The 132920-nt window shown below is 39.2% G+C and overlaps 2 protein-coding genes across 2 annotated transcripts; both read left to right on the forward strand.

The window, feature by feature from the left end:
* The first annotated feature begins 1082 nt into the window (after nt 1-1082).
* On the forward strand, nt 1083-50066 carry C1QL1 (complement C1q like 1). Its single transcript, XM_039331470.1, has 2 exons — nt 1083-2360; nt 49850-50066. The coding sequence occupies exons 1-2, from the start codon at nt 1746-1748 to the stop codon at nt 50027-50029; spliced, it is 795 nt and encodes a 264-aa protein (XP_039187404.1). The 5' UTR covers nt 1083-1745; the 3' UTR covers nt 50030-50066.
* A 217-nt stretch (nt 50067-50283) lies between these two features.
* KIF18B (kinesin family member 18B) lies at nt 50284-100934 on the forward strand. Its single transcript, XM_039331469.1, is given in 14 exon segments — nt 50284-50331; nt 76623-76795; nt 76797-76948; nt 79772-79929; nt 81401-81505; nt 82253-82363; nt 83305-83499; nt 89484-89660; nt 92268-92342; nt 94170-94276; nt 95327-95438; nt 97197-97306; nt 100149-100357; nt 100453-100934. Coding segments are annotated over 14 exon segments (2127 nt in total). The 3' UTR covers nt 100848-100934.
* Nucleotides 100935-132920: the final 31986 nt, after the last annotated feature.

Here is a 132920-nt window from a genome sequence, read left to right on the forward strand (position 1 = left end):
TAAAAGCTTCTTTGTCACACAAGCCCCTTGCTCGCTCTTTTACTCACTTTTCACTTGTGAAGGCCCCTCGCTCGCTCTCCTGACCGCTTCGCTAACAAAAGCCTCTTCCCTTCTCTTCTCTCTTTTCCGTGTGTTTTTTTCTCTCCCGCCAAAACCTGCTCCTTTTATAACTTCTCCTCTCTACGCCTCCTCTTCCTCCTTTTCTCTTCCAGGTGTGCCAGAAGCTCCAATCAGCATGCAGCCATGCCCGCAGATCCTGGAGCTTCTGCTGAGCCCTGCAGCTCCAGCTGGTCTACTCCAGGTCTGTATGGTGCCGCTTTAGCTGGTTCCCACCCTGCTACACTTGGCTAGGGGTTGCATACCACCTGCCAGGTGCTAAAGTACCACCGGTGGTACAGATACCACCGTTTGAAAAGCCCTGCTATAGACAGTCTGAGACACATTAGCTGCCAGCAGCTACCTCTTTTACTTTAGGGAAAGCAGGAGTGAGATTGTTAGAGAAGGATCCAAGCCAAGTAGCAAATAAGCCATCCCCTTTTCTTGCCCACATGAAGTAGTGCAATTCTGCCCTCCTACCTTTTGTTGGAAGCCTGAAGAAAATCTAGCATAAAAAAACATAAATGTGAGAGATTTGAAAGGAATTCAGGTAACTTACTGCTAACAGGGAGGATAAAGGGGAGGGAAAGAAATGACTGGGGTGGAGGCTGTGTGGTGACCAGAGTGGAAGGGCAACCCGTGGCTTCCAAGACAGACTTTTGGTTCCACCTGCTACTGGCCTCCTAAGTTTACCTCCAAAATAAAAGCTGGTAAAATATAGATTTTACTGTATACACGTCTTGTAGGGCAATATCGGGAAAAGAAATAGGGAAAACATTGACTTGTTGGTATACTTAAGTTAAGTTAAAGGGTCTCCCTCATGGGCTCAGGGCAACTTCATGAGTAGAGGAGGAAACTGGTATTATTAGGACAAGTGCAAATGGGAACAAGGACAAAATGAATTCCCTGAAGTTGTTAACAAGATCCTTTCAAGACCAAACTTAGTAATAACATTTAAAACAATATTTTAGTCCTTTTGGGTGAGGGCTGGTTAGCTATCTGGATAAAGGGGGGAGCGGACTTCCGTGGCTCCATTCAAATTCTTCTTGTTTGCCCCAAGCACCAGGTTACTTCTGCCTTGCAATCCTAGATTGTTCTCCTCCCTCTTCCGTAGGGGGTGGAAGAAAATGGAGTGAGGAGGGGAAAAGGAAAGGGGAAAACAAATCAATGAAAGCATCTTACTAAGATGTATCTAGTACGCGCTGGCTCTCTCTCCTCTCACTTCTCTGCCTTGCTCTTGGTTCACTCGGTTTGTCTTTCCTCTTTTCTTTAATCTTTCTTTTATTCTCACCCTCACCCAACCCACATTTCCATATCAAACCTGGGATCATACTTGCAGCTGCTATAAAAAGGCCGTCAAAGAGCAGCATTCTTAAAGGCGATACTCCAGCCAACGAGGGGACGGCGTCGTGTTTTTTTTTTTAACGGACACGCGGCACAAGAACACCCCTCCACCTCCTCTTCCCCAACCGGGAGATCTTTCCTGAAGTTTACCCTTTTCTGCCCTCCCCACCCGCCGCTTTTCTTCTCCTGCCAGCTTGCCCGGGCCATCCGTCACCATTTCCACCACGGGGAGGCAACGCGCCCAGCCCCTTCAGCGGCTGAGCATTGGCCGGAAAACTTTGGTCGCCGGGGCCATCGGCGTGGTGATGATCTTAATCCTGGTGATCCTCATTCCGGTGCTGGTGAGTTCCGTGGGCATCGACGGACACTACGAGATGCTGGGCACCTGCCGCATGGTCTGCGACCCCTACCTGGGCAAGACCACCACCACAACCAGTGCCAGCAGCATCCGGAGCGAGGGCGCCGAAAACCTCAGTAGCGATCACAGCGGACTGCCCCCGCCATCCACCCTCGTCCAGGGGCCCCAGGGCAAGCCGGGACGGCCGGGCAAGCCTGGCCCGCCGGGTCCCCCGGGCGAGCCGGGTCCCCCGGGGCCCCGGGGTCCCCCGGGCGAGAGAGGAGATCCTGGGAAAACCGGTCCGCCTGGTCTGCCCGGTTCGGGGCTGAGCACAGGGGCCATCAGCGCAGCCACCTACACCATGGTGCCCCGCGTGGCCTTTTACGCCGGCCTCAAGAACCCGCACGAGGGCTACGAGATACTCAAGTTCGACGACGTCGTAACCAACTTGGGAAACAACTATGATGCTGCCACGGGCAAGTTCACCTGCAACATCCCGGGCACCTATTTCTTCACCTACCACGTCCTGATGCGCGGCGGCGACGGGACCAGCATGTGGGCAGACCTATGCAAGAACGGGCAGGTAGGCGGGCGCCTCCGCTTGGCTCTCCTGGCCGGCCGTTGGGGGAGCCTTGGCTTCTTAGGCGCAGTTGTCGGTCCCCCGAGACTGGGAAAGGAGGGAGAGGGGACCTTCCGCCCAGAGGTGTTTTTAGAAGACCTGGCAAGCATTCCTATGTACTGGAGGTAAGGAGGTCTTCCCGAAACCATTTGGGGATACTGGGATGCTGCCTCCCCAAAGTGCACAGTAACTTTAGTCTGCGTGTGTGCAATTGGCGAAGATAATGCCTTGCCCCGCGAAAGTGGGACTGCGATACTCTCTCGGTCGGTACTAAACCCCGCCGAACGGAGAGAGGCTATTTCTGTGCAAGTATATACCGTATTGAATTTTGCGGGAGATAATTTGTAAAAAAGCTGGAGACGCACCTGGCTGGGTAATTGCAAATCTGCGGGAGAATCCCTCTTTCTGTCATAGCTTAGTTGTCCAAGAGGTTGTGATGGGGAGTATCAGTGGCTGATATGCCATGCATTTTCCCCCTCCCTCTGGAAATGATAGGAAGCTCAATTCAATAACCAAACCACAAAATACTTCGCTTATGCCAAAGGATGGAAGCTTGTAACTTTCTTAATAGAAATTTAGGTGCAAAACTCCTCAACCACTTTTTATACCTCAGCACCCCACACAGAGACACAAATTTAGCATTTCCATCTTAATGCATCAAAAGAACATTAAAATCCAATAAAGTAATGTCTCCTATCATTTATATTCCTGCTCTTTATTCTGCACATTAGGGTGAGGAAAAAATGATCAGTGGTAACCAACACTCTCCCCCCATTCTAATGCCCCCCTCCCTAGCTCTTACCCACACCTCTCAATAAGCAACCTTACATTATTCTTACTGCATCAGTTGATTCATGCATATTTTGTAGCAAGCCTTATTGAATTCAATGGAGCTTACTCCCTAACACCCTTGGAATAAAGGAACATAGGGCTTCAGTGCTAGTTAAATGCATTGAGATTGAAATCTCTTTAATTTGCTCATTTAAATTTCTCCTTTTCTGATTCTCAAAATGTGTTGCATTTCAGTTTTAACGCATATGCAAACACACATATACATATCTATGTTGCTTTTCTTTAAAATAAGTCCAGAATGGTGGGAAATAGCTTTTCAAAGAAGTAAATTAACTGCTTCTTCAATCACCCTGTCCAGCATCTCAAAAATCTCTTTGTTCTCACCAAATCATCCCTTTGTAATAATACAAGTTAATATTGCCAGTGCCAGAGGGAGACTAACAATGAGTTCTTCATGCTTTCTAATTGAATTTCATAATTAAGTCCATCCTCTGCAGAACAGCTTTTCATGTTGCATCCAACTAACATCTTTCTCTTTCTTTTTTAACGTTCCTCCTCTCCTTGGCAATCCTTCAGCACTGCTTGACATGTGTTTACATGGATACTAGGATACTACCGCTTGCAAAGATCTCACCTGTGTAGTCTTCATTAATTAATTGAACAGAAATCTCCACAGCTATAGTGCTAACCTCACAATCACAAACTTGAGTTTCAATTTCCAGAGAAAGGTTTGTTTCAATCCAAAGGTGTAAAAATCTTATGGCACGAGAGACAAATAAATCCTGCATCTAACATGAAGAAAAGCAAGCAACACAATGTATTTGTTAGTCTTTAAGGTACCAGAAGACTGTTGACATGACTTCAATCTCCTGCTCCCCCATAAATATTTGTTGAAAAGCAGTTTTAACTGCTCTGATACCATGTCTTAAAAAGAAATCCAATCTTTAATCAATAACTAAGCAGTTAGCATAAACTTGAATATGGAACAAAACACACATATACACTCTCTTGTATGGCTATCTTTAAAAACTTCGCTGCAAACTCATTAATTCTCATATATCTATGGGAAGAAATCTAAGACTGAAAACTATAAATGTTATTATTCCCAGATATGTTCATATTTTGAAAGATAATTTTCTGAAGGTAGAGCCCGAAGGTGTAATATTTAGTGCGGGGGAGGATCTTCCCTTTAAAATCACTGCACATGTCTCCTGCCAGTAGGCAATGCTTGCTGCTCAAGCTTTTTAAATTTTTAGTTATTATTTTGTTCTTGTTTTAACTGCCTGCTAGTGGGTTATTATATTTATATGGTTTTTATGTTTTTAATTGTACACTATCCAGAGTCACGCAGTGAGTGAGATGGGCAGCTTCTAATTTTGATTAATAAAATTTTGAAAGGCAGTTGGGGGGAGAGTCTTCAGTTGTTTGGGTTTCCCCTTAGGCCCATGGCTTGACATTCTCATCCTTTTTTTCTAATGGTGTGTGCTTTTGCTTTTTCATTTGTTGATTTATTCAAATTAGTTATAAATATAGCCACCCAACTCCAATGAATTTGTATACTTTCAAGTAAATCTCCTTCATCTCAGTTTTGATGGTTTATGAGTTCTCTGACCAGATCATTCTTTGGTTAAAAAGAGCTCTGGTTAAAGTGCTTTACAATATCTTCTAATCTGAAGAAAATGCCACAAAGCTTTCTCAGTGTTTTATTTTACATGAGTCAGCATCCCTACCTTTATAATATTAACTATGGTAGCCTGTTTCTTCTTGTTGTTGTTCTGGGGTTACTGTCTTAAATGCAACAATGGCTCCAAATATTTGACTTGAGGTGAAAGGCAAGGATGTTTTCCCATATCATGTATAAAGATTGACTCCTGTGACAGTTGAATTTAGCTGCATAATTGAAGATAGGAAAACATGCTCCCCATTAATTTGGATGGTGCAGAATAAATCATCTAATATATTTGATTTAGTCCTTAAACATTTCAATATCCTTTTCCTGAAGCAACTGGCTCACTCTGTCTAATGTTAGAGCAGGTCTTTTAGAGATTCCAGACCAGCGTAGACTCTTATAGAAGTAATAAATGGCTTCTCTGGGCATATTAGTGTATGTAGCACTATATTGTTGGGCAAGTGTTTACTCTCCTGGCAGGTTTCCTGATTTCTTAGATTGCTTAGAATTGTCACTAGTTCAGTGAAGAATGTCTCTGCCCTGAACAGTTGCATGAGAAGCAGAAATCTGACAGGTGCCACCTTATCTGATATGAAAGTCTAGTAATGGAACAAAAAGGTATCTGTTGAATTTCTGTTTCTTATGCACATCAGGACTCAGTTCCTCCAATAGACATAGAAGTGAAAGGATTTGGGTGACTGCTTTACTTCTGTGTACACAATATAAATTGTAATTGTCTTCTTGATTTATCTTATGCCATGTAAATCCCATTTTGGCCAATCTTACAATAGCCTACTGTACAAATTCTAGTGATTGGAAGTGTCCATCAACCACAAGATTCAATTCAGATCTCAATTTGGGAAACAATTTACCCTGAACTGATTAGAAGACTATCAAAGTTGATTTAGGACCTAAATCCAAACTTCAGTGAAGAAATCAAAATATCTGTGTTTGATAGATTTGAAATCAACAAATGGATAACTTCTTCAAATTTGATAAGGTTAGTGGGAATGCTAGCCCTTTATGACCGGATGAAGCCTGTAAATTTTCAGACTAATAGATAAAAGGTATTTTTGTGTTTGGTATGTTTATGGATTGATTTTTTAAAAAACCAAAAAGGTAGCTGCTGATAATGTTTTCTCTATAGAATTGAATCAAATTTTCAGTAAGTGGCTTCTTCTGATGGAATAAGGTATATCATATTTAAAATGATATATTTCTTTTGCAGAAGAGAAGTCTTGAGGTCTTATTATTTAGAAATTTCAAGAAAAGATTGCCCTAGTTTTTAAAAGAGATGGCCTCAGTATTAAGATATTAGCAAAATATTGCAAGTATTATTTAATTTTATGTGCAAGTAAAACCTTCTGTTTTGTGTACTTGATGAGATGGGAAAGCTTCAGGAACTGCTCAGCTGGCATAAAAAAAATCACAGTAGGAAGAGATGGATGTTGGCTATGGAAGATACCCACAGCTGAATGAAAAAGGTTTCAGCAACCAACATTTTCAAAATCTCTCTGCTTCATCCTTCTACATCCTGCAATTATAACCAATTATTTTCCTATCTGTTGCTGAAAAAAAAAGAACACTACCAGAGAGCATGGAACTCTTTATATGGAAGTTTGTCTGCCAATTAGTGTTCTTCTCTTTGAAGTACTCTGACATGTTTCTAAAGGAATCCTGAGGATTCTGCAGAAAAATAATTAATAACTAATAAAATAGATAAACAACTTTATCAAATTTCTCTTTGTTTGTGGGGTGGCTTTTCCCAGTTTGGCTTATTTACAGAAATGTAATAATTATATAGTTTAGTTGTGGAGAAACAATGCCCTGGTCTTTATCATTTTCTAGGTTTCAGCTCCCAAACATCATAGCTTGTATGACAAATACTCAGAAGTCCACATAGTTTAAGATTGCCACGTTTGAGAAACAATGATCTAGGAATTGAAGTAGATGTTCTGGAAGGAAATTTCAAATATAATGAATATACCAAGTGGCTCTAGGAGGACTTTTGTTTTGAGTTTATATAAAAAAATACACCTGCATATGCCTGGCCCCCTCCATGTTCAAATAGAGTTTTTATTTATTGCTTTTAGCAGGTGATTTATGTCCATAAACTGAGTTTAGAACATCCTGAGTCTCTAGCACTAGATGAGTGAAGGCCAGCAAAATTATGAAAAATAAGAATAGAAAGATAAAAAAGAAGTTTTCTGGAAGTAGATTCTTTGGTCACTATTCCCAGATTTTAATCATATTTTGCCTCTGAGAAATATTGCAATAATACTCTGAGTATTTGTATTACATTGCAATAAACATTGTTCAAAGACTAGTTACATCTGATTCCTAAGATCCACCCCGCACCCTTCAGAAAAGAAATAGCATGTGATTTTTAAAGCTTTGATTGTCAGTTTTTAATGGGGATACACCTTGAATGTCACACCTGAATTTTCTTCAGTGTCATAGATAAGATGGAGAGAGGAGAGAAAAAGCAGTTAATAAGAAAATAAGTTTATCCGATTCATTTTGTAGGTCTGAAAAGTCTAAAAGGCTGTGACTTTAAATATTTAATAACTTTCCAATCAGAAAATATATTTTTCCTCTTCCTTTTTCTCCTAGTTTCCCCTTGTCTGTTTGCATTTTTTTGCAAAGCTTAACTCAGGAATGTACCCCAGAAGACAAAAAGTGAAGCATTGTTGTGTACAGAATGGGACCTTTTGCCATTTAAATGATGACTTTCTCTCAATCCTCTACCAAGAATAGCTAATAGCCCTTTGTTAACTGCTCTGAGTGTGATATATCAGATACAAACCAAAATGGCCATGGGCAAATCATGCCTCTTTCTCATCAATCCAAAATGTGAGGATAACAATATTAGCTGACTTCACAGAAGGTGTCAAGGTTTGATGGTGGGAAGGAGAGGAGAGACACTGATTACTATGTTAAGTACTTTATAGCCTCAAGACCCAGTTCTGTCATGTCTAGGTATAAATGCTCACAGAGTTATCAAGCAGGGTTCTCAGCTTTTGAACGCAGCTCTCCAGAGTTTCCTTTAAAAGCAGCTTGCTGTGTTGGTATTAGCAGGTAACAATGCCTATCTCCATATTTGAGAAATGACACATTCACCACAGCTTAATACTCCTTGAAAGCTCATTGGTTAAAAAAGCAAAGTCTTTCCTGCTTCTTAAAATTTTGGATGGGATTTCCTTTAAAATGATAACATCTTGGGCAGCAATCTGAAATCTTTTATTGTAAAAAGCTTGTATAATCTCATTCCGCAGGGACTTCTTTGTAAAATAAATCACCACATCTCTAGGCAAATTCTTCTGCTTAGCAATCCAAGAGTTGAGCCTATAAATTTTTTCCACTTCTCTCTGTAATTCTCCTTTATCCATATCCAAGGCCAGCGCCAGATCAGTAAGGACCACCTCCACCAGATCTTGATTCACATCTTCCTTGAGGCCTCTGATCCTCAGGGCATACTCCATTTGTCTGTACTGAAACATCAAAATATCTTCTTGTGAGGAGTCCACCTTCCTTTCCACATCTTGAATTTTGTCATCCAAAGAGTCAACTTTGTCTTCCACTTCCTCAAGCCTTGCATCGAGCTTAACCACCACAGTAGCCAAACCTGAAACAGCTGCCAATATATCTTGTCGTAATTCATTATTGTTTTCTTGCAATTTAGTCTTTATCCCCGTTATCTCTTCTTTGAGATCGATGCCATTTAGATGGGAAATTCCGATGGGTATTGTTTTGAGCCATGCTGGGACACGCTACAGATTGAACACAGTTGACAAAGCTAGAGACTTTTATACTTCGGTCCTGGGTGCAGGCTCAACCTCATCTGGTCGGAAATCTCTGAGTGGCAAGGAAGTTGAGCAGCAATCTGAGGCATTAGATTTGGTTTCCGCTGGGATGATAGAAGCTGTAAAGCAACGCCAGACGGAGGTTAAAGAGCAGAGGATGACCCGTGCAGCCTATAAGCGTAAAGAGAAGGAGCAACGTAAAAAAGAGCCTAAAGAGAGTTCTCCTGGAAGTGCATCACCGCCGGTGGGAGGAGCAAGACCCAAGAGTTATGCAACACACGCAGCTCTTTCAGAGTTTGATGGTGTCTTCTCCAGGCTGCGTGCCAAGGGAGATGGCAAAGTTTTTGACCTGGAATGTTAATGGATTGAATTCTCCTCAGAAACGCAAAAAAATCTTTTATTATTTGAAGCAACATACTAATGATGTTATTTGCTTACAGGAAACTCATATTTTACTTAAAGATCAGAAATATTTAGTTAATGCTCGTTTGGGATCTCATTTTATATCTTCTGCTCCTGGGAAGAAAGGGGGAGTTGTTATATATGTTAAACAAAACCTACCAGCCTGTCTGGTAGAATCAGATCCCCAGGGGAGATATGTGATGATTGAACTTGGTATTTATGGTAAGAAAATACTTATAGTTGGACTTTACGCTCCAAATCAACAACAGGAACAATTTTATAAGCAGTTACATCAAAAAATAACATTGTTTGATTATAGATCAGTGGTATTAATGGGTGATTGGAATGGTGTCTTAGATACACAAAGGGACAAGAAAGGTTCCTCTCCTTTTCTCAAACAAGCAAGGCTACCTAAAGCCTTTTTTTATATGAAAGAAGACTGGGAATTAAGGGATTATTGGCGGGAACATAACCAAGAGGAGAGAGACTTTACTTTTTTTTCTGATAGACACCAATCTTTTTCAAGAATTGACTTTTTCTTGATTACCACGGACTTGTATAATAAAATAAAGAATGTAAAGATTTTTCCTAGATCACTGACGGATCATAGTCCAGTTTGGATGGAGCTGATTCAAGAGAAAGAGGAAAGAAGATCCTGGAGAGTTAATGAAAATTTGTTTAGACAAGAGAAGAATGTTCAAAAATTAAAGGAGTGTTTAAAGGACTATTTTGCTTTGAATATGTATAAGGGGACTTCAATGTCAATGGTATGGGATGCAGGTAAAGCATTTATGCGCGGTGTTTTGATAAAAATGAATAATTTTTATAAGCGAAATCAGATTCAGAAACGTAGAGAACTTGAGGATGAAATTAAATTAAAAGAAAGGGCTTTGATTCTAAATCCTTCTGATGAAAGTACTAAAGAATCTGTAAAGTTATTAAGGTCACAATTTAATATGTTGATAGCAGATCAAGCTGCAACCAACTTATTATTTATGAAACAAAATACATTTTGTAATGCTAATAAGCCGGGGAGATGGTTGGCTTATCAATTAAGAAAGAAACAGAGACAGAGAATAATAGAGAAAATAAATTACAAGGGTAAACTAGTTTCTCAGAAGGAATTAATTAAAAAATCTTTTTTGGATTATTATCAAAACTTATATAAATCTACTAATGTACAATTGTTAGATATAAATAAATATTTAGCTGAGGCAAGTTTTCCTAAACTGACTGAGGATCAGAAATATGAAATTAATGGCTTAATTACTAAGGAGGAAATTGCCTCAGCAATTCAACAATTGAAATTAGGGAAAGCACCGGGTACGGATGGGTTAACAGCTGTTTATTATAAAGCTTTAATGGAGGAGATGATCCAACCATTAAATGATCTTTTTAATGGTATCTTACAGGGTTTAGAGATTCCTCCTTCATGGCGTAGTGCCTTTATATCATTGATTCCAAAGGAGGATCAAGATCTTACTTTACCAAAAAATTATAGGCCTATATCTCTTTTAAACGTGGATTATAAGATATTTGTAAAAATTTTGGTAAATAGGCTTATGAGGGTGGTGCATCATCTTGTGCATAAAGATCAATCAGGGTTTATAACAGGAAGGTATATGAAAAACAATGTTAGACAAATTATTAATCTATTAGAATACTTAGATAAGAACAACCAAGTTCTGCAGGGCTCATATTTTTAGATGCTGAAAAAGCATTTGACCAATTGAATTGGCATTTTATGCTAAGAGTAATGGAAGAAATGAATTTTGGTGAAAACATATTACAAGCCCTTAAGGTAATATATCAAAAACAAACAGCACAACTTATTGTTAATGGAGGTCTTTCGGAGGTTTTCACAATAGAGAAAGGTACTAGACAGGGGTGTCCTTTATCGCCATTGTTGTTTGTTTTAACATTGGAAATATTATTGATCAAAATTCGAGAGTCTCAGGAAATTAAAGGAATATATGTTAATAAAAAAGAATATAAGTTAAGAGCTTTTGCGGACGACTTGGTTGTTACTTTGTCGCAACCTGATTATTCTGTAGTAAACTTATTACAGTTGATTCATCATTATGGCTTGGTCTCGGGTTTCAAGATTAATGTAAATAAGACCAAAATTTTACCTAAAAATATGTCTAGTCAGGAGAAGCAGATTTTGACTAACCTGACGGGTTTTGAGATTGTTAATAAGGTAAAATATTTGGGGGTGATGTTGTCTGTTTCTAATGTAAAATTATTTAAAAATAATTATGAAAGGTTGTGGGTCAGGGTACAGAAGGACTTGAAGAACTGGGAAAAGTTGCAATTATCCCTCATGGGAAGAATTGCAGTGATAAAAATGAATATTTTACCCAAGTTTCTTTTTCTGTTTCAAATGTTACCAATTTTGAAAAATGAGATTAATTTAAATGAGTGGCAGAAGGGTCTTAATAAATTTATCTGGGCAGGGAAAAAGCCAAGGGTTAAGTTTAAAATTATGCAAGACTTCCGTGAGAGGGGTGGACTTAAGGTACCAAATTTGAAATTATATTATGATGCGGTGGTTTTAACACTAATCAGTGATTGGGTAAATTTGACAAACTCTGAGATACTTTATCTAGAGGGATGGGACTTACTTTATGGGTGGCATGCCTATTTAATATTCAATAAAAAAATGGATTGGGCTTTTAAATCTCATATCTTAAGAATCTCTTTACTTAGGATTTGGAGAAAATATTATAAAAGTGATTTCAAAGTACCATTATGGGCTATACCTTGGCATGCGATAGAAGCAATAAAAAGAGGGGTTAAAATGGATATGGTGTCTTACAGACAGTTACTTAAATGGGATGGACAAAACTGGCAATTAAAATCACGGGAAGAGTTAGCACAAGAAAACTTTATTTATTCTTGGTTCCAATATAGGCAATTACTAGACAGATGGAAGATGGATTGTAAGGTGGGTTTTCTTAGAGAAGATGAAAATCTTATTAAGCAAGTGAAGGATTCAAGACAAACCCACATTAAGAGAATTTATGCGGTTTTAGTTGAATTGGATTCAGAAACGGAACTAATTAAAGATTGTATGATAAGATGGGCGCAGAATTTTGGTGAGCCAGTCTCATTGGACACCTGGGAAAAAATTTGGGTGAGAAATGTCAAATTTACACAAGCACAGAACTTAAGGGAGAATTTTTATAAAATGTTTTATAGATGGCACCTTGATCCACAAAAAATGTCTTATATGTACCCTGACGTGCAACCCAAATGTGGGAGATGTGGTTATAAGGAGGCTTCCTATTATCATATTTGGTGGTCATGCAGAGAGATAAAAGCATTTTGGATCAAAGTATGGTGGAATATCCAGAGAATTTTTAGAAGGAGGGTAAAATTTACTCCGCAATTATTTTTGTTAGGTATTGTTACAGATTGGGATACAAAGGAGGTTGTATTGATGTTAAATTTGATTACAGCCGCTAGGCTGTTAGTAGGACAATACTGGAAGAAGGAATCTTTGCCTACATTGCAGGAATGGTTTCTTAAAGTAGCTTATCTGGCGGAAATGGCAAAGATCTCGGCTTTCTTAAAGCAACAAACGCAAGAGAAGTTTTTTGCTGTTTGGGATAAATGGATAAAATTTATACAATTTAGATTGGGTATACAAAAATATTATATAGTTTTTTTATAAGTTTTATTTTTATATATATTATAGATAATCTTTTTATATATATAAATATAAAGTTCTTAATTTAATTTTTATCTTTACTTTTTAAGCCTATATTCTGCTCTGGGAAGCTCAGGGGGGGGGAAGGGGGGGGGTTTGGGAGGGGTGGGTTTTTTTTTTTTTTTTTTATATGTATTGTTTAGTTTTACTTTTTTGTATATGTTGTCTCTTGTTTTGTATTCTTTTTTCTTTTTTGTAAAATTTATAAAACTTTTAATAAAAAAAAAAAATACTCCTTGAAAACATCAGTTTGGGAAGAACACTTTGGAGCTTATGCTGCCTCCATGTTTTATTACTTTCTGAACTGTCCGTTATAGGAGATTATATCTATCTCTTATGGTGCAAAATGTAAGGTAGAACATCATATTTTTGGTCAGTTAATGGTCTTATTCCAAACTTTATTATTCTATATGAGGATATAATCTGTCTTTAACCTACAATATGCATTAGCCCATCATATTTCTGATTTGCCTTGATTTAGCATGTTGCATGGATCCAGCTTTCTGGTTTTTGAAGCATGGTTTATGAAGGATTCTTATATATAAGCCACACCACTGTGATATTCAGCAAATCACAATAAAATCAATGATGGTATAATTCAATGCATCAGGTAAAATCAGATTTGCTTTATAAAATAATCCATAATAATGAGGTGCATGGGTCATGCTAAACCAAAACAAACAAACCACATTAAGATTTAGCATGGTGCATGAATCTTATACTCGTTAACTGAGGCACAATTAAATCACAATGTAGCGTTCTTGCTTGTTAATGTGCTGAGGGAAGCTAGACAATATGATTACTAAGTCATGGATTACAGTTTAAAAAGTTACTGCATGTGAATTCGGATAATTGTAATTTATCCATTAGGGCAGGATTAAAAAAACAATGGGATCATATGTTAGATTTTTGTTACAGCTATAGCTGTATTGAACATAAATACCCAGGTTTATTGCATTGTGGCAACAAGTACAGCCTTAAGATTGAAATACTTCATTCTTTTGCTTTATGAATGTTCACCTAATCCTGCCACTTTCCTTCATTTAAAACATTATCAGCATGTCAGGGACAATAGGAGAGTAAAAACCTTCTTTCTCCATCTATAAATATTACCTGTGAATTAGGGACAGTTGCTGAGATTAGTGAAGTAGGTGAAAATACCATTCAAAGAGAGGTCAGGAGACGCAAATAACAAAAGTAAATGGCTAAAACTGGGGCAGGAGTGGAACAGAGAGATAAGCTCTTATCGAAAAATTAGAATTTCTACTGTGCAATTTTTTTTATCATATTGGAGTCAAAAACTGCACAGAGCTTAATATAACTGTTTCATCTCAAATTCCCACCCCTTCAAAACATGTTTTGCATATGAAAGGTCCCAGGGTTAATCCCTACCTCTCATAGATCTTAGAATTAAGTGAAAATTACAGAACAAATCACTGACTTAAATTCTCTGCTTCTTCCTTCCTCTACTCCCCACCCCAGCCACCCACCCTGCCAAATTGTGCAAACCAAAAATCAAACAACAACATCCTGGATAATTGGGGTGCAGGAGGAAGCTGGCATAAGCAAGGCAGGTTTACTTAGTAATTTTGGACCTATGATTTTGTGGTCAATTAGAGTGAAAACCTGAAGTCTCATGTTATCGAATATAGCCAATTAAAGAATGATTCTCAGCCATAAGCCAGAGGTGCTAAAATCCCCACTTCTGCACAACCATTAACAGGATAGGCAGGGCTGAATTTAATATAGGCCCACAGCAAATGGGGAGGAGGAGAGTGCTATGTTTATCCTATTTGAATGGAAAGAGCTCTTTGGTACTTTCTCCATTCCAGTTTTTTCAGTAAGACTTTCAAGAATGTTGCATTGCAGTATCCAAAATTAAGGTACAACTTGTTATTGGTTAAAGAAAAAGATTTCCTTCCTGAAGCCTGTTTTCTAATAATGTGACACTACTCTCATTTGCTGTGTGTGTGTGTGACACACACACACATGCGCGTGCACACAGACACGCATAGACACACACAGCTCCTTCAACATTATTTTTTTCCCATTTTCTCCAGAAGAGACTTGATCACTTTTAATTCTTGGACTAAGTGCTTTTGAGTATGTGCAGAATGTCTCTATCCGAAGAACTCAAGATGATATCAAGTTTTAGAAGAACCATACTGCATAATACCTATTACATTTCACAGGGAGGGTTTTCCTAGCAAAGTCAAGGAGTTCTATGTCTTGAAAATTAGTTATTTCAAAATAATACTATACAGTGCAGGAGACAGAAAGTGAAGCCTAGCATGTTCAGCTCAATGTTTAAAAAGCACGTTCTGTGTCAGTTAGTGCAATTGACTTATGACCACAACTGATCCCAAAATTTCTGTTGCTAAGTGAGGCAGTAACTTTTACCTCTTTTTAAGTGAATCACTACAGTTGTTAAGTTAATTACATGGTCATTAAGTGAATTTGGTTCACTTTCTTTTTAAGTGAATCACTACAGTTGTTAAGTTAATTACATGGTTATTAAGTGAATTTGGTTCCCCCCTCCATTGAGTTTGCGTGTCAAAAGGTCGTAAAAAATGATCACATGACCTTGGGACACTACAAACGTCACAAATATGAATCAGTAGCCAAGTGTCTCAGTTTTGATCACATGATCATAGGGATGTTGCAGTGGTCATAAGAGTGAAAAACGGTCATAAGTCACTTATTTCAGTGCCATTGTAACCGAACAGTCACTAAATGAACTGTTCTAAGTTGAGGATCACCTGTACTACAGGATTCTGGCCTCTCAAGGAGCTGTGCCTCAAAAAGAGAATCTTTAGACAGGCTGCCCTTGGTGAAAATCCTGAGAAATTACCCATCCATTTGATACTCCTCTTGAAACTGACCAGCAGGCTAGATCTGAAGAACTGAAGGGCCCTTGTAAGACAGCCATGTCTTTATTTGTTTAATTAATTGCACTGGGTTGTTTTTTTTTTTTGCAATAGATAACAATCTAGTGGGCAGGTATTGGCTAATGAGAGTTCTCACATTGCATATAGGGTTGTTTTTTTTATATAAAAAAAGATCTTTTGGTTTCCGCTCACACTAGTTCCTTCTTTCCATGCAACATCTACAGTATTTATTGAGCAGTATACCCTTCATTTTGTTTTATGTAGCATTTTTATTGTTAGTGAAGATAACTCCAACTGATTCTCGAGCTGACCCTACTGGTAAAAGTCTGAGAGCAATGCAACTCAGTTAACTTCTCTTCAACTGACAACCCTCGCCTATTGATCCCTGTCAGTTCCTCCTGTCCAAAAGGAACATGCACAAGAAACATGATCTACCAGCCAAGATCAAGACAAGGAGCATCTATAGCAGAGAAAAGTAGCCAAAATAATCAGCAGAAGTTTCAGAAATAATAAAGGCTAAAGAGTATAATTAGGAAAGCAAATATAGAACGAAGTCACGCTATTAGGAAAGCTTGATCAAAGGCTGGGCATGCAGGAAGCAAAGAAGTCACTGAGATTGTCTCTAGCCTTTTGTCCAAATTTTTTATGCAAAAACAGCAAATAATTATCTCAAACTCACTCGGTGTTCAATAGCTCTTCAGGAGCAAGGGCTCCTCAGAGAAATTCCTGATATTCCTCCTCCTATTTTATCCTCAAGTCACTCAGTCTTCTCCTTTTTATATGGCGACCCCGGTCATAAGGACACGCTGCGCATGCGCGATGCGGCATGCGCGGCGGTGCCCCCGTGCGCAGCGCGCATGCGCGGCGGCAGCACCCCCTGAGGGAAAAAATGGCAGATCGCGTTGTTTGGCGACCCCCGTAAAATGGTCGTTCGACCCCAAATGGGGTCGCGACCCAAAGGTTGAGAACCGCTGGTCTAAGTAGTTAAGGCACCAGGCTAGAAAGTGGGAGACCATGAGTTCAAGTCCTATCTTAGTCATGAAAGCCAGTTGGATGACCTTGGACCAATCACTCTGTCTCTCAACTCACAGGATTGTTGTTGTGGAGACAATAGGAGGAGGAAAGTGTGTTGGATAGGCTCACCATCTTGAGTTATTTGTAAAAATAATAAAGGCAGGATACAAATAAATTTGTTGTCCCAAGTCTGATTCTGAGGCCTGAGAATAATCTTTCTTAAGCTCAATGGATTCTTTCTCTATCGCTTCCATCTCTTCTTCTGAGAATGATTGGTCTGAGTTAGTCATGATAGTCAGACTCTGAATGGCTTGTTCAACTCTTTCTTGGTATTGTTCCACATATTTCCCATCCCACCCTGTAACCAGTGATACAGGGGAGCATATCAACTACTATAGCCCTCCTTAACAATGGAACTGTGATTAACATCTTACATTTCTGCCCAAGACTATAATTAAAGGACGGTCCTAATGGGGCAGAGAATGGCAACAACTACAACCCTACTACATCAGAAATCAGATTCTTGCCTGAATAATAGAAGCATGAGCTTGTTCTCTGAACCTCAAATCAAATAGCTCTACTTACTTTTTTAAAATACGAACCTAAATCTTTCATTCTTGAAAAGGAATGAGCTAGTTAATGAATATTTCTCAATTTTAGGAATTTATTTATACTTCTTGAAAGATGCCTTCTTCCCCCTGTTCTCTGTAACACACTCAGCGAAGTCTCCACCTCACATTCCAAGCTAAATCAAAGTTGCCAAAAAATTCTCTTGTTATTTAAAGGTACCAAAAACAAAGGCAAAACCATTTCCCAATTTGACAAAGCCAGGCTGTGTCTTCCAAATCCAGAAATATTTGAAGGGCAAGGCTTCCAAACACAGGGGTGAAACCACTACACATTCTCTCCATTCAGATGCTGATTTGTGGGCAGTTATTCCTTCCTGTCCTTCCTTTACTGTTGCTGGTTTGGGCTTGTAAAAAAAAAAAAAGCAGGATAGCATCTGATTACTTGCTTGCAGAAGATTAGAAACGCCTCCTCTGCAAAAGTGGAATGGTGGAAGAGTCACTGCTAAGTGACTGCTTTTATAGAAAGCATGCTGGAGCTGTAGTTTAGAGAAATTCAGGGAGCAGTCTATCCTTTGCACCCTAAGCAAGCAATACTGTAATAAAATAATGCCAGATCCTCGTGGATTACCTTGCTTGCCTAAATTAGCCTTTTCAGCCTAGCTTTCCAGATCTGTGTGGATGACAAATATCAAAGAGATTGAGAAAGTCCAAGACTGTCAGGGGAGGATCTTCTGATTAGAGTGGGTCATCAATCAAATTCAAAATGCAAACCATTCTTCATAAATGTATCCAGTTTTTCTCTTTTTTTTAACATAATGCATACATTTTTTTAACTGTCATAATCCTTTGGGTATAGATAGAAAAATAAAATTTGCAATAACAAATTGCAGGTTTTGCCAAGAGTGCCATAGGAAACAAGAAAAAAAAAGCATTGGAAAGATAGCACTATAATCAATTAAAAATATGTCTGAAAAGACAGTTACAGTATAGTTGTGCTCAATTACCAATGTATTTGATGCTTGACCTCTTTCCTTTAGATAGAAAATCTTCATATATGGGTTTTTACTTTTCACAACTGTTGCAACAATTATCTAGATCAACCTTCCAGAATTATGCTAGCTGGAGATGAAGAGTGTTATAGTCAACGTGCCTGGAAAGCATCAGGTTGAAAATGGCTTGTCTGGACAATACTCTGAGAACTTGGAGGAAAACACTTCACCTTTCTAGGTTTCCTTATGAATTACTGGAAAGAAAAATAGGTAAATTAGGATGAGAATGAATCCCCAAGGGAGGGCGAGGGATTCAGTGGGTTGTAGCATCCCCTCAAACTGTCATTCACAGGGGGTCTCAGAAGACCACCCTCTCATTTTTCATAATCAGTGGTCCACTGCCCTTGCTCACCATAGATAAAAGATGCTAGATCGTTAGGATCATAAATCAGCGGTGGCAGTTCAGGAGCTCCAGCGTCCCATGTAATTGCAATCTCTACCGGTGATCAGAGCTATTCTGGTCTCTGGAGAAAAATAACTCACCTCTCAGCCACTGTTATCCTTCTCATCCATTACACCAAAGGGTGAGAGCTACAAGCACCAGGAAGCCTCCTTCAGGGAATAAGTTACACAGTGCACAGAGAAAAGCAGACAGCGTGTGTGTAATTGTGAGACCTGAATCTGAATTATTCTTATACCATCTGAATGATGTATGGATGTGCACTGTGTAACAGCATTCAAAGGGCAGGTTTGCAAAGAGAGTGGCATGAAGATCTCTCCTTCCACCCTAGGAATTCAGGATTCAGTAGCCAGTGGAGTTTCCCAAGCATATACAGGGATCTTTCCTTCCTTCTCTTCATATCATCTAACATTTCAACATGTTGTCCTAGTCATAACTGCTCAGAAAGATACCCAGGTATAAGACTGCTGGCATGCCAACATCAGAAATTGCAGAGGTTTGGAAACAATGGCGGCTTGGTGCCATAGCAACTGGGAAGCTTTTGAGGATATTCAAGGTATTGGTTTGCACATAGCTTTACAATCACAAATGTCTCTGGGAAGGATTTCTTTAAAAAAAAAAAAAACCTCAACAGATTTACACAAATCTTTGCAGAGAAAATAAATGAAACTGTGTGTGTGTGTGTGTGTGTGTGTGTAGAGAGAATTTATTTTTTATTTTTGGTAAAGGCAGGAAGCAGAGTTTGGTCATGGAATAGACTTGGTAAAACCTGAATAGCAAAATGAGACATCCAGTTACTGATTATTTTGAAAGGAAAATGAATAAATGTTGATTTGTTGATTGGCCAGCTTCAAGGGAAAAGGAGTGAGCATTGATTGGCTAAAGGTTTTCTACATGCAAGTCTACAGACATGACTATGACCATAGTGTTTTAATAAATCTGCAAATTCTGTAGATTCCCTATCAATCTTGCTACAATAATTATTAATTTGGACTGAGAAAGAATGGGAGATGAAAATGTTGGGGCTTGGAAGGATAATATTAAATCAATAAAAATGTGTGATGTGGATTACCAGTGTAAAGTTGTATCATTTGAAAAAAAAAAATCAGCAGAGGATGTTGTGCAGTTGTACCAATTTATACCTAATTGAAAGAAATCCTTGATGGAAAGTTTTTGGCTGGAGGCCTTATAGCAGATAATGCTTTCCTTAAAAGGCATTTAGCTTGATTTGTTTGGTTAAGTTTTCTGAAGCAATTTGCCTCTCAGGCATATTTCTGAATTACTCATAGTGGATTGTGCATTACTCACAGATATTTTGAGGAGCTATGCTTGGAGAGGACTTGTTAGATGGAGCTTATTCAGTTTTATGAGAAGAATCAGAAAGTAACATAGTCTCCTGCCAGATTAATAAAAGATGTGTGAAAGACTACCACTTTAACTATTGTAAAGTAATTCTCTTTGAAGAAAAGCTATGGTAACAAATTAAACCTATAAATTGAACCAACCCCCCACCATCCAGAAAATCCAAATTAACAGTATTCATGTTTAGTACATTGTACAAAAGGAATCATTAGGTCTGTTGTTGACCTCACTAAGCATTTGGGTGAACACAGCCAGCAAGTATTATAATCTCCAGTGTAACCATATATTAAGGGACAATGCAATTTGATATGCTAGAATGTGTTGGGATATTTTTTTTTTAGAAATAGGAGGAGTCTTTTCAAACAAATACCAAATCATTGCTCATTTATTGCATACATAGGAGCTGTCATTTGCAAAGACTGTGAAATAGCCACTTTTTTTTTTTTTTTTTTTTTTACAAAAACTTGCTTTGAAAGAAGAACTACCCTATGTGGGCTATATGAACCTGGATGATTATAAGCACAAAGAATTTTTTCTATGTCTTCACAGACATGTATTAGTTGTGCACATTTTTGTAGCCTCCCAATAGATAAAACACATATGCATGTGAAAAACAGTGTATTATATTGTAAGCTTGACACTTATTTCATCTCATAGCTTCTCTCTAATATACTATATTATAAATATAGTATATTTATAATATACATAAATATAATCTCGAAAGACTGTACAGAGGGTGCGATTGAGGGGATGATATATCATCAATATTTAATATTTGGGCTTCTCTCAAAATATATGTTAAACTTCCCAGAGTCGATATACATTATTTTCACTATACCAATTATTGCAGTAAATGGGGGGGACAGTTATTTGCCCCCAAATTTCAGTAGCTCCATTGTGAGAAATCTGTTCCTCTGCTAGCTGCTAAGATGAAATGTGAGGATTTTAAAGAAGACAAATATCTGTTTTAAGATGCCATGAAATGAAAAGATTTGCAGATTCAAGTCGAGTTTAAAAAAAAATCAGAACTCTGGGAAGCAATAGCAAGGGGTATGAAATTAACAATTTAATATTTGATATTAGAGGGAATGAATACTTGGTTAACTTGTACCATTTTCTAGCCTTTCAAAGATGCTCTTTTAATTATCATAATAATTTCTATATGTACAATAATGCATCTTCTTTTTAGTCTCTGTGTGATGCATATCATTATTCTGAGGATTAATAGGCATCCTGCCTAATGATAGGTAATTTATAGTTGAGATGCTCGCTAACTTGAGATTTAAGGAAACAGGGACTCAGTATACTCAAAACTATTGGGGGATTAATGTAAATGTGCCTGAGGAGCTCTTTGCAAAAATTCTGACTGAAATAATAGAAGATACGACAATGAGCAAGATTTGGGGAATGATTTATGACTTTATGCTAGGCAGCAATGGGCAAACCAGATTTTTGTTATTTAGCAGGTCATTGAGAAATATATCCACATAAGAAAGTTTACAATGTGTATGTTGCTTTAGGAAAAACATATGAGATATAATGAATAGGCTTGAATTATTATGAAATTTTTGAAAAAACATGAAGTTAAAAGATTGCTTGCTGAATGTAGTATGAATGGGGTATACTAGAGTAAAGCATACATGAAAATAAGCTGAATGCTTGGTGAATGGATCAGCAATAAGCAGGAAATAAGACAAGTATGTATGACAACCCATTGGTGATTTACTGAATTTGTTATCACTTTACTGGTAATGTTAAAGATAGGATGTGAATGTGGGTATACATTTGTTGATGACTGTAGCCTATGATTTATAGAAAATATTAGAATATATAATATAGATGACTGTGTAATTTGCTAGAATGTTTACTAAAATGAGAAAATGGATAGAAATTTTAAAATGCACAAATCTTAGCAGAAATGTGTAATATGCAGACTGTTGCAAAAATAGCAATGTATAAGAGCATTTGCCCTTGTTCTTATAGCAAAATGAGAGTTAGTATGTCAAAAGAAACACAGAAGTTGAAGGCAGCAAGAATGGTTATGTAAGAAGTATTTGTGATTGAAGAAGACATAAATTCAAGCTAGGTGCTGAATGAATGCAGATTGAATGGAAAAATGAGTGATTAGTACAGTGCAACAGAAGCACATTGTAGAGATTTTGTTATTTTAGAGAATGAGTGAGGACTCAGTTGTAAGACAAATAAATGAAAGAAAAATGAATGGATCGAAAGGAAAGAGAAGATGCTTCCTTTTAGTCCACAATATTTTTTATCAAAATTCTATTTTGCCCATTTCTGCATAATCAGTAAGGTTTTTTTTAATCCTTTCAAAAATGTACTTCAAAAGGTAAATGTATTTAGATTTGCAGGAACAGTAGCCAGGGAATTATGAAATTTGACACATTTCAAGATTCATATTTGAAAAACATGATTTGGTATGAGCATTTGTAGAAATTGAATGTCAGGAATCCTTATAACAACTTGCAGAAAAAAAGAACTTCTCAATTCTGTGGAATCTAAATACAGCCTGATTTTAATCTGCACTGAAATTTCAATTCTATTCTGGAAAATCTCTGATAGGATTTGGAGGCTTTAGCTGTCTTTTTATGACATGCTTATCCATGATTAAATGAACCATGGTTTATTTATCCAATTTCTAAGCTGCCCAATTCCAAAAAAAACAAAAACAAACCCATCTCTAGGTAGCTTCAGGAAGTTAAAAAGCAGACTATACTACATTCTCTGTTTGCACAATATACTGAAAACCCATCATAGGGGCTGGTTTCACACAAATGCTAGGTCAGTGATGGCGAACCTTTTAGAGACCGAGTGCCCAAACTGCAACCCAAAACTCACTTATGCATCGTCAGGTGTCAGGTGGGTGTGACCCATTGGGTGGGTGTGGCCCATTGGATGGGCGTGGCTGCGGTGGTAACAGCAGACTGGGTGGGACTAAAAAGTTCAATCAATCAATTCCAACTTTGCAAGATCTTTTTTTTCCTACGAGAAGTTGAAATTGATTGATTGAACGTTTTTTTTGCATACGGCAGTGGAGGCCTAAAGCGAAAAGGTTTTATAAAACCCAGATGAAGGCCTAGGACTGGGGCAACAGCGAGCGTGCCCACAGAGAGCGCTCTGAGTGTCACCTCTGGCACCCGTGCCATAGGTTTGCCACCACTGTGCTAGGTTAAAATGTAGCTGGCTAGCTTGTGGCATAGAATGAATGGACCATCTGTTCCTCGGTCAGCAGGCAGATTTGGCTCCAGAATCTACTTTGCCTTGGGTTCCACGTTCCTATTGGCAGCCCCTTTTCCCAGACATATAGACCTTGCTTGAAAGAAAAACCAGCCTCAGAAGGCTGTTCCTGGAACATCAATTTATCTTCACTAGTTAACAGATAATGTCATAACAGGCTCGTGTACTGTGACAAGGCAGCTACTTAACGAGTGGAGATAAATGGCCCTAGTGACAATGCCAAAATGGCTTTTGCTGCCATTGGTGTTTAACAAGCAAGTGCATTGTAGAAAGACAAGCAGTGCAGGAGAGCTGCATGACTAGGGTGGAAAATAAAGAAATTGCAATGGCTGTCTGGAACCCCTTTGCTTAAGTTCTCTGTCAGTATTCAAGGACAATCTTATGCAACAGAAACCTTGTTTAGTTTTAATTAGGATAGCTCTAACTTTTAAATCAGTATGCAACTTCATTTCACTATACAACAGTTGCCCCACACTTCAGACTTCTAGTTGTGGTTTTTCTCCCTTCGTGGCTCCTAATTCACTGCATTCTTTCAGGTCCATTTGTTTATGCTGTGAGAGCCTTTCCCTCATTTCTACCTCTGATGCCACCATCAGCATACAAGAAAGAGCTAAGGCTTGGGTTAGAACATAAAATCAAAATAAAGGTGAAAAGTACAACCCAGGTTGTTAAGTCCTTCGTTCGATGGCGAATGAAGATCACACATGGTGGAATCAAGAACTCTTTATTTCTCCTTTAGCTCACTCCAACAACAACAGTGAGGCTCACAGGCCTCCTTTTCAGTGACCGGATCCCCGGGCAAAACAGCAACATTAATGGTGCACTTTCGCGCCTTGCGCAAGGCTGGCACCTCTCAGTCTGGTCCCGGGCAGCTTGCAGAAACCCCGGGACCATAGCAATGTCCCAACACCCCTTCTCCCTAGATGAAGTTTCTTTTCTGCACACATGTGCGACCTCCATAGGGGACGTGGTATATGGTTCCATTAAACAAATGCATGGACTGTGGACATGGATGTTACCTTAAATCACACCTGACCGTCCTATCATTTTGGGAATAAATGTCTCTGAACTCCAAAATATCATACACACTGCCTAGTCATTCATGGCAGTTATGCAGTGCCTCCCTGGAGCTTGACAGCAATGTCACAAACTCCCTAAGATGTTTGGGCGGGTATTTAACCCGTTGCAACCTCCTCGGACCCGGGGAACTTCCTTGGCTCCCTTTCTCACCTGTCAGGCTAGTTGTGCCCACTCGTTGCTCCCCCATATGTCCAGGTGACCCTGGTTCTGATGCCTGGCCTACTTGCTCGCCCACCAGGCTTGGCAGGCCAGGACTTTGCTCACTCCCATACCCGGTTGACCTGCTCATCTGTTGGCTGGCTGGACCCTCTAAGTCCAAACCAGTGTCCTTTGGAGGGGTGGTATTTTCCAGGTCCACAATGGACCTTCATTGGAAGCACAGCCCCTCAACCCCAAACCTGGCAGATGGATGGTCCGGGGTAGTTGCCATGCCCCAGTGCCTTATGGCCCCCCAGATTGTGCCGGAAGTGCCAGAATCAGGAGTTGCCTCTCTGCGTACCCCCCTTCCAGAGGGCTTCCTTCTGGGAGCAGTTGCAGAATTGGGCCAGTTCCCTTGTGGTGATGCCAGTTCTCTTGTATGTCTTGATTTGTTTGGATACCCCGGTCAGTCTCCCTGTCTGGAGTGCTGTTTGATGTATGTGAGTAGTGTGGATACCCCCTGTGTGACTCCCTAGCTGGAGTAAGTGCTTGGTGTGGGGAATGTCTCCCTTCCCAATGAATTCCTGTTGGGACCACTTGCGGAAACTTGAGATGGGCCTTCCCCGGCCTCCTCAGCAGCCAGTGATGGCTGATAGTGATCCCCAAAATGCACAATATAACCCTCCCCCCCCAGAACAGAGCCAGGAGCAGAAGAGGAAGAGTCCAGTCTCGAACGCAGCTGATCTATGTGCCGCCGGAGAACGCGGCTGTCGTCCAAGGACACCTCGTAGGACAAAGGTCTAGACACCTTGCAGACCACAGCTGGAATCCAAAAATGACCGGGCCCGTAGTTCCGAGTCCAGACTGGAGTACCCACTTGCAAGCTCCTTGGTGCCCGTGGTTGCCTGAAACGCCACCCTATCAGGGTGCAATCTGTCTAGCTTAGTTATGAGCCGGCGGCCCCAACACAGTTCAGCAGGGCTCTTCCCAGTGGATGTACAAAGTGTGGTGTGAAGAAAGTCTGCTAACCTGTGATGCCAGTTACCGTAAGTCAGTTTCTTGAGGGCATCCTTGGTGATGCGGACCATCCGTTCAGCCATCCCGTTGGTGGAGGGGTGGAAAGGAGCCAAAGTCACATGGCGGATCAGGTTAGCCTGAAGAAAAGCCTGGAACTCAGAAGAAGTGAATTGAGGACCGTTATCTGAAACCAGAATATCTGGAAGGCTGTGTGCAGTAAAAATGCCTCTCAACACTTGGATTGTCCTGGCAGGAGTAGTGGAGGAAAAAGGAACAACCTCTAGCCACTTGGAATGGCTATCAAAAACAACCAAGAAGAATTGCCCCTGAAAGGGCCCAGCATAATCAATATGCACCCTGGACCATGGTGTTTGGGTTTCTTCCCACCTATGAACTGGGGCCTGAGGCATTTCTGGCCGTGACTGTTGGCACAACTGACACCCGTGCACCTGAGCCTCAATAGCTTTATCAAGCCCAGGCCACCAAAGATGGCTGTGCGCAAGTGTTTTCATCCTGACAATTCCAGGATGTCCCTCATGCAGAGAGACCAAGATTCTAGGCCTCAATGAGGCAGGGATAACTACCCTGCTACCCCATAGCAGGCAACCCTTAAAAGTGGACAACTCATGCTTCTTGAGCCAGAAGCTTTGGAGTTCAGTACCTGGATTCTTGTCAGGCCAACCAGACACTACCCATGAGAGCACACGTGTAAGCGTGAGATCAGTGGCAGTTTCAGCAGCCACGTCCCTAGCATTGAGGGGTGATTCTGGCAACTCCTGGATGGAGAGAATGTTGGTGGCAGGAGCAAGGTCTGCTTTTACCAATTTTAGAGGTAGTCTGCTAAGGCCATCTGCGTGGCCCATTTCTTTTCCCGGTTTGTGAACTAATGTGTAGTCATAAGCAGACAAGAAAATGGAAGACCTCAGCATTCTAGGGGATATTATCTGAGGGATTTGTTTGTTTGTTGTAAACAAACCCAGCAAAGGCTTATGGTCTGTGTAGACTGTGAAATGGCGGCCATATAAAAAACCATGAAATTTCTTAATGCCAGCTACTATGGCTAGTGCTTCTCTGTCTATTTGAGCATAATTACGCTCAGCAGAAGACAGAGTCCTAGAGTAATATGCCACTTGAACCTGTGTTCCATCAGCTCTCAAATGGCTAAGTACAGCCCCCACCCCATAAGGAGATGCATCATATAGCAATTGCTCATTGAAATGTGCTAACACAGCATTAGATGTGAGCAATGCCTTAACCTCATTGAAGCTTTGTTCGTGGACCTTTGTCCACTGCCAAGAGGCCTGCTTGTCTAAAAGCCTATGTAACGGCTCTGCTACAGCAGCTTTATGTGGAAGGAATGCATTGTAAAAGTTTAAGAGGCCCAGAAAGGCCTGCAGCTCACTTTTAAACTTAGGGCTAGGGGCCTGCTGAATAACTTGCAGCTTGGATTCAGCAGGGTGAATTCCGTGAGCATCTATCCTGAATCCTAAGAAATCAGTAGAAGTAACCCCTATCTTACACTTATCCTTCTTTAATTTCAGTTCTGCTCTTCAAAAACGGAGCAAAACAGCCCTCAGCCTCACTGCTAAGTTTTGAGATGACTCCCCAGCAATAAGGACATTATCAAAATAGGGGCAGACTCCAGGGATACCCCTAAGTGTACTCTCCATAACACTTTGGAAGATGGCAGGGGCAACATTTACCCCAAATTGCAGTCTCTTGACTTTGAATGCACCCCTATGAGTTACAATGGTCTGTGCCTCAGCAGCAGCTTCATCAACAGGTAATTGTTGATATGCCTGTGCCAGGTCAAGCTTTGCAAAAACTCGCCCCACTTTGAGGGAGACTAAGATGTGACTGACAACTGGTACTGGATAAGTGTGCTGTTGCAATGCCTTGTTTAGTGTGCATATGTAATTTGCACATATACATATGTTCCCATTAGCCTTTAGAGGCGTTACTATGGGGGTTTCTCATGGACTTGAATCTACAGGTTCTAAGATGCCTTGCTCGAGCAATTTATCCAGCTCAGCATCAATCTTGCCCTTGAGGGCGAAAGGTACCCTCCTAGCCTTGATTCTAATGTGTGTGATGGTTGGCTCTAATCTTAATGAAACTGGAGGCCCCTTATAGGACCCAAGCTGAGGACTAAACACATCTGCAAACTCCTCGCAGACTTCTGCCAGGCCCAACGCTTGCAAATGGTGCAGCCCCATAACCTGGATTCCCAAGGCCTCAAATCAATCGACTCCTATAAGACTCGTACATTCACCCCCAACAACCAACACATCTAATGGACCTTCAAACTCCTTATGTTGCACCGTAAGGGTCTGTTAATATTATGTCGGATGGCCTCAGTTTGGCTTGAAAGCCACTGCTGCTGCAAATCTTTCTAAATGTATGAAGAGAAATAATGGAAAGGGCAGACCCAGTGTCTAACTCCATAGATAAAGGAACCCCTTGCAACCTAACCTTAAGTGACAATTTTTTCTTTAGTGGTTTGTGTGTGCCTGTTCTGCAAATACTCCTGCGCGAAGTGCAGAAACCCACCCTATTTTGGCTGGGGACCTGGTACCTTTCAGATGCAATTCTTCTTGTACTTTCTAGCGACCCAAACATATGGATGCTATGTGGCCTTGCCTGCCACACGCTCTGCAGATGGCGGAATGAAACCTGCAGTCAGCTCTCTTATGGCGTCCTCTACACCCGAAGTATTTAGGCGCTGCTGAGGCCTTTTCTTTACCCTCCTTCTGCCTTCTCTCTGCTGCCTGGTAAAGCCGATCCACCTCTTCTTCAGGATCTTCTTCCAATCCTTCTTGGACACCCTCATGATGAACGGTGGCTGCCTCCAGATTGCTTTTGATGGGCCTCAAATTCCTGACTGCCCCGCCTGCTGCTTCCTCCACGTCTCTAAGAGCATCTTGGAATGAGATATCTTCCTTTGCAAAGATCCTCTGTTGTAAGTCCCTGTTCCTTAAACCGCATACAAAACGGTCTCTCAGTCTTTCTTCCAGATCTTTGAACTCGCACGGTCTGGCTGCTTGCCTCAAAGCCGCAATAAACTCCTTAGCCAATTCGCCTGCCCTCTGGTCCCTTTGTTCAAAAGTATGTCTCCACACGATAACAGACAACTTGGGTTGGAAATGTTCTTTCAATAGCTTCTTCAAGTCTGTATACATTACAGACTCCAGAGGAGCAGGGGCTGCCAGATTTTCCACAATTTCAAACGCGTCCTGACCACAGACACACAACAGGGTTGCAGCCTTCAACCCATCTTCTCTGACCTGGTTTACCCTGAAGTAGGTCTCTACCCTTGCAACATAGGACTCCCATCTCTCTGGGTGTGAAACATCAAACTCAGATAAGCGACCTATCTTCACCATCCTTGCTTCTTTTGGGAATGGGTCTATCAGCCGAGCTTACCTCCAGCGATGCTGTACTGGCAGGCTAGAACGCTGAGTTTAACACCGTCTTCCCTTCTTCAGGACTCCTCGGGTAAGTCTTACAGCTGTTCTTTTTTAAAGCTTGTAAGCATCCCACCTTCATCGCCAGTGTTAAGTCCTTTGTTCGATGGCGAATGAAGATCACACATGGTGGAATCAAGAACTCTTTATTTCTCCTTTAGCTCACTCCAACAACAACAGTGAGGCTCACAGGCCTCCTTTTCAGTGACCGGATTCCCGGGCAAAACAGCAACATTAATGGCGCGCTTTTGCGCCTCGCGCATGCGCGCAAGGCTGGCGCCTCTCAATCTGGTCCCGGGCAGCTTGCAGAAACCCCATGACCATAGCAATGTCCCGAGCCTGGTTTTGCAGGCTCAGGACACAACACAGGTCAACTGTGTGTTCCTGTTCTATTTGGGGTACTGAAAATTGGTGCAGATAGAGACAAAGTGCTGGATCTGTTTTGGTATATTGGGAAATTTGGTCATGCTCAGAATTTTATGGATGAATATCTTTGCATATGTATTTTTCAGAGCCTGAATGTGATTTGTTTGATTTATTTTCCCTAATCCTCTCCACATTTATTTATTGATATGCAGTATACAGTATGTCACTTCACTCGGTGATTTGAATGATCCAGAACATTGTACTCTGCTATCACTGCACTAGACTAGTGTTTCTGAACTTTGGCAACTTCAAGAGTGAACTTAACTCCCAGAATTCTCCAGACAGCTTGTTAGAGATTCCCATCCCCATAATACCTAAGGCATTCTGGGAGTTGAAGTCCAGACATTTTGAAGTTTTGCCAAGACTGTGAAATACTGTATTAGACCAATTTTCACCAGATAATATTGTAGTTTGGAAAGGTTGTAAAATGTGTATTGATAGTCAGGGTAGAAAGATCCCTCTGGATGATAATATGAAATTGGTGGTCATCAAAATGGAAACTGGATATATTCAGCCAAAGGCTACTGCTGTAAAAGTGGGAAGTACTTGTGCAAGTTTCTCTAAACTTATCAGGGAGCTGTAGTGATTTTGTGGCATGAATCTATGTGTGCTGGCTGAAGTCTGAAATAGAAAGTGCACATAGCAGATGATGGTGGAGAGAAAGCAGAAGTATTTGTGTTATCATCTATAAATGCTTGCCTTAATTACCCCTGGAGGTTAAGCAGAGTTAACTCTGATTAATATTTTAATCAAAGACCAAGTGAGAATATCAGAAGTAATGGCTAAGGTAAGAAATTGAAAAACCAGTGAAAAATCCCTTCTATAATACTGTCAAGAAAATCACATTAGTGGAGTCAGCAAATGCTTGATTACAGGATGTCTATACTTTATATATGTTAACTTATGACACTGGCAATTACACCTGATCTGACTGCATCACATTGGGCTAAGATTCAGATGTTAAGAGTGAAAGTCCCAAACTCCCAGAGGGCATAGAATTTGGGCACATTGATTGTAGGTGATGGGAGGAATTATTCAGTGCTGAGGGACAAATGATAGACATGAATTTTATAATTATTAGTTAACATAGATACTTTGAATATTAACTTTATATCTTAACATAGTTATTTAGTATTTCAATTTGACTTATTTTCTCTGTCTTAAAAGAATGTTCAAGGAATTTAAGAATAGCTTTTAACATTCCTAAACTGAAAAGATAAATCTTCAGATTGATTATTTTCTCTGTTCAGGTACAATACAGACAGGAATTTAGGAATAGCTTTTAACATTCCTAAATTGAAGAGATAAATAGGCTGAAGATTATCTGAAGATAAGAAAAAGTTTGTTAGTACAAATTGGGGTCTGGTTGATCTCTTTAGTGAACTCTAAACAACCCCTTTCCTTACAATTTACGCCTGTTCTGATGTCAAATCTCATTTTACTAAACATGTGTGATATTATGGGATGCAAATATGTAACATGCTTGACCATATGTAACTGATTTTCTATGAAAAGGGGAGGTTAGTTTTTATCCTGTCCAATCAACTTTCCTTTTTGATTTTTCTTTGTTAGGCTAATTAGATGTAAGCTAAAGTTTGGGGTTTCCTCTTTGAACGAGAGGAATCCCTTTTGTCTGAATATTCTGATAAACTGTAATAAAATGATCTTCCTGTCTTGGTTTGTTTCATTGGAAAATATGCATGCCAAGGCACGAGCCTAAAAACTGCCATATTTTGGCCATCAATGCCTTAGAACAGTGATGGCGAACCTATGGCACACGTGCCAGAGGCGGCACTCAGAGCCCTGTCTGTGGGCACACGCATCATGCCCCAGAGATGGCAACTGTCCCTCTTCAACCAGCCGTCAGCTAACTTGCTGAGGTCCTACGTGGTCGGATGCATCCCAGCATGGCTGGTTTCCCTCCCCCCCGTCCCACCCCTCCTGCCCTCGCATGCTCTCCTTTTCCTGGGCATGACCCACTGCATCACCTCCTCAGCTGTCGGCCGGCTGTCCAGCTCAGAGGCGGCTTCTCTGAAATGCTGGAGGCAGCCTGCGGAGCCCCAGAGTGCATCGCTTGAGGGCCCCTCATGTGCTCACTGGCCTCTGTATGCCGGGGCCGATGATGTCAGGCAGCAACTGCCCAGGCCCCTGCCTCGCCTTGCCCTGCGACAATGGCGCCCCCACCCTATCTCACCTTGCCTCACCTCACCCCACAGGACAAGCCTCCTGACCACCGCCCCACCTGCCAGAGACCCCCTGGATCTCCCCCAACCCTGCCCGGCCCCCATAGGCATACTCCCCACGAGCAACATCGATGTGACCACGCCCATCTTGACCACACCCAACTACTCTGCCATGACCACAGCCATGCCCATCCAGTGGGCCACACCCACCTGGCACCCACCGATAAATAAGTGGGTTTTGGGTTGCAGTTTGGGTACTCGGTCTCTAAAAGGTTCGCCATCACTGCTTTAGAAGAACATCAAATTGAGGAAACCTACTTCAAATGGAGATTAGGATTTTCCATATGCACGATATCTGTGTTCAACTCGACTACTGCAGCTCCCTCATGAACGGAGAATAGTATGAGGGACCATACATGGTAACAGCAAATCAGGCCAGTATCCTTCTATCCCACATACAGTGAGAGTAAGTTTGAGGGCAAGAGGAGGAATGACTGTACCAACTGAGGGCATGTGTTGCCAATTGGAACAGATAATAATTTCCCTTGCATTAGGGCTGCTTATTTCTATTGAATAAGTCAGCCTCAACCAGAAACACAAAGCTCTAATTAAGTGAGCTCTTGAGATACAAATTGATCACAAGAGGCTCAGCTCCTGAGTGATGAAGACACTTTTTTGCTGTCTAACACCCACCAGGAGGCTAAAGCTGAAGTGAAGTCTGCAAGAGAAGCACACTATCTTTGACTCAGAAGCAGCTGTGCTTTAGAGTTACACCCGGAAGGCTTGGAGGAGGGCAGTAACAGAGAATGTGTCATATGCAGATTTAGAAGAAATAGCAGGATCAAATCCAGCTGTGTCTTTTCTCACACTTGCTAAGAAAAGACAAAAACGACTCCTTTCCCCTGAAATTGTCATCCAGTGGAATGCAAATATATGAGAGAAGACAGATTAACACACACACATACACACACAAACACACACACACTGCTGCCCCCAAATATTTTTGTGGGACAGGACAGCAAAGGGAATCCCCATCCTTTCACAGCAAGTTGCATAATATCTAAAAATGTTTCTCAAACTTGGCAACTTTAATATGTTTGAACTTCAACTGGCTAGGAAATCCTGGTAGTTCAAACATTTTAAAGTTGCCAAGGTTGAAAACCACTGGTCTAAAGCTTTCTGAAGATGTTTCACATGGAAGCAGAAAATCCAACAAGAATTCTTTTTCACATATCTGTCAATAAAAATTTACTAAATAATATAGGGCTGGATCAGTGGTGGGATTCAGCCGGTTCGCACCACTTCGGCAGAACCAGTAGCTAATTTTTTGTTGCCCAGGCCCACAATGGACTTCTGGAAGCGGCACCCACATAGAGAACCGGTTGTTTCATATTTGAATCCCACCACTGGGCTGAATCCTGCTGCTTGCATTCATAAAATTCCTTACTTTCTGCAAAAGACAAATCTGGTGGGTTTTTTTTTTGCAAGTGGTAAAGGTTTAGCAAAAAATCTGCCTTGCTGGGAAGGGGAGGTCCCTGATGTTGGAGATGCCTAAATAGGACTGTTCAACTTAATGCAAACTCCATCTTCTATTTTTTCCAGATCATTACCCAATTACCCAATCAGTTAATTATTTTGAAAAATGCTAGTGGTGAAAAAGCTCCAAAGCTTCTGCAGGTGTATGGTGACCTTTTTAAAAAAAAATTAAAGGGGATTTTGAAGTTTTGTTGTTGTTAGTTGCGAAGTCGTGTCTACCCATCGCGACCCCATGGACAGTGTTCCTCTAGGCCTTCCTGTCCTCTACCATCTTCTGGAGTCCATTTAAGCTTACGCCTACTGCTTCAGTGACTCTATCCAACCACCTCATTCTCTGTCGTCCCTTTCTTCTATTGCCCTCAATCTTTCCAAGGCTCTTCTCCAGTGATTCCTTCCTTCTCATTAGGTGGCCAAAGTACTTGAGTTTCAACTTCAGGGTCTGGCCTTCTAAAGAGCAGTCAGGGTTGATCTCTTCTAGGACTGACCGGTTTGATCGCCTTGCAGTCCAAGGGACTCGCAGGAGTCTTCTCCAGCACCATAGTTCAAAGGCCTCAATTCTTTTGTGCTCAGCTTTTCTTATAGTCCAACTTTCACAGCCATACATTGCAACTGGGAAAGACTATTCAAACATAAAGCAAGTACTCTAAAAGAGTATTCTCTCCCCCCTCCTGTCCCTTTGACAAAAGTTTTTGACTTCTGGCAAATGTCTGGACAAATTGCTGCAGTTTTCTTGTCAATGTTTTTTATAAGTAGTTTGCTGTTGCCACCATCCTAAAGAAACCCATTTGGTTTCTGCTCTGATGTCTTAACCTAGCAGTTTTCAACCTGTGGGTCGCGACCCCTTTGGAGGTCAAATGACCCTTTCACAGGGGTCGCCTAAGACCATCGGAAAACACATATTTCCGATGGTCTTTGGAACCTGTCTCGCTTTCAACTCCCCCTAAAATTCTTCATCCAGGCAGGCTTCCAGAGTTTGGCCGGCAGGATGCAAGTAACCCCTTCCCCCTGTCCTGCTGCCTCCCACGGCACTGTGTCGCTCCATATCCCGTGCCTCAATCCTCCATGGCACAGAACTGCTGGCATGGTCCCCAATGGCCGCTGACGCGCTCCCCGCCGCCGGCACCCATGCAAGCCCTGGCAATTGCTCCAGCCAAAGAAGTGGGTGGCTGGGAGGCCGCCGCAGCACCGATCTGTGACCGTCAGCTGGCGACCCCCTGAATGTGCGCCTGTCAGCTGGGAGGTCTGGCGATGGAGCCGGCCGGCATGGAGGGCAATGGGGAGGTGGCCGCTCAGCAGGAGGGTTGCTGCCTACCCGCAAATGTTGGGCCCTTGGGGCTCGACACAGAGTCAATGGTCCAACATAACTTCCCTCCTAGATGAGAAAGAAGGAATCTCTCCCGTCCATGTCCCTTCCTTCCTCTCAAGCGACAACAGGAGGTTGAAGACAACTAAGTCAGCCAGTGCAGGAAGCCCTGGAATGGCCAGTCCAGAGCGCCTGGTTGCAGTGCTGGATGTCTTTTGCTCCTCCTAGAAGCCGGTTGCAAGAGAAAGAAGTCATTCAAACTTCAAGCTAGCTACTGGATGCCTATTTGCACTTTTTTTCCTTTTTTTTTTTTGAGTACTTGTCTGCCAACCCACCCCATCTGTAAAAGAAAAGGTCTTCCACCCAAGCATAACTTTTAAGGATTTTAAGGATCTTTGAGAGGAAGAGAGGGAGAGAGAAATAGAGAGAGGGAGAGAGAGAAAGAGAGAGGGAGAGAAAGAAAGGGAGAGAAAGAAAGGGAGAGAGGGAGGGAGAGAGAGAAATAGAGGGAGAGAAAGAGGGAGAAAGAGAGAGGGAGAGAAAAGGGAGAAAGAGAAGGAGAGAGAAATAGAGGGAGAAAGAAAGAGGGAGAGCGGGAGAGAGAAATAGGGGGAGAGAGGGAGAGAGAAAGAAAGAGGGAGAGAGAGAGATTAAATTAGTAACATGGTTGTTAAGTGAATCTGGTTTCCCCCATTAACGTTGCTTGTCAGAAGGTTGCAAAAGGCGATCACATAACCCTGGAACAATGTGACCATCATAAATATGAATCAGTTGCCAAGCATCGAAATGTAAATCACATGACCCTGGGGATGCTGCAACGGTCATAAGTGTGAAAAATGGTCATAAGTCACTTTTGTGCCATTGTAACTTTGAACAGTCACTAAGCAAACTGTTGTAAGTCAAGGACTACCTGTACTTTATCACTTTTTTCCATTTTTTGGTCAAGTTTTTGACACCTCGCTAAGTGACTGGTGGTACTCGAATGTTGCCACATTCTAAAAGTGGTACAATCAGTGAAAAGGTTGAAAAGCCCTGCACTAATGGACCAATTCTTTCCTTCACTTTTTTCTTGTTTTTTACATTTGAAAGAAGCTTTTTTTGTTATTTTTGACTTTGGTCGCAAGCCTTAGTTCATTTTGAGCCTTAGCTTTCCTCACTTCATCTTTGCAGGCTCGGGCTATTAGCTGATATTCTGACTTAGTATATGGATTTGTATACTTCTCATTCATGCCATTTTCGTTGTATTCTTGCAAAGACTGCCCCGAGAATTTCTGATCTGGTGAGAAAGAAGCTTCGCACTGACGTTGACTTTTTATGCATACTGTCGCAAAATGTAGCAATGTAGTTTACTGTTGTTATATTAAGACTGTTAACCATGCTACACCTTGCTTCAAGACAAAATTTCATTTATTTGTAATTAGAAATAAATATTCCACAACATATAATTACATATATTGCTTTAATTATGTTCAATTTGTAACAATGAAAATACATCCTACATATCAGATATTTACATTATGATTCATAACAGTAGCAAAATTACAGTTATGAAATAGCAACAAAAATAATTTTATGGTTGGGGGTCACCACAACATGAGGAACTGTATTAAAGGATCGCGGCATTAGGAAGGTTGAGAACCACTGCCTTAACCTTTACATCAAATTGACTTACAGGTAGTAAGTCCTCAACTTATGACACAATTGGATCTGGAATTTTGGTCATAGGTTTTTGTGATTATAAGTTGAATCACCGTGTGAGTAGATTAAATTTTACAACCATTTTTACAATGGTCTTTAAACTAGTCACTGAATCACATCATCCATTAAGCAAATCAGGGTCATAAGTCTAAATCCAGCTTATCCAGTGGCGGTTTCTTGCTAGAAAATGATAAAAACTCACAAAACATGATCATGTGATTGCAAGATGCTACTACTGGCTGTAAATGCAAATCGGTTGGCAAATGCCCAAAATGCAAACATGTGACTGCAAATGCAATACAGCAGTCATAACTTTGAGGATGGGTCATATGTAACTTTTCTTTGAGCCCTTCATAACTATGAATGCTCATTAAATAACCAGTCATAAATACAGGATTACCTGTATTCTTTGTTCTCTTTTAATTCTTTCCCTCTTCATCAATGGGCAAATTAATCAGGAACAAACCAATTTGGCAGTGCTATAATAAGAACAATTCTGTAGCTAAAACTTACCATTTTCAGTGTTTGGTGGCACCTTCCATTTTGTCTCATCATAGGACTTACCCAGTACTGTACTATCCTGCGACAGGGCTACTACTTCTGGGCTGCAAAATCTGGATGAACACTAGATAGCAGCAGAGAGGCAAAGGAAACTAATTCTGGCTCTTCACAAAGGTGTTTTCCTTGAGGCAGCAAAGCTGTATACAAGTGTGCTTTATGCTCCCCTCATTGTAGCAAAGTAGGAAGATGGTGCTGTCCTTTTGGTTTTAACACAGCAAAGAAAGCAACCTGTGGTTCCTCTGATTTCCCTGTTAGCAAAGGTCAGCAGCTGAGGGGGGCAAAATCTAGCAATTATATATAAAACTTTCTTAAGAAGAAAGCAACTAGGTTACAAACACCTCATGCAATTGACATATTTCCCATAATATACCAATATATCTTCAACATCCATTAGGATAAATTTTTTCTCATCTTTTTATCCTTCTTGCTGTGTGAATCAGCAAATTGTTGGATTTTTTTCACTGATAATGTAAGAGTTTTCAGATGACTTTTTTGCAGTATGTTCTTGAGTTCTTATCAGCCTGGGAACTGTCCATGACATCAGAATGGTTTGTTCTAACAGTAAATCTTGTATCAGGAGATGAGGGAAAGCACTGCTTTAAAACAAGAATGTTTACATTTACCCCCATTGTGGATTGGAGATGAGATGAAGGCAATGTCCAGAGGCAATGTCCTTTAAATCCATTTAATGAGGCACCTTTGTGCTAACATATATCCTATGCTGCAAGTTACACCTATTCTGTGTTAATATATGAGTAAAGACTAAGACAGAATTTCCAGTCATTCCTTATAAAGCATATTTGCAGGGAAATAGTAGCTACTGAGAAGTGCTTAAGCTTCTATCATCCATTCTTTCCCCATAGCCATTTCTCCTCATCTACATCTAAACACATACACACACACACACACACACACACACACACAGGGAGAGAGATACAGCATCCAGGGGAGAATTTTTTTAAAAAAAAGTCAAGATGGCAATCACAACTGTGCAACTGATGCTCAGCAGCTGAAGAGGAAGCTGCACAATCTAAGAAAAGGTAAAGCTGTTTAATAAGGTGATTTGCGGTTGTTTTAATCTGTTGTTGTCTTTAATTCCATCTAGTTTAAAGCCCTTATTTGGCCTAATCTTGTTTAGTTGCTATCATGTATATATAGCCAAATGAGAGGGGTGGATGAAAGCACAATCTATCTTCATTTTGAAATAAAATCTAATTTTAAAAAGTAGTTCCAAAACCAAAAACATTTAGTCAATAGCAATTTAAACGATGAAGCTCCATTGTTACTTACATTTGTAGAAAAAACTTTCTCTTTCAATTTCATTTGTAGAAATATGATCATCTGACTTGTTTGCATATGAAGGTACTATTAGAAGCCTAGAAAATAGAATAATTTAAAAGTTGGCAATGCTAGATACCATGGATACCACATACAAACAAACACCCACAAACAATTTCTGGGAAGGAGAAAGATACAGGACAGATGTCTATCAAAATGATCTTCAGCAGAAACAGTAAAGTAGCATGTAGGAGAAAGCTGAAGCTGACACAGTAAATATTAGTAATTAGTATTACGACTAGCAAAGGCAGTCACACATATTTGTCCCATGTTGCCAAATAAAAACAATTTAAGGAAGAAACATCCACTTTTATTCCTTCTTTTGCAGATTGTTTTTTTTATACTAAAGCTATTGCTCTTTGGCTTTCTATTTAGTCCTCTCCCTTGCTCAGCCAAAAGCCAGACAACTGGCTTTCTCCAAATTACTTTGCTCACTTAGGCCAATGACTTCTGTTTCAGACTGCATTGGATAATTGCCAAGTACTGTTATAATTATGATCCACTCACTGAATCTGGTTACTAACAATACTCCACTTTGAGCTGGCAAAGGAATTAAATCTAACAAATTTACTAGTCACTTAGCACAGCAATGTATAGAAACATGCAGTGCTTCAAATTTGATAGCAAAATAGTATGGATGCTTTAAAATATTGATAAATGATTCTTTTTATAAATCTATAGGAGTATGAGATATATGCTTCATATAAAGGGACTTCCTAGAGCACAGGTGTCAAACTGCCGGCCCGCAGGCCAGACGCGTCACAAGGAAACTGCTCCTACTCCATTGCTGGTAATGGGGGAAAAGTTGCGATATATTGTGCAACATAACATGACGTCACGAGTTTGACATGCCTGTCCTAGAGAAAGCTCTTTATTGATTTAGGTTGGTTTTGTAAGTGCTTACTCTTTGCATGAGTAATGTTCACTGCATTAATGAGACTTATTTCTGAGTAAATATGCAGAAGAAGAGAGAGGTAATGGATTAGGAAGTAAATGCCAGGTTGACTAGTTTGCTGTGGAAATATAGGAATAGCTTATAGAGACTCATATATTTGAGAGAGATGCAGCAATCTTTGAAACACTATCTAAGACTTTTGTTCTCTGCACAAAAAAAAAACAGAAGTAATTTGAAAATTACAATTGAAGTAAAGGAAAGGAGAAGGTAAGTTTTTATCACAAAAAACATTCCCCTCTCCCCCCCCCCAGCAATATTCTTATGGAGTGGCTAGTGAAGGAGTGAGTAAGGAGTAAAACAAAAAGGAGCATTCCAAGTCCCAATCATTCTCTACCACATACACTAATCTAGGCAATGATTGGTAGTTTTTTTCTACCACCAGCAAGTAACACTGGGTAGGAAAGGAATGGAAGCTGGGGATCTATTAATCCCTGCTCAGAAACTGTCCTGCGTTATATCTGTAAAGAGAGCATCACTGTTGAAGCCCAGTAAAACTCAATTCCAGAACTGCAATTTAAGTTGACAGGGGGTTCTGTTGTCTGAAGGATGGGAGGAATATATGTTAATGTTACACATATAATGACCATACTGTCTTGGAAAAAATAAAGAACACTACTGAAAAAGGGACAATTTTTGAAAGGTTAATTAGAGTAAAAAATGTTTATATTTATAACTCTGCTTTCAAGAGCAAAACCAAGAAATGAATAATTAAATTAATCTAGACAAGTTTTCTGAATACAGTAAAGGACTGTCTTTATAATAAAGCATATACGGTCACTACAGTTATATGTGAACTGAGTGCATTTTGACAAAAATGTGAGTTAAAAATTAAAAAATTGGAAGATAATATAATTAAACTGATAAAAAAGCAGCAAGACCTAGAAGCTAAACTGATTTTGTAAAGATTAATTTCAATGAAAAATATAATAAATTGAGGACTAAGCATGATAAATATATCACAGATATGCATGAATTATTCTCAAAACACAGAATTTAAAAGTTTAAGATAAACAAGGACCTGCCTCAGCTTCTCCTGAGGCCCAACCTCCTCTGCTCCCAACTAACTCAGTTCCCAAGACTGGGGATCTGTTCCTGTCCTCACTATCATCCCTCCTGGGACGTTCCCAGAAGCTCTTCAGCTTTAGTTCTCAGTGCCATCAAAAGATGGTATCTATAACCACTTCCTCACTCTCTGAACAAAACACTTGTATCCAGTCAGCTGCTAATATCACCTTCATTTAGCCACAGTCACACACAAATATTGGAGATTTGGAAAGTCCTTGATGCAAAACCCGCAAAAAGCACAGAGAGCCTGCAAGAAACATCATGCTGAGATGCCAACAATTTCCAGAGCAAAAAGCATAACAAAACATTACATTGAAGTATCAACAGCTCTGGCATCAAAGATCCTTGGAGCCCTCAAAATGTGATAATCACCAAGCGGAGTGTCCCATCACTAGCTCAAACCGCATTGTCCTTACCATTACCATGGTCCTCCTCTCAGCCATTCCTCACAAAAAATCTCTGTCAAGAGGGAGGCATACCTGTGAGGATGCTTCTGCAACACCAGCACACACACACACACACACACACACACACACACACACACACACAACCCACATAAATGGCTACATCTCTCTGGATCCAGGTCTCAGTTCAGGTTGATAGATCAGCAAGCAGTTGGCTAAAAAAAAAGAATACATTCATGCACAGCACATAGAAGAAATTTACCATAATATGTATTCATCGTATTTTCATACTTTAAGACAAAGGGCACAATACAGACAGTTCTCAACTTACAACCAAGTTTTTAGTGACAGTGGCACTGAAAAAAGTGACTTAGGAATGTGTTTCACATTTATGACCATTGTAGCATTCCTCGTGGTCACATGATCAAAATTCAGATTCACTTAACAACCGTGTTACTAACTTGACAACTTCAATGTTTTACTTAACAATTGTGGCAAAGTAGTAAAATGGGGCAAAACTCATTTAGCAACTATCTTGCTTAGCAATAGAAATTTTGGACTCAATTGTGATCTTAAATTGAGGACTATCTGTATAACATAACTTTCTTTTTCATCTGACTGGAAACATGAATATCCTTTAGAAAAAGAATATACTTATTCTTCTGTTCACAGAACTTTCTCAGAAATCTTCATTTGTTCAATGGCTAGTTCATTGTCAGTTCAATATATAGTCATAAAGGTTGTGTCTCTTATTTAAACAGATCAAAACATGATGGCTGTAAGATTACATTTGGCTTGAAATTTATCATTATAAATTTCATTATAGCTAAGATATTGTAGTTTATTATTAGTACAAGAAGATATTGTATAGATGTGAAAAACCTTTTTAATTCATATTCAGAACCTCTTCCAAATTCATGAATGATGTATCTTTACCCAGAGACTAGTCAAATGTTTATAAGAAGGTTAGTTTTTCTGGCATCAGACAAAACATAAAACAAAACAAAACAAAAAGATACATTGATGAATTGAAACAAATAGAATAAGGACCCAGGCAGAACCTGAAATTGGATTTAGAACAAAATATTAAAGTGTTTCACAATCAACTGGAAAATGCATAAGGAGATAAAGGTTGCCAAATAGAAATATTTTGAAAAAAGTAATGAAACAGATAAATTTTGGCATATTAGCTGCAGAGAAAAAATTGTTATTTCAATTTGGATTGGAAGAAGGTATGTCTCATCTCCAGAGATGATCAACTAATTTGTTACTTATTCTCTATTATACAAAAAGATACCATATCTGGAGAAAATTGCAGAGTATTTAAATATAACACAGTCATGTAACTTATAGATCAACAAAAAGAAGATAACATAAGCAATATCAAATCTAATGATGATGATGATGATGATAATGATGTTGGAAGGGACTTTGGAGGTCATCTAGTCCAACCCCCTGCTCAGGCAGGAAACCCTATATCGTTTCAGACAAATGGCTGTCCAGTCTCTTCTTAAAAACTTCCAGTGTTGGAGCATTCACAGCTTCTGCAGGCAGGTTGTTCCACTGATTAGTTGTTCTAACTGTCAGGAAATTTCTCCTTAGTTCTAGGTTGATTCTCTCTTTGGTTAGTTTCCATCCGTTGCTTCTTGTCCTGCCTTCAGGTGCTTTGGAGAATAGCTTGACTCACTCTTCTTTGTGGCAACCCCTGAGATATTGGAACATTGCTATCATGTCACCCCTTGTTCTTCTTTTCGTTAAGATAGACATACTCAATTCCAGCAACCCTTCCTTATATGTTTTAGCCTTCAATCTCCTAATCATCTTTGTTGCTCTTCTCTGTACTCTTTCTAGAATCTCATCATCTTTTTTACATCATGGTGACCAAAACTGATGCAGTATTCCAAGTGTGGCCTTACGAAGGCATTGTAAAGTGGTATTAACACTTCACGTGATCTTGATTCTATCCCTCTGTTAATGCAGCCTAGCACTGTGTTGGCTTTTTTGGCAGCTGCAGAACACTGCTGGCTCATATTTAAGTGAGCCAGGACTTGTTCACTAGGACTCCGAGATCCCTCTCACAATTACTACTATTGAAGTCCAAGTAAATTATATCCACAGCATTCTTCTGTTCCACTAATTTTGTCACCTGGTCAAAGAATGCAATAAGATTTTTCTGGCATGATCTGTTTTTGACAAACCATGTTGGCTTTTGGTAAATATTTTGTTTGCCTCTAGATGTTCGCTGATTTGTTGCTTGATTATTTTTTCCAAGATCTTCCCAAGGATTGAGGTCAGGCTGATAGGTCTGTAGTTTCCTGGATCCATTTTTTTCTTTTTTTGAAGATGGGAACTACACCAGCTCTTTCCCAGTCCTCTGGTAGTTGATTTGTATTTGAAGTTGAATAAATCTCTAGGGCAGGATGGCTTTTGTGCAATATATTATCAGACTTTTAAAGAAATCTTGATGAAACTCTTAACCCTGGTAATGAATGGAATATAGCTTCAAGTACTTCCTTCTTGTGACAACAGGCTTTTACCTCTTTGATTTACAAAGAGGGAAATTATCCAACTTATCCAGAGTCATACAGACTAGCTTTTTATTGAATATAGATTATAATCTTTTTATAGCTATGCTTGCAAAAGGTTGAATGGCTTTTTAACTGATTTAATATATCCTGATCAGACAAGATTTGTTCCAATGAGTTATATGAGAGACAATATCAGATATATTTTGAAAGCTACCGATAAATCAGAAAAATAAGAAAATGGCTATTATTCTCCTTGATACGGAGAAAATGTCTGTTAGATTGGAATGGGCTTTCATATTCATAACACTGAAGAGAACCTGAGGCTCAAATATTCTTATATAGATACAAAACATTTATAATGAAGAAGCCAAGTTAATTGAAAATGAATTTTTACTACAGATCTGTGTAGAACAATAAAAGGGACAACACAAGGTTACTCTTGTCCTTGTCTTATTTTGTTTTTTGTATTAGAACCATTGATAATGAAGATACTGCAAAATAAAATTTCAAGAATTAAATTGGCAAACCAAGAACATACATTAAAATTATATGCCTATCTTTTTCTTATGCTTGCCTATTCAAAGAATGTGTACTTGGATCAATAATGGAGCATGAATTGTAAGCTGCCCAAAATGACATTGAGATGGGTGGCTATAGAAATTGGATGGACGGATGGATGGGTGGATGGATGGATGGAAAGCAATATGGTTTAGTATCAGTATATCTGATTAATTAGACAGATGTGATTACATAATATTTATCTGAAGAAAAAAAAGCAATATATGAAGCAAACAGGCTTTAGTATCATTCTGAAAGTAATTAAGGACTTGGGAATTTTCTTAAGCTAAAATAAAGATTTATTTAAGAATAATTATACACAAATTTAGAAAATAAAATGGTGGATATTTTAAGATGGAGAAAACTAAATTGTCTCATGAAGAAGTGTATCAGCAGTAAAACTCGATATTTTATCAAGAATTTCTATTTCAAATAGTTCCAATAAGAAAATAAGAAAACAAATGGCAGAGACAAATAAGTAGTTTTTTGGGTCAAATAAAAGACTAAGGATTAAATTTAGGGTCTTGCAAGGTATAAAAGAATGAGGTTGACAAGCAGTAACAAATCTTAATATAAGTCACTAAACTAGTGTTTTAACTTGGATTTCAGATTGGATCCTATTACAGTGATGTTATTTCAATACAGCAGAAGGTTTACATCTATATTTTTCATTCTATATAAATACCAACATATAGCCTGTAAGAGATTGTTTGATTATAGACACTGCATTAAAAAGTTTGGAATAAATATTTTACCTAAGCAGCAAAATTGCTGATTGTCTCCGAACTTCATTTTTAAGTAATAATTTCTTCTTCCTGCCAGAAGGGGGCTTAATTATGGGTTCACTTTTTTACTCACTTTTTTTACAGGTAATGATGAAATTATTGTAGCTTTTCAAAATCACAAGGAAAAATAGTGAAGAGAAAATAGAAAATAAAGTGATCTTTGCAGGCAACAGGAATTGAACAACGAAGATGAAATTAAGAGACTATTAATTAATGCTCTGGTTTGAAGCAATATCAGCAGAGATGAAAGCTGCAGATCTTATTAAAGACTCAGCAACCTTAACCTTCTTAGTAGCTCTTTTGCTAGTCCATTTTAGTTAATTTTGTAATTGCATTTTAAATCTGTAATTTCATTTTAAATGTAAATTTCAACAGCTAGACTTTAGGGCGGGGTAGGGGAGAACAATAATTAAAAACAGCATAGAGGGAAATTACTTGAATACAGTTATTATTATATTATTTAATAGGTATAGTAACTATAAACAATAGTACTGTAAATAGAGAACTCAGTTGGAATGCATCCCTCAGACCTAAGCAATTCTTATAGGGAATGCATAATCTGGTAGAAGCACAATATATATTCACACAACCCAGTTCTCCCTCTCTGCCCCCAATAACTTTGTTCACAGCTTTACAGGTAGCCCTCACTTAACAACCGATTGCTTAGCAACCATTCAAAGTTACAATGGGCATCCCCTAAAAATGTATTTGCAACCTGGTTTTGGAGATCTGATGGCAGCAACCATACCCAAGATCATGACATTTCAAGTACTTGACAACTGGCTTGCCTTTATGGTCAATTGCAGCGCTGTGTGGTCACATGACACAATTTATTATTATTTGCCAGAAACCAGCCTTTTGAAAATGCCCATAGGAATGCATTGACTTGCTTAATGACTGTGGTGTTTACTTAACAACTGTCAAAAAAAGGGTCAGAAAATTGGGCTGGTTACATGGGTGCCTTGACTTACAACCATCACAATCTACGATGGAAATTTGGGGCTTAATTATAATCATAAGTCAAGGACCACTTGTAGTTGCTTTGCACGACATCTCACAGAGCAGTTTCTCCCTCCCCTTCTCCTGGCCTTGTGTGTGTTTGATTCCTCTTGCACTTCCTCTTTGCCAGCTTTCTCAGATCCAGTCAGCTCACCTTGCTCTGCAGCTCAGCTGGACACAGTCCATTCCCAGTTGACCCTGGTGCTTCTCATCCCTTTGGTCTTGATTTTCCCTAACTAATCAGAGTTACCTCCTGCTTCTCTGTCTTACTTGCTTTCTTACTTTTCTCTAGTCATAAACTGAGTCTGTGTGTGGTGGAGAACCTGTCACTTCGCACTCATAACTTTTATTCATTTTTCACAAGCGCAAAGTTTTGTTTCTTCCTTTCTACCCCATAGAATAGCCTCTCCTTCCTTTTAGAAGTATTCTAATTCCATGATTTCCTTTCAGGCTTTACTTTGTTTGGTAAGAAGCCCCCATCTTCCTTCTTTGTACCAAAGCATCCTTATTTCTATCCCTATCAGGCCCTGGAATCAAATTCATATCACATAAGTAGTTTCCTTGCTTTTCATAGCAAAGTCTAAACAGTTCATACCCATTTTATTCATTTCAACTCTACTGTACGATACATGATGAATAATGATGTGGTCATCCATAGCATCCGTGCATAGTAAATGGGCTTAAATGAACTGTTTTGGTAATGTTAGGTTAACAATAGTAATACACTTAGACTTATATGCCATTTCATAGTGCTTTACAGCCCTCTCTAAGTGGTTTACAGAGTCAGCATATTGCCCCCAACAATCTGGGTCCCCATTTTACCAATCTCAGAAAAATGGAAGACTTGAGCCAGTCACGATCGAATTCCTGGCAGTGAGCAGTGAGTTAGCCTGCAATACTGCATTCTAATCATTTGTGGCACCATGGCTCATTCCATTATTTATTTATTTGCTAGATATGGGTCTTCTTTCCTGTTGTAAGTATAAGGCAGAGTGCATAAGTGTTCCTTCCTTCCATTTTTCTCCACACATCAACTTGGAAAGTTAAGTTAGGCTGAGATAGGGTGACTGTTCCAATATCAACTAGTGAGAATCAGCAGCTAAAGGTAGATTTATCTGAGCCTGGATCTTTCTACATCTTGATAACTACCCCATTGTGGCATGTTATCAAGATGATACAAATTATCTCAACAAATATTTATAAACATGCTGCTGTTGGCACTGTTGCATGTTGAATGTATTCAGTGGTGGACCTTCAGAGAATCTTGCTATCTATTATAACATCTTTACTTTTCTGCTCCACTGAAACCCTGCAGGCTCTGCAAGAGAAATCACAGGGTTAACTATTGTATTTTCCCCACATAATAATAATGTTTATTATATGTATCCATCACAACAGCATTGTAAACACTATCATTATAGATATTTGAATACTCTGGATTTGCATTATTCTGGAATTCCCCTCAGCTAAGATTCATACTTTTGGACGAGAAAAAAAATCAATTTAAAAAATGGATTAATTTAATTTAATTTCATTTACCAAAGTGAAGGATAACTTTTTGGTCCTAATATAGATATCTGGTAAAGTTTTTGTGTGACTCTGACTTTTCTACAATCACATCTTCATGATGAAAAATGTTCAGAAGATACGGAGACTATAACAAAAATAATTGGCTCATATGGCCATACTGAAAATTTGAAACCCATCTATGAAAGTTTGTTTTCTGTTTTTAAAAACAAACAATTTTAAAGTTTGTTCCTCTATTCACAGGAAATACAATTTTGTTAATTAGAGAAAAGCTAAAATGTTAAGCTTTGAAAATTTGGAGAGACTATAATTCTGAGCATGTTCCACAGCCTGCAGTACAATCACTGACTTAATTATCTCCTCTCTTGGAGTCAGAAGAAAGAAATAATATTTTAATGGTTTCACAGAAACTACAAATGTCAGCAATGGCTGTTCTGTTGTTACAGTATTTTTAACCTCTGTGATCTTATCCCCTTTGTTCCTGTGGCTAATAAGTCTCCTGGCACAATGGATATTAAAGGGATCCTACATATATTTCCAGATATATCCAACTTTGTAATTTTATAAGGAATGCATAGTAAATTGTCTAGTTCCTTCCAGTTTCTGGTTGTAATTAAAAGGGTATTGTATTAAATTGCATTAAATTTGGAAAATATTCCCACTTCCGCCATAAAACAGATCTATATTCAATTGTAATTAAAGTAAAACCTGTGAAAAATGAATGCCTTTCTACAACTGCTTCTTTGTATTTGGTCGTAGGTGTGTAAGTGTGTGTGTGTGTGTGTGTGTGTGTGTGTGTGTGTGTTGAATCCTGTCTTTCTTGGTTACAGGCTAGGGGTGAGAACCAATGAGGTCAGCCCAGAGAGCTTGATCTGTGCCTGACTAACAAGATGATTAGGGTAATAAGAGTTGCTTGTTGTGAAAATAAAATGATTGCTTTTGGGTCTTTTTTGAGGAGGTGGGCTCATTCTAAATATCTCAAAGAGCCTCTAGGAAATATTTAGAAGCAAGATATAACAACTCAGAGATATATTTGTTTCATCTGTTATTCCTGCTCTCTCTTACTTTGGGGGAACATGAGGCAGAAAAATATGAACCAAAAAAGAAACCCCATGCAAATAATATACAGGCTATGGTCTCACAAAACAAAGCATTTACATAATTTCACCTATTTTTTTTTTGATCCCATGCAACAGTTTGAACCAACATATATTTGTTATATATTTATTTCATAACCCTCTCTCCCCCGGTAGACTAATAAAGGAGGTGTAGAGGGAGGAGGGCTATATATTTTAAGGATGGCTGATACTCATATATTATGATACATATATTTGCATATTTGTGTATTTGCATATACATACATGTGCTTGCCTACAAATATTTATTCAGGTTGCCTCTAGATGAAGATCAGACTATCCAGTTTTGAGGTAGAACCAGATTGCTAAATAAACTGGTGCATTAAATTTTCTGCCACTCAAGTCTAAATTGATCATTGTCGGAATAAAAGTCTAATTTTGCTGTTACTTTTACCTGTTTCTTTTATGGAATTAGATGGCTTTTAAAATATATAAATGCAAAAGGATGCCTTCAAGACCTTAATCTCACTTCTAATTACCCCAGTTTCCTGATTGGAATAGTGGTTCCAAACATATACAGTTATCTATTTTTCCCATAAAGCTTAATGGAAGCCCTTGCAAAGAATAGAATAGAATAGAATAGAATAGAATAGAATAGAATAGAATAGAATAGAGCTGGAAGGGACGTTGGAGGTCTTCTAGTCCAGCCCCCTGCTCAAGCTGAGCCAGTTCTTCCCTGTATACAGCCAATAAAGAGATGTTGCCAAGGTTTGGAGTTCTTCAGGATCAAGAAATTTAATGTCTAAAATTAATGTAATCTCCTTCTTTCTGCAGATCCCCACTTTTTCATCTAGGGCAGTGGTTCTCAACCTGTGGGTCGGGACCCCATTTGGGGTCGAACGACTATTTCACGGGGGTCACCAAACAATGCAGTCCGCCATTTTTCCCCCCTTTTCCTTAGCTGTGCTACTCCCTTTTATTCTATTGGCTTTTGAAAGCCAATAGAATAGACTCTCTTGAATAGAGTCTAATTCTATTGGCTTTTCAAAAGCCAATAGGAATTGTCCAGGCTGTCTCTGCCCTGCTGAGCCCGCCAAAAGTCCCATTCTGCAAACGGTGCTGCACCAGTTGAGTAGTCCTCGACTTACGACTGGTTGAGTAGTCGCGGCATTAAAAAGGTTGAGAACCACTGATCTAGGGCAAGTTGTGGTAATAATAGCAACAGCACCACTCCACCCCTGCCATTCTGGTACCCCTCCCCCCAGCCTACAGTTCTGGAAGACAAGCAACTGCATATTGCTGTTTGTACTGTACTCCCAAACTGAAGGATGACCAGAGCAAAGCAGAGCAAAGAGGTTCTCTAGAGCCTAGTTGGGAAAGGAGACTTTCACAGATACCAGCCCTAGTACAGGTCTCATCCATATTCTTCATTTGCTTAGAAGCCTCCAAATACTACTTTGGGGGCATGCTAATTGGCAACCAAAATTGCTATTTATTTATACTTAATGATTGTTACATAAGTTTCTACCTTGATGAAATTTATGAAATTTTATATCCCCAAATCAGACATCAAGCTGGCCATTTGCAGTGGTTACCCTATTTCTACTTTCCCCTTATTAAAGGGAATTAAAGTGAGCTGTTTTGGAAGCCAAAAATTAAATAGGAAAGATGCAACAGAGGTGCACTCCTTCAGTATTTCTACATCCTGGCCCTTTCTTGCATATTGGCTTTGAGAACTTTCATTGCTGCTATCATTTCACCTTTTGCTTCCTCTCTCTCTCTCTCTCTCTCTCTCTCTCTCTCTCTCTCTCTCTCTCTCCCCTCCCTCTCTCTCTCTCTCCCCTCCCTCTCTTCCTCTGCCTTCCCTCCAACCTCCCTATGGACTTTCCTCTCCTAGGTGCGGGCCAGTGCCATTGCACAGGATGCTGATCAAAACTACGACTATGCTAGCAACAGTGTTATCCTGCACCTGGATGCCGGGGATGAAGTTTTCATCAAGCTTGATGGAGGCAAAGCCCACGGAGGAAACAACAACAAATACAGTACCTTTTCAGGTTTCATAATCTACTCAGACTGAGGCTGGAAAGAAGCTTACTGACTCCCAGCCCCCTGGATTTCTCCATGTGGCAAATTTGGCTGCTGAATCCATTGATACTAATGTCTTTGCATACAGCCAGTCTCCCTCCCTGGGTCATATCAAAGCAGAGTTGGGTCACTTTGTTTTTTCCTCTAGTGGGCACTGGGATGACCCAACTGATGATTCAATCACCATCCCCATTTCTTTTACTTTCCATTGTATCATGAACCACTAAGCCTTTCAACAGTATTAATATGGAGGATGAAGAGAAAGATAGCCAAGGAGCCAGGGCAAATCTTGAGGTATAGTCTGGAGAATTGATCATCCCATTGCCCTTGAGGTTATTTTCATTTCCATCTTATAGGACTTGTTGAGACATGCTGCATGCTATTTATTGGGAGTAGATTCTATATGTAAGTAAGAGGCTATGGAGGCTTAACCTAATCAGTGTGTATTGCCATCTGACCCTCCCAAGATATACTTATATGTATCTTTTTAACCATGTCCAGGGCATCCTTAAGGCTAAACATCTTATCAGAACCTAAAGCAACTACCATTTCTGGATAGCATAAACCAGAATGTGAAACCAACTAGAAATGGTGATTGTTCTGAACTTGGATAAGTCACTAAATTAATCTACTCAACACAGTTAAAGAATCTTGTGGCACTGGGATAAAATAGTGGCATACATGGTCCTGGAAACCTTTTAAAGTTGTTTAGCATATTGTATGAATGCTCTCATATCTTTACTAGAAGAGGGGATTACTGAAATTTAAAAATATTGTGCATTAAAGGTAAAGTATTACTTTGCCAAGTTTCAAATGCATATACAAATATTAACCTCCATGAGGGTAGTCCCATGTGATTCTACTTGTTATTGTTCATGTAGTTATTGATCATGTATAATTGAGTCAGTGGACAGTCATAATCTTGTCTTTCCCAATCCAATCCCTGATGCTGGTGGGGAACTTATGCAAGTTGTCTAAGACAAATGGAGAACCCAGGACTGGAGGAAGTTAATTCTTCCCCCCCACCACCACTCCACACACACACACACACAAAAATCCCAGTTTCAATCAGTTAAGTCAATAATCCTATTAAGTATCCAGGATCTCATGCACATGCACTTCTATATGTGTGCAGGTGCATGTTTGCACATACGTATATGTGCATATTATCCAAACAGGTCTACTATCGGAATAGTATATAACTGTATTGTCCCTCTCCTCAGTTTGTGAGTGTTCTTAGACTGAGGTATAATCTCAATACTTTCTTTGCCAATTGTAATTTGGTATTTTAATACAATCTTATTTTCTTGAGTTTTAGAAGGTAAGATGGAAAAGTTGATTTTTCTTACCAAAGGAGGAAAAAAAGAAAAAACTCTATCGGTTTAATTCAAGCTGAGCCCTTCCTTTGGAGTCTCTGTCTCTTCTTCACTGGGTTACTTCCCAGTTGACTGTGGTTTCTTTCTTTTCAGACTGGAAGGGTCTAGGGAGAACAGGACGCTTTTGGGTTTCTCATCAAGTCTCTGCCCATTAAGATTGGAAAGATCAAAAGAATGACACAGAGTTGTATGTGTAATTTTCAGACTCATGTCAGACATATTTCTCCTTTATATATAATTTGTCATGTTGCCCCTTGCTAATCTTTCTGACCACAACTTATTTCTTATTTAAAATATGAAAAAAGATTAACAAAGTAAAGCTTATCAGACCTTCCCCCCTCCCAATGTAGCTTGTATATTGAGAATGGATGGTTAGTGTAGGCCTGAAGTACACTTTTACTTTCTCTCACACACACTAGAAACTCATTATGCCCACCATATTGGCTGCATAGGATAATGATCTATAAAGGACGGTTATTATATTAAAAAAATTCTTGGTAATGTGATCCTGCATTGTTTACCGCATGGGCAAAGGAACTTGAGCAGAAAGTGTGGACATTCAGTTTCACAGGTTTTGTAGTAAAAAATTTAACAAGCTGGGTTCATTGACTTAACTCCAGTTGGTTCCTATGTTCAGTGGTTTCTAGTAAATGTTTAACACTGACTCTGCCAGCTCCATTGTTGCCACTGTGTGATGCTGCTAGCCATTAGACAACTGAGTGGTGCACTAGGTGTGATGGCTCAGGTCTTCTCTCATCTGGCTTGCAAATTTAACAATTGGCTGTTGCACGTACAAGTCAGGTACAGCACTGTACTGCTTATGCTGATCTTAAGTCATAAAACAGATAGAAATATTTTTGAGTACATATGAAGCATATTTCTTAGTACCAAAGAGTATATAAAAAGGATTACTATACATCAGGAAATAAGACGCAAGAATTCTAGTTCAAAGAGCATTGTTTTCAGATGTTTGAGTCTAGACCAGTGGTTCTCAACCTGTGGATTGGGACCCCATTTGGGGTCAAACGACCATTTCACGGGGGTCGCCAAACAACGCAGTCCGCCATTTTTTCCCCTTTTCCTTAGCTGTGCTATTCCCTTTTATTCTATTGGCTTTTGAAAGCCAATAGAATAGACTCTCTTGAATAGAGTCTAATTCTATTGGCTTTCAAATGCCAATAGGAATTGTCCAGGCTGTCTCTGCCCTGCTGAGCCCGCCAAAAGTCCCATTCTGTAAACGGTGCTGCAAGTTATCTGCAGCGAAGGCGAGCTGTCTGGAAGTTTCCACCCCTCCCTGCTGAGCAACTACTAAAAGTGTAAGTAAAAGAGGCCCAGGGGTGGGAGGTGGGAGGCTGGCGGGCGCAGGGAGGGTTGCTGGCACGCGTGGGGCCCGGCGGGTGTCTTACCTCCCTTGGGCTGGTGGCCCAGCCAGTGGTCGGCCTGCGCCGTCTCTGCCACTTGCCAGCTACGCCTCGGCCAGCGCAGGGGGCGGCACCACGCATGCGCGGCGCTCCCGGGCAAGGAAAGTCCTGAACTTACAACCGGTTGGGTAGTCCTCGACTTATGACCGGTTGGGTAGTCCTTGACTTACGACCGGTTGGGGGTCGCAGCATTAAAAAGGTTGAGAACCACTGGTCTAGACTATCTTAATATAAAGGTTTATTATATTACAAATGAAATTAAGCAGAAAAAAAATACCAAATTACATAACATGTTTTGTTGCAATTCCCCCCCCCCACACACACACAGAAATGCTTGTATCTCATTAGTTAGTTTTTTGGAACCTAATGTTTAGAGATGTTTTGGATTATAAGTTCCACTATTTTCTATCTAACATGACTAGAACAGTCCAACATGGAGAGGAACAAGATGAAGAAGACAGAAATATTTCAACTGTGCACAAGCTACTTTATTCCAAGAAATTGTTATCCAGAAAAATAAACAAAAAGTTAATGAACTGAGACATTAAGCAAAAATAAAAAGTGCAGTCTTATACAATGTAGTATGTTTTCACCAATTAATTTATTGGAATTTACTGCTAGGTAAAAAGTGTACTATATATAGAAATAGATAGGGTAAATATAACACAATACTTAATGATCAAATTAATAAGAATGAAATAGTGAAATACATAAATATATTGAAAATGAAAATGTTGAAATATCCACAAATACATACTGCATCTCTCTACATAATAATTAAACAGTAACAGAAAGCCAGCAGTTTTCAGTTTGAATTGTTCTCATTCATTGAAAATACTGTATGCATCAAAATTCAAAAATTGCATTTCCATAAGACCGTTTTTAACCTGAAAATCTAAGAGGCTTCACTAGTTCAATGGCAGTGTGTGCAGAGAGATTACTAGTGTGTCTTGTGATGTGAGACATCATTCTGTTTCCTAAAAATGAAGTCAACATAGACAGAGCAAACTTAGAATAAAAGATATTGGACTATTCAGGGTTTTTAAAATTCCTAATTATTGGCCCTGTCAAATTTAGTAAATTAAAAGACATTTCAAATTGTTTTTTTTTCACCAGATGTGGAGAAACTGTGATAAGAAAATCTTCATAGTAGATTTTCCTCCATCCATTTTTGGCCAGAAAGTCAGTCCTATTTATCAGTATATCAATTTTTCATTCACTTTTTAAAGTACTTTTTATGGGCCCCTGACAATCCTCAGATCATGCTGCTGCAATTGGGCAGTAAATTGAGCAACACTGGACATATAATTTCCTGCCAGTTTTCTACTGGAAAAAAAAAGAAATATGATGCATAAAAAATTGCCTGGTCTTCAGTCATTTAAATTGATAATTTGAAAAAGAATTCTTGCACCTGTTCTCACAATATACAAAACATTTCCCCAAAATTTTAGACTGGGCCACTGTGGCCCTTGGTTGCTGAAAAAAAATTACAAAAAATGTTGCTTCATCCCTGATTTTTTTAATGTAAAGATTATATATTCTTAATACTTCATATGTTTTAGTAATGATAAAGAAAGGGAAGTTCATGAAAAGAATTTGTGAGCCTGTTCTTCATCCTCTCCTCTGCTATTTCTACTCACACATAGGATCGAAACCAGTCCACTGCTTTGGGGAAAAAATATTTTTTTTCTACTTTTAAGCTCTGTTTTCTTGTGATTCTTGGATTTTTCTTGTAAGATGCCTTAGAACTATCTATATTCTAAACAATAGGAGAAAATGTATTTTAAATAAACCAAAACATTGCTGAGAGCCAAGATACACTTCCTGATTTTGCTGCTGAGGTGGCAAAAATGGGAGTTGCTTACCATCTATTTGGCCGTATAATATGATTGACATACCTCATCTGGCTTTGTAGACCACAAATTATGCAGGTCAGCCATCTATGTATCTAAGGGCAATTTCATGTTATCACTGTTTTTATCCTCAGCCTGATGCTCAAAGCTGTTTAAAGCCAATACTTTCATCATCATTTCTGCTATTCTCACAATATTATTTGTAGAGGTTTTCAGGAGACGATCGGTGCTCTTTCAATTGACCAGTGAGACAATCAGCAATTGTCAGGTGAAATGACAATTATTATCTCCTTCCATCAGTGGCATCCACCACCCCTCCTGCTCTTTAGCTGAGCTACTACCAGTCCCAGAGAAACCAATAACTACTCCATGCAACAGGAACATAAAATAAACAGTTGGTCCTCCTTCCTCATACTTTCAGTTCATGTTGTGTGTGTGTTTGTCTTACCATTTGGAAATAGAAAAAAAAAAGATCATTTGCTACAGAAAGACCTTCGGTTTGCAAAATTGGCTTTCCTCATTTCCAAAGTCACCCATCTGGCTTTCATGCCTAAGCCAGAACGAGAATTCACAATCTCCTACCAGTGTTTCTCCAAAAACAAGACCCAGTCTTATATTAATTTTTGCTAAAGACACATTAAGGCTTATTTTCTGGTTAGGTGTTATTTTCAGGGAAATACTGTACTAAATGCATCCATCTGGCTGATGATCTTCTGGAGCTTATTTTTGGAGTGGGACTTATATTACGAGCATCCTGAAAAATCAGTCTAGGGCTTATTTTCCAGTTGGGTCTTATTTTCGGGAAAATGTGGGTAGTTTCTAGCCTGGTGAATTAACCACTAGACCAAATGCCAGGAAATAATTGTGGGAGAGTTGATCATAATTCAAAACAAGCCCAGTTGTGCATAGAGTTAAATTAACCCCATCCTTGTCAATGGCTGAAAAAAATAAGCTCCAGTACAGAATTCACTTTATATCACAATGGGGCAATATCAAATATATTTTCAAAATCCTGATTATCTACAATATCCAAGCCATACTTACTCCTGCCTGTTTCTCTGATAGATAAGGGGCTAAAGATATTCTGAAGACTTGTGGGTACTGACAAGGAAAAAGAGCTAATGGGGTGCCAGGTCCCTTCTGGAGAAATGGAAATGGAGACCTGTATTCTTCAAATTTATTCTTTGATCACACAAAGCCACAATCATAATAAGGATATTTGATTTGGGTCACCAACTTAGATGATGCATTAGTTGTCTTGTGAAAAATAGGATAAATCTATTAAGATCAGTCTTTTAAAATTATTTGACTGAACTACTGACTTCTTTGAACAGAGCACCTGAAAGAAGAGATGTGTGTTATATATCCAACACACCACTGTCACTTCCTGATTGTCTGTCTTATCAAATCCATCAAAATGTTTGACCTAATATTGCTGGATCTTTCTTGATTGTTGGACTAGTGAAACAGGCACTGGTCAAATCATACAAATTCACTAGTATAAATTCTAGGGCAGTATAATGCATGTGAGTAGCAAATCTGGAAATTTATAGCATGAAAAAGAGAAAACCCAAGAATAAAATATTTTCTCTTGTCCAGATTCTGTGCCATAAAAAATAAGTTGCACAAAACTTATAAAGTTTATGTTTGAATTATAATTTTTATAATTAATCTAATAAACCAGATTCCATGGTCTTATATAACAATTTTGATAACCATATAGTGTTTGCAGAGTAAAGCTGATCCAGCCATCCAATCTCCTGACTAGTCACAAATTTCTATATGCTGACAAGCTAGAATATCTGGACCAATTGTCCCTTGGCTGTTTTCTAATACTCTAAGCCAGCTGGGAGATTTTCAGAGAGAAAGGGAGAGGGAGAAGGAGTTATTATAATGGATTAGGATTGGTAGCACCATGAATGGGGGGCATGCCTGTCCCTTTTTATTTCTGCTTCCCCTACCATGGGAAGATGAAAAGCAAAATGGATATATCGTCAGAATGTCTAGAGATGTCCCATATTTGTAATTCTATAGGGAGGGCAGCTAATCCTTCATAGGTTATTTGCATTGTGCCCAGAAGAATTATTTTAGCCTCGATCCAAACAAACCTGAGGCCTTTTAGGGCTTAATCAACCCCTCTCTGTCCCATCACATTAATTAACTGGGTTCATTTTTCTATTGGCACCATATTCATCTGCCTCCCCCCCCCCCCGATCTAATTATGTCACATGAACAGGACCTGTGTGAAATATGCACCATGAAAAACTGCTATATTATCAAATAGCCTATGAATAGCAGTTTCTGCTACATTAAGGGCATTTGGCATTGCTGAAATATTGATTTTTAATAATTAGTTAAATGTGGCTTCAAAAGACACTTATTAATGTGCTGTATGATTGGCCAATCTTACATGAAGATACCTCAAAATTGTTTACTCTGTAGCAAATTCTAATCAGTAAAGTTTCCTTGTAGCCTATATTAGAACCTACTTGCTTCTTCTTGAACATAATCCATCACTGATGAATCACTCTTCCTTGCTCTATAATTGGGCGGTTTCTATGTTGCAGCAAGTGAATTTAAATTACTGCATTCTTCTCATAATGTTTTTAAATGTTATTTCTCTCTTATTGTGAGAAGTTCTATTTTGCTATATGAAAAAAATGAGGGGAAATAAGTAATGGGAGCCCATTCAATTTTGGATGGAGAACACAAAGCTTGTAGCATCACCAAGAGATATTTCATTAATAATGGTGTTTTTGCTAAATAAACCACATGGACAGGTCCTTTATCGTTATTTAATTTAACTGTACAATAAGCAGAGAAATTAAGTCAGAGAAAACAGAGAAGAACATCTCTAATTAAAACAAAACACACCTTAAAATTCTCTGCTATACTTTTCCTTTTGCACATGTTCTCTAGCTGTGTTTTAAGTGAGATTACCTCAGTGGGTTTGGAAAGAACTTGGAGGACAACCCATTTAGCTTTAAAGTACAACAGCTTGACCAGAAAGTCATTTTTTAAATTAAAAATAAATATATTTGCAAATCCTACTGAAGTACTCAATCTCATGCTTAGTAGCTCATTTATAGTTCAATATATCATAGGATCTCTGAAAACTGGGTTGAATAAAAAAACCACGATTCAGTTAACATGTGTTAATATTGTCATGCATATGCAGCTACCGGTAATGAGAAGAGTATGTGTAAAATGTGCTATTCCCGTTACTGATCCTATTCTGCCTCTATGGCTTTCTTCACAGTCAGTGACCTGACTAATGAGGGGCAAAGTCCACCAGAATTTAATCACCTTAATGTTGACCTTGGATGATGTTAAGAGTACAAGGAGAAAATACCAGCTACCACTAAATTTGATTTAAAACTGTTACACTCTTGGATTGGAGATTCAACACAATGCAGATATAGTAGGAAGGAAAAAAAGTGCTGCCAGCGCATATTTATATTGTAATTAAATGCAAGTAGGGAAAAGCCTAGAGAAAGGCAGCTCCAGGCTAAATGCTGAGAAGGAAGAATCAGTGTTAATCTTTCTAAAAATAATAATATATCAATCAAAAAGGGAAGAAAAGAGACATTCCCACATCTTTGAGATAAAATAACAAATAATGAGGACAGAATGACTTAGGAAAAAAATAAGTGCATTCTATTCTCTTTGAGGAAAAGAAACTCATCACCAGTCAATGACACTAATAGATAAAAAATAAGGATCAAAACCATTTCTTCTTCCATGGCATATAATTAGGTTTATTGCTACAGGGAGTTCTGAATGACTTTTAAAGGATTTGATGAAAACTGAGAGAAGAGTTTCAGTCAATAAGCTTGATGCACCAATGGGAAATCCATCCTCTGTGCTTGAGAATAAAAGTATAAAACCCTTGTTGGAATAGGAAAGGGTGAAAATGCTATTTCAGGGTGCACTTACTACTCAATAATTGAAATCCATATTGTCCTATTAAGAGTTCAAACTCCAGCTTAACTAGGATAAAAAATTCTTTCATCTATGCACCACTAAACTAAAACTCTTACGTCTGTTTGCCTGTTTCTAATCATAAATTGGGCAAAACAGTACATAGTAGGACAACAATTTTTGAACCAATGTACCTCAAATGGGATAACTTACAAAATCAATCCAAAATTTGGGACCCATCTTGTCTTGTGAGATTGAAATTTGGCAAAGTTGTGACTGTTTCAGCATTGCCACACTCTTGCACTGCCATGGTCATGAGATTGTCATTTACAATGCTCTCTATCAACTTCCCATAAGGAAATCAGAAATCCCAGGGTGGCAGGCAAGTCAGTGGCTGCTGCCAAATGGAGGAAAGAGTAAGGGTGTGCTGGAGGTGTCACACGGTCAGGGAGGGTGCATGAGAGGTGCACACAGTAGGTTGGGAAGGATGCAAAAAAGGGTAAGGGTTTGTGTGAAAGCTGACACGTGGGTCAGGGATGTGGAGGGGAGGTTGGGGATGTATGAGATTCAGTGGAAAAGTGCACAGGCATGTGCAAGAGGTATGCATGGAGGTTTGAAAGATAATGAGTGAGGTGCACGGGGGTGCATGAGTTTTAAGTAAGGGAATATCTGTGAAACAATGAACCAACAGGTCATGGGTTGTCTAGTTTACATAATGAAAATTGTGAAAACAGCAAAATTTGAATCTTCAGTTCCTTGAGTGTCTGAAAATCAAAACTGTAAATCAGAACCATAACAGCAGGTGAATCTCCTCTTCTTGTACATGTGTAGAACAATCTGTACTTCCCCAACATGCTACTTTTGAGATTTGTTGAAAAACAGCATAACAGCCTAACCAACTTGATATCAGCTCTTTGAGATTATCCAGATCAGGAAACAGACTCCATGGAAGACTAGAATTAAGCTTTATTGAGATGGAGAACATTAACAGAATCTTGCAAGTCTGATTCAGTCTCTCCCCCTTCTTATATCCTCAGGAAGAAATATCTTTCCAAAGATTCAATGAATACTTCTGTCCTTTTTATTTTTGTAACAGCTTCTGAATAGTTCCCTCAAGGCTATCTCCATGGCTTGCTATAAGTGAAAATAATTGACCCTCAGCCCAGAGGGCCATAGATTACCGACACCTGATTAAAGAACTTACCATAATAATAATAATAATAATAATAATAATAATAATAATAATAATAATACAAATGCATACAAAGTCAAAATTGAGAAGACAGCAACAGACAGTAAGTGCCGCCTATGCAAAGAAGCTGAAGAAACAGTGGACCACTTGGTAAGCTGTTGCAAGAAGATTGCACAAACTGATTACAAGCAGCGGCATGACAAAGTAGCAACAATGGTGCATTGGAAGATCTGCAAAAAATATCATTTGCCTGTAAGCAAAAACTGGTGGGATCATAAAATAGAGAAAGTCATAGAAAATGATAAAATTAAACTGCTCTGGGACTTCAGAATTCAAACAGACAAGCACCTGCAACATAACACCCCAGACTTAACAATTGTCGATAAGAAAGACAAAAAAGTCTGGATAGTGGATGTGACAGTGCCTGGAGACAGCAGAATAGACGAGAAAGAACTGGAGAAGATAACAAAATACAAAGACCTACAAATAGAAATAGAAAGACTGTGGCAAAAGCAAGCAAGGGTAGTACCAATAGTCATAGGCTCCTTGGGCGCAATCCCAAAACAACTGGAGCACCACTTGAACACCATTGGCATTGACAAATTTGCTATTAGTCAATTGCAAAAGGCGGCCTTATTAGGAACTGCTTCCATCCTGCGACGATACCTGTAATACCATCAAACATCCACATCTGCCTATCCCAGGTCCTGGGTAAGGACTCGATAGGTAGACAAAATGCCAAATCCAGTCTGAACATCTGGCTGACTGTGCGATGATTGAGAATAATAATAATATATCAATCGAAAAGGAAAGCTGCAGATCATTAATATAGTTCTATTTAAAATTGCTCCAACAGATATACCCCTGCAAATCTACAAAAATGCAAGTGAGGGAGATTATTTGCACAATCTCTTTTATTGAAATAATACTGGTTGACATGGCTGAGGAAAGGGACAGCAATTTATCTGACAATAGCAAATGTCCAATGATAACCTAAGTGGACAGGCTGCCTTTTGACATCTGTCAGGCCCTGCTCACAACTGCCAGCCGGTCTCCACTTGTGCTTGAACACAAGGCTTCAAGAACTCTTCCACAGGGATGAAGGAAGAAGAACCAAAAGTCAAGGATTTTGCATACTTCTGGGAGAGAGAAGCAGTATGCAAGGACTGACTTTGCACACAAAGCAAACAGTAAAGCTTTTGCACTAATACCATTCAGAGCTGGGATCTGAGTTTCAAAACCTAAAGAGTTGCTTTGAGCACAGTTTTCTGCTGAAATAGTATATGCGTTTCACAGAATGTAGAGCTAAGTGTTCAGAATTTATTTTCCCATATCTACATGTAGGCATCATTTTCCCACATATACTTCTATACCTGGTAACTTACCTCTTATCACTTTTCCTTTCTGTCTCACCAGCATGAATATGGTTTTCCTATTTCTTCAGATGGATCTTTTGAACTGCTTTTTTGTCCCTTGCCCTGTTCATTTCTTATCATCCTTTGGCTTATGGCAGGGTTTTTCAAGTTAGATTCCATGAGAACTTGATGGGATTCTATTAGAGACTATGAACAACAACAACAAAAGTTCACTCAAGTGCCGCCAATTTTCTATCTCTCGGGTTTCCAGAAATCTTCCTCACACTTGCTCAAACTGCTTTTCTCAGCTGGGAGACACAGATGTGATAGTATCCCATGTAGCATACCTCTAATTATTATATCCATAATGGATAGAATGCCATGAGTAATGTATCTTTCCTTAAACTAGGCTGCTACAGCACCTTATGAGTACCAAAAATTGAATGGCTGCATCCTTTCCTCAGCTGTTCATTCCCCTCTTAATTCTAAAGGGTAGAATGGGTGTTAATGGAAATAAGTTGTTTGCAATAGCAATTTTAATCAAAGGATTTAAGACAGTGGTTCTCAACCTTTCTAATGCCGTGACCCCATAATACAGTTCCCCATGTTGTGGTGTCCCCCCAACCACTTATACATCACTGGGTCCAGAGGCGTGGCCAAAGAAAAGGGGGAAAAATGGTGGACAGCCTTGTTTGGCGACTCCTGTGAAATGGTCGTTCGACCCCAAATGGAGTCCCGACCCACAGGTTGAGAACCACTGATTTAAGAGATCAGCTAAAGCAGATTAATGTGGAAAGGAATTGTCTTCGCCCAACAAAGCTTCAGAGGCTATTTTCTAGAACAGCAATTCTCAACCTGTGGGTCGGGACCCCATTTGGGGTCGAACGACCATTTCACGGGGGTCGCCAAACAACGCAGTCCGCCTTTTTTCCCCCTTTTCCTTAGCTGTGCTACTCCCTTTTATTCTATTGGCTTTTGAAAGCCAATAGAATCGACTCTCTTGAATAGAGTCTAATTCTATTGGCTTTCAAAAGCCAATAGGAATTGTCCAGGCTGTCTGCCCTGCTGAGCTCACCAAAAGTCCCATTCTGAAAACGGTGCTGCAAGTTTTCTGCAGCGAAGGCGAGCTGTCTGGAAGTTTCCACCCCTCCCTGCTGAGCAACTGCTAAAAATGTAAATAAAAGAGGGCCAGGGGTGGGAGGTGGGAGGCCAGCGGGCGCAGGGAGGATTGCTGGCGTGCGTGGTGCCCGGCAGGTGCCTTACCTCCCTTGGGCTGGGCCAGCTGGTGGCCCAGCCAGTGGTCGGCCTGCTCCGTCTCTGCTGCTTGCCAGCTATGCCTCGGCCAGCGCAGGGGGCGGCACCACGCCTGCGCGGCGCTCACGAGCAGGGAAAGCCCTTGACTTATGAATGGTTGGTTGGGTAGTCCTCGACTTACAAACGGTTAGTGGTTGCGGCATTAAAAAGGTTGAGGACCACTGTTCTAGAAGGTTGATGATTGTTCTATGCACTTCTTTTCTCCTTCACAGAGTCTACATTGTTGTACAAGTCAGGCTTCTTCTCATTAAATATTAAATGTCAGATATCTGTGGCTTGCAAAATTTTATAAGGAAGAAAGGATATTTGGAGCAGATTGGTCACTGCTGATATCCCTATATGTATACTAACATTTGCCATTTATTCTGAACAGGAAAGTGGGGGGAGGAGAGCAATTTGGATTTTAGGTATAAAAATGTTACGATAAAAATAGCCATGCATTTCTGTGAATAATATACCTGCATGCATCATCACAATAACTAGAATGCTCAGGAGAGTGACTAAGACAATAGCAGAAGGATGCAGGGACAGGCATGTCAGAATTTTCACCCAAAATCTTTGGAAAACAAAAACTGCTATGGATCATTCATTTCTATATAAATTTTTTAAAAGATTTTTCTGGCTAAATTGAATGTCTAGATGCTATGTTGATAGTCAAGAATAAATCAAGACAGCCTTAAGCAGGCATTAACACAACTATATTCCATTGTTAAAACCAAACAGTTTGACTTCCTCAGCTTCACTGACAAGGGAAAAAAGGGGACGAAAGCTTAAGAGGCTCACAAAAAAACAACAACAAAACCTTGAAACCACAGTGCCTCCTGACATACATAGCAGCTCATTTAGATAGTGGGGAAAAAGCATGAATTGGACATAAAACATGGTCAGGTAACTTTAATTATTTATCAAAATTATTTGCTGCCCATCTCGCAGTTTAAGGAATTTAACTAATGGGGATGAGGTCATCTGGATGCACTATGGAATGACTGCAGCAAACAGTTGCCATTGCATATTAAGAGATCTGGAATCAGATCTTATTGTCTTTTCTATCAGCCTTGGGTGTCAAAGCACTCAGGTCATTAGGCCTGTCCCAAATCTATGCTTGGCTGTCAGATAATCTACTAAACCACTGATGTAATAAACCTCAGTTCAGCAGACTTGGGGTAGTAAATCTCATAGCATGTCTTGTCCATACATTCTCTATTCCTGCTCTGTGTGTTAAATCCTGATTCCATCCTTCACATCCTATTCATCATTTTATACCAGTGGTTCTCAACCTGTGGGTCGGGACCTCATTTGGGGTCGAATGACCATTTCACAGGGATCGCCAAACAACGCAGTCCGCCATTTTTTCCCCATTTTCCTTAGCTGTGCTACTCCCTTTTATTCTATTGGCTTTTGAAAGCCAATAGAATAGACTCTCTTGAGTCTAATTCTATTGGCTTTCAAAAGCCAATAGGAATTGTCCAGGCTGTCTCTGCCCTGCTGAGCCTGCCAAAAGTCCCATTCTGCAAACGGTGCTGCACCAGTTGAGTAGTCCTCGACTTATGACCTGTTGAGTAGTCCTCAACTTACGACCAGTTGGGGGTCGTGGCATTAAAAAGGTTGAGAACCACTGTTTTATACACATGTAAAATGTTTATGTAAAATATACCATTTATATAAAAACAAAATGTATAATAGATGCATGCATAATATGTGCATAAAGTCCATTGGGATTAAAGGGATATTCTACTTTAACAAATATCATCCCTCCCAATATTAGTCCATTAAAGCAAGAATTTCACTATATTTAAATTGCTATGCTACCTGGTTCCTTGGCTAAATGTGCTAGAGACTGTGCTTTAAACTTTGCACAGAGAATAGAATTGTTTCAGTTTCAAGAGCTGGCTGTGCTATTTGCCTCTATGAATCTCAAGTCAATGACTTCTAAAAGTTCCTGGCCTGGTTGCTTTAGGCTTATTGCAAGCACTCCTAATGAAAACAGGATCAGATTAGGCCTGGAGTACAAGCCAACCTTTCTTTGAACCTCTTGTTTGGGAATGTCTGTTCTGCCCTTTCCATCCTATACTTTATTACTGTTTGAATAATTGTTTCAGACGGTTAATCGCTTAATAGCAAATATCCATTTTTGAAGTGTATGCTTTAATTAGCTTTCTTTTTTAAAAAACGTGGGAGAGAAAAAGTAAAAAAGAAGCAATACTCAAAATGAAACTTTCTGGCTTGAGTTGGGAGAGATCAAGTGCTGTAACAGAAATTGTAACATTAGCTGCAAAATGGGATGAAAACCTGACAATTAATTCCTGGATTCCCTCCAGCCAAATCTTCTGCAATTTTAACCTTTGGACTAAGCTAGATCAGAGGGCAATTTTTAGCTTAATTGGGGGAGGGGGTGGAGTACTGTAGAGAAGAAAACATATCCTTACTCAGGTAGATTAAAAGGCAAAGAATCAATATTTCTCCCCCTCCCTACCCCATAGTTTCTAGGAAGGAAGTAATTATACTAACATTGTTATCTCTTGGTTTAAACATGTTTTTAGCAGCTCTGAGGCCACCGAATCTCCACAGACCTCCAATCTTGAGGAGAGGGATGTCAGCAGTATAATGTTGATGAATTTTATAGCTGCTGTAGTGTATGTGAAATATTAGCTTGGATGAGAGAAACCCCTTATCTGGGACCTCAAGAAAATACAGCTGTTGGCATGCAAACAAAACAAAACGCCTTGAAAACTGAAGGCATGAGAACTGCAGAAGAATCAGGAGTCAGAGACCTAAGAAGCTGGTGGAGTTTAGGTAGCTATTGTAACTCTTACTTTGTCACTGAGACTTTGCTCAAGCAGCTCAGTACTTAATGTTCAAAAGCTTCTGGGAAGGCTATCAGGGAAATAAAAGTAGGAATTGATAGAGAGTTAATGCACAACATATATTCAGGGTTGTCTTTTTCTAAATAACAAATTCGGCTTTTCAGTAGAAACAAACACTATGAATTGTTCTTGTTGTAAATGAATTTATTTAAATCTTGATGGGGAACAATTCTCTCCTTCCTTTTCTTACTTTGGCATACCTCCTGCATTTAACTGTTGAGCAGTACATTTTGTGTTAAGCCCTTTGCTGTCACCATAGTTCGTAGTGTTGCAGGGGCTTGTCAAACTGATGCTGCTTGGCCACAGTAAAACTGTTTTCAAGAGCCAGCAAAGTTTTTCCTTCTCGCCTATTCCACACTTGCTCCTTCTGTCAGGAGAAGCTATCTATGAACATCTGATTTTGCCTTGGATAGCAGAAGGCCTGATTAGCAAAGGAAGAGGGGACTAAAGCTAGAGTTCAAACACACAAACTCACACACACACACAAAGCATTTGGAATTGTTAGAAGAATAATTTGGGGTTCCAGTTCAAGCTGGGGTTACACAATCAAAATGAAGTTCAGACATAGTATGAGAGGAGATTCATTTATTCCCCAAAACAAAGAGGTTTGTTCTTGGGGGTAGGCTACAGAGAAAATTGGATCCAGAAAATTTGTTTTATAGGGGGACTGGTCCTTGGTGTGATCCTGGGGAAGCATGGTTTGTGTAGGTGCTAGTTGTAGTGTATGATTCTGTCAAAAGGTAATTGTCCTTCCTCTTTAGATGTGCAGATTGAGGTGCTGCTGCCTGGGTTTTGATCCTGAGGTACATGTGAAATCTGTAAAGGATCGCCCCTAGGTGTGGATTATTATTATAAGAGGATCTTCCATTACTCTGAGGAGATTCCTGCCTCCTTGATGGAGCCAATGATGTGCTAAAGTGTGTGTGTGTGGGGGGGGAATCAGAGGCCTTTTAACTTCCAACAGGATCTTAGTAATAAGCCTTAAGTCAAAGGTATGAGCTTCGAGTATCCAGGATTGTTGGGGCAACATGCAAATAATGCTTACATTGTAAACTGCCCGGAGACTGTTGTAAAACACTATGGGGCATTTTCAAGTTTAAATGCTATTTATTTCTGGTAGGTTAGACAAAACTAATCAACTCTTTTTTGTTCTTCAGACTAAATAAATGTGTACTTTCCCTGTCAGTTTGCCAAGTTAATGCCATTTTTCTGCTGTTTCAATAAACCAAGTCATCAAAATCTATTCATCTGTTCATTTAACCTCTTTGTGCAGCTCTTCTTAGCATCAATGCACGTTTGGCTTCATGACAAGGGGGAAAAAAGACTGCTCTACTGATTCAGGGAACTTGCAGTCTACAAATTGGGAATAGGAGAAATATAGAATGAGGAAGGGAAACAAGTAATGAATGAGCAAACAAAGGCCTGCCAAGGATATTTTGCAATCTGAAATAAAGAAGAAAATACTAAGGATACACCACCACACAATCCCAGGAAAAGGTAAAAGTGCTTGAAAAAGTTGTAGGCTAGTCTACTTTTCCATCCACATGTCATCTAAAGCATCTTTTTAGAGTCAAATAGAAGCACTGCACACCTTAGAGGAAACCCACCCATTCTATTTCATAGAGAGAAGCCGACTGGATTTGCAAATGAATTTTATTTACAGGCTGGTAACAGTATGCAAGTTAAAGAAGTAAAAGACACAATGTGTGTCACGGCAAGTCCTCTTATCACTATTCACTTCCCCCCAGTAGCTTCCAGGAACCATACTGGCTGTGCAGTTGGGGAAGCAGTAATTCCAGTGTCATATGGACATTATATCTACATTTCATTTGCAAAGCATTCACAGAGTTGTCCTCCCAAAAAAAGAATAGGTGCAGAAGTTCTCTGAAGCTGCCTCATTCACATTGTTGCACCATGATGAAGATTCTTTTTTTTTTTAAATTAGAGGTACAGGTAGTCCTCAACTTACAACTAAATTTTATGTTTCTAAGTGAAATATTTGTTAAGTGAGTTTTGCCCCATTTTATGACTTTTCTTGCCTCATTTGTTAAGTGAATCACTGCAGTTATTAAATTAGTAATACAGTTGTTAAGTGAATCTGGATTCCCCACTGATTTTGTTTGTCAGAAGGTTCCAAAAGGACACTGCAACCATCATAAATATGAGTCAGTTGTCAAGCATCCAAATATAAATCACATGACCATGGGATGTTGCAACAGTCATAAGTATGAAAAATGGTCATAGGTCAGTGCCATTGTAACTTCGAATGGTCACTACCTAAACTGTTGTAAGTCAAGGATTGCCTGTATATTGATTTACAAGGACGGCAGTTGACAGAGAAAATCAAGATAGTCAAGGCTTACTGTATATACTTTTTACTTTATACAGTGGCATTATTTGCAGCAGATACTTTCAACAGCTATATATAAAACCATACTAGTCAGGTTTCCTTCTTCCCAAAACTGACCTGGCTAGCAGTCAGGACAGTTCAGCTGACCTTGTGATAGCATACCTGTCCTTCAAAACCAATATTGAGCTTCTCTTTCCTCTTTTACTCAATCCAATGGCTAGCTCACATGAGTAGCAGAGCAATTATACCAGTACAATATGCCACAATTGAGCTATATGTTCTCTCTAGATTCTAATATTTGATGTATCACTTCAAAGTTTATGCTTTCCTGGCTTTTAGTTCTTGGGCTTTATACATTTCAAATGGAAGACAGCCTTGGCACAGTGGGATACACTGACAACCCACCCAGAAAAGTCTCTCTCTCTCACACACACACACACAAACACACACACACACACACACACACACACACACACAGAGAGAGAGAGAGAGAGAGAGAGAGAGAGAGAGAGAGAGAGAGAGAGAGAGAGAGAGAGAGATCTAATCTAATCCAATCTCTATTCAGAATATTAGACAAACTTTTAGTGACAGAGCATAGACTTAATATATTTTGGGAGACATGGAATGTTGTGTATGATTGGGATTTTCCTTTCCTTTCCTTTTCCTGGCTTGGGAAATACTTTTTTTCAGTGCTTTTTTTCTAAAAAAAAAAAAAAAAAAAAAAAAAGATGCCGGAACTCACATACGTCATACAACCCGCCTTGCCTACCCTACAAGGTTCCATCCAACAGTGGTGCTGGAACTCCATTCTGGGCGTTCTATGACAAAAAAAAAAAAACTGCTTTTTTTTTCTTTTTGAATCTGTTGATATTATATTTATGGCTTGTACTAATGTTTTCATTTTCCTGCTTTTAAGAAATAGAAAACCCTGCCACAGAAGTTTAGCAATTGAAATTCAGCTATGAAATAAGAAAAACCTTCAGGGAAAGAAGAAAAATGCTTTTTAACAAGCCTTTTAATAAGTCTCCTGCAACTGTTTTGTAACAGGCACTGTCACATCCGCAATGTCAAAAGCACAGCTAAACCCTGAAGAAGACTGAATCACCCCAAGTCAAGCCTTCAGCACCCCCTTATTTTGCTATCCCAGCCAGCTTGAGTGAGTAGTCCTGCCATTAAACTGATAGCTCATACTCAGAAAATGACACACCCATGCCTTTGTGCCTCCTGAAAGGGCCACTGGCTTTTTAAGTTTTGCAATAGTACAGAAGTAGGACAAAGCAAAAAAAAAAAAAAAAAAAAGGATTGCATGGCTATAGCAGCATTCTTAGCTCAGATTCACATTGTTCATTTATCTTGCCACCATATCTTAAGTGCAGGAACAGTCAATGTGGTCCTCAACTTATTCTAAACTCATAGCAAATACAGTCATGCCTGTGTTTAGAAACTTGTTTTTTACCCTGAGCCATTTTAAATCCTTCCATAAGCTTGATCCATTGCATTTCATTCAAATCTAGTAATATTCCAATTCTGACTGGCTACAACAACTGGGATCCCTTTTCAGTGTCTGTTCATTATAACTTACAGTGATTTCAAAGCGGTCTACAAGAATGTTATTTTCTCAGCAGTCAGCAGCTTCCAGTTTTCTCCCTTCAGTTCATCCAGTGATGGTCCATAAAGACTTTGGAGTCTGGTAGTCTTGTGGCCACTATTATTTTCCCACTTATTCTGCCAGTGCATACCGGTATCTAGTCCACTGTGATATCTCTCAGTAAGCAACCCATTCTGTTTCTGCCCAGGCTAGGTGAAATATATTTCCCTTTGTGTCCTATTATGTGCCATTGTGCTTCTAAGAAAGAAAAAGAAAAAAGATCCTTAAGTGGCAATGTAGGCAGTTTGGAACATAGCTACAAAATTTCAACAAATGCTAGTTTTTTGCTTCTCAAAGCTAAACCATCATTGCCACAGTATCTATTGATCCAGAATGAAACAATCTGTTCCTTTTGCTTTGATCACTGAAGCAATACAATAAGAGAAAGAGGAAAAAGTCTGTGCTAGAGTCACAGAAAAAGAACGTGGGAAGGGCCGGTGGTGAAGGAATCCATATGTGCAAACATACGGAAAAGCAAATGGAACTACTGAGGAGGGAACAATCCCTAAGAGAGAAAGCAGGCAATGATAAATGCCTACACAAGGACCCGCCAGTAAAGTATGACTTCCCCACATGGAGGAAAAATCAAGCTCCAGGGAAATAACCAGTTAGACCCTATATTGACCATAATTAATTTCCAAGGTAGATAGATAGTTAAGAAATGTAATAAACAAACAAATAATCAATCCTGACTGAGCACCAACCTAACTCTATTGTGAAATCACTGTAATTCACTTGGAATTTGTTACGTCAGTTTTGGAAGCAGATGGGAGTATTCATCCCTATTCTGTCACAATTCAAATCCTTGTTCTGCTGTAGACTAGATCTTAGCCAGCTTCTGTTAGGTATCCAATTAGACCAGATCAAGTGACACCTGCACCTTCTCTTTCTCATTTTCTTCACTGAGGTGGGGAGAATGAAATGTACACTTGAAGAAGCTTAAGTTTGTTGAAATGGTGCTCATCAAAGCGATGTTCTTTGTGATCTTCAAGGCAATTGTTCAAAGTTGCTAATCTGAGGAGTTTTTATTATTCAGTATTACAATAATACTCAGTTGCACAAGCTAGTTTGGTCAGTAGCATGGAATTCTAAAATTCAAAAGGCCAGAGGTTCCTCATCCTTCTCCTACCACATGTTTAGTTTGATTCAAGGGCAAAGAATGTGTGATGCAATATGATCCTGAAAAAACAGCGACTGAATTTTCTTTCTCTTTTCTTCCTAATGGTATATGCAGCTATGAGACAACCTCAGTTCAGATGGCAGTTACAGCAATGAGGAAACATGTTTTTAATCTTCTCCTTCACATCATTGTCCTGATCCCAACTGCTTCTACTCAGAGCATCTCTGGCCCAAAAAGGGAAAACATATAGATATAGATGATTACTCTATTTTTTCATCTTCACAATATTAACATTCTATGGAGGAAGCAATTTAGAGAGAGAAAAATATGGGAGGAGTATATAAGCCCCTTCCTCAATACCAACAAGCCTCTTCTAAATCTATACCCTAACAATTATATTTAGTATTTCAAATATCCAAATCCAATTATAGATCTCTATATACCTAGTATGTAATACAGTCTTAGCCTGGGAGTAAAATATTTGCATCTGTTTTAAAATAGTATCTCTAATCATTATTCTCTGAAGAAGTCAGAGCTTGAAGTATCCGTTATGTAAACTAATTTTATCCAAGCTATATACAAGTTCAATGTAAATATTTAACATTTAGGATTCCACACTTGAATATTTAATTAATGTACTTTTGTTCACGTCATTGCACACTTAACTAGAACTACAAATAAAGAAATATCTACAGCTACAAAAGTATCCTGCTATGTTCTTTATATTTTTATTGTTGTTCTCTGAAATGGTCAGGGTTACCATAGGTGGCTATATGTCATTTAAATGAATATATATTCTAAATCATATTAGTGCAGACACATTAAAGTAAGGAATCTGTTTGTGTTGGTGAAGCCAATTAAGCTAACTATGTCTGGCTGAACTGCTTTATGTCACAGAAATTGATAGAAAAATGTATGAGATACTTGGCTGACATTAGCTGAACTGCTTCAATTGTAGGCAGAAGCCCAAAATTTACTTGACAATTCTGTATCAAATATGAAAGAAAAACTGGAGAAATATTACACTGCCAACACGAATTAGATTTTATAATCTTCTTTCTAATCTTCATTTTAGAAATCTCTTTTCTATTGTAAAAAACATTAGAAAAAAATAGTTCTCAAACCTTTTCTCACGTCACTGATATTTTTACCCACAATTGTCAGAAAGCTACCAGAGTTTCTGAGTATAATATATGGTATTATGTAGGAGCTTGGTTTTAACAGATGCTTGAAGCTGTAGGACCAGTCCAAAAGCAGGGATAACAATTGTCTTTGGTGTGATTGCAGAGCATAAATCTTCATTCTTCATGATGAATTTATTCTATATGATTCAAACACCAAACCTTCTGATGCAGTCTAAAATTTTATCTAAAAATGTATAATACAAGTTTTTTTGCCTATATGTACAAATAGATATAGGTTGATGAGGTATAGCACTTTCACAGAATAGTTGACAGAGGTCAGTCACTTCTTCTTCCATTCCTTCAATCTGAGGGAAGCAGAGAACAAGAAGTTTTGACACCACACATGGTTCTGTGGGAGATGTGGGCTAGGAATAACTACAAACAGATATTGATGGAGAAAAATATAACCCTTGATTTGGCCTGGCAAACTTGCTGTTGCTTCTGCTTTTTCCTTTCTCTGTCACTGTGCTGTATTTGAACGAAGTCTCTCCCTGTCTTTCTATAATTTTCTCATTCATTTCTGTTCCTCTATTATTCAATCTTTGTCATTTATGAGCAGTAATGGAATTTATAATCCAGGGCACAAAAAGTGTCTGATTCCTTTCTTTTTTGCAAGATTGTTGATATTTAACAAGGTTTGACAGGCTGGTTTTTTTTTTTAACCAAACAATTGTCTGGACACAGAGAATGGATGACTGGAGGCTAGTCCATGGAAGAGCAAAAGAAGGACAGCTGACCAACCTCATCTTTGCGCAGGAATTTTTCTACTAATGGGAACTCTTTATTTCAGAATGGAATAGCAGAAAAACATCAGACATTGATAACTCCTTGTTCTTTGTTGCATTCAAAGGGCATACGTGCCACTGAGCTTATTATTTACAGCTCTTAGATGGAGGCATTTCTGTTAACCAGCTTTCAGCAGCCTTGCAGTAACTATAACTGTTATTCCTTTCATTGTCCTAGTTCAGGGGTGTCAAACTGCTGGCCTATGGGCCAGACATGTCATCTGGAAGTTGCGCCCACCCCATTATCGGCAATGGCAAAACCGTCCCAATACGTTGCGTGACATCATGTGACGTCATGAGTGTTTCTGCTCTGGAGAACTCTGGGGATACATTATGTTCTTATGTTTACGCAAATCAGTAATAATTATATTATTATAGTATGTATGTAATGAATTCTGTCTTCAGAATCCTTATTCTTCACAATTTTTACAGCAACCTTATAATCCAAAGGAAGATCTGAATCAGCAATAACTTTCTGTATCTTTCTATGCTTTCTGTATCATAGGATAATTAATTTGCTGCACGAGTTTTTAATAAGCTCAAAACTGATCTATCCAATTGAACTGTGGTACACACTGTAGAAACATAATTTTATCTAACAATGTCTGAATTGCTTAACATTGTCCTTTTGCTGATCTTGGAGAAACTTGTGATTAACTGATTTCTATGCTACTCAATTAATGCAGAAGTTTATTTACATATTAATTCATAATTTAATGTCTAGTTCTGAAAGTAGGGAGAATGCTTGGGCCCAGTTCTGAAATTTCTCTTTGAGCCAAAATCCATTTCTCTTTATCCTCAAAAGGTACACACTCTATGTGAGTTGCAACTTTTTAGTATCAATATTATTTCTACTTAAATCCCATTTTTTTGTAGAAAAAAGGTGCAAATGAGCACTAATGAGTTTATCTAGTTTGTGTAATGAAACATCTACAAGAAAACAACCAAGCTCGGAGAGCCATCAAGGACCCCTCATTTCAACCCTGAGCTACAAATATTCTCCTTTATTAGCCAAGTGGTAGTTAATAATACAAAAGTGCTCAAAGAAAAAAAAACTTTTCATTATACTTTTGCAAATGCTGAAATTTGCAAAAACTTGAATATTGCTAAATTACAGGTAAGTTGCTAAATTACAGGCTACAAGGAATAGAATAAAGTGATATTAAAACCTAGTATTTCGGTCTCAGAATCTGGCTCATCTTATATAGTGTAACCACAGTAACACCTCTGCTTTTTATGCTAATAAACTGGGGTGGAATCCTCCATGTTCTTTTGAAACCATTAGTCAAAAGATGCTGCACATTCTTCACAGTTTAAAGCAGTGGTTCTTAACCTTTTTGAACGCCCCCCTCCCCCAACAAAACCTCTCAATCACAACATAGGAAATAATTCTTCAATTTATGCAAACACTTTGTTTTCTTTAAAATTGTCATCAGGATATATCGATGCAAATAATTTATTTCCAGTCTTTTTCCCATATCTCCCATATTCTGGCCAATGGCGTGCCACTGTATGGGTAGAGGCTGCTGTGCAACGCGCATGAAGATAAGCGATGAGTCTTCACATATGTACAGCATTCTGTACTGAAGCTAGCTGGAGGAACATTTGAAAACACAGTTCAATCCACTAATAGCAAGCAATCTGATGTTTTTATACGACAGATATACAGCAATTCACTGTACGAAAGTCTCAAAAGTGTCCCCAAAACTTCTTATTCCATCACCCCCATATCACCCTCTTTTCATTCCTTCACCCCCGCGTCACCCCTTGTCGTTCCATCGCCCCTCTGAAAAATAAAATCACTCCCTGGGGGGCAATATCGCCCAAGTTATGAACCACTGGTTTAAAGGATTGTCTTAAATAAAATTGATTTGTCTTTAAAAATCCCTTTCACTAAATGACAACTACAATTCAGTTTTATGTTCAATTTTACGAGAGGGTTATAATACAAGAAGTGTGATTTGACGTTCATTTATAGTATTGTATAACAGACATGTGACTGAGAAGAATCTTTCAACGAATATCAGTAATACAACCCTGTATTTTACTTGTTTCCTGGAACGAAACAAGGTGGTTGCAAGGTTGATGACGTAGGTGCATACGGTAGAAATAATTGTTTTTGTAACGCATCTTAGAATCTCCAGCGTACGTACAGGAACTGCGAAAATGGTTCTGACTGTAAAAAGAAATGGTATAGAAAGCGAACGAAGACAAAGGTACAGAAAGCGTTAATTTCGTCTATTCTCAAATCCGTGCCTTTGAGGAAGAGACAGAATCTCAGTTCCTCCTAGTTAAGAGAATCAATTCGGAAGTTCAACAACATTTACAATTCTACTTTTTATACGTTTGTGCTGCGGACAAATGGCTAATTTCTACACCAGACTCGCTTTGTCTCCATTCCTACCCAGAATGCATAGCGCAATTCAGATGAAGATGAGTGACCAATTAGAAGAAATTTGAAAGCCGAGCCGACCAATCGGAAGGAAATAAGTAGGCGGTGACAGACGATTTGAACTGGAGGTGGGAAAAAGTCGAGGTGTGTTTCAATAAGTGGTTGAGGGCGGGAAGAGAGCGGTATTTCCTTGAAAATGGGGTGGCTGATTTGTTTGGCAAGGGAGCGATTGAGCGTCCTATGGGTCTGCTCCCCTTTATAAGTGGACTAGTTACACAGTGGGAGACGCTGTTCGCAGAGGTCGTTGGACCTTGTGGTTAATCCTTTCTGGATCCTTCACTATCCAATAGCCGTGAGGTCGAAGATAGCAAAATCCGGTGAAGTTTAGTGACCGTCTAGATTTCGGTTGCCATTTCCAGATCTCGTCGGCCGCCGAAACAGTTCACGGACTGCTTTATGCTTACAAGTACTTAGTTCTTGTTGAGGGTCCGGGTCGGTACCGAAACTAGCTGTTCTCGTTGGGGAAAGCGGGTGGCGGTTCAGAACAGACAAACTTGAAGAAATATCTTGGGAGTAAGGCGTGCTTAATATTTAATATTAATATTATAATTAATAATTAACATGTTTCAAGTGTTCAAAATCTGTCAGATCTACCTATGAAATAAAGGGAGTGTATGTATGCTTTTTAGTAGACCTTAACGGTTACGGATGGTCATAGAGAAAACCTGTCCCTAGGATCGCTAGTAGGTCGAAAACGACTTTGATCGCATATAATCGAATGCTATTTATTCTTGGTCGGGTTGCCCACAAGTTCAAAGTTAATTTGAAAAAGGGTGTTGGTGCCTACTACGATAGACTTCCATGCCTGGCTGCCCTTCAGTTCTGTCGTAACGCAATTAGGCCAACAATCTGAAGGGCAAAATGTTGGGACAGGCTGTTTCTTTACATTCCTAATTCTCCACTGTTAATAAAAAATGTTATAAAGAGAGAAAAATATTACAAAGCAAGTTAGGAAATTATTTTGGGGCAGCAACATACTTTTTTTGTATTTCTATCACTTTCTTGAGGCTACTATTTCTTACAATAGCAAAGAGTGGAACACATTAGGATGAAAAAAATATGGCATCTCTACATTCTTTTTCTTACATAGCTTGTTTAAAAAGTGTTGCTATTATAATTTTGCATTACATAACGCTATTTTCCTAAGCTTTTGTTTTTGTTCTAATTCCGGTCTGTCCCTTAAGTTTAAAATTGATAAGGTGATGGGAATTAGGACCACTAGGAAATAGCTTGATGTAAATGGCCTGAATCTTTAAGGTGAATGTGAAGAAACTCCTTACTACAAAGCCATCAGAAGTGATTGCTCTTTTCAGAAAAGACAGCTCTTATTAAAACCCACATTTATAATCTTGCAACAAATGAATGCATTGATTAGCCAGTACAATCAATCAGTGAATGTCTTTTGCCCTTAATCCCTTGTGGCTGAGCTGAGTTGTAAATTTGTTGCCTTAGCAGCATTAAAGCAAGCAAATTTATTGTCTTTTCTCTTGGGCATTGAACTTCAAGAAGGTTGTTGAGACTTTGGAAAGAATTCTGAGGAAAGCTACATGAGTGGATATTTATTCTCTATCTATCTATCTATCTATCTATCTATCTATTTGTGCTGAACTGTACTAGGATTTCAATAGTCTGATATATTCTATGCCCAGTTGGAGAGACCTTTCAAGAGCTCTTCAGTTTCTCAGGTTTAAGAAAGATATGAATCTGATACTGCATGTATCAACGTGTTCCCATCTTGTCCTTGACACAGCATTCTCTAATAATGATGCTCATACCACCCTCTGAAGGAGGCAATGTGACAGTTGTGGTCCGAGTGCGCCCACAGATTCCAATGGAGCAAGAAGGAAACCGCCAAAGTACAGTGCAGGTGCTGAGTGACAACATGCTGGTGTTTGACCCTAAAAAAATCAAACCTGCTGGGCTTCCAAATTCATGAGTCTGTCTCCCAGAAGAAAGGCAAGAATTTGAAGTTTATTTTTGACCCGGTTTTTGGAGAAATGGCTACCCAAGCAGAAGTTTTTGAGAATACAACTAAAGAGATCCTGAATGGTGTGCTGAGTGGCCACAATTGCTCTGGTAAGGAATTTATTTTCCTGGCCTGACAATATGACAGCAGCATTGCAAAAAACAGTATGTTGCCTAACATTAAAAAATATAAGGAAAAGGAGAATAACATTCCGCTTTCACTCATTGAACTAAATGTTAAGCTTCCATTAATCATATCAAATTGTGTCAGTCTGGTTCTTTGGCCTTGCTGTCAGTAAATGATGGGGATTTTAATCTAACATAGGCAAGATATAAATCTAGTAAAAATGCAGTGTCAGTTGGTTTCAATTTAATATTGAAAATATCAGCCAATTCTATTTCCAGACTCTTCTCAATACCGGGCAAAGATAATTTTTGTAATATTTATAATTATCTCCTTGCACTTTAGAAGAGGATATTTGTAGCTCAGTGTTGAACTTTGGGTCCTTGTGCTCTCTGAGCTTGATGGTTTTCTTGCAGATAACTAGATAACATCAATGCTAGAAAGTAGTAGGGTTTGCTCTTATTTTAGTGGATTGCCCTGTCAGTGTTAGTGGGAGTGTTCTTGATGATTCCTTGATTAGGCTATTATTAGTTTTTTTGTTAATAGTTCCTTGATTAGGTTATTTACTTGATTGTCTGGTATTAATTTAGGGAGTTAATCTCTGTTCATATGGGTATTGATTGCTGATGAGGAGGTATTTGGAGCTTTTTATTTCCTTTTGGGCTTTTTGATTGTCACTTTTGAGTTGTTTATCTCTATATGCCTGTGTGGGTGATTGATTTGTCCAGGTGCCAAGTCTCGAGGAATTATTTGACATTTTTAGACTTGGCTTGATCTAGGATACTCAATTTCTCAGATTAAACTATGGTTGAGTCTGTCCATGTGTTGTGATATTAAGGAGTTTTCATAATGACATCTGCTAGTTGGTGTTCATAAATGTGCTCTGCTAATCTTCTGCCTATTGGTTCTACATAGTGGCTGTTATAGTCCTTACACTGTAGATCAGGGGTAGGCAACCCAAAACACTCAAAGAGCCACTTGGACCCGTTTCCCACCAAAAACAAAACACCGGGAGCTGCAAAACCCTTTTATTTTATTTATTTATTTATTTATGAGACTTATATACCGCTTTAAGTGCAAGCACTCTCTAAGCGGTGTACACCAGTAAGCAATGTATATATATATTTACATTGCCCCCAACAATCTGGGTCCTCATTTTACCTACCCGGAAGGATGGAATGCTGAGTCAACTTTGAGCCGGTGAGATTTGAACCGCTGACCTGCTGAACACAGTCAGCTAAAGTGGCCTGCAGTACTGCACTCTAACTGCTGCGCCACCTTGGCTCATATATCCTTTTTTACCTTTATTATAGGTGTGTGTATGTATATGTGTGTGTGTGTGTATATATATACACACACACACACACACACAGAGAGAGAGAGAGAGAGAGAGAGAGAGAGACATATACACATTAAAAATAAAAGTAAAAATATGACTCTTGGGAATATCCATACTATTAAAACAATGATCACCAAGAGAATGCTTTAAGAGAATAAAATTACATACACACACAGGTAAAAAAAGGATATATGCAGTGTTATCTTCATTTTAGACGTCAAAAGGGTCTCTCTCTCCCTCCCTCTCTATTTGCCCTTGGTCTGCCACTCCTCTTCCCCACTCTCTCTCTCCCCCCCCCTCTCTCTTTCTCTCTCTCTCTTTCTCCCCCCCTCTCCTATCTGCTGCTCACCTGGCAAGCTTCAAGCTGTTGTCCAACAACCTCCGGGGTAGGCAACCTCGTCTCTTTTATGACTCATGGACTTCAACTCCCAGAATTCCTGAGTCAGCCTAACTGGGCTAGCTAGCTCTCTCCTGCCCTTCCTGCTTTCTGCTTCCTTCAGAGACGCAGCAAAGGGAGGAGCTCCGCCCAGAAAGCTTTTCAGCTCCTCGGAGAACACTGTGAGTGCACTCTCTTTTACACATACACCCACACACACACAAAACACACACACACACACACAGAGAGAGAGACATACACACACAGAGAGAGAGAGAAGCAGGGACGTGCAATTGCCTCTCTCTGTCTCTGTCTCTCTCTGCAAAGGCAGAGGAGGCTGGGAGCCACAGGGGAAGGCTCAAAGAGCCGCATGCGGCTCCGGAGCCGCAGGTTGCCGACCTGTGCTGTAGATCATAAATGACTCCTGTTTTTTTTCCTTCTGGGGCTGCTGGGTCTTTGGATTTACTCAGGAGGGCTCCTTGTACTTCCTCGGAAGAGGTGCTAGCCAAGAGGTCATAGGCATAATGATGCTTTATTTTTTCCATCTCCAAGTAGATGCTGAGAATGTGTACATTTGCTAAACAATGCAGCAAATGTTTCTTTAGGAATAAGACCCGATTGTTGAATTTTTTTTAAAAAAACATAGTTATAATCCACTGCACATTTATGTAAGAATAATTAATTTTAGGTGCCATAACTCATGTATCTTTCTTGTTTTGGTTCTTAAAGTTGAACACTTCTGCTCTTGAAAGTTTGTTTAGTAATATTGTCATAATATTGTCAAACTTCAGTGATCACTAGAGGTTGAAAACTACTTGATGGAACATAATCAAATCTAGATTCTGAAATCTAGATTGAATCTATCTAGATTCTTGGAATTTCAGTCTGTAGAGGAAACCTACAGCTGGGTGAAAAATAAAGTTTGCTGAAAATAGATTGAAGGGAAGAAAGAAGGATGTATATGTATGTACGCTCTTTCAGGTATTTTCGTATCGGGGCCTGTGTGGTTTTAGCCTCTCTTGATCCTGAGACATCTTAGGATTAATATTTATATTTGGAAAATGTCTCTGAATGATTGTCTTCCTTCTTTTTCAGTATTTGCATATGGTGCAACAGGAGCTGGTAAAACATATACCATGCTGGGATCAGAAAAGGAACCTGGTATCATGTACCTCACTATGAAAGAGCTGTATAAGAAAATAGAGGTTAAAAAGGAAGAGAAACTCTGTGAGGTGTTCATCTCCTATCAAGAGGTATTGTTCATCTCTAGGTATTTCTTCCAGAGAAATGCCATTCCATTTTGTTACATTTTCTGTCTTAATAAAATGGCAGTGTTCATGCCTTCTGTAAAGTGGTATTCTAGTTTAACACGTCTAGATATGCCCCAGTGGCATATATGCGCACATAACTATTAATTCAATGCAGGGAGGTGTTGCTTTTATTGGGGAGATGGTAGATGGGGAAATGGGTAGATGAATACTGCACTATCAGATATTCCAGTGTTGTATCTGAGATGCTGGTGGAAATAGTGACAGTGTTGGAAATGTCAAGAATGCACTTTTTTTTATTTATTCAAAAACTGGAGGGCAGAGTGTTTACAATAGCATGCTGGGCTTTATATATGTCCTGAAGATGCTGCCAATTTGCAGAATCATTTTTTTTTCCTTTTGAGTTCATGCAATATAATAATGTGCATAATGTCAGGACTGTGAAAATACTTCACTTGCCATTTCTGCCACATTTTAATTGTTATGTCTTTAGGAGAGTTACCAGAATCATTCATTTAAAAGTATTTAACTATGTATTTGGGATGATAAAATCTTTTATTTATTTATATGCCTACAAACCATTTTTATGAAAATAAACCACATACTTTTTATGGCATAAATCTATCACTGGATAATGTAAAAAGATCTTCTGTTTATGTAGAATGATTTACTCCACCTTGCCCAACAAAAGTCAGAGCTGAGGGACCATCTGTAACAAGGCATAGAGTACAAAAAGCCACAATATGTAGGAGTAATTGATGGAAACTAGGAGCCATCATCTTTTATGAATACAAATCCTTCTACCAATACAAAGGGTAGCCTTTTTAAAAGAAGTTTGACAACTGAATTTTTTTCTAAGTACATCAGTTTTTACTTACACACACACACACGCATGTTTTTGCACCTCTCTGCACAGTTATAACTACAATCCTAAGCAAATCCATGAGTAAATCCAATAGAAAGATTGCATTTTATACACATTCTAAAATTGGAAGCAGTCATTTTCAGTCAAAGCCTATTAGGGTTCATTGCCTATTTAAGGAAAAGGTTGAAAAACTAAAAATAAATTTGGCTGCCACGTTAATAGAATGCCCAATGAAAATACTCAGTTCTGGGTTTGCAGTGTCAATATATAAAAAGAAATTTGTTAGAATATAGTTATTTGGGGATGTACTTTTTCCTCAATAAGTAATCAGCTTTAGATTTTTAGGTGCCTGCTTGCACCTAAAGATGTTGCATTTTCCTCAGTGCTCAACTGTGTAGTTTCCCCAAACACTAATTACCTATTTTATTTTTCATGGGTTTAAGAAGCAGAGTAATTGACAAATTTCTGGTTCTTTGGATTTAGAAAAGATTGTGCCCCTGGCTTCTGATGAAAATCTGAACTTTGAGACATCCAAAGCAATCAGTTTTTGTCTTAAAAAAACAAAGATTGACTAATGACTTTTGCTTCTAGGTATATAATGAGCAGATTTATGACCTTTTGGAACCAAAGGGTCCACTAGCTATCTGGGAAGATCCAGAGAAAGGTATCTTGGTGCAAGGTCTTTCAGTTCATAAGGTAAGTGTGATATTTACACTTTATGAACTTCAAGGATAACATGCATTTTATGAGTGAATAGTTATTTTCAATTATTCATATAATGTTGATATATCTTCAGCCCTATATAAATTGCTATACAGACTACAGTGATTTGATGTTTCCTCATTGTGGTTAAGGAAAGTCATGAAGAAAGGGCCAGACAAAATCAGATAGAAGTAAAGAAGTAGATAAGCAAAGCTGAAAGGAGGAGGGAAATAAGCAAAAGTTTGAAGAAGGGTTTTGTGAATAAGGATGGGCAGAGAAAAAAGAAGGAGTTAGGGTGTACCTAATATTAATTTCCACATGGCTGACCAGAGAGAGTCAGCCAGAAAGTGTTGCTATAGTTTTTTACTGTGCCTCTTGCATGTGGAATTTGATGCTTGATAATAAAATCAATAGCCCAGTTGCTGCAGATTTTTTTTCCAGTTCTCATTGGCTAAGAACTATTAGGTCTTCCTTTGAATAAGATTTTGATGCTCCTTAGATTTTATCCTTCCAAATGACAAGTTGCAGCAATATACAGCTTGCTTATTACATTCAGCAAAATGGAATCAGAACTATTCTGAACACTTGTCATGTATTGGTCATATAAGGAAGTCTATGGGCTATTTCCAAAAAGATCTGTGTATATCCTTTTGTGGAGATAAATATTTAGGAAGCCTTTTTGTAGAGGTTGTAGCTGCAAAGAGTGTCTTACCAAATCTTTCTTCCCCTTCATCCCTTTAGCCAAAATCTGCTATGCAGGTTCTAGAGATGCTAAAGCAAGGAAATCTGAACCGTACACAGCACCCCACAGACATGAATGCCACTTCTTCACGATCTCATGCAATTTTTCAGGTAAGCAAGTAGGGTTCATCAGAAATGCTTAATAGCTTCTTATAAGACATTGTAATTAGGGAAAAAATCTTCATTAGTATCATTAATCCATCAATCACATTTTCTCCTTCAAGAACATCATTAGATAAGATCTTCTCCGAGCATGTGAATTCTTGGAGGCTTCAAACTAGGTATTATTGGAAGTAGAGTGCTGGATGAGATAAATTCTTAAATGTGTAGTTCTACTTCCTTCTTTTTCTATTGAAAGGGAGAAGATTTTTTTTTCATGTATACCCTTTACTTATTTTATGGGACTCAGTATTTGATTAGCCAAAGGTAGGAAAGTGAATATCTACTTTCCTTTGAGCTAATGACAAAGGTAATTACATTGATTGGTTGTGCTTGAAAATGATGGAGCACCTCTGAATTTTTTATAGTGTCTTGCCTTTTTGCTGAAGCAGAAGCACATATTTTTGGTGATCCACTTTCTCTTTCCAAAAAGGTTAGTTTAAAGTACACAAATATGAGAAATACATGTCATTACCTAGAGTTTTACTGATATATTGGAGTGGCCCCTGAATGGAAAATAGCAAACATAGAACAAACCACAAAATCCACAGTCAGGCAGTGTCTTTATTGCTAGCAATGAACACATCCATTACATAGAGAATAATTTTTCAGGTTTTGCAGAACTGAATAGTTCAAAATATATAAGAGTGAAGGAAAGAGGAAAGACAAATCAGAACAAAAATTCTGCCTAGACAGCCTATGGGGTAACAGATGTCACTGCCAGATCACTGCCTCACATTCATAGAAGGAAAGAGGAAGGACAAATCAACAAAAATGAGGAAAGATGTTATAGCATCTTCGATTAATGATTCAGTCCAATTTTCTTGAGACTTGTCTGTTCTTTAGACAATCCATCATCTGGTATCTTTACCAAACTCTGCAATTCTTTGCAGATCTGTGTGAAGCAGCAAAATCTTGTGGCGTGCATAGATCAGGATCAGCTAGTGGCAAAGAGCCTGGTTGATTTGGCTGGCTCTGAACGTGCCTCTGCTGCCAATACCAAAGGAGAACGATTCCGTGTGGGTGCCAACATCAACCAATCCCTACTGGCTCTCATTAATGTTATTAATGGGCTGGCAGATGCCAAGGTAAATTATCTCTTACTCCTCAACTACTGCTATTTTGTCTGACTACATTTAGAGTATAGGGATTTCTTTGCTCTGTATTTTTAATTCTAAATTTACACCTAATTATTCTCTGTCAAATCAGATCAATTATCAATTATTATGGCCTTTAAGCCAGCTATAAGATGGAGAAGAATGGGATAATGAAATAGTGGAGCTCTGATCACAACATTACAGCCATTTTGACTTTTTAATCATGCCCTGGAATCACGTCTGACAGCGAGATACATTGAAAAAGCATCTCTGTTTGCTATATTTCCTCCATATAGATATCCTTCCAATGTTTCCATTATTACATTATAAATGTGCAACAGCTATATTCTTTAAGGAATGCATATGATCCACTTTTATGAAATAATGTTACTAAACTAACATCTGTAATCCTTGATAGTTTCTTATGCTATAAATCAATAAAGATAGGGCAAGAATCTTAAGCTTCAACTCTGGGAAGGATTTTTCTTCTCCACAATGACAGATGATACTGTAATCCTATAATGGCATGGAAGAGCCAGTTTGATGTAGTGGTTAAGATGCTCCCCTAGAAATCAGAGTTCTAATTCTGGCTTAAACATGAAAGCTGGGTGGGTGACTCTGGGCCTGTCACTCTTTTTCAGCCCAAAACTCACAGGATTGTTGTGAGGAAAATACAAGAAAGAAGTATTGTTTGTTCACCAATAATAAAGGCAGGGTTAAATCAAATAAATAGGGTTCTGAAATAAACAGCACTGCATATTTCAGATATACAATTCATTGTATTCATTGGCCTTAGACACAATAGGAATAGTAGTTGTTTTATTTTGACTTTAGAAGTGCTATTAACTCAAATTAAAGCTAACTAAGAGATAAAACCCCTTTATGGATTACTGCCTTGTCGTGGCGAAGGGGCTTGCGTAACTCAATGAAGCTATAAGCTATGCCGTGCAGGGCCACCCAAGACGGACAGGTTATAGCAGAGAGTTCTGACAAAATGTGATCCACGGGAGAAGGAAATGGCAAACCACTCCAGTATCTTTGCCATGAAAACCCCATGGACAGTACTAAAAGGAAAAAAGATATGACGCTGGAAGATGAGCCCCTCAGGTCGGAAGGTGTCCAATATGCTACTGGGGAAGAGCAGAGGGCTAGTACTAGTAGCGCCAGAAAGAATGAAGCAACTGGGCCAAAGCCGAAAGGATGCTCAGCTGTGGATATATCTGGTGGTGAAAGGAAAGTCCGATGCTGTAAAGATTTTTTCTCCATAGGAACCTGGAATGTGAGATCCATGAATCAAGGCAAGCTAGACGTAGTCAAAAAAGAGATGACAAGACTGAACATCGACATCTTAGGAATCAGCAAACTAAAATGGACAGGAATGGGTGAATTTAACTCAGATGACCATCAGGTATACTACTGTGGGCAAGAATCCCTCAGAAGAAATGGAGTAGCCTTCACAATCAATAAAAGAATAGGAAAAGCAATACTGGGATACAATCCCCAAAATGACAGAATGATCTCAATTCGAATCCAAGGCAAACCATTCAATATCACAATAGTCCAAATCTATGCCCCAACCACTGGTGCTGAAGAGGATGAAATTGATCAGTTTTTTGAAGCCCTACAGCACCTTATAGAATTAACACCAAAAAATGATGTCCTTATCATCATGGGGCATTGGAATGCTAAGGTAGGAAGCCAAAAGATAACCGGAATAACAGGCAAGTTTGGCCTTGGAGTACAAAATGAAGCAGGGCACAGGCTAATAGAATTTTGTCAAGAGAATACGATGGTCATAACAAACACTCTTTTCCAACAACCCAAGAGACGGCTCTACACATGGACATCACCAGACGGTCAAAATAGAAATCAGATTGACTATGTGCTCTGCAGCCAAAGATGGAGAAGCTCTATACAGTCAGTAAAAACAAGACCAGGAGCTGACTGTGGCTCAGATCATGAGCTTCTCGTTGCAAAATTTAGGCTTAACTTGAAAAAAGTAGGGAAAAGCACTAGGCCACTCAGGTATGAACTAAATCATATTCCTGATGAATATACAGTAGAGGTGACAAATAGATTTAAGGAATTAGATCTGATAGACAGAGTGCCTGAAGAACTATGGATGGAAGTTCGCAACATTGTACAAGAGGTAGCAACTAAAACAATCCCAAAGAAAAAGAAATGCGAGAAAGCAAAATGGCTGTCTGAGGAAGCTTTGCAAATAGCTGAGGAAAGAAGGGAAGCGAAAGGCAAGAGAGAAAGAAAAGATACACCCAACTGAATGCAGAATTCCAGAGAGTAGCTAGAAGAGATAAGAATGCCTTCTTAAATGAACAGTGCAAAGAAATAGAAGAAAACAACAGAATAGGGAGGACCAGAGATCTCTTCAAGAAAATTGGAGATATGAAGGGAACATTTCATGCAAAGATGGGCATGATAAAGGATCAAAATGGCAGAGACCTAACAGAGGCAGAAGAGATGGCAAAACTACACAGAAGAACTATACAAGAATGAGCTTAACATCCCAGATAACCACAATGAGATGGTCACTGACCTCGAACCAGACATCCTAGAATGTGAAGTGAAATGGGCCTTAGAAAATCTGAGCAACAACAAAGCTAGTGGAGGTGACAGTATTCCAGCTGAGCTATTCAAAATCTTAAAAGACGATGCAGTAAAAGTGCTACACTCAATTTGCCAGCAAATTTGGAAAACTCAACAGTGGCCACAGGATTGGAAAAGGTCAATTTACATTCCAATTCCAAAAAAGGCAACGCCAAAGAATGTTCAAACTATCGCACCATTGCACTCATTTCACATGCTAGTAAAGTTATGCTTAAAATCCTACAAGCTAGACTCCAGCAGTATGTAGATCGAGAACTACCAGAAGTACAGGCAGGATTTCGAAGAGGCAGAGGAACTAGAGATCAAATTGCCAACATACGCTGGATCATGGAGAAAGCTAGGAAGTTCCAGAAAAACTTCTGCTTCATTGACTATGCTAAAGCCTTTGATTGTGTGGATCACAACAAATTGTGGCAAGTTCTTAAAGAGATGGGAGTACCAGACCATCTCATTTGTCTCTTGAGAAACTTATATGCAGGTCAAGAAGCAACAGTGAGAATTGGTCACGGAACCACTGATTGGTTCAAAATTGGAAGAGGAGTCCGGCAAGGCTGTATACTGTCGCCCTGCCTATTTAACTTATATGCAGAGCACATCATGAGAAAGGCAGGGCTAGATGAATCAAAAGTTGGAATTAAGATTGCCGGGAGAAATATCAACAACCTAAGATATGCAGATGATACCACTCTAATGGCAGAAAGTGAAGAGGAACTAAAGAGCCTCTTGATGCGGGTGAAGAAGGAGAGTGCAAAAGTTGGCTTGAAACTCAACATTAAGAAAACCAAAATCATGGCATCCGGCCCTCTCAATTCCTGGCAAATAGATGGGGAAGAAATGGAGGTAGTGACAGATTTTATTTTTCTGGGCTCCAAGATCACCTCAGATGGGGACTGCAGCCAAGAAATTAAAGACGCTTGCTCCTGGGGAGGAAAGCTATGGCAAATCTAGACAGCATACTAAAAAGCAGAGACATCACCCTGCCAACAAAAGTGCGTATAGTCCAGGCCATGGTTTTCCCAGTTGCAATGTATGGCTGTGAAAGTTGGACCATAAGAAAGGCTGAGCGCCAAAGAATTGAGGCCTTTGAACTATGGGCTGGAGAAGACTCCTGCGAGTCCCTTGGACTGCAAGGCGTTCAAACCGGTCAGTCCTAGAAGAGATCAACCCCGACTGCTCTTTAGAAGGCCAGATCCTGAAGTTGAAACTCAAATACTTTGGCCACCTAATGAGAAGGAAGGACTCACTGGAAAAGAGCCTAATGCTGGGAAAGATTGAGGGCAATAGAAGAAGGGGACGACAGAGAATGAGATGGCTGGATGGAGTCACTGAAGCAGTAGGTGTGAACTTAAATGGAGTCCAGAAGATGGTAGAGGACAGGAAGACCTGGAGGAACGTTGTCCATGGGGTCGCGATGGGTCGGACACGACTTCGCAATTAACAACAAAAGAGATAAAAGGGGTACAAGTTAAGACAGAAGAATATAAGACACGCATTTGTGGACGATTTGGTCTTTTTTATTGAGGAACCAATAGAGGGAAATAGTTTGATGAACGAAATAGAAAAATACGGAATAGTGACAGGATTAAAAATTAATAGAGAAAAGACCAAAATGTTAGTCAAAATCCTAACCGAAAAACAGAAAAGGAAATTAGAAGAGAATCTGGAATTGCAAATTGTAAAAAAGATCAAATCTCTAGGAATTTGGCTTACCACAAGGTGTTCCTCAATAAAAAGAGGATAACTGTAAAAAATTGATATTACAAATGAAAAAAGATTTTGAGACCTGGGGGAAATTACAATTATCATTATTAGGTAGGATTGCGTTGATTAAAATGAGTATATTACCAAGATTATTATATTTATTCCAAACAGTCCCGATAAAATTAGAGAAATTTTTTTTGAAGAATTGGACAAAATAATAAACAAATTTATTTGGTCGGGCAAAAAAGCACGGATAAACATGAAAATATTACAAGATAGTAGAAGTAGAGGTCGACTTGGGCTCCCAAAATGGGAAATTTACTATCAAGCTGGACTACTCTGGATCAAGGATTGGATAAACCTAGACAATAAAAGGGTTTTAATGATCGAAGGGCATGACTTACAGGTTGGCTGGCATGCCTTTTTATGGGGAAAATATAAGAAAACACATATTTTTATCAACATCAGATAAGAGATGCGCTGATTTGGACGTGGGAAAAAGTTAAAAAAAGACACTATAGGAAAATCCCAAATTGGATTTCACCGATGGAGGCAATGATCCACCCTAACACCTTGGATTAAAAAAAAGATGATTAGATACAAAGAACTATTAGATAACTAAGGAAACCTCAAATTAAGAGAAAAATTAGAAGAACAAGGAATAATCATAGATTGGTGACCATACTTACAGATCCAGTCTAAACACAGTAAGGATATGGAAGAGCACGGAATAAGCCAGACCCCACATCAATTGGATAAAATTTTAACAGGTAAGGAAGGAAAATTTTTAACAAAAACCTATAAATATTTATTAGAGGTAGATTTGGAGGAAGAAATAGTGAAAAGGCCAATGATAGCACGGGCACGAAATGTGGGCTGAAATATAAAACTGGAAGAATGGGAAAGATTATGGAACACAAATTGTAAACTGACATTGTCAACTGCATACAGGGAAAATCAATACAAAATGTTCTATAGATGGCATTTAACACCAGCGAGATTGGCCAAAATGTACAAAAATATGAATCCGTAATATTGGAAATGTAAAAATAAAGAAGGACATTCTATCACATGTGGTGGCTGTGCCCTAAAGCAAAGACCTATTGGGAACGGATAAGGAACTGGATAAAGGAGATAACTAAGGTGCAAATTGAACTCAAACCTGAACTATTTCTTTTGGGTATAATAAATTTAAAGATGGAAAAACAACTCCAATACATCATTATACATATATTAACAGCAGCCCGCATAGTATATGCCCAGTGTTGGAAGGGTGAAAACATACCTACAAACGATATGATTATATACAAAATTCTAGAATGCACGGAAATGAACAAACTTACACTAGAATTAAAAGAGAAGGAGGCAACAGAATTTTATGAAATATGGAATAAATGTTATGATTGGCTAGAACAGAGAAAGAAAAAGATATGATTATTGATGTAAATAGATTGTAAATAATATATATGAGATGTATATATAAGTTCTGTTAAGGGAAAAATGTATTTTTTATTTTTGTTGTATAGTGAAAAAGGAATAAATAAAAATTATTTTAAAAAAAGGAATAGTAGTTGTAATGGCAGAAGAATTATATGAAAGAGTTGTTTCTTATAGAATCTAAATCCTCCATTATTTTTGTTGATCCATAGAGTAAAAAAGCCCACATTCCATACCGGGACAGCAAGCTAACGCACCTCCTAAAAGATTCTGTTGGTGGAAACTGTTGGACAATTATGATTGCAGCTATTAGCCCTTCAATACTTTCCTATGAGGACACATGCAACACACTCAAGTATGCAAACCGGGCTAAAGAAATCAAAGTTTTAGTAGGTATCAAAAATTGCATTTGTAGCTTAATAATTTGCTTGAAAATTATTTTTTTACTTTTGCCTCTGGATAAATCTCTTAGCCATGTTATTATGCCCTAAAAGTGTATCTACTTAAGAGTTCTTGAAAACCTCAGAATAATATAAATCTTCAACTTATGGACCTCAGAAAATATTAGTTAATATTTCCCATAATTCTACAATTCTAGGTTAAAAAAAACCTTTAGGAATGTGTCTAAAGCATTTCCTCTCTGTAGCCCCCAGTACTGGTAGTCCTCGACTTATGACAGTTCATTTAGTGACCATTCAAAATTACAATAGCACTGAAAAAAGTGACTTATGACTATTTTTCAGTTACAACCTTAGTAGCATCCTTATGATCATGTGATCAAAATTCAGATTCTTGATAACTGGTTCATATTTATGACCATTGTTGTATCCCAAGGTCATGTGATCACCTTTTGCAACCTTTTTACAAGCAAACTCAATGGGGAAGCCAGATTCACTTAACAATCAGATTACTAAATTATCAACTGCAGTGATTTATTCAACAACTATGGCAAGAAAGGTTGTAAAATGGGGCAAAACTCACATAAATATCTCACTTAACAATAGAAATTTTGGGCTCAATTGTGGTTGTAAATCAAGGACTACCTGTTATTCTGTTTGAGAAATCAGAAATTTCACTGGGAGTTTAAAGCTTTATTCTAAAGCATGAGGGTTAGAAACCTTTACTATAAGAACTTAGAATTTACAATCTATACAGGCTCCATAAAATACTTGAATTTATATTTTACTAGAAATTTATCAGAATACATTGAACTAAGTATATAGAGGCAATTTCATTAAATGTAACCTGATGGCAAAAATTTCCAGTAATTGTCAGACTAAAATTAATGTAATTTAATGTACTGTATTTTCTGGCATATACGACGACTCGGCGTGTAAGACGACCCCTGACTTCGGAGACGATTTGCATGCTTAGAAAGTTGTCTTATACGCTGGAAACTACTGTATTTTCCAGCGTATAAGACAACTTAGCGTATAAGACGACCCCCGACTTCAGAGACAATTTGCATGCTTTAGAAAGTCGTCTTATACGCCGGAAAATACGATAATGTGATTTTAAATTAAAATAAAATTAGGATTAATGTATATTTTAAGAGGAATTCTAGTGTTCATTTTACATAGATAGACAAAAGAATGAAAAAAAAATATGGTAGACCAAAATCATTCAAATATACTGGGCAAACTGAACTTGCTATCTAACTTTAACCTATAAAATTTCCAATTGTGCCATTGGGCTGTTGATATCTATATTCTGGGTGAGAATTTTTCTGAGAATTTGGGGCTTATTGAGAGACAGTGTTTGTAATTTCTCTGAAATCTTAGCAAATTTTAGGGTCCAACTATGTTAAACAGAGATTTCCTTTCCCACCCTGAATACTGCTCAACATATTTAGTTCTTAATAAGTAAGCAAGTTTTTATCAAAAATCACATGAAAAAAAAAACATTTGAAAGAGTTGAAATCTGAAAATAGCATGGAAGATGTTCTGTTGGAATGCCTGGGCCAAACAGCAACACATTCCTTAAATCAGTTAATTCCTAATGGTTATTTTTAAATATTTTAAGATTTTTTTCTGATAATTTACCTGTAACATCTCTCTGACATCAAGGAATGGATTCTGGATATTACCTCTGTTACACATTTTTGAAAAACCTTTATGTTCCAAACCTAAGAAGATGAAATAATATGTTTCAGGTATGGTCTAGATTTAATGATAACCTTAAATACTGAATTAATTATATGGATACTACATGGATCTTTTTTCCCTTTTTTTCTTTTCTTTTAACCTTTTCTTTTCTCACCATATAAACACTATTGTATTTCTGTTGGTGTTATAGTTATTTGTATTCCATTCCGGCTAGAAATCTGTGTTTATAGATATGAAACTAATGGCATTTGGAGCCTAGATTTTTTTCCTATAACTTTTTGTAATTGTACAGTATTTGATGGTTCTAAGTCACTTCTTCTCCCAAGGAAAATTACTGGATGAAGTCAAGGGGGGCACCTGTTACAACAGTCTTTTCAGTATTGTACATCATGTTTACAAAATATATATATTATGAGAAATTGACAGAAAATTATATTGTTTCAGACTTTAGAATCTCTGATTTTGTATTTGAACTAATAATGATGTAAATATTTGGCATTCTTTTTGTACCAAAAATGAGACAAATTTTGTTCCACTGGCTTTTGACAATCTTCCATTTTCTTGGATATATTTTTGACAAATTCTATGCAAATTTAATGAATTTTATTTCTCATATAGGGGGTTATATTTAATAGATTCTGTTTCTTTTTCCAATATGCTGAAATTCATTAGATCAACTCTGGCAACACAGGCAATGAGGGACTTAAGCCTCGCATATTTTGGCTTGCTGATATATTTATGGATCTCTGATATTCTACAATATTTTCTACTTTATTGAAAATGTAGGGTGGGGTTCCAGTTTGTGATACAGTATTAATCATAGTATGTAAGCCTTCTTGCAGTCCTTATGATAAACATTTTTTGCTTTCTATTCTTTGCCCTGGTATACAGATAAAACCTAATGTGGTGAGACTAAACCACTCTAGCAGCATATATGCAGCTATTTGTGAGCAACTAAAGATAGAGGTAAGGGGTTCTGACATTATGTCTCAAGCCCAAAATATTTTTATTGGGGTGAGAAGTCAACGAAAGGCAAGAATTCCATGCAATAGAATAAGATACAGTATTTTGTTTGATTTGTCTGACCCAATGCACAATTAAGGCAATCTTAGCTGTTGATGCGTCTATCAGAAATTCTGAGTATATTGACTGTTTAGGAAAATGTCACTAGGTAATCCATACCTAGCATCTCCGGACAAGACTGAAAAAGATTCTTTACCTGCAAATCCTTTGGAGAATAGCAGCATAGGGCATACTATAATAAGTAAGCCCTGAACTTTTGAAGCAGCTTTTCAGGGTAGAGCACAGGTCGGTAACCTGTGGCTCCGGAGCCTCATGCGGCTCTTTGAGCCTTCCCCTGTGGCTCCCAGCCTCCTCTGCCTTTGCAGAGAGAAACAGAGAGAGGCAATTGCACTTCCCTGCTTCTCTCTCTCTCTCTCTCTCTCTCTCTCTCTCTCTCTCTCTCTCTCTCTCTCTCTCTCTCTCTCTCTCTCTCTCTCAGTGTGTGTTTGTGTGGGGTTTTTGTGTGTGTGTGTGTATGTGTAAAAGAGAGTGCACTCACAGCGTTTTCCGAGGAGCTGAAAAGCTTACTGGGCGGAGCTCCTCCCTTTGCTGCGTCTCTGCAGGAAGGGCAGGAGAGAGCTAGCTAGCCCAGCTAGGCTGACTCAGGAATTCTGGGAGTTGAAATCCATGAGTCATAAAAGAGACGAGGTTGCCCACCCCTGAGCTTGTTGGACAACAGCTTGAAGCTTGCCAAGTGAGCAGCAGATAGGGGGGGGGGAGAAAGAGAGAGAGAGAGGGAGGGAGAGGGAGAGAGAGAGTGGGGGAAGAGGAGTGGCAGACCAAGGGTAGATAGAGAGGGAGGAAGGGAGAGAGACAGAGAGAGAGAGACCCTTTTGACATCTAAAATGAAGATAACACTGCATATATCCTTTTTTTACCTGTGTGTGTATGTAATTTTATTCTCTTAATGCATTCTCTTGGTGATCATTGTTTTAATAGTATGGATATTCCCAAGAGTCATATTTTTACTTTTATTTTTAATGTGTATATGTGTGTGTGTGTGTGTATACGTACATACACACACACACATCTATAATAAAGGTAAAAAAGGATATATGCAGTGTTATCTTCATTTTAGATATCAAAAGGGTTTTGCGGCTCCCAGTGTTTTGTTTTTGGTGGGAAACGGGTCCAAGTGGCTCTTTGAGTGTTTTGGGTTGCCTACCCCTGGGGTAGAGGATTCTGCTCATTGTGAGGCATGTTGGGAATGCAAGGTAAAGACACAATCTTGCTGTTAATGTAGTATTCTAAGTGTGCTGTAGTAAATGAGCCGAGGTGGCGCAGCAGTTAGAGTGCAGTACTGCAGGCCACTTTAGCTGACTGTTCAGCAGGTCAGCGGTTCAAATCTCACCCGCTCAAGGTTGATTCAGCCTTCCATCCTTCCGGGGTAGGTAAAATGAGGACCCAGATTGTTGGGGGCAATGTAAATATACATATATACATTGCTTACTGATGTACACCGCTTAGAGAGTGCTTGCACTTAAAGCGATATATAAGTCTTATAAATAAATAAATATCAGTACAAGGCTGTCTGGTTTGGTAGAGTATTTGATGATTCTTGTTACTGGCCTCAAGTTAATGCCTAAGGGGATTGAGAACAATGTTATTCATTAACCTTTATCACAGAGGGTTATTTCAGTCAGGGCAACACATCTCTAATGTGGATAATCTAATTTGTCTTAGGTAACTTTAGATTTACCCAAAATAAGCATGCCATTTTGTCCCTTTCAGGTGGCAGACTTAAGAGGGAGGCTCCGAGCTTATGAAGAAAAAATGCCAGAGCTTAAATTCTTCCCTGCTTTGGCTCCTTGTACTTCTGAGCAGATGGAGCTCTTCAGGTGGTCCATTACCTCTAAAGCAAAGTTCCCCAACCTTTCCGGCTTTGCAAACTGGCAGGGGAAGAGGGGGATGGTTTTATGCAAGCAGTGGGCACAGGCTTGCCTGCTGCTTCCGCAAGTAGGGATGTGCACACGCATACATGCCTGCCACTTCCGCAGCCTGATTCTGAAAGGCTCAAGGTCCAGTAGCGGGCCACGGTCCAGGGTTGGGGACCTCTGCTGTAAGGGGAGAAAAGGTAGCAGATGGGCAATATGTCAGTAAATATGATCTTTTCTGCATGAGACAATACCTTTTATTTTTATCTTCTGGGTTCCAAACTGAAATGCCAAACTCTTTATCTCTTCTTTTTACTTCACTTCCTTAAAAAGAAACAAATATCTTATTCCTATTCAGGGACAAATTCTTATATTTCATTTATAGCAATGAAAGCTATTTTAAAAAAATATCCTCCATGGTTCTAAATATTGTAAAATCTGTTTTGAGAGCAATATTGTTCATACATTCAATAGTTCCCGATTCTTTGGCATAAAGAGAGAAGTATAAATAAATATTTAATATTGCCTAAGGTGGGAATAGAAGGAGATAGTGAAGCAGTAGTATATCTAAGAAATTGGAACTTTGAAGGAAGATTTTTTTTTTCTACCATGCAATTTTTTTTCTAGCATATTATGTTCCAGATGCTTTTGGCAGGCCGCTGCCTCTTAGATTCTCTCCCATTTGCAATATGGGGATGATAATTTTGACTATCTCTTCACAGATTGGAAGTGCTTTGAAAACAGTATTGCTATAGAAATATTAAGCAATAAAATATAACAGGAGAATACTGAATAGGAACCTTATTTAATAGTTTGAGGGATTACCTCACCCCAATTAAAATATATGTGATATCTCACACTTTGTTAATATATTTGGGCCTGGATTTCATTAGCAAACCTTCAAACTGAACAAATTTGTGCCTTGAAGAGGGGAATGGGCAAATTGGACTGGAATGTTTTTGATTCTGTTCAAGCTGATGTTAAAATAAATTTTTATCCTTGCTTTGGACATAGGTCAGAAGAGATTATTTTGGATAATGGAGTGTTGCAAAAAACTGATTCCACAGAAATGGGATCCTCCCAGTTTTTGAAACAAAATTGCTCAAGAAAAAGCCACACGAAGGAGGTAAGAGCACGAGAAAGGAGTCTAAGTCAAAGTTGTCCAGCACATAGATAATTTCTCTCAAGGTTTTTGCAAGAATTACTTAGCATTAATTTGTTCTTTCATCCAAGCAGGATTCTGTGTGCCTAGTGTGTAAATGAATCCTATGAACATTTCTAAACTAACACCCGGCAGCAATTGCTCCTTCCTTCCTCACCCTGAAGAGGTGAGAACTTAAGTTAATTCACATGGAAGGAAAATCTGAAATGCTGAGTTTGATTAATTTTCTGCATTTCTCAAGAAAGAAGAAACTGAGTGTCAATGAGAGGGCATTAATTGAATATACAATATAGCATCATAGTGAAGTTTTTTCTCTCGTTAAGTTGTGCTATCAGTTGTTTCAATTGAGTGCAGTTGCTAAAGTCCTTGATTCACAAACTTGCCTCTGCATATAGATTGCATCATAGAATATTTAAGGGATAATATAAAATTACTGCATTATAATTATAAATGATACATCTGTAGGGAGAATGTGGCCATTTTGTTTAGTGGAAGGAAGTAGGATTCATCATAGTTTGGTCTCCTTCAGCTTATGTTCCCCGTGTTTACTTTTTCCCCAGTTTCTTCCATTGTGTGAGAGAGAGAAAGGCCAAAAGAAAGAAAAAGCTGGCTGTTTCCACTTCTAATTTTGATCTTGTCTTGCTGTCATTATATACAAAATAATTTGTTCTCAAGAACAACAAAAAACCTCTACTTCCCTTCAAGATACACTAGACCAGGGGTGTCAGATTGCGAGCCCGTGGTATCACATGGAAGCTGCGCCCACCCCATTGCCGGCAATGGCAAAACTATCCTGATAAGTTGCGCGACGTCACATGACGTCACGAGTTTGACATATCTGCACTAGACTAAATAACCCTTTGGTTTTGTATTTAGTGTCATGGAGAAACCCAACCACCATCTTAGCTGTTGAATGAACATAACTATTATGTTAAACCATTATGATTTATTTGTACATAGCACATGATATTAATAAAGCAATGGTATGCTGTTAAAGAAACTTCAGCCCATTTTGTGGTGCAGTATTTGAATTAAGTTTTTTTCTTGGCTTTCTGATTCTTACTTTTAACATCCCCATGATTATAACCACAGTGGCAGCAAAACACTTAATAGGCTTTTTCTTGCCAGCACTAGTTCTTCTTTTCTTCTCTTTCTTAAAGATGTATCTGTTCCCAGCCAAGTTGACTTATTTTCTTCATAAAACCTATATTACAATGTCAGCACCATTGATCTACAAATATTCCAAGCCCATTTCTATGTGTGCTTTCCATCAGGCAAACCTTTTTGATATCAAAGGCAATTCTCATGTTAACATGAAGGAAAGATAAAATTGGCAAAGATTTCTTGCCTTCTCTGTGCCCATCAGAAATCTCGAAAGAAGGTTGTGATTCTTAATGTGAGATGTGTTTTGAAGAAGGTTAAAAAAAGGTTTGCAGCATTTTTTGTAGAATTTGCAATCTTCTCTAAAGTATGATAATTGATTATTTTTTTCCCTTTTTTTTTCTTTCTTTTTTTGCCAGAGAGCTATGAACATTCACTTTTAAAATGGCAAATTGGTTTGTGGATGTCTGATCGGCATCTAGTGAGCTTTTCTTTCTCTTCAGAATTTAATGGATACTCTGACATCATAGCAGCTCAGCCAATTGTAAATTACAGTTTTGTAATTTACAATTATAATATAGATCCTGCAATCTTGTACCATTTTTTCTTGGATAAATTCAGGATGCAGAAAGAAAATTTGAGTGCTGCTGCCCAAAGTTTTCAAATCCAATTAAACATCAGGAAAAAGTGGAAACTCACTTGCAGGGCATGGACAAGAAACAATTGAAGAGGTGAGTTGGTATATTTCAGTTCAAAATGAAGGATGAGTAACTTTTTTTTAATCTGCCACTTTTGTACATATATAACAGATATATTGGACTCAAAGAAACACTGCAGATGCTTTTTTTAAAATTTCCCATACCCTACCTTTTTCTAGGGATTGAAAGGAAACAGAGACCAGCGCAGTCCATTCCACTGCATACATTTATTTAAACTTTTACAGACTTCTGATTTGCGTTCGTAGCGCATGGCCGTGCAAAAGCAGACCTCTGCTCCCCACGGCTAATTTCGCCGCTGGGGGACCCTAGATGGGTCCAAAGTTGCCCTGGAGAGGTGACACGTAGTGGCGGCAATCGCTTTGTTTGATCCAGGGAAAGCCCTCCCAACCTGACAGGAGAAAGGCTAGCCGCATGCCAGTGTCTAGCCCAAGCTACTGCAGCCGAAGTCCAAGAGCACTACCAAGAACAACAGTGAACAGCGTGCTTGGAACTGGTGAGAGTATTTGATCTTCTCTCCCTTATTTTACAACCAGTCCCTGGGAAAGATCCCCAAAGGAAGCAACCTCCGAAAGTGAGGGGAGAGGACTACATTCCCATTCCCCCATAGACGGAAGCAGTGAATTAACCTTTAAGGAGGAAAGAACCTTATTGAAATTAAATTCAAAATACTACAATCTGATCAAACTTAGAAATTAAAACAAATTGCTAAGATTATATTCTAAAAGATTTTGATTGAATTGCATAAAAAAATAATAAGAACTTTTTGTCTGAAAGAGCTGGAAAATAAATATTTGCTGACTTCTAGTGGACAATGAGAATATAACACATTAAAGATGCCAGTTCCCATGAACTCTAATAACCTTTAAGAAGATAGTTCCTAAGGAACAGAGAAGAGATTGCAAACTGGGCCAGCTATAAGATTGGAAAGTGTTTGAAGGAAAAAAAAATACTTTGATTGTGGTTTAAATTTATGAACTGTTTAAAAACTTTGATCTATGATAAATTACTGAGAAGGGAAGTTACAAAAGGATTTAAGCTGGTTAAATATATTGAATTGACAATTGACTCCTGAAAGAAAGAATTGTTATAAAACATTGATTTTACTAAAACCTTGACAACTGAAAATTACAGTGGATTACAAAAATTATATATAAAAACAAGAACTATACATAATTGGACTGTGTGGATTTTGAGTTTTGGTTAGCTTGACAAGGCTAATTACAGAGACTATGGCATTTATAACAGACTACTCAAAAGGAGGAGACAACATAGATATGACATGCTCATTAAAAAATGATAAAAAAACCACACTTAATATTTACTCTTGAAAGATTTAGCCTGAAAGATCAAAGACCTTTACAAACACTTAAAGACAAGAAAAATACTTTCCAAGACGAAATTTATGCAATGCTACAACAGATACAAACGACAACAGACTTAAACCACAAGGAGATAACTTTTGATACTGTAACTTATAACTTCTAACTTAAATCTACAATCAAAAAACATCCAAGGAATGATGGTAAAGAATGAACAAACAATCCAGACAACAGAATGTGAACTAGAAAAAAATGATTCAACTGGTGAAGTTACAAATGAAGGGAATTATAACTTAATACAAACAAGAAAAAACTTACAAGACTTGGATACAACAATAAATATGGGAAAGATACTTTATGCATTAGAACGTCAAAATAAACCTGAGAAGAAAGAAGACTTAACAAAATGGACACTGCTAGGAGAGTCATTGTTTGGGAGACAAAAAGCATACATCCTATCTACTATGTATCCTCTACTCCTAACAATAACTACAAAAATACAAGAACTGTTTGATGAAAATATTAATTTGGAAAACAATTTGGCAAAGGAAGATTAGAGACGGGCTGAAGATACTGGTTTCACCCTACCAGATGGAATATTATATGAGTAAACACTTGTTTGAATATGGCTAAATAAACAAATAACTTTGGCCATAAAGGGATTTTAGAATAAGTGGGATAAGAATATAGTATTTTTTTATAAGATACAAAATGTAAAAATATTAGAATGTTGTAAGTGAAGGAAAAGTTTGAATTTTAAAGACAAATTAATTTTGAAAAGATTTAGGATTAAGGAATGATTGAAATATTGAGGGGAAATTAGGCTTAATAAGAACTCTGAAAAAAGAATATATAGTGATTTAACTAATTTTTACAAATAGAAGTGAAATATAAATTGACTAGAAATATGTTATGATAGATAAGAAGTATAGTATTTCTATAATATATGAAAGATGAAAATACTAGGATGATATATTTAAATGGAAAATTTGGATATTTAGATGTTAAATACTGGGGGAAATATGATGAACAAGAATTGAATATTATGGAGAAATTGAGCTTAAACAAGATTTATGAAAATAAGATACATGGTGAATCAATAAGATGACTCTTATGAAAACAAGCTGATAAGAAAAAAAATGCTACATGTGGACACCACTATTGGTATAATTATAGAAGAAAATGTTTTTATTTAATCATTTAAATATGGAAAATTTCAAATATTAGAAAGTATTGTTTAATGTTGTAAAAAGAGAATACTACTAGGTAAAGAGAAGATCAAGGAAATATATTATAAATTGATATACTAATTATGGAAATATAAAAATTAATTATTATTGATTGTTTATTAACTATTATTAATTGTATATTCTTTTCTAAAAAAATTTATGAAACAAGACAACATGCTATATACATCAGGCACTAAGGCTGTTATTGTAAAAAACCAATAAAACTTTTACAAAAAAAATTAAATAAATAAACTTTTACATTTTAACTAGCTCTCTTGCAAATCTCATAGATCTATTTTATTTCAGACTTGTAATAGCTGTTCTGCTAGTAGCCCAAAGACAGTACAGTTGGTTGAAAATCACCAACCTACTTACTCCTGAAATGATAGCACAGTTTGAAGAGTTGACTTCCATACTTCATCAAGAGTCCCATGGAGCCCTGAACATTTCAGTTTTGGATGGACATGATGAAGAACCGGATGTGCAACAATTTATAAATTGCAATGATTCTTTGGGTAAAGTTCAGAGAAGGGTAAATATTGAAATACTAGACCAATTCAGGTCTAGTAAATGCCAACAATGTTTGTTATTGTTTGTTTCTTTATCATAGCTGTCCTCCCTGCGTCTCTTACTGCAACCAATCATGCCAGTCCTAAGGTCAATCCTGGAATACAACCTGTTGAACCAGAAGCTGAGCTGTTTCCACATGCTGACTTGAAGACCCTCCACCACTCAACACAGAAGAGGAAGGCATCGCAGTCTGAAAAAAGCATTTCATCTAGCCAAAGGGAGTGTGCAAAGCGCTGTCGGAAGGCTTGCCTCTCATCCCAGAAAGTGGATTCTCTGAAAGAATGGTCTGATTTTGCCCCAGTAGACTATACCAGCACACCTCTTGGAGTGAAAGCAAAATCTCTCAGACCAGTTGATCATCATACTCCATTATATTGCCCATCAACAGTTACTAAGAGTCGCATGCCCCTAGCTCCCCCAACCATTCAGAAATAGCAATATTATCTGGCTTTTAGCCTTGACGATGTTGGGAGTTCCCAACGAAAGCTTGGTGGTTTTAGTAAAGTATTGTTTATACTTAAATTCTCCTGGTGGTCGTATCTTATTTATTTTTATTATAAATATGCCCATGAGTCGCATCTTTACGGACATTATTAAAAGTTATCCTTTAAAATAAATATGAATATTTCCTATCTATGAAGCTTTCAGTGTAAAATTTGCTAGAGTCAATAAAAAGCACAAGTGATGCTGTGAATCATGAGTTAGCTGGCCAGTCAAGCCCCTTTTCTACATGGATGTGTCAATGCTGTTATTTTAGAGTTAGGATTTGGGCTAATTAAGAACCACGCTTTATGCTTCCTTAAAAGCCCCTTGTGGGCATGGAGAAAAAAGAACATGGAATATTTCACAAAGGTTATATTGCAAGCAATAGTGGTCTCTGGGATTGTGATAGCACGCCTCACAGAATTTTTCTCATTCTCACTCTCTTCTTATTAAATACAAATCAAGCAACTAAGGTAAGGAGATAAAATGAAAGAAGATAAAGGGCAATAATAAATGCCCCTGTTTTATAATCAGATCACACTTTTTTGCAAACTGTCCCAGACAATAGGAAACAGGTCGATGAAGAAATCAAGATGGAAATGGTTTGATGGAAAGATTATGTCTACAGCAAAGAAAACTGATTCAGATCGTTTGAAATAGTACTAGGTACCTCATGTGGCTCAATTAAATGTTTTTTAAACATGATTAGACAGATAATATTACTATTATCAACCTGTCAGAAGATTTACCAAAAACAGTTCATAGCATTTCTTGAATTTCAGTGCAGGATTTTTACCAAGAGTTTGCATAAGTCAAGGCTGGTCATGTTGGTTATTTGATGAAGGGAAACAAAAACAATTTGATAAACTTTATGTAACAAAATTAAAACAGCATAGAACGTAGTAGGAACTGCACTGTTCATTATTAGGGAAACAGTATGGATCAAAAACATACAGAAGCCACAAAATGGTGAGAAATATGGAAAAAAAGTGTGGGATGTTATATTACTTTACATCTTGCTCCAGGAGATTTAGCATGACATTTAGTATGAGTTGGCCAGCTTGATGACTGGGTTTAGGGGGGGGGGCGTTTCTTGAAGCTCTTAATAGCTTACTGTGACTATATTGCTTGTGACCACTTGGCCAAACTCAAACAGGGAAAACCAAGGCAAGGATAAGTTCATTATTTCATGAAGAGTCAGGATGAGTTTATTAAACTATGCACTAAATATTGTATAGAAAGCCATCTTAGCAGACAGAGAAGGCCTTTTATTCTATCTGTGATGTTACTCCTGATATTCTCCATCAAGAACAACATATATTGATATTCCAATTTGTAATTCACTACAAAAATTCCGGTACATTTAACATTAAACAAAGCTTTATTGAGTTTATCAGCTTTGATGTAAACACTGAAGAACAGATAGCTGAGATGCAAATTATTAGCCTGGAAAAAAAAAAGTAACATTCCTCTTGATTGCAGAGAGCAAAGTTTTGATAATGGCTTTAATCTCTCAGAGAAAATAAGTTCAAATATCAATTTATCTTACTTGTGCTTCTGATTCTCTACATCTTGTAAGTATTAATACTGCGCCAACCTATATTAAAATTTTCAACTATTTTGTTCATGGACAGCAACTTTTTTTTTGTTTTTATGGACTAGTTCTCTGAGATGAAGGAATAGAAGAGAAAAAATACACACAGTTCAGACATAGTAATCAACATGGGTCAATGTTATCCATCCACTCACAGAATCTTCTGGGTATTCCTCAAGCATTTGAATGTACTCTCAAATTAAACTTGACACTTGAAGTCAAATCCAGAAGCATTGAAAAGGCTTTGGCTAGTGTTCATGCCTTTTGTCAGCAAGCTTTTAGTACAAGGTGTTTCAGATACTGATGACAGAAGCAAGATTTTACAAGCAAGAGAAATCTGTTCTGAATCAAAAGTAGGTCTCATTGCACATATTATTGAAAACGTAATACAACAGAGATTGGTAGCCCAACATGTTTCAGGTAGCATATCTTGTAGTGGAAACTATGGGAATTTGGAAGTAATTAACTCAAGCAGAAAGTTGAAAAGAGTACATATTGATGCTAGTAAGATATGCTTTATCTTCTGATGAATTTTTATTCAGAATGATGAGTTTTTGATATTATCTGCAAATTGAAATGAGATTCAAAGCAACCAACATGTTTTGCATTCTATTCAGCTGTAAAATATGTGCAATTGAAACCTGAACAGGAAGAAGCTTCTACATCGTCTGCTTTTCAAACATCTGACATCTTTCTGAATATTTTTTTCTTGGGGAATGTTGCAACTGGAAAAAGGTAGTCCAATCTACTTGTGGGAAAAAGTAAAACTTGCCTCATTAATCTTATAAAAAAGATTTACAAAAACCCAAGTAGCCCATAAGTAATTTTTAACAGAAGGCATCTTTTGAATTGGGTAGATTTGGGCAATTGGGTAGATAGAGCAATTGCTTTAAATTGAATTGATCTATCAGTTTACTGCCATATTGGTCCATTAGAATATCAATAACAAAAACTATATCGATATTACTATTTTCAAAAGCAACAGTTAAAAAAGTTATACAATAGTCAGCAATGTATAAAGCAGAATCCTTTATGCACGAGACTATGTTTAAGGGATAGGGTACAAGCAATGATCAGTAATTTGTGGCAAATTTCTGAGCTCAGAAACAAAGGCAGCTATGATGCAGCTGATCCAATTACTTTTTACATCTTACAATAAAAAATAAATCTGCAAGGCAATTTAATCCCTTTCTCATGAAACAGACCTGTTTGCCCCATCCCTCCCCATCATGCTTAGACCGTGAGGGTAAGGCAACTATAGTATTTCCTTGAGAAAAAGGAAATGAAGACGTGAATGGCTAAGTAGTCTTACTAACACAAAAAAAATGTAAGATATTGCCATATTTAGTTTGCCATCCAAAAAACATGGACATGGACAATTGCTATTTATTGTCAAAATTGGAAATTAATTCAGGTAGCAAAATTTCATATTTCAATACGAAGAAAATTCAACCTGCTAGAACAGTGGTTCTCAACCTTTTTAATGCGACCCCCAACCAGACGTAAGTTGAGGACTAAACAACCGGTCATAAATCAAGGACTAAACCGGTCGTAAGTCGAGGACTTTCCCTGCCCGGAAGCACCGCGCATGCGTGGTGCCACCCCCTGCGCCGGCCGAGACATAGTTGGCAAGCAGCAGAGACGGAGCAGGCTGACCACCAGCTGGCCCAGCCCAAGGGAGGTAAGGCACCCGCCAGGCCCCAAGCACGCAAGCAACCTTCCCTGCACCTGCTGACCTCCCACCCCTGGCCCTCTTTTACTTACATTTTTAGTAGTTGCTCAGCAGGGAGGGGTGGAAACTTCCAGACAGCTCACCTTCACTGCAGAAAACTTGCAACACCATTTGCAGAATGGGACTTTTGGCTGGCTCAGCAGGGCAGAGACAGCCTGGACAATTTCTATTGGCTTTTGAAATTGGCTTTTGAAAGCCAATAGAATTAGACTCTATTCAAGAGAGTCTATTCTACTGGCTTTCAAAAGCCAATAGAATAAAAGGGAGTAGCACAGCTAAGAAAAAGGGGGGGAAAGTGGTGGACTGCGTTGTTTGGCGACCCACGTGAAATGGCCGTTCGACCCCAAATGGGGTTGCGACCCACAGGTTGGGAGCCGCTGTGCTAGAAGATTATTAAAGGTGTATTTAATGTACAAAATGTTTTTTTTTTTTGCTATCTTAAAAGCTCATAGTGGATCAAATTTGCTGACAAAATAAAATGCTCTGATTTAATTATGGAGAATCTAAAATTTGACTGTCTATATGAATATCCTAGGGAGAAACAAGTGTGAGGGGGGAGTTATAGAAATATTCAGTGGCATCCATGGAAAAGAGTCAGAACACTCAATATGGCAGCTGTATAAATGAAGCTCTGCTTTTAATTCACGGGTGTCAAACTCGCCGCCTCATATGACATGTCACGACGTATTGTGACTTTTTTCACATTGCCAGAACTGGGGTGGGTGCAGCCTCCAAATGATGCTGGCAGTTTGACACCCCAGTTTTAATTTCTTGTGTGATGTACATGCAAAGGTTATGGAGCAACTATCATGCAGTCATGGCCACTATCTTCACATTTTCAGCCACCCCAAGAGCCTTGGGGAGATCACAGAGCAATTTACTTCTCAGGGTTTACAATCCAGATACCCCAGCCAACACTTCTTTTTGTTTTGTCACAAATAGAAAACAAGGCTAACCCAGTGGTGGGATTCAGCTGGTTCACACCACTTCGGCAGAACCAGTAGCTAATTTTTTGTTGCCCAGGCCCTGAACGGACTTACAGAAGTGGCATCCACACAGAGAACTGGTTGTTCACATATTTGAATCCCACCACTGGGCCAACCTGATCAATAAGTAATGGTATTATTTTAGAACATAATTACAAGTTCTTTCTATTATTTTCCCAGAAGTTAGTCCTAGCATTATCAAGTATGATTAAATGATTGTTGTGGATTATTGTTGTTTTTCTTTGTTAGAATTAGAGAATAGGTCATGAGTTGTTTAAAAGAATGTTGGAACTTGAGAATTTACCAAATTCAGAACCAGGAAAGGTGTGGAGTCTTTTTTGAGGTGGGCAGTGGATAAAGATTTCTGGGTCTTTCCTAATAAAATGTAAGAATGAAACCAGGAAAAGAAAACATGAAAGCTGACAAGGATTGTGTGAAAAATGCTAACTCTGCCCCATATATACATGTGCAAAACCTTCTAATGATCAGTCTTTGCAGAATACTTTAGTCCTTCCAATTTATGATTTATTTATAGAAAAAAAATTCTGTTAAGTTAGGCCCTTGAGTTTACCAGCACTTTTTTGGCACAGACATGTAAAAAAAAAAGCTGTGCAGGAAAGTCCCCTATCTCTGCCACCCCAGCTCTATTTTAAAATCTGCTGGTTGTCCTAAGCCCTTTAAATAGTCTAATTCTCAGGGGTACTGGTTCATGATGCAATCTCTTCTGACAGCTGATCATCCATCTTTGCTAGCCTTGGGATTGGTAAAAAAAAAAAGCAGTATCTTAACATTCTCCCTCTAGGGAGAGGTTATATCCCCACCTCCAAGCATACACATGTGCTCCTACTATGGCTCCTGACCTAGATTATGGAAGAATTGTCTTAAAGAGAAATCTGATTTGCAGATGGGGCACAACTTTGCCTCATTGTGCAAAAAGGTTATAATTAAAATTCCAATTGCCTTTGAGTTTGTGCCTCTCATTAGGAAAGGATAGCTTTCTGCTGAAAGAAGAAAGTACATGATTATTTTATTAGGATGTAGTAGTTGCAAATGACATGTCTGCTTTGAACCTGTCTTTTGTTGCAGAGGTAAAGCAAAAACAGATGGGCAGGTTTCACTGATTTCTTTTGCTGGTCACTCTAAATACTCTATTATTCAGTTGTGGGCCTTTTATTTCTCAGGTGCAAAGCCATCACCTTAGAAATAACAAATCCGCTGAAGCAGTACTGGGCAATGTTTGCCATTGTTCGATCCTTTTCTCCACCTGTCTGCTTTCACTCTTTGAAGATGCAGCAAAGATGCAATTAAATGCTACAGTTTTTTTTATGACAGAACAAAAAGATATGACACTGGGCCCCGTTAATACTCTGGGATAAGACTGGGTTATTAGTAAAATGCAAAGATAAACAAATTAATTTTGGTAAAATGAAGCTCAGTTAATTTCATTTGGTTACATTATTTAACTCTTCCTTTAAATCAATGGCATGTTTTAAAAAACAGTTGGATGAGAAGGCATCCATTGCAGAAATCTGGTTTGAATCTCCACTCAAGCGTGAAGTCCCTATTTGCCAGCTCTCAATCTAATCAGCCTTGCATGATTGTTATGAGGGTAAAAACAGGGATTTATTCACTGTCCCTTGCCATATGAGTTTTTAAAGGAAGGATAGGACTGAAGGATTGTTGAATAATATTAATATTTAATTCATGCAATTTTATCCCCACATTTTAACTCTTATGTTGTCATTTTGCAATGTGTTTCCAAACAGACCATTCAAAGACTGTTGCAATCCTTGACTCATGAAAATTGTGTACCCTTCTTAGGCCAGGTTAATACATTTGTTCCTTCAGAACAGTTCATACTACATGGGTAAATATCCTTAGACATTAGGTGTTCAGCAGAGTGATGGCACAAGGGAAAAAAACTGTCTTTGTGTCTAGTTGTTTTGGCATGCAATGCCCTATAGCGGCATCCCAAGGGGAGGAGTTGAAACAGTTTATGTCCAGGATGTGAGGATGTAGTTATTTTTCTCAGCCCTTTTTCTGACTCTTGCAATATATAGGTCCTTGGTGAAAGGCAGGCTGGTTGCAATTGTTTTTTCTGCAGTCTTAACTATCTGTTGAAGTCTGTATTTGTCCTGTTTTATTGCTGTACCACACCCAGACAGAGTCCCATTAGTATGTATTACTACTATCCTTCTCATATTTTCTACCACCTTCTGTTATTTGTATCTTATGATTACTTTATTGTTCGTATGTGCACCGAGAGCTTGTGCATCTGAGACAAATTCCTTGTGTGTCCTATCACACTTGGCCAATATTCTATTCCAGGAGTCCCCACCTCTGGACCATGGCCTGTTGGAAACCGGGCCAAGGAAGAGATGGGCAAGCATGTGCAAAGTTCCACTCATACAAGCGGAGGGCACTTGTGCTTGCACTCAAAGCTCTACTCATACAAGTGGAGGACGCTTGCGCACAAATGTATATTTGCATGAATGGAGTTCATGTGAGTGGAACTTCGCACGCAAGCACAAATGCCTTCCACTCAAGCTCTCTCTGCTCACACGGATGGAGCTTGTGTGCAAAACTCCATTTGCATGAGTGGAGGGCGTGTCTGCCTGCCACTCGTGCAAATGGAGCTGTGCGCATGCACCTGCCATTCACACACCCTCCCCTCTGGGCCAGGCCACCAAGCTGGGAAGGTTGGGGACTGTACTCTACTCTATGCTACTCTACTCTACTCTTTCCAGAATGACAAAGGAGTGAACAAGGCTATATACCCTCTCTTTATTTATTCAACCCATACGCTGAATATATTTTAGGGAAGCAGGACTGGAATAAGAGGACTGTTAGAACTGGAGGAAGAAATATCAATAATCTAGTCTGGTTTGATACATGCTACAAAGCTAGTCCATTTTTGCCAAATTCTGTCTGTACTGTCATTTCCTTTATATAGATTTTGCATGAAGATGAGATGTTCTGGAATTCTAAGCACATTCCATAACTTGATATGATCAACACAACCAAAAGCCTTTCTATAATCAATGAGGAATATGTTGATCATTTTTTGTAATTTTTTTAGATTTCTCAGTTATTCAGCATGTATTGGCCATAAGGGGATTTTAATAGACATGGATAAATGTGGATATCCCAATGTTTGTTTGTTTTTAAATCTGGTGCCTTTCTGATATGTTGGGGCTTCAATTTGATACAAAGTTGAAGAAATGTGTTTGCATGATACATTTGAGCATATTAACTTGATTTGTTGAATTAATCCAATTGATTGAATTTGCACAACATAAGTTAATGGTTTGTACAACATTCACAATGTGTGGAAACTCAGCCCTTTGATTAGTGTTGGCTGGTGCAGCAGATTAAACAACTGAAAAATGCTTCTTACTACCAAGACTATTCTAATGTCTAATGTTATGACTAAAAAGAGTATACTAAAAAGAGAATACTAAGAGTATTCCCAAATTGTAGAGGTGGTCCTTTCCAGATGGGTACAACCCCATCTCACTAAATGAAACTAACATTGCAGATGGACATCTCCTTACATACCTCTTACCTTGTGAGAAGTGAGTTTTATACCACATTGATGCTCAACCTTGGACCCAAAGATGATAGATCTGGCCACACAAATGCAAAGGAGGGAGGGAGTGACAGAGAAATCAGAGTTAACCAATTTGGTCCAGTTGTTCCTCATGTAATTTTAATTGCTTAATTTGAAAATTATGGCAGTGAGAGAGACCAATCCGTCAAGGATCCTTTCCTTAACACTTACCAAGGATACCTACTTCACCTGACTGTATTTCTTTCCCAATGCTTTTAAAAATAGACATATACGTAAATACATTGAAAGTTGGCATGCCGCAAAGCAATGTGTCAGTTCTAGTATCATCTATTTTTACCAAGAATGTCTCCAGTAGGTAGTTTAAGAAAGATGGTTGCAGTTCACAAGAATGCTTTGTTTGGAAATATGATCACTGCCCAACAAAAAAGATGAAGATAAATGAGAAGCAGCAGAGATACTGGGGAGAAGAAGAAAGCATCTCACCCACTTCATTTTTTGGTAAATTGCTGTTTTGTGCTTGACCAGGGGACCATTAAGGCAATCATTTTGGGAAAAGATCCATAGCATTCTCTTAATGTTTGAATGGGGAATTGATAATAGGTAGGCTTTGGTTATAAAATCTCTCCTTGGGCTAGGAAGTTGAGCCCACTCTGGATCAATCAATAAACAAATGAATAAGCCCATATTTATGGCACTAAGCGACATGACAGAGATTTTCACCCCATCCCCCAGCTATTAGACACGCCACTCACAAGCTTATAGGGAATTTTTAAAAATGAAATATACTTTTCAGAATTTGGGGAAAATGTTGCACAGTTTGACCGGTTGTTGAATTAGATTGTTACCCAATGATAATGTACACCCGTTTCAAGGTACTCCAGGCTGCATCTCAGTGTTCATCTGGAGAATTCTGTTCATTTGCTAATCTGAAATAATGCCAAACCCCCAAACCAATATCACCTTCGATGAGTTTTTTTGACTGCCATATCAAACTTACATCTGCTGAAAGCAGCTGTAAAATGTTTGAGGAAGTGGGAAAAAACAGGATGGATTTGCTCCCACTTCCATTAGAAGAGCAGTGTGGCCTTTGTCCATCCTCAACATATGCCAGCAACACAATATAGCATGGGAATAATAAATCCCATCTATCTATAAAACATGCAGTAGAAAGGTGCTATATAATTTTAAAATGTTTTGTTGTTTACAGGTAGTCCTTCACTTATACTCAAGATCAGAATTTCCATTACTGACTTCCGGTTCCAATTAGCGATGTTCCTAGTCGCATGGGGAGACTCGTCTCCTCGTCAGTTAGTTTTTCCTCCTCCGGTAGACCCTTATGCGGGTCGAAAGTCGCCCTGGAGGGTGTGACTTCTGTCGAGGAGGCTTTGCTCAGCTGAGGAGGAGCAGCGGTTCCTCCAGCTGTCCAAGCTATCTCTGAGGGGTGACGGAGAAGAAGATCGGCCAGTAAAATGGCCGATCACCCTGCCGCTTCAAACTGCAAGTCAAAGAACATCTAAGCTGTAAGAACCCCCATGGTGAATCCGGGTGAGACTTTTCCTTGCTACTCTCTCTACTCTATTTTGTTTTTTGTGCCTATAAGAGCCTTGTTAGAATTATTTCCCTGGCTTGAAAAAGCAGCTTCTACATGTTTGGGAAGAAAGGCGTTGTATAAAAATAGAGCAAAATTTTAAAGACTATATTTTATTTCCATATTTTTGGGGGATACAGAAAAATTTTTTTCTCTCTTTCTAAGAACTGTACTATCATCTTATGCTGGAAGATTATTTCTTTTTTCACATTATACTTTAAAAGATAGAAAAAAGGAAATGGTGTCTGGAAAAGATCTTTCTTTAACCTACTGAGGATATCTAGTGGCAAAAAGTTAATACTGCAACTTCTGGTTACTCTTTGAAGATGGAATAGATCTGACCTTCAAATTATTTTTGAAGAGAAAAGATAAGCTGTGCAGCTGTGGGAATTGTGGGGGTGGATACTGTGAGAAAAAGAAAAAGAGGATGAGAACATTCAAGGGGACAGGGAGGGTATTTCACCTACCCCAGAACCCAATGAAAGGAAGACAAGTAATATCATACATACGGATAAGTTGCGCAGGAAGAAAAGGATCACCGGAGCGCAATCTACTTAATTAGGTCCGGTGACGAGATCGAAGAGCCAGGCGCAGACATTAACTGACCTATAAAGGGACTTCCTCACTTCCCAGTGTTCTAAGCCCTGATGATGCCGGCAGGTGACAGCGAAAGCTTGGCGTTTTTAATTAAACTTTTATAGTTTTAACTACCCTGGTGCTCATTTTATTTCAAATATGGATATACCCAGGGTTCACATTTTTAATGCTATTATCAATATATATGTATATACATACACACACATACACATACACACACACACACACACACACACACACATATGTTGAGAGCTGCAAAACCCTTTTGATATCTAAAATGAAGATAACACTGCATATATCCTTTTTTACTATACACACACACACACATACACACACACACACACACACATATATATACATACATATACATATACATACATACATACATATATATATATATATATATATATATATATATATATATATATATATATATATACGATTAAAAAGGTTAAAAATGTGAACCCTAGGGATATTCATAATAAAATATAAAAAAGTGAACACTAGGGTAATAAAAACTAAAGAAGTTTTTAATGGGTTAAAACTATAAAAGTTTTAAAAAGCGCCAAGCTTTCGCCGTCACCTGCCGGCATCCTCAGGGCTGGCGTGCCAGAGAATGAGAAGGTCTTTTTATAGGCGTGCCGAGGTTTGCACTCGGCTCCTTGATTAGTTTTTATTACCCTAGTGTTCACTTTTTTATATTTTATTATATATATATATATATATATATATATATATATATATATATATATATGTAGGTCTTTGGTTATTCGGATTTTCTCCCATGTAAAATTGGAAGTGTCTTGGTGACGTTTTGACGAAGTCTCATTCGTCATCTTCAGGCTGGTGCTTTCGGCTTCGTGCTTCTAGGAGAAATGTGTGATTGTAGCTGTTTCCTCCTTTTAACTGCCAGTGGGGGTATGAACTGATTGGATGAGAGCTTGGCTGTGTTCTGATTGGATGGAGGTGTGTTCTGATTGGTTAGAAGCTTGGCTGTGCTCTGATTGGCTGGGGGGTTGGCTGTGCTCTGATTGGCTGGGGGAGTGTTCTGTTTGGGTGGGGGCTTTGTTGTGCTCAGGTTAGTCTGAGTTGCCGGGGGGTTTAAAATGGTGAGCTGCATTGCTAATTTTTGGCTTCGTGTTCGTGGTCGTGCTTCATCTTCATGGTGGGTGTCAGTTTGCTTCATGTATGGATTGGAGGGGTTTAAAGTGGCTAATGATGCAGCTGTGGTCTGGCTTCTGGTTTGGGGTCGTGCCTCATCATCGGTGTGGCTTTGGGTTTGCTTTTTGCGTGGATGTGTGGTGGTGACATCCTGTGTGGTTTTTGTGAGTGTGGGTCTGGTGTCATTTTTTGTGTTAGGGAGTTGTTTGTCAATCAGGGTGGGTTTCCAAATGGCTGGTAGGCGGGAGGTATCATCTCCCGCCTGGGGATATCAACCCCCCAGCCCAAAAAGCTTTTCAGCTTGTCGGAGAACACGGTGAGTGCACTCTTTTATACACATACACACACACAAACACAGAGAGAGACAGAGACAGAGAGAGACAAAGAGAGAAGCAGGGAAGCACAAGTGCCTCTCTCTGTCTCTCTCTGCAAATGGCAGAGGAGGCTGGGAGCCACAGGGGAAGGCTCAAAGAGCCTCATGCGGTTCCAGAGCCACAGGTTGCCAACCTGTGGCCCAGCCTATTCTATTTGTTCACAGTTCTTTTCCATTGGCTTTGGTTTAATACACCTTGCCAACTAGCCAGAAATAAATAAGCTGGCCAATATTGAGGTAATTATTATACAAAGGTCTATTTCTAAGTCTGGGTCTGCCTTATGTTGTTGTTGCTCTTTCTAAAGACAAAATTTTCCATCCATATGATATTTCTCTTGTATATGTCTAATCACTGCATATACACTGGCTGCAGACTGAATACCAAGTCTTCTGGAGAGTTGGGTTAGAAAAAACTGCAAGAAGGTCCCAGCTACTTGGTACCCATATCTTCAGTTCCTATCACAAATCCTGGTCCTAACTTATATATCGTTTGCAGTTCTCTTATTCCAACAAATGGCTGGGACTTTCTCACTGCCTCTGCTTTAGAAGTTTTGTAACGTCTTGTTTAAAGAGTTGGACACATCTCTCGTTATTTAAATGCTACAGCAATAAAATATCTGACTGATCCTTATGTATTTTCTTTGTATTTTAGGGTGGACTAGTGTATTTTACACTAGTTTGGAAGGGAGCTATTAAGAAATTCAGGACAATAGAAAGCTTATTTATTTCTTTATTTTCTCAATTTTATTTTATTTTTATTTATTTCTTTATTGTAGGCTAGCACAAAAGGTAATGGATGGAAGACTATTAAAGAGAGATCCAACCTAGAACTAAGGAAACATTTCCTGAAAGTAAGAACAATTAATCAGTGGAACAGCCTGCCTCTGGAACATGCAGGTGCTCCATCACTGGGCAGTTTTAAGTGTTTTTTTTTATTATTTGTCTTCAGTTTCTATTATTATATGTTCTTACAATGAACATTTTCCAACTTCCCAGAAGACACTCCCTGTGTAAAGATATCCTCTATTAATAATGTCGCCCACTCAAGAACTATAAGATGGAAGACAGCAAAAGCTCTGAAATTGCTCATTAACACCTAGTATTCACGAAGGAGACAAAGCAGAAATAAAGATCACTAGACTCCTATTATACCCATTGCAGGGTTTTTTTCCTTCCCGTGATTCACACTGCACTTAAGGTACATTTTATTTCTCTTTCTACTATAATGATAATTTCCAAATGTGCATCTTGTATATTGGTGCAACTTTTATACATATTTGTCAGTTCTTTTTCTCCCCTCTTTTGTCATGATGAAATCCAGTAAGCACACTGCTTTGCAATTTGAAGCCTCAGAGTGGATTCCCTGGGCAGCTTGTTACATTACAAAAATCTTGCTGAGACTTGCCTCAGCACTGCCCTTCTTTAAGAATTTCTCCCTCTGTGTTGCTAGTGAAGGCATAGAAGGCCAGCTGTTCTTCTCAGTTGAACAGCTCCTGGGCACACCCATGTCCCTACAGAATCCTCCCTTGATTCCTTCTGCCTGAATTTTTTAGTTAATAATATTGTAATGTTAAAAAAGAATAATTAAAAATGCCAGCCTCTGGTATCTTCTTTATTTTCAAAAATGGATCCCATAAGCTTTCTTACAAAGTACAGTTGATGGGGAATGGCATCCCAATGCTTTGTTTGAAAATGTTCTCAGTTGCCTGGAAAAAAAGTAAGATTTTATTAACATATATAAAGACACATACATTCATCTTTCTACATATACCTACATACATACATACACCATATAATAACAAAAAGGAAATTTTAATATAAAGTAATTTAAGACTGAAACCTTTATTATAAAACAACAACAACAACAACAATAAAGTTGGAAGGGACCTTAGAGGTCATCAAGTCCAATCCCCTGTTCAGACAGGTAACCCTATACCATTTCGGACAAATGGCTGTCCAGTTTCTTCTTAAAAACGTCCAGTGTTAGAGCATCTGGAGGCAGATTGTTCCACTGATTAATTGTTCTGTCAGAAAATTTCTCCTTAGTTCTAGGTTGCTTCTCTCTTTGGTTAGTTTCCATCTGTTGCTTCTTGTTCTGCCTTCAGATGCTTTGGGGAATAGCTTGACTCCCTCTTCTTTGTGGCAACCCCTGAGATATTGGAACACTGCTATCATGTCCCCTCTCGTCCTTCTCTGCGTTAAATTAGACATACCCAATTCCAGCAACCATTCCTTATATGTTTTAGCCTCCAGTCCCCTAACCATCTTTGTTGCTCACCATCTTTTTTACATCATAGTGACCAAAACTGGATGCAGTATTCTAAGTGTGGCCTTACCAAGGCATTGTAGAGTGGTATTTGTTATGTCCTGGGCCTGCTGAATTGCTCAGCAGGCTCAGGAAGGCTGCAGAGAGTCCCGGGCAGACACTTGGTAGCCCGGGACCAGACAGGCTGTCGCCAGCCTTGTGCGCATGCGCAAGGCACAAAACCAGCCTTGCATTGATTGGTTGACGCTATCCTTGCAAGGAGACTATAAAAGGCCTGCGCGCCATTTTGTTTACTGTTCTGCTCTCTTGCTGACTCGCAATAAAGAAGACTTGCTTTTGTGTTACTCGCTTCGTCTAAATGCCTTGGACTCACGAACAGAACATGGGCGACGAAGGTGGGATTGCTGCAAGCAAGGACAGAAGAAGAAGATAGGGTTCACCAAGGAAGTCCTGAAGCCAGGGGGAAGTTCGGCGTTCGGAAATTGCAATTCTGTCTGCCAGTACGAAATCACTGGAGGTGAGCTTGGCAGGAGGGACATCTTCCCAAAAGGCTTGCAGCAAAGGCATTGACGAAGTTACAGACTGCTATGATGTCAAAGATAGGCTTGTTGTCGGAATTCGATACTTCTCACCCAGAACGCTGGAACTCTTACGTGGCATGGGTGGAGAACTACTTTAGAGTAAATAAGATTAGAGAAGATGGCCTCAAAGTGGCTACCTTGCTGTGTGTTTGGGCAGGACATTTTCGACATAGCGGAAAATCTGGTTGCCCCAGCACCTCTGGAGTCAGTGTCCTATGCTGACTTGAAGAAGATGCTGAGAGAACACTTCGAACCTAAACTTTCAGTGATTGCTTGGTGACACTGTTCGAGCAGAGGGACCAGAGGCCTGGTGAGTCTGCTGCGGACTTTATTGCTGTCTTAAGACAAGCCACTAGACCATGTGAGTTCAAGGACCTGGAAGAGAGTCTCTGGGATCGGTTAGTTTGTGGCTTGAGAAGTCGTGAGCTACAGCAGAAGATCTTCACCAAAGAAGTTGTCTCGTTCCAAGATGCCTTGAGAGAGGTTGCAGCTGAAGAATCAGTGGGCGGCGCTGTGAAGAAATCCTCCAGCCACAGTCACTGTCCATCAAGAAGTCGCTCGAGAAGATTCAGAACAAGTTTCTGAAGAGGAGGTGGATAGGCTGCACCAGACACAGGAGAAGAAGTTTCAGGAGCAGAGAGACAAGGCCCCAGCATCCCCTCGGTGTTTCAGGTGTGGAGGATGCCACAAACACTCTGACTACAGATTTCGCTCTGCCATTTGCCAGGCATGTGGCAGGCAAGGCCACATTGCCTCCATCTGTTTGGGTCGCAGAAGGTTTGGTCTCAGGAAGAATTGCTTCAGAAAGATACCAGGGTCCCCAGCCAACACAGGGTGGGTTTCTGCATGTCACGCAGGAGCATGCAGAACAGGAATTCATAGGCCACTTAAGAAAAAACTTCACATTGTTGTGAAGTTGCAAGGGGTTCCCTTGTTGATGGAGTTGGACACAGGGTCCGCTCTATCGATCATTTCTTTTGACACCTTTAAAAGGATTTGCAGCAGAAGTGGCCTACCAGTCAAACTCAGGCCATCAAATTTAATTTTCACTGATTTCCATAATTCCAGAGTCAGCGTAACGGGGGAGGCCATGCTCAAGGTGCAGCGTAGGACTTTTGAAGGCCTGCTAGATGTGGTGGTAGTTGGGGGTGATCGCACAAGTCTTATTGGATTCGATTGGTTCGAGGCCCTTGGGATTCAAGTGACTGGATTGCACAGTCTGAAAACGTCAGGCCTTGCAGAAGTCTGCAAGAAGTTTGCTAATGTGTTCAGTTCAGAGCTTGGCTTCTGCAAGGGGCCTCCCATTGCCTTACGCTTAGACCCAGCTATCACACCCATCTGGATCAAACCTAGAAGGGTGCCTTTTGCCCTCAAGGAAAAATTGATGCAGAGCTGGACAAGCTGCTCCAGCAGGGCATCTTAGAATCTGTGGACTCTAGTCCATGGAAAACCCCCATAGTAATGCCGCTGAAGGCCAATGGAGAAGTACGAATCTGTATGGTCTATAAATGTACACTTAACAAAGCGCTGCAACAGCATGCATATCCAGTGCCTGTGATTAGCTGCATTCTGACCTCCCTCAAGGGGGGGAGCACCTTTTTACAAAGCTTGATTTGGCACAGGCATGCCAACAGTCACCTGTTGATGAGGCAACAGCTGAGGCTCAAACAATTGTGACGCACCGGGGAGCCTTTAAAGTGAAAAGACTGCAGTTTGGGGTTAACGTGGCTCCTGGCATCTTCCAAAGTGTAATAGAGTGAATGCTCCATGATATTCCTGGGGTCTGCCCCTACTTCGATGACGTCGTCATTGCTGGGGAGTCATCTGTAAATTTAACTGAAACGTCTTGCTGCGTTTCCGTCAAGCGGGGCTGATGCTGAAGCAAGATAAATGTAAGATTGGAGTCACCTCCACTGAATTTCTGGGGTTCCGTATTGATGCTGAAGGCATCCATCCTGCTGAATCCAAGCTTCAAGCAATTCAGCAGGCCCCAAGTCCCAAGTCCAAAAGCAAACTTTAGACTTTTCTGGGACTCTTAAACTTTTATCATGCATTCCTTCCCCACAAGGCTGCAGTGGCTGAGCCGTTACACCAGCTCTTGGACAAACAGGCTCCTCAGCAGTGGACTAAGGTCCATGAAAGGAGCTTTACAGAGGTCAAGGCCTTGCTCTCTTCAGTTGCGGTTTTAGTGCACTTCAATGAGCAATTGCCTGTGTGCATCGCATGTGATGCATCCCCTTATGGGGTTGGGGCTGTGCTCAGTCATCTGAAGGCTGATGGGAACTATTCAAGGACTCTGTCATATGCAGAGCGTAATTTCACACAGATTGACAGAGAAGTCTTGGCCATAGTGGCTGGCATAAAGAAATTTCATGATTTCTTATATGGCCGCCATTTTATAGTCTACACAGACCATAAGCCTCTACTGGGTTTATTTACCACAAATAAACAAACCCCACACATAATCTCTCCTAGAATGCTGAGATGGTCAATTTTCCTGCCAGCATACGACTACACTTTGGTGCACAAACCTGGCAAAGAAATGGGCCATGCTGATGGCCTCAGCAGATTACCTCTACAGCAGATAGAGTCAGATCCTGCTCCTGCTTTTCACATTCTCTCCATTCAGGAATTGCCTGAATCTCCCCTCAATACTAGGAATGTGGCTGCAGAGACTGCCACTGATCACACGCTCACACATGTGCTGACATGGGTGTTGTCAGGATGGCCTGAAACGTGTCCAGGTACTTTCAAAGCTTCTGGCAAAGGAAACACGAGCTTTCCACTTTCAAAGGGTGCCTTTTATGGGATAGCAGGGTAGTCATCCCAGCCTCACTGAGGACTAGAGTCTTGCTATCTCTGCATGAGGGACATCCAGGCATAGTCCGGATGAAAGCACTTGCACATAGCCATCTTTGGTGGTCTGGGCTCGATAAAGAGATCGAGACCCAGGTTCATGGGTGCCAAGTGTGCCAACAGTCCAGTCTGAAATGCCTCAGGCCCCTGTACATAGTGGGAGGAGACACTTTCCCCTTGGTCAAGTGGGCATATTGACTACACTGGGCCCTTTCAGGGGCAATTCTTCCTTCTCCTCATTGACAGCCATTCCAAGTTGTGCCTGTCTCCTCCACTACTACTGCTAGGACCATCCAGGTGTTGAGAGGAATCTTCGCTTCTCACAGACTTCCAGATATCCTGGTCTCAGATAACGGCCCCCAATTTACTTCTTTTGAGTTTCAGGCTTTTATACAGGCTAACTTGATCCAGCACGCTACTTCAGCCCTGTTTCATCCATTTTCCAATGGCCAGGCAGAGAGCATGGTGCGCACTACCAAAGATGCTCTTAAAAGAATCACTTATGGCAGCTGGCATCACAGGTTAGCTGATTTCCTTCTTTCACAATACCCCACACCTTGCACAGCCATGGGGAAGAGCCCAGAACTCTGCTGGGGTCACCGCCTCATCACTAAACTGGACAGGTTGCACCCAGACCAGATGGCTTCACAGTTGTCACAGCCGTGGGCACCTAGGAGACTACAGGTGGGCGATCTGGTCTGGACAAGGAACTATGGACCTGGACATCTCTGGGTCACAGCAGTGGTATGCAAGGTCTCTGGGCTGCTGTCATACGAAGTGGCCTTGGATGATGGTCGTGTGATCCGTCATCACATTGACCAAGTGCGCTGGAGACTTCCCAGCAACACTTCCGCTCCTGGCTTTGCTCTTGGGGGGGAGGAGGACCACAATTACGATCGTGGACCACAGTCTCTCTGGCCAAGCGCTTCAGCTATTGCTCCAGAAGGGGGGGTTGCCCGGCCAAGTAGACATTCACAGGCTTCAGCTATTGCTCCAGAAGGGGGGTTTGCATGGAGGCAGCTCCTGACTCTGGCCCCTGCGGCACAGATACTGGGGCAATGGGACTTGGGGAATTCCACCCCACTACCAGACTTGGGGAATTCCACCCCACCAAGGAACTTTGGCTTGGATTTAGCAGATCCAGCCAGTCAGCAGCTGGGTGCGTCACCTGGGTCCTTGGGGCAACAAAGTCCTGGTCTGCCTAGCCTGGCAGGCGAGCTGGCAGGCCAGGCACACACACTGGCCATAAGAAGGTCACAGCGGGCCAAGGGTCCACCCAAACATCTTAAGGTCTATGTGAGGTTTCTGTCAAGCCTGAGGGAATCTTGCTAGTTCTTTAAAATGCAAAACAAACACTCAGATGAAGGGGTGTTATATTTCAGTGTATTAAACATTTTACTGTATTCTTGCACATATAAAATGCAAGATTGGGTCTGCCTATGCGCAGGCATAATGTGTTTAATAATAACAAATGCCAATAGAACACATGTATATGTTTGCTGCTATAACAGTAAGGGTTACTTATTGTTTTATCCAGGGGAAGGGGTGTTATGTCCTGGGCCTGCTGAATTTCTCCGCAGGCTCAGGAAGGCTGCAGAGAGTCCCAGGCAGGCACATGGTTGCCCGGGACCAGACAGGCTGTCGCCAGCCTTGCATGCATGCACAAGGCACAAAACCAGCCCTGCATTGATTGGTTGACATTGTCCTTGCAAGGAAACTATAAAAGGCCTGCACGCATTTTGTTTACTGTTCTGTCCTGTTGCTGACTTGCAATAAAGAAGACTTGCTTTTGTGTTACTCGCTTCGTCTAAATGTCTTGGACTTGCGAACAGAACAGTATTAATACTTCATGTGATCTTGATTCTATCCCTCTGTTAATGCAGCCCAGCATTGTGCTGGCTTTTTTGGCAGCTTCAGCACACTGCTGGCTCATATTTAAGTGACTGTCCACTAGGACTCCGAGATTCCTCTCACAGTTACTACTGTTGAGCAAGATATCCCTATACTATACCTGTACATTTGACTTTTCTTGCCTAAATGTAGAACCTTACTTTTTTCACCATTGAATTTCATTTTGTTAGATAGCGCCCAGTGTTCAAGTCTGTCTAGGTCTTCCTGTATCTTAAGCCTCTCTTCTGGAGTGTTGGCTATTCCTGCCAGCTTGGTGTCATCCACAAATTTGATGAGTTTCTCACCTATCCTCTTGTCCAAATCATTGATGAAGATGTTGAAGAACACTGGGACCAGAACAGCCCTGGAACACCCCACTACACACTTTCCTCCATGTAGATGCAGTTCCATTGAGGACCACACACTGAGTACGGCAAGTCAGCCAGCTACGAATCCATCTGGTGGGTGATGCTGTCTAACCCACATTTTTCTATCTTATCGAGTAGTAGGTTGTGATCTACTTTATCAAATGCCTTATTGAAATCCAAGTAAATTATATCCACAGCATTCCTCTGATCCACTAATTTTGTCACTTGATCAAAAAATTCAATAAGGTTTGTCTGGCATGATCTGTTTTTGACAACCCATGTTGGCTTTTAGTAGTGATTAGTAGTAGGCATCTGTATTTTCTTTTCCATAAAGGAGAAACAGAAAAGTAAGGGACAGTGTTTCTTTTCTCCCCTTGTACTACATGATACCTATGCATGCAATGTGGGATGCTCTGGGGGTGGCTTGAATGGAGCAGCTGCCAATATTTGGAGTCTCTGCTCAACTGCCTCTCAACTGCAAAAGGAGTTTTTTTTTTTAGGATTTTTTTTTTTCTTTTTCACAGCCCCAGCCTATTTTCAGACTTGATTTTTTTGTTTTTGCTGGCTTATTCCTCTATATCACAGGTGTCAAATTCAATCGTGTCACATGACATATTATGACGTATCACAGTGTTTTTGCCTTTGCTGAGCCAGCGTAGGCGTGGCCTGCATGTGATGCATCTAGCTCGCAGGCTGCCAGTTTGACACCCTGGCTCTACATCAAATGTGATCCCATTCCATTCAGTTTTAAGACTTTTGTTATCTAAGGAAGAGCCCCATCCTCCTTGCATGGTATACTTCCAACATTTAATTGGGTTTCAAAGTATTTTTAAAAAACCCTGCTGCAAGCATCCAACAATACATACTGAATCAGCTAAAGCTGAGAATTAGATCCATGTGGCAACTATTCATTTTTTTTTTTCTCTTGCTCTGTTTAGGCTATTGTGGTCCTGCTATATATTTGTCATTGGGAAAGAAAAAGCAAACTAAGCAATGAATAGTTCATTTTTGATTTTCTAGTTGTAAATTCTCTTACTTTACTGCCTTTAGCAGTTCAAAGAAGCTTTTGTGTTGAGATACTGGCAAGAGTAAAATGCATTTCTATTTAATTGATCTTATTAAACTACTTATAAGCTAGTTAGTGGTCCTTCTGGGATATTACTGTCCTTTTCTTGTCCTTGTTTTCCAAAATCTATGTCCTGGATTCTTAGCATCTTCAACCATCAGTTTCCAGAACTCTGCCTACTTTTCAAGCAGCTTCTGTGGTCTCCCACAAATTCTGTTGTTCAATAGAAAAAGACAAAAATGCCCTCTCCCCACATACATCACTTTGACTGGGAATAAAGAAACTCTTATGTCTATTCGGTAGCCTCATTAGAGTCTCCCATTCTGATCGGCTGATTCTGATGTCATAACATTCCCCAGGCTCTCTGGCTATTAAACAAGGAAAGGTGAAATAAGATATGGGTTCCAAGTGGTTTGGCTGATGGTCAGCTTACCCACAACAAGAGTATTACAATGGAATTTCTTTCAAAATCTATCCAAAATCCACTTCACTCTATTCATTTCTTTCAATCTTGGGTTAAGTGGATTTGAGATCAACAGTTCAAATTCAGCTGCAGGTCACTGTGAGTGAGAGTTATTCTCAGTGCCTGTTTTTCCCTACTTTTAAGCTATTGTTAATTGATCCCAGAGTGGCTTCCTTGGAAACAGTGAGACTGCCAAAATGAAAACAAGATCCTGTTGTTCCACCATTAAGTACAACAAAACGATCTGACTAGCTTGATGTTACAATCAAACATGCAACTGGTTATTTTAAATCAATGTATGAGCTTTGGCTCACTCTGTGTCATAAAGATAAAGTATATGCATAGCTAATAAGATAGATAAGGACTTTATTATCATTTTCTAGTAAGAAATCAGCAGGAATGTTATCTAACATCAGAATTCAATCCACTCAGGCTGCAGAGAAACATCTGAGGGGAAAAGGCCAGGAATGTCTTAACAAGGGAGATCAAGGTAGCAAAGAGAAGCTACTCTGAAAAGCTGAAGAATCAGTTATCAACTATTGTATCAGCAAATGTGTGGGGAAGCCTGAAGAGCTACAGCAGAGCTCCCTCCCTTATTAAGGAGAATCATCAGTTGTCAAATGACCCAAATGTGTTCTGTTGTAGGTTTGAGAGGAGATTACTGTCAATTATAGCTACTTCCCCACCTCAGATTCACCAATAGTAACCAAATTTCCTATACCTATCTCCAATCCTCTAGGCCCCTCATCTCTGGTGAATTTAGAAAAAATGTGTGAGGCCTATTTCATAGAAAAAATATGGAAAAAGCACCGGCTCCAAACAGAGTAAAGTCTTCCTGCTTGAAAACCTGGCCCCTATCTTGACCTGCATCTTTAATAAATCACTGGAGATGAGCTATATTCCTTCTTGGTCCAAATGCTCTACTATCATCCCAGTTTCCAAGAAACCCTCCATCAAGGAGGTGAATGACTATAGACCGGTTGCTCTACATCTGGTGTTATGAAGATCTTTGAGAGATTAGTGCTGGCCCACCTGAAAATCATCACAGATCCACTGCTAGACCCTTTGCAGTTTGCCTACCAAGAAAATAGATCGGTAGATGATGCTGTCAACATAGCACTGCAGTACATCTTACAACATCTTGAATCTCCAGGTATCTATGCACAGGTCATTTTCATAGACTTCAGCTTGGGATTCATTCTAGAAATTCTTCACTCCAAACTGATTCAGCTAATTACTTGTCTATATTTATAGGTGGATTATTAGCTTTTTGACAAGTGAAGCTAGGGAAAATCACATCAAGCACTCCCCAGGACTGTGTATTTTCTCCATTGCTCTTCTCTCTATACACCAACGACTGCATCTCTAAGGATCTCTCTGTTAAAGTACCGTATATGCCGGCGTATTAGGCGACCCGGCGTATAAGACGACCCCCGAGTTCGACGCCGGGTCGCCAGACAATCGACGCCGAGTCGCATATAAGACGACTTTCTAGGCATGCGACTCGGCGTCGATCATCTTATACACCGGAAATGACGTCATTTCCGGCATATAAGATGATCGACACCGAGTCGCATGCCTAGAAAGTCATCTTATACGCCGGAAATAAACGTAGTTTATAACATCATTTCCGGCGTATAAGATGACTTTCTAGGCATGCGACTCGGTGTCGATCATCTTATACGCCGGAAATGACGTCATTTCCGGCGTATAAGATGATCGACACCAAGTCGCATTCCTAGAACGTCATCTTATACGCCGGAAATAATAAATAAATAAATAAACGTTATGACTCGGCGTATAAGACGACCCCCGAGTTTGGAGGCTGTTTCATCGCTCTCAAAAGTCGTCTTATACGCCGGAATATACGGTACTAAACTTTTTGATGATACAACAGTCATTAGTCTCATTTGAGATGATGATGAGTCTGCATATAGATGGGACCTTGAACAATTCATACTGTGGTCCAGCCAGAACAATTTGAAGCTGAACATGCTTAAAACTGTAGTCATCTCATGAATGGGTTTTAGGAAGAGCCCTGGTACTCTACCAACCCTTACTATATTTGACAGCACACTATCAGCAGTAGAATACTTCAGGTTTTTTGGTTCTATAATATTCAGTATTTGAAATGGACACCTAACATTAGAACCATCATTAAAAAGGCACAAGAAAGAATGTTCTTCCTACATCAACTTAGGAAGTTCAGACTGCCTAATTCTATCAGACTGTTGATACAATTCTACAAAGGAATTATTGAGTCTATCATCTGTACCTCGATAATTCTCTCGTTTGGTACAACAAGTAAACAGAACAGAACAGGTACAGACTCTAATGGATAGTTAAAACTACAGAAAAAATAATTGCAACTAGCCTGTTTTTTATAGAAGACCTGTATATTGCATGGGTCAGAAGGAGGCCTGAGAAAATGTCTACAGAGTCCTCACATCCAGGACATAAATTGTTTCAATCCTCCCCTAAGGATGCCACTACAGTGCATTGCATGCCAAAACAACTAGACCCAGGGTCAGCTTTTTCCCTCGTGGTATCACTCTGCTGAACACCTAATTACCACAGTATTGTTTTATTTCTAAATATATTTATCCATGTTGTATGGCTGTAGATGAGATATCCTCATCCTCTCTACTACCCCCTCTTATGGTATCATATTATGATTATTATTACTTTGTTGCTTTGCATGTACACTGAGAGCTTCTGCACCAGAGATACATTTCTTATGTGTCTAATCACACTTGGCCAAAAAAAGTATTCTACATTCTAATTCAGCCATATCTAGAGGGCTACAGGTTTACCACCATAAAAAAATAATGGAAGTCATCCTTCCACTCATTATTTTTGCTCTCATTCATCTCTCATTCTCAAGCTTGTTATAAAATTATATATCTGTCCTACAATTAGCTTGGGACATAATGGGATATAAATGTAAGTAATAATCCAATAAATAAAACCAATTGCTTCCTAATTTCCCCAAAGGTATCTCCATTCCTAAGTTGTCCCTTAATATCACTTCCTGCAGGAGTGGGCTTTTATTAATTCTTTACCTTCTTGTTTTAATTATATAAACATTGAAAGAAAATATCATAGAACGAAAACAGGAGATAAAATCACCCTTTTGAGGAACATTAACTTTTAAAGGGCAATTCAAAAGCATTATGAATGGGTCAAATAGAAATCAGTTCATCATAATCCCTCACCTATATTCAGCAGAAAAAAAAAAAAGATCAGGCTTTAGTACTGCACAGAAAATCATTATCTAAATTTGATAGAGGCCAATTTTTCTATGTATGCAATAAAAAGTCTTGTCTGTGGGAAAACATACTGCTTGGTAATACAACAACAACAACAACAATACAATGCAATATTACATGCCAATGGATCCATTATGAGCCGAGGTGGTGCAGCAGTTAGAGTGCAGTACTGCAGGCCACTTTAGCTGACTGTGTTCAGCAGGTCAGCGGTTCAAATCTCACCGGCTCAAGGTTGACTCAGCCTTCCATCCTTCCGGGGTAGGTAAAATGAGGACCCAGATTGTTGGGGGCAATGTAAAATATATATATACATTGCTTACTGGTGTACACCGCTTAGAGAGTGCTTATACTTAAAGTGGTATATAAGTCTCATAAATAAATAAATAAATAAATAAATTGATTGGTTACTTTGGTATAGTGGTTAAGGCACAAGCTAGAAACTAGCTCTGCCTTAAATATAAAAACCAGCTGGGTGACTTTGTTGTTCTCTCTCAGCCCAACTTGCCTCACAAGGTTATTGTTGTGGGGAAAATGAGAGGAGGAAGAAATATTAAGAATGTTCACCATCTTGAGTTACTTATAAAAATAATAAAGGTGAGATTTTTTAAAAAATGAGAATAAATCAATTGCATTTCCAGTAAATTACCAATGTACTATAATTACAACCTAGTAGTATTATGGAACTAGCCATTATTACTAGGCAACTGATCTATGCTCTTTGTGAGATACATCGGTACAGTAATAGAATCCCCAGAATGAACGATCTAGGGCAGTGGTTCTCAACCTGTGGGTCGGGACCCCATTTGGGGTCGAACGACCATTTCACAGGGGTCGCCAAACAAGGCTGTCCGCCATTTTTCCCCCTTTTCTTTGGCCACGCCCCTGGCACCCAGTGATGTATAAGTGGTTGGGGGTCACCACAACATGGAGAACTGTATTATGGGGTCGCGGCATTAGAAAGGTTGAGAACCACTGATCTAGGGGCATCCAAAAACATTGTTGAACAGGCATAATATAGGTTACTATAATGTCATTGCAGAGATATACTATAAAGCAGGGTATCAAACTGCCGGCCCATGGGCTAGTTGCATCATACAGAGGTTGCACCCACCCCAGCTTCAGCAATGCAAAAAAAGTCACGATACATCACAACACATCACGTGATGTGGCAAGTTTGCTACCCATGCTGTAAAGCATTTGAATAATAACTCTGAAATTCTTTCTTGGAAATTGCACAGTGACTTTCACAGTAATGAGATGTTTAATGCATTATTATTGTGGTTACTGGCATGAATTCTCATTGTGTTATTTTTTTTATAAATCTTACCAGTCAGCTGTATCTGCTTCAGAATTCTACAGGAGCCAGCTGCATGCACCAAATTTTGAATTCTTAAATCTGTAGTGGAAGGATTAATTAAAATTTCTGAGTACAGTTATTGGCATATATATATATATATATATATATATATATATATATATATATATATATATATATGTAGGTCTTTGGTTGTTCGGGTTTTCTCCCGCGTAAAATTGGAAGTGTCTTGGCGACGTTTCGATGAAGTCCCATTCGTCATCTTCAGGCTGGTGTTTTCAGCTTCGTGCTTCATTGCTGCTCGAAGCACGAAGCTGAAAACACCAGCCTGAAGATGACGAATGGAACTTCGTCGAAACGTCGCCAAGACACTTCCAATTTTACGCGGGAGAAAACCCGAACGACCAAAGACCTACATACAAACACCCGCGAAAACCTCAGAAAACATATATGCCAATATATATACATGGCACCAAAATGTGTCCCAGCAGGTTTTTTTATCTGGTCCCCATAATGTTGCCTTCGTCTCACATCTTGACCTTGAGTGTGGCAGCATTTAATCAGCTATCCTGCAGGGTCATCATGGGGTGAGGATCAAAACCATCATGACAGCAGCTGCAGCCCTGTGATTGAAATCCCATCTCTTTTTCACATGCAATGTGATTTTTTTTAAAAGAAAAAAGGGAAGAGCTTCAACTGCACAATCAATTTTTCTTCCTCCTATATAGTAACCTTTTTGACCATCCTTTCTGGATGCCTCTATTTACGTAATAAATGCAAGATAGGAAAATGTGTGATGCAAAATGTAACAAGCCCAGCTGCAATCAGCACAAGGTGTGTCCCATTTGCTATATCTGATCTTATTTACTACAGTGAATCTCATTTAAAAGAAAAGCTGCAAAGGGTCTTCAATGCCCCTAAAAGTAGCCATGTCCTCTATTACTGAAGTTGCATTGTTTCCCAGAACTTTGCAGGGCTGAAATATCTGACTGAGTTTTATAGGTAGTTCCTCAGAGACATGCCAAGTCCCCCATCATGTGGGATAAAAAAGATTTAATTGTTATGCACAGGCAACTCCTCCCACCCCGCCCCCCACCATCCTATTCACAGCATCCAAGTCTTGCTCAACAGCCAAACAACAGTCTTTTCTTTCTGTTCCAATGGAGGACATGCTTAAAAGACTCTGGAGCTGGCAAACAACTGCCTTGACCTTCATTTTCAGGGCAGAGGTGGGGGTTTGCACAGAGGGGGAATTAAGTTTGGAGATAAGCCAGGGACAAGACGACCCACAATCTGTTCTATAGTTACATGGTTGTAAAATTCTACAAAATAGCAAGTTAGTCACTATGGTACTTGGGTGTGCCTGGGTTTCAGTGCACAGGACAATCGTGATATAGGATACAGTGTCCATGATATAGGATAGAGCACCAATAAATATGAGGCAGTAAATGCAAAGGCATGGAGACTACAAATGCTATAGGTCAACTACTGCAACATTTATAGTACTGTAGTATGGCAGTTAGTACAGATAGTCCTTGACTTACAACAGTTTGTTTGTGACTGTTCAAAGTTACAGCAGCACTGAAAAAGTGACTTACCCTTTTTTCACATTTATGAACATTGTAGCATCTCCATAGTCACTTGATCAAAATTCAGACACTTAACAAGTGACTCATATTTATAACAGTTGCAGTATCCCAGGGTTATGTGATCTCCTTTTTGCAGCCTTTTGACAAGCAGAGTCAATGGGGAAGCCAGATTCTCTTAACAGCAATAGTTAAGTTACTAACTTAATTATTGCAGTGATTCATTTAACAACTGTGGCAAGAAACATCATAAAATGGGGCAAAACTCACTTAACAACTGTTTAGCTTAGCAACAGAAATTTGGGATTCAGTTGTGGTTATAAGTTCAGTACTATCAGTATTGAAATTTCAGATCTCAGCTGTTTAAACTCTATTGAGAGGCATTAGAATTGTTGATGATGAGCATGAATGTCATATACTCAGGGGGGGCTCAATCCTTGGGGTTGGTGATCTCCCATTTAGAATTTGAGGGATATGTACAATGTACAATGTACTAGCAATATGAAAGATGGAGGTATTCATATTAAGGCTAGTAAAATTCCAGTTTATGAGAATCTACTTGCCACTTGGATAACTCCAATGCAGTCATTTTTCTATATCTCTCCAAACCAAGTGTTGGATCACAACGTGTTATTTTTAATTTCTATGAAAGCTTATGGATTCCTTTTGGGGCAGAGGCATTTGTGGAAATAAAGGTGATGAGAGAAGCTAATGCAGGTCAGATGCCCCCTTTAATTCCTTTTTTTAAAAATATCAGGCAATAAAGTCATTTTTCAAGCTGTGTTGTTTTCACATGTTCATTGCTTGCTCTAGCAACTATAAGATTTCTTTAACACCAGCCACAAATGACAGTAGCTCAGATTTGATTTAGCAGGTTGAATTATAACTTGGAATCTGCACCCTAGCTTTAAATCAACCACATACAAGTTGAGACTTTCCAAGAGTTATAGTCCAACATATTGAAGACTAAACTTGTTTATATTACTGGTTTATATTACTATATAAAGCAGTTTCTATCCTACTTCAGAATATATTAGTAAAGTCAAATTCTTATACCTGATGTTTTTGTTTGGTTTGTTTTTTTGGCAAGTAGGGGAGGAAGTGGGGCAATGTTTGAGAGATGCATTAGCTAAACGGTTTGTAAACTGAAAGGAAGGGTAGTTATTCTAAATTCTGGAAGTCCATCTTCCTTTGCACCTAACTGGAGCACACTCAAAAGCCTGAGAATGAACATGGAAAATAGACCAAAACATAAGCTTCCCACATATTATTTCTGTGACAGACCTGAATATATTTGAAAATATAGTAACCCCCTTCTCTTAAAGCCAAAAGACTTCCTCTTCCTCCATCATTATTTTTGTTCTATTTCTTCATTTGATTTTTACCATTGGATAAACACATTTACGCTTTCACATGAAAAATCTCTGAGTGGTATCATCAAGTCATGGATAAATGCATATAATAAAAAGATAAATCTGCAAATTGAACCAGGAATGACAAAAGACTATTGTCAAACTACCTCAGACTATCTACTTCAGATACTTATTTGATGGAAAACCAACCTAGAGGCTCTTGCCTGAGGAGTGGCCAGAATAAACTTTCCAAGGACCAAACCATTTTCTCTGGACAAGATACAAAGATATCCTATTAAAAAAACTCATGAGAACAAATACAGATGGTTTGGGCTTGCATTTCCTATACCATGTGACTTTAGGCTAGGGATGAGGAACTATTGTCCCTTTATGACCTGTGGGCTTCAACTCCTAGAATTCTTGACTCAGTTTCCCACCCCTGGTTTAGATAGTTGACATTTAGAATGGTATAGAGCTAGTAAAATGGAAGGCAGAAGTGTGACTTTCAGCCTAAGTAAAAGCCTTATCCCTGAAGCAATATAGGATCTAAAAAATGTACTTGGAATCTTTTGCTGGCATGTAGTTCTTTAATCATGCAGCACTTGGCCCATCTATAGTTCTACAAAGTTCTCTTTGACAGAGGTTTTCAATAATGCTTCCCCTCCCATACCCACACCCCATTAATTTCGATTTCTTTGTTTTTGTCAATTTCTTCCCTGGGGACACTGTGTTCCTTCAGCAATTCTCAGTTTTTCTGACAATGGCAGTTGAGCTGGGAAGTTGGTATCAATCTTGTAATGATGAGCATGAAACTGGAAAGTTTGGGACAGGACATAGAGTACAAAGCTCCTTCTGTTCTAAGAAAAGAGCTCATGCTGTGGCCTCAGGTCTATTAGTAAGGCTCTTTGTGGGACTGTCTGCTTCTGGCTCCAGAAGGACGCTGGGCCTGGTCAGCCAGGATTGTTCACAAATTGGGTGGGGGGAATGGTAGTTAAGCAAGAACTGGAATGAGATGAGACAGCTGTAGACCAGGAGTGTGGCAGGGACAGAAGCAACTGAGTCAAACTTTTTCCCAGCCATGGGTAATTTCCAGAGAATTGGGAGCATCAAGAGCTATTTGCAATTAAAATGGTACTATATAATACTGAGGTGGGAAAGGTCTGACCAGTACCGTAAATGAATACGCATTGTAATTGGCCTGTCCACAACATAGTAACAAATATATGTCTGAAACATGCTCAATTACTCTAGCCCCTGTGCAACTTTCTATCACCCACCTGCTCCTGGATTTTAGGTAGAGTTGTGTGGTAGGTTTGACCAATTCCTAGGAAAATGAAAAACTCACCAATGTCTTTTTACATTGATTTTCACAAGCTTTAGTCCCTCCACATTGTTGAATGGCTGTGGTGGCTCAGGTAACACAGGTGGTGAAATGTGGTCAAGAGCCGCAGAAGGGAGGGGCTCCTCCCCAGAGGGAAGAGTGACAGTAGAACTAAGAATGTCAGTTAGGCAGGAAGAAAGCAAGGTCAGACCCTTCCTAGCAATTCACAGAAATATATTTGTTGTTATAGCCAACACTCCAGAAGACAGGCTTAGGATACAGGAGGATCTGGACAGACTTGAACACTGGGCACTATCTAACAAAATGAAATTCAATGGTGAAAAAAGTAAAGTTCTACATTTAGGCAAGAAAAACCAAATATACAGGTATAGTATAGGGCAGTGGTTCTCAACCTGTGGGTCGGGACCCCATTTGGGGTCGAACGACCATTTCACGGGGGTCGCCAAACAACGCAGTCCGCCATTTTTTCCCCTTTTCCTTAGCTGTGCTACTCCCTTTTATTCTATTGGCTTTTGAAAGCCAATAGAATAGACTCTCTTGAATAGAGTCTAATTCTATTGGCTTTCAAAAGCCAATAGAAATTGTCCAGGCTGTCTCTGCCCTGCTGAGCCCGCCAAAAGTCCCATTCTGCAAATGGTGCTATACCAGTTGAGTAGTCCTCGACTTACGACCGGTTGAGTAGTCCTCGACTTACGACCGGTTGGGGGGTCACGGCATTAAAAAGGTTGAGAACCACTGGTATAGGGGGTACCTTGCTCAATAGTAGTAACTGTGAGAGGGACCTCAGAGTCCAAGTGGACAATCACTTAAATATGAGCCAGCAGTGTACTGCAGCTGCCAAAAAGGCCAACACAGTGCTGGTCTGCATTAACAGAAGGATAGAATCAAGATCACGTGAAGTCTTAATACCACTTTACAATGCCTTGGTAAGGCCACACTTGGAATACTGCATCCAGTTTTGGTCACCATGATGTAAAAAAGATGTTGAGACTCTAGAAAGAGTACAGAGAGGAACAACAAAGATGATTAGGGGACTGGAGGCTAAAGCATATAAGGAAAGGCTGCTGGAATTGGGTATGTCTAGTTTAATGAAGAGAAGGACAAGGGGGGACACGATAGCAGTATTCCAATATCTCAGGGACTGCAACAAGGAAGAGGGAGTCAAGCTATTCTCCAAAGTGCCTGAAGGCAGGACAAGAAGCAACGGATGGAAACTAATCAAGGAGAGAAGCAACCTAGAACTAAGAAGAAACTTCCTGACAGTTAGAACAATTAACCAGTGGAAAAACGTGCCTCCAGAAGTGATGAATGCTCCAACACTGGAAGTTTTTAAGAAGAGACGGGACAACTATTTGTCTGAAATGGTATAGGGTTTCCTGCCTGAGCAGGGGGTTGGACTAGATGACCTCCAAGGTTCCTTCCAACATTATTATTATTATTATTATTATTATTATTATTATTATTATTATTATTATTGCAGATAATTGCTTTGGTTTGTTTGTAAGCGAACAATAACAAAATAACTATTCAGAAGTAATTCCATGTATTGTTTTTGGTTCTTGGGCCTGACAATACAACTGGAAACATGGTGTAGAAAGAAGAAGTCTTCATCAGGGTCCAGTCCAAGCCAGGAATAATCAAAATGGAGACTGCCTTAGAAAGAAGGTTGTAGTTTATTGAAGAACAGAGCAAGACAGAAATATGGCTCTGGGAAGATTGACCACATGTAGCAGGGTGGGCTTTTATACCTTTGGGGGCTCTTGAGGTTATTTCCTGTTCCTGTTTGCAGCTTTGTATTTCATGTATCATGTACTTTGAGTTGAATCAGAGTGTGCCTTTTTGATATTGATGGGTTAATCCTATTATGTCTCCTGTCCTTAGAATTTGAGTGGGGGTATGTAGATTTTAGGTGTCTTTGTCTTTCTAATAGCTTTCTGACTCCAACCTTCCTGAATGGATTATTACATCTGCATTTCTAAAAGCTGGCCTCTGCCTAGTTTCTGCTTGGGGGAGAATGACTGGGGCCCCTCTGGGAGCTGGTTTCTGTTTTTTTTTTTAAAGATCTTCTC

This window comes from Crotalus tigris, unplaced genomic scaffold, assembly GCF_016545835.1.
Source record: "Crotalus tigris isolate CLP2741 ecotype Arizona unplaced genomic scaffold, ASM1654583v1 scf7180000024437.13266115, whole genome shotgun sequence".
Classification (NCBI taxonomy): domain Eukaryota; kingdom Metazoa; phylum Chordata; class Lepidosauria; order Squamata; family Viperidae; genus Crotalus; species Crotalus tigris.

What these genes read in the sequence shown, in the direction of transcription:
- C1QL1 (XM_039331470.1), top strand. Translation starts at nt 1,746, where the DNA reads ATGATCTTAATCCTGGTGATCCTCATTCCGGTGCTGGTGAGTTCCGTG. An exon ending in ACCTATGCAAGAACGGGCAG is followed by an intron (nt 2,361 to 49,849) that starts GTAGGCGGGCGC and finishes TTCCTCTCCTAG; the next exon opens with GTGCGGGCCAGTGCCATTGC.